The 144,179-nt window shown below is 36.4% G+C and overlaps 2 protein-coding genes and 1 pseudogene across 3 annotated transcripts; 2 read left to right on the forward strand and 1 right to left on the reverse strand.

The window, feature by feature from the left end:
• Positions 1-15,979: 15,979 nt before the first annotated feature.
• On the forward strand, positions 15,980-16,384 carry LOC148942877 (uncharacterized). Its single transcript, XM_089102384.1, has one exon. The coding sequence runs from the start codon at positions 15,980-15,982 to the stop codon at positions 16,382-16,384; it is 405 nt and encodes a 134-aa protein (XP_088958510.1).
• Positions 16,385-21,915: 5,531 nt separating this feature from the next.
• On the reverse strand, positions 21,916-116,320 carry LOC148942878 (proton-coupled folate transporter-like). Of its 2 annotated transcripts, none has more exons than XM_089102177.1 (6): positions 116,294-116,320; positions 108,063-108,901; positions 101,749-101,988; positions 61,966-62,049; positions 53,987-54,143; positions 21,916-22,168 (listed from the first exon to the last, which is right to left on the reverse strand). In XM_089102177.1, exons 2-6 carry the CDS (start codon positions 108,880-108,882, stop codon positions 22,105-22,107), a joined length of 1,365 nt encoding a protein of 454 aa, XP_088958303.1. In that variant the 5' UTR covers positions 108,883-108,901; positions 116,294-116,320; the 3' UTR covers positions 21,916-22,104. The 2 variants fall into 2 exon arrangements, with proteins under 2 accessions (XP_088958303.1, XP_088958302.1); XM_089102176.1 differs by having other exon boundaries at positions 116,186-116,320.
• LOC148942879 (putative ATP-dependent RNA helicase DDX5 pseudogene) lies at positions 31,396-33,135 on the forward strand (annotated as a pseudogene).
• Positions 116,321-144,179: the final 27,859 nt, after the last annotated feature.

Genomic DNA, 144,179 nt, shown 5'->3' on the forward strand with positions numbered 1-144,179 from the left:
AGGACTCCGGGGCGAAGTTTGCACATGCGCACTGAATTCTAACGGGACAATGTATTGATCGACTCGAGGGGAACTGGATTTCTGAGAAATTGATTACATAATCTGACGGTGAATTATTGATCCACGAAAGGGGAAAAGGATCACGTGTCTCTTTCTAAGCCAATCAGAGAGTCGGAAATATTAGCGGAACGGGATTGCAGAGAATATAAGGAAAAGATGTTTGCTATAGTTTTTATTAGTGTGTGAATATAATTCAAGGAGTGAGAACAGTTTGACTTTACTCATTAGGATATATTTGTGCTGATGATGAGGGGAATGTTTACCCTATTAGAAGTTGATAGTGGAGTTGGTAGCAATGATACAAGAGCACCAAACATTGCGGTAGAGATTAAGAGAGGATCACGGCTTTGTCTGGAATGGGATGAAGTATATGCAAGATATATGTATCCTTGAGTAAATTTAAAATAGAGGATCAATTATGCTTCGCTGCAAAAGTTGATATAGCACATGTGAATAGACTTCAAAGTGCTTTAAGTACATTAGTGAAGCATATCGAAGACAATAAGCTGTATCACTAATTGTACATGTGTAGTATTATTGTTGTAATTATACAATAAAATTGTTTCGAAATCGAAAAAGTTCTCTTTCTTTTTGTTAGAATGTTAGGCTAACGAATCATGGTCAGTCTAGAGTCAGCAGTCAGAGTGATAGGATTGAAAAATGGATAATTTTGAGAAAGAGAGAATTAGATCGAATCTTGTGATTATGGAAAAACATTTGATTTTGGAAGATTAATTTTCTCAATTTATCCCTTCAACGAAAGATATTCTCTCGGGGAATACTTGACAATATAATGAAAACTGATTCTCCCCCATTGGACTATTGTATGAAACTTTGTCAATGTGACTCAAATGCTTATACTCAATTATTGATATATTAATTGGAACAAAGCAGAATAATATCGTGGATATACTTTTGAAAACATTGCCATAGATTCAATGTAGATGGCTCCCCCACTCGAAAGAGGTGACGCCGCAGAGTTACTCCTCTCACCTTTCCTCCCTCTGAATTTATCGAATGATGATGATCAGTTTCGTTTTAGCTGTGAGAGAGTTGACATCGGAAACCAAAAAATGTTCTATACATGTCCACTATGCATGTACACTCTTGGCAGTTGGACATCATGTGAGAATTGTACAATTATTGATGACTATAATAAAAAGTGCAAATTATGTAATCCTTGTAAATTACATAGAGGCTATGCAGTACAAATTAAAGGATGTAATTCATGTCTTGAAGAGATTTGTGACTCTCACCCTAGAGGATATCTATGCTCCAATTGTCACTATGACAAATGTGATCAGTGGGAGAATACTCTCTCCGCTAGGATTAGAAAGAATCCCAAACATAATTTTAGATTATTTCTATGAGATTGGTATCGTCGTGGATTTAAGTTATTCTAGGAGGAAGAATCAGGTCTAAGATTCAACTGTTGGGGTAAAAATACAATTTTGTTTCTACGTCATCGCTTTGACGACACTGCCTATTTTGACTATAAACCTAGTGATTTTTATTTGGCATTTACTGAATGTGATTCGCCATTTGAAAACACTGTATGTGATATTGCTTCAAATAGACAGATTGAAACTCTTGAATTTCATAATATGAATGCAAATAGTATAATTGACTATACAAAGAGATATGACAAGAGTGAAGTTACATTGTACTGTAGAAAATGTGACCCTGACTTTGCAGTCAATCAAGATCAATATACAGTGAATCCAAATGATTTACCAGCATTAGTGGTTCAACACAGTTGCCTATACACCGATGAATAAATCTAAAGTGAAGATTTAAAGACATTGTTGTATATATATGCATTTTATTAATAAACAAATTCACAAACATTTTTTAAGCACTTTACTCGTAGGGCACTGAAATAGATACTGTGCAGGTGTGAGAAAATACTTTTCATTAGATAGTCGTTCATACGTAAATTATCAATATAAAAGTTGAGAAACCGGTTGTAAATATAAGTGTGACATCGAAACAAAATATAGTAGCACGTGGAAGCCACAGCTTTTAGTCGTTAGATCCTGCACCCTCTTCCGATTTTAAATAATAGTTTTCCCACTACTCTCAATATAGTTGCTGATGTGGGGTGTGTAAAATGTATAGGGTAGACCAAGAGGATCAAAAAATTCGATCGTCTTCATTGTTTGAAAGATGCACAGCCAAAGACCCGTCAGCACAGTCGACAGACTGCTATTAACAATAATTTAGGTATTGTTTGCACTTTGAATTTTTCCAAGAAAGTCCGAGGGAAGACAATAGGATTTGTACTGGGACATATAGGGATCCATATTCAATACATTGATTATTTGACTGGTGTTCATGGCGCCAAGTCTAGTAGAACACTGCCTTCGGGAGTGATTTCCCAATAGGTTTCATATTGATTTAGTGAGATTAGTGCAATACTCTCAGCCAATGGGTTGGCAAATGTACACTCTGAACGTACACTCTCCGTTCGTACTATGATCATATACTGCGTACCAGAAAAATCCAGTACTATGATACCATCTGTTTTAGCAAAGATACCTTCTGTTATATCATTCTCAAGTAGTTACAAGTCATGATACAAAGGTTGCATGGTCAACTCGGGTAATATTCTCCGGGATCGATCAAAGCATAAATTGTAGAATGGGATACTGTTTACTCAGCAGATAAGAACATTTCAAATTTAGGTGGGCATTCAGCCCACGAATCTATTGCACTGGCGCTTTTTACAAATGCCAACGCAAGTTTTGATGGAATTTCACCATTGATAAAGGATGAATCGGTGAATGTTCGAGACCCTATGGTAATATGACGTTGATTGGTGATTGTACGACGAACAACTAGTTTGGTATTATTTCCACTGGCTCTCAGATTTTCTATTGTCAAAGCAACAGAAATCATAACCTGTTGTTTACGTACATGAAGTATTGCCGAGGTGAGGGAGAGACTTACATCACGATTGGCAGCAAGTTCTTTTCTCAATATGAAATTGGATGGTGCAAGCGTCAGTTTTATATCCACTTTAACATTGGGCGGTAGCCATTGGGGTATATTAAATATTTCATGATATATTTTTCCAACTAGATGTAATTCACTAGTTCTCGAATTTTTAAGTGCATATTTACTATCAGTATTAGTAATATATTCATATCCATTAGAGGTGCCTCTCAATTCCTTGTATGACTTGGGTGTCATCAGCATGAATTGCATATAGCTTGTATAATTTGAGAGATAATTGCTTGTGCTCACCAGCGTGCTATTGATGTAGACACTGATTTGACGAAATAAATTATGTAATATACAATTTTCATAGGATATTCCATTGGCCCAAATTGGCATTGTATTATCGGATTTCCGGACTTTCATTTGTAAATCTATGAATTTTGAAGACATGTCCATAAAGTAGTCTTCATTGGAATAAATTTGAAAGTGAATATTATCGGAGAGGAGTTGTTGAGGATAAAATTGTTCATAGTATCCATGCTTGACACTCACATAGACATTTTCAGCATTGAATAGATTCAATGAGGCGGTGATTGAAGGTTGAGAATCCTTATGCGGTAGGTAGGACATCTTAAGAGAAGAAATCTAGTTTCGATCTAACAATTTTCTTCCAAGAGCTTCTTCTTCTTCTGTTTACACTATGTGTCGGCTTTTTCCTTCTTTTTTTGACAAGAGTGGTGATGTCTTTCGTTTCCGACCTGAGAGGAGACTGATGAGTGATGCATTGTTTTCAGACCTTTTTAAGCCTTTACCATTTTGTTTTAATCTCTCGCCAAGGGTTCACGCACTGGACCTAAGATTTTCCATAGCACTTTTTTTAAAATCCTTGCCAGAGCCCCAATCGTATAGTGTAGAGGATGCAAAATCTGTCGTAGCCGGTACAAGATATTTTCTAGCCAGTGGTAGTGAAGAGCGAATCAGCTTAGCAAACCAACTGCCAAGACTATAGCCAGAAATTGAAGAGTGACCCTTGTAGTAATCCGTTCCAGTGCACTGTTATATCTGACCAATTGTAACAACCTTATGTACAGCACCAGGACAGATGGATACCACTTTTCTATTAGACAACTTGTTGTTGAATTATGGGAATACAGTGTCATACACTCAAATCCTAACATTTTTAATTTTTAAGTTAGTCATTCACGTTAGTTCATAGTTTCAGCTGACGGAGTTCTAAACTGAAAATATTTATAGGAGCATACTGAAGATGCTTTATATTGTAGTGGTGAATATGTTCTCGATTAGTTTTTCGTTAAAGAACTCGTAAGAGGGGAACATTTGAATTACCAACCCGAGATGTTTCCACAAATGAAGCGTAGAGAAATATACAAGTGTCCGTGGAGAAGGCAGGAGGGGAGTCTGCAAAAATAAAATTAGTGTTTCCGGCACTTTTACCATTGATTATATTGAGCTTAAAGCCAAGAACATCCTTTAGGTTATCGTTTAGAATAACCTGTTCATTGGTAATAGGTGAACTAATGTAGATGTTGCCCTCCTCTTTTGAATAGTTGACATAAAAAGCCCCCTATTTACGGATTAGCATTCTTTTATTGATGCAACGTCATAAATCGGTCATGCAGATTAGTTCCTCGTAGGGTAATTCAATATATGGATAATCCATCCAATTGATTTTTTGAATTTGTTCTTGATCACTTGAGGATGGTGGCGGCCAATCATAGGGTCTAATTTTTATTTCATATTTACGATCCTTTCTCAGGATGTCATAGGTATTTTTGAGAATAAAGTCGACAAGAGCCACTTCATACTTTCCATCGAATTTGATGGTTGGGGAGAGTTTCGTCCAAAAATCACTTGTTCTATTCAGATTATTGTAGAGAGGATCGGAAACATTGGACATGAAAGTCACAAAGAAGTAATTTATAAATCCCAATGTCTTCCACAACTGTCGAAAAATCTAAATACCACGTGTATCCTATCTAGCACATACATAACTGTCTCGTGCCCAAATGAAAACGACTTTTTCTTATCCTTTAGCGTATCAACATTTCGATCCTTTCTATAACTTATTTCAATTCACATTAATGAAAAACGTAAACACTCTAGTAAAATTAGGTGTCTCTCAGTTAATAGGTTAGTGGCTTTAAGAACTGGAATTTGGAATCTTTGAAACTTTCGGTGCTTCAAAAACTAATATCCTATCCAAAAATATTGGTGGGTCTATTAATTCGAACATTATCGCCAACATAGAAAATCTTATCCACATTTTTTTTCCTTTTTCACCAGGTAAGTACAGTATTAGGACATTATTAACTGTATTTTCATTGTAGTGAGCTTCTCAAGGTCTAGAGTTGGACAGAGATCGATGAGGTCGATGGTTGTATATCAGCATGATTTTATCTAAATCATGAATAAAAGCAGGTGTATTTTTCAGTGTACAATATCTTGAAATTAATAGACGAATCGTTCTTATTAATCGTCCAGCCGATGCAGCTTTTATCGGGCTGTGACTACGATAAAGTGTTGTATTATATTTCAATAGAACCTTTTGCACATGGGGATTAACAAATTCACTGCCACGATCCGATTAAATTTTTCTATAGCAATCCTGTTCAACAATACTTTCAATGGCCCGAGCAACTTCAACACCTCTCTTTGACCGTAATGGAATGGCATAGGCATAACGACTAAAGACACTGATTGCCACAAGAATATATTTTTAGGGTGCATTGTGACGCCGTTGAATTGCGTCTAAAGTTAAAAGATCCGTTTACATTATATGCAGAGGGAAAAAGGCTTTAGTTTGTCGATATTGTTTACCACGAAGCCTGTGATTCCGGTGCAGTGTTTAACTCGGTTCATTCTCTAGATACTCTTTTGCCTTTTTTAATGTGGTGTCAGACACAACTTTAGAAAGCGTTTTGGGAGAACTTGAACTTCCCGCTTCACCAATATTTTCATAGACACCTTTCAGAACTTCATCCTTTTTGAACGCAAACACGTAGTGTAATGTCCACTCCCCTTTTGAACACTGGAGGGTGAATCAATTCTTCTTCGCTTTTGACTAGCAGCCACAGGTGTTTTAAAATCATTGCTGCTGCTGCTGCTAGTTTTTTCAAATATTGAATCTTCTTCTTTTTTAAATGGTGTTGGTGTTGTTGGAGGACTATATTCTATTAATGTGTTTACAATTTGCTTATTGCCAATAAAACGTTTTGGGAAGTTTCATATACTTAGAAAGGTGTATAGATTATTGTCAAATGATAGAAGTCCTGTAAGATTCGTCACCATATCACAAATTAAATCAATTTGATTATAACTTATTCCCTGAATTATAATTCGTTTCCCTGTGCTGTCGACTTGAACTTGATGTTCATCACCACCAGTTTCCAACATGAGATATGATAATACTCTTTTACTCTGTTCACGATAGGTCAGTGGCAATAGGTTCCCAATTTTCGAAACAATTGAATTCAATTCCTTCTCCTATGATTGCAGTGCTGCTGCTGCAGATTCTTGAGGAGATGTTTCCTGTTTAGAGAGATCGGTAACAGAGGCGGTGGGTCTCTCACGATAAGGTCTATGTTTGTCCACACGTCGCAATGCATCTTGAAGTAAAAGCAGTTTTTTGTCATCGGCAATATTCTCATCATTAATGAATTTGTTTAGATTGTCTTCAAAATTTTCGACAGGCAAGAGGATAAGCTCAAATGTCGTCAATTAATAGGGTTTTGCTATTCTATACAGAAAACTGTTAACAAGTCCTGCAATTATTGGTGATAAAAATGTGAAAAGCCTACCGCTTACTTTAATTGGATGTTTTCTTTAAAAATAATGCCCCTTGTTTTTACATGGCAATGCACTTAATATGGAACGATGCTGATTTGTCTGTTGTCTAGCACCTTCTGGCAGTTCAACATTGCCCTCGGTTAAATTTAAACAAAGTTCAGATATTAGATTAATGAAATCATTGTCAACACCATGTTTGAGTATGGCTTTCCTGAGTGGAGGTTTTGAAGTGCTTAAAACGGAAAAAAATGTCGTTGTTCGTGTAATTTCTTCAGTGTCATAACGCCAACTAATAGCCTTTTCTACTGTTCACCGGAAGATATACTGTAATTTCATTGTTGAACATGTCAGTGACTACACGTAGATACTCGGGCGTGCTCTGATTAAGATCCAACAAAATGTAACCATAGGGCATATTAGTCGCCTGAGTGTCTGACAGCAGAAATTTAGGGGCACCGGGGTATATCTTTTTGTTGAGAGTTATTAGCGAGCTAGAATCACGAACAACTCGATAGATAATATAGATGGTGCAATTCAATGCAAGGGTTTGCACACATTTCTTCTGATGAAACAGTTAGTTTAAAACCAGGGCTATGGACAAGTGCTTATGATATAAGTAAACATCGAGCAGTTTTAGCATTTCCGGTGGGAACTCGTCAATGGATGCATTAATATCGTCGATAATGAGCCATAAGTTCTATTTGATGCGATTGAAAACATCATGTCCCCGTATGAATTGTATTGGTATGGCTAAGGCAATAGCTTTTATTTGATCATAGGACTCCTGCCAAACACTATAGCAATAGTAGATTTTTTTTCCGCTTTTCCATAAACATTTTCTGACAATTTTGAATTATTTTAGCTAAAAGTGTTGTTTTCCCCGACATTGAGAGACCACACAGAAACGATCTGAAGGGTGTTTTAAATTGATACATGCTGCTGCAGCTGCTGTTGACAACAGTCGGACTACAACTAACTGTAAATCATACGTGTCCAATGAATAATTAGTAGTAGTAGTAATTTTCCCATTGATCTATCTACGTTAACAACAAAAAAAAACAATATTTCATGGTCATTTATTTACAACATGAAAACTATTATTGTTCAACTAGAACAACAACAACGTAAAAATGATACTTGTTCAACAATAACCTGACAATATTTTATTGTCATTTATTTCGGCAAAATTAAAAATCTATATGTTCAGTATGAACCTGACAACGATAAAAATTAAACTTTATGTACAACATAAAAAAAAACACTTTTATACATGAACACGGACAAGAGCAACAGCAACACTTATTGTCTTAAAAAAACACTTTTTTTTGTCCAGCAAGAACACTTTACGTACAGTAGTACAGTAGCACACTTTTCTGTACAACAACAACACTTGAAAACATCAAAAAACACTTGGAACATAAACTTTAAAATTTAGATAGCACAGTTGAACATTATGAATTTAAATGGGGTTCCCCCCCCAGGGTCGCGGGGCCGAAGGCCGGCCGCGGGCGGGACCCCCATACCCCCCCCCGGGGCCGGCCGCGGACGGAACCCCCCACCCCCCGGGAGCCGCGGGGGTGAAAAAGTACAATAGTTGTCATCACTGCTGCAGGTTAGGGTGGGTTGGGTCAGTGGTGATGGTTAGTTGAGGTTAGTTAATTTATGAAAGCTTAGTGGTTGGGTTAGGTTAGTTGATTAGGTTAATTTATTCAGACCAAGTTAATTGCGATAGTCTATGCATTCAACTCGGTCTGAAATACGATAGTGGCCATAAGGCAGCACACGCAGACCATTCTCGAGCACATAGACTTTGTCGGATATACACGACATTGCATTTTTTTCCACTCTTACGGTATAATTTCTATACTGTAGAGAGCGAATTGCAAGCACTTGTGCTCTCGGCACTAGGCTACTTTCTATACAGTCTCTGTACACGCTCATGTTGAAATTTCTCTTTACAAAGTGTGTTGGCACCCCTTTACACGCCTGCTTTTCGTCCCCACTATGTGTTATTGCGCAATAAACTTTAGGGCCCAGGAACACCCCCCTAGATATCAAATCACTCCCCGTCTCTGATTTCAACATTAGTAATTGGTTTGGGGCTTGAAGTTTCACCAACTCGGGGTAGAGGGACGGATTCCAGTTGGTGAAATCCATCCACGAGCTGATGTGTTCCCCATTTTCTAGATCACCCAATAAATCCTCGGTTTTTACCTTTAACAGCAGAGAATCTGTATCCCCATAGTAAACTTGAACCTCCCCCTCCCGGGGCCATTGCACCTTGCACACATTTTAAAAAAACGACAACATGAGCTTTTTGGAAATTTCAAGTACTGAACTACTTCCTGCTATATTCTTGTTCAGTACTACATTTCTCTTTTTCCTTTGTAGAGGAATCATGCCAGTCTCTCTGCTGGTGGAAAATGTAAAATTGGGGTTAGCATTTATCCGTGCACATTCTAAAGGATCAATCACAACGTCACACTAAAAACTTTTCCGAATGCTTTCGCATATTTCGCTAAATGCTCAATTTAGAATGAGTTTGAACATTTCTTTCTCTACTTTGGAGTTTGCCCTAGAGCGTTTATCAACAAAAGTGTCGATAAAAGTCTTCAAATATGGTTTCTGATTGAATTGCAGGACCCTATGTATTTTGGTGATCTTGAAACCATTGTTCACCATCCAGTGCAATAGCACATGGTGAACAACGATATTCTTCTTAGGGTCCAAATCAGCAATCAGTTTTTGCTTAGAGGGGGTCCAGTGCATCCCCATATCCTCGACCAATGATCGATTGTAGGGGCTCAGTGAGTCCCTGCTCACGGGCCGATTGATACACGGAAAAACTAAATCTCTGACTGAGTCGTGAAGCGCCAGTGGAGTGTGCCCGTCAATTTCAAAGAACCATCCTTGTGGCCCATTGTCCTCGACGGTGGTAATGTCGGGGAACTCACAAGGATTCTCAAGCCATTGATAGTTACCACACGGCAAAGATTAGTGAGACATTGCAGAGGGGTACAATGAGTTCATGTCCAAGAACACTGCATTTGACTTTGCACCGGTGCTGTTGTTTTGTGCGCTCTGGTCGGTTGAAAAGACACGGTACCCATGAAAATCGTACCCACCCCTCATTGAACGCTCTACAAAAAGGTGCTGGTCTACGTTGGTGACTAGATCTATTTTATCCCTACTAATTTTTAAATCAAGTCAATCACCAAATTTGGCTTTGAAAAATAATATCATAAATCTAACCCGAACTCTGAAGTGATTTGGTCTGTGTTTTTACAGACTATGTACAATAGAGCTAAAACATCCCTGGGCAAGTACAGTCTACAATGGTCCCACCCATTTTGACAATTCCCCTTAGCCAACAACTTCTTGTCAAACTCAAAGTCCTCGACTGTGCATTCACTGTTGGTTAGTGAATTGTAAAAAGCTCCAATTGGAGGTATTTTCACCTCGCTTAAGCGAGCACCAGAAAAGTAAAAGTCGTATGCGTATACACCCTTACAGGTCAATAGGTCATACATTTCACTGTCTGGAAAGTGCTGTTTACGCAAGGGAAAGCTATCAAAATTGTCGCTTTTCTGCACTTTATTCAATTGACTCAGTGCCTTGTGAAAAAAACTAAAAGATTCTAAAAACCGGATTTTATTCTAACACATATGCCCATTATTTACTACCTGCCATTTCAGCTCGAGAAGCAACAACGTCTCGGCCGCTTTGGGAATAATATTATAGTTAAATGAATTATTTACCCATGGACTGTCTACTTCCACTCCCTCCCAGTGCGTACGTGCCCGTGCCTGTCAAATTAATTTTAAATCATAATTTGCATTGTGGATAAAATCTGGGATAAAAAACTGCTGGCTAACATTTAAGTTACACGATTGATGCGCTACCCCTCTAAAATTACTCCCCCCAGAGGAGATTTCCTGCCACAAGGGATTATGGTCTCTGACTTTCCCTCTCCCCCCTCTATTCCCTTTAGTCTCCGTATCCCCCACTTCAAAATCCCCCTTACAAACCCCATAAATTTTTGATCTTTAATCGCGCGACCATCCTCTGCAGACAAGACCATTGGATAATGCGTATTTCTTAAACGAAAAATTGTGCCATTAGCTGTGCCAAATAATTTAGACAGTGCCTTGATCATGAACTCTCCCTCATCCAATGTTTCTACTATTTCTAACAACTGCATGGTGTTAGAACTGTCTCTTTGGGCATGGGCATAGGACACTGCAATAGCTTGATGTTCTTTGATTCGGTTTGGAAATCAAGGATCGTTAACTTCCACCAGCTTAGCTTCACAGTCCAAAGACACTTTTTTGCACTGGAGGAGGATGTTTTGAAAATTTTTGAAATGTAAAATGGCCCTATCCACTGAAACCGTTTCCACTGCCTGATTGCCATGCCGTCTACAGTGCTTCATATGATCCCGTAGTTTAATATCACTACGGAATCGAGAGAGGCATGTCGGACAGTAGAAACATTCCCCCCTTTTCTTACCCTCCCCCAGAACTCTACTAACGGTTGTGATTGGATTAAAATAGCCAATTGAATTGGCAAGTTCACTAGATGGTGGTGCGTACAACAACCAAACCCAGTGTTTGACCAATTCAATTGACAGGCCCCTTACAGGGAACACCACCCCCTTCTTTTTGAACGAACCCCATCTTCAAATTCAGTTTCATACTGAACCACAGTAGCGCCGATATTTAAATAGGCATTAGCCCTTTCAAAAATATCAATAGATCTTAGCGTTACTGGGTATTTTCCCTCTAAACAAGTGAAATCTACAATGGGGAAATTGGACCCCTCCTTCCCATGTACAGCCAAATCGTCTAAATTCATCTTGGTAGCGTCACGTAGATCAAACGCATCTCTCTCTCACCTAGGCAATACTACATGTACGCAAACAACAGGTTATGAGTTCTGTTGCTTTGGCAGTGGAAACACTGAGAGCCAGTGGAAATAATATTAAACTACTTGTTCCTGATACAATCACCAATCAACGTCATATTGCCACATGCTCACGCACCTTCACCGACTCATCCTTTATCAATGGCAAAATTCCGTCAAAATTAGCCTTGGTATTTGTAAAAAGCGCAAGTCAATAGGATCGTGGATTGGATGCCCAAATAAATTTGAAATGTTTGGGCTTTCATCTTTTGTATGCAAAGTAAATGGAATCCCACTCTACAATCTATCTTTTGATAAATCCTATAGGACATTTATGAGCTGACTATGCAAACCCTAGATCATGATTCACAACTATTTGAAAATGGTATAACCGTAGAAATGTTCGCTAAAACACATGGTATCATTGTATTGGATTTGTCTGGCACCCAGATATGAGTATAGTACGAAAGGGGAGTGTGCGTTTAGAGTGTACATTTGACGACCCATTAGCTGAGAGTATCGCACTAATCTCGCTAAATCAATTTGAAATCTATTGGGAAATCCCTCCCGAAGGCAGTCAAATAATCAATGTATTTAATATGGACCCCTACATTTCCAAATACAGATCCTATTGTCTGCCCTCGGACTTTCTTGGAAAAATTGAAATTGCCAACAATACCCTAATCATTGTTAATAGTATTCCGTCGACTATGAATACTGGCCATTGGTGGTGCATCTTTCAAACAATGAGGACGATTGAATTTTTGATCCTCTTGGCCTACCCTATACATTCTACACTCCACACATCAGCACCTATATTGTGAGTAGTGTGTGTCCCGTTAGAATCGATAATTCCCCGTCGACTATATAATCAATTTCCCAGAAACCTAGTCCCCGTCGATTGTGCAATCAATTTCCCTGAAATCTGGTCCCATTCGTAGATCAATACCATTATACCGTTAGTGTTCAGTGTGCATGTGCATTTTCCCCACAGTACTTCCAAGTTCCCTGATTGACGTTGAAAAGGGTACTTTTAAAGTACCAAATAGTACCTTTCTTATCTGGCAATAGGGTACACTTTGTCCTGTATGTAATAATGGGTTCCTACTAACCTCTGTTTTAAAACCGGAAGATTTTCTTCTTGTTTTAAGTCTGCAAGAATTATCTCTTTGTACAAAGGAGGAGATCCGAAGAGCCCAACAAACTATCGACCGATTTTAATCCTGTCTCTATTTGGAAAGGTGATAGAAAAGTGCCTATATAACCGTATAGTCGGGTTTCTAATGAAAGCTATTTTTTTTAGCCCGATGCAATTTGGGTTCCGGAAAGCTCTCTCTACTGAGCATGCTATTATGGCCATGACTCAGTTTGTTCAGGACGCCCTTGACAAAGGTGATATTCCTGCTACGACAACTTGGTAATGTCATACCTAAAAAACCGAAATCAGTACGTCGACGGCGGCGATACCTCTTCCTCATCAATTAGTGGCGCCAATTCGTGAAAATGCAGGGGGGGGGGGAGGCAAGTATTTTTTTTTTGTTTTTTAAATGAAGATTAAAAAACAACAACATTGAGCAACCATACCTAAAACAGGGGGTAGCGGCGACTTTGCTGCTTGGCAAAATCGTCGACTAATCTATCCAAATCCAGCTTCTTTACCTCCTGCTTTTCAACGGCCATTATCATGAGATCCCCGAGTCTGTCGTTTCCCATCGCCGATCGCAGATAGTCCTTCACACCCCCTAGTGCCGAGAAGAATCGTCCATTGCTGGCAGTGGTCACAGGCAAAGTAGCAACTAGCTTCATCAGTTTTAGCACTGCAGAATAGGCAATTGGGAGGTCGGATAAGATTTCGATAGCTCGAAGAAGATCCATCTTGGAAATATCACTTTTTGACAGACGCAGTTTTGCAAGAGAAAGCTGGGATTCTATGGCATGGTCATCGACATCGAGAATCCCTTGGTAATGACACATAAGCCTTTCCACTTTCGAAAGTTCGAGACAATCGAAACTTGAGGGGTCGAAGGCAGATAAAGCGTCAAGCAGAGGCATATTTTACATGAAACGTCGGTCCGTCTCACTCGTGAAACGGACTATTACCTCAAAGTACAGAAGTTTACCGGAGTCTGATTGAGCTGGCTGACTGGTATTGCGTTTACCGGTTGTTGAGTTAGAAAAAAGTCTTTGAGACGAATGGAAATGGCTTGACTTCTCTTGCTTCGAGCACTGGTTTTGGATTGTAGAGATTTCAATTCTTGAATATCGTGTAAAGCCAAGAATTCGGATATGTTTTTGCTTAAGTTCCATTCGTTATCACGTCTTAGCTTTTGGAGTGTCTCATATGTCCCAGAAGTCAGTGCAAGTGCCTTATAAATCAACAAAGTTTCGGATTGAAGTTGCAATACAATCAAATCTTGCCTTCACCTTGGAAATAAAGCCGACTGTGTAAAACCAGCGAATCTGGACGGTCCTCTCAAGCTCCAGGACATTTTGTCCGCTAATACACTGGTATTTCACGAATAGTTCATGTCGAGTGTTGCTGCATGATGTAAATGCGTAAAGTATTTGCAAAACAGAGAAATATTCTGAAAGTTCGCTAATATTTTTAGGCAGTCTGTCAAAACCAAGTTTAATCTGTGGGCGTGACTTTGTACATAAACTGCATGAGGTACCTTCTCCCTAAACTTTGCTTGAACTCCGTTAAATTCCCTACTCATAACGGATGCGCCATCATAACATTGGGCAATACACCGCATCAAATCTACACCATACTTTTCTATAGTTTCAGAAATTGAGGTGGATAAGCTCTCGGCGTCTAATTTGTGCATGTGATAGCAGCCGATTGGTCGCTCCACTACTTTACCGTTTGATATGTTCCTGATTAGGATCGCTAATTGTTCTTTTCTAGAAACATCTTTTGTCTCGTCGACAAGAATAGCAAAGTAAATAGTTGATTTTACGTCTGAAATAATGTCTTGGCGCAAAGCATTTCCTATCAGTTTAACTTCGTCATTTTGGTACTGATGACGGCAATAGTGACCATATCGGAGCTTTTACTGGGCCTTCAGATTTTCGTTGCCTTTAGACATTTCCTCTATCAATTCAATCAATTTACCCCGGTTTGCAGATGTTTCTGATTCGTCATGACCCCTCAAAGCAAGACCCTGGCGACCAAGAAAGCAAATAGCGCAAAAAATGAACTTCACATGATCTCTATTTTCCTGAACCTCTTGAGATCTGGATTGAATTAAGGCAATTGCTATAGATCTCGAGGTATCAGTACTATTTGTCTTAAATACCGTAAATGCTGACATACAATGCCTGTGTCTTTCAGAACCATCATGTTGCTTTAACAGAGCAGTACTGTCTTTCCACTTGCAAAAGCAAGACTCAATGAAAGCCCTTTTTACAGCACTCTCCAGCCCTTAGAGTCCCCATAGAAAAATGGCGGCAAGAAAAACAAAACACGGAATTCAAGTTTTTCGAGTATTCAATCCATTCATAAGTCTTATAGTAATTTGCACTGAATTTCCTGCCGTTAAAAGTGGAAGCTGGATATCATTCTCTCAAGAATAGATTGAGCTGATTTGTCGTGACGCGTCATAGAGATATTTGAGAGAGGTTCTTGACTGCTACTGCTACTGGAACCCGCAAGGGGTACATGGATGCAGACCAAACTTTCATGTTGACCTATGCCAGTTATTAATCCACTTGTTTCCGAAGGACTGTCACAGGTGGTGGAATTTCTCTCCACTAACCCGACACTTTGAGCCCTGTCATTATTGCCAGTTTCTTCATTTTTCTTCCACATTTTCATCGTAAAAAAATCCAAAGTTTGTTGTCGCTTTTTACTCATAGTTTTATTACGAATTCTTCACAAGAAACAACAAAGAAATACTGAGAAGCTGACGTTTGGTTTTTAATAAACCCTACTTAGAAATCACATTTCCAGTCGAAAATTGGGTAATGAAATTTAGACATTTCAAAACAAGATTGTCTCCTAATGGTAGAATTAGGGTGGTACAAGAGTGGGAAAGATGGGACATTTCAAAACAAGTTCATCAAAAAGTAAAAGTGCTATTAAATGGGTCTACAAAACGATGCACAGGGTGACAAATAAAAACGACCAGTTATCTAGACTTGCTGGTTTATTATAGCAAATAAATAAGATAGAAAGTTGCTGTGAAATGTAAATAAAAGTTAATTTTCAGAGTATGGGGGGGGGGGGGGCTCGGCCCCCATTTACCTCTAATTGGCACCACTGTCATCAATGTCTCAATGTCAGTCCGTTGGAGTCCCACAAGGCTCTATTTTAGGTCCACTACTATTTCTTATTTATGTTAACGATATTGATAACAGCGTCAAAGATATTGGCCTTAACATATTATTCGCCAATGACACGGCAAGCAATATCAGCAGCACCGACTCTAGATCTTTGATGTTCAGGTTGGAATCTGCACTGAATATCCTTATCTTATGGTTTTCGAAAAATAAATTGTCTATTAATTGTGCTAAGACGAAATTCATTGTCTTCTCTCGTACTGGGAGATTAGCACCGAAAGTTATGGCGATTAATATTCGGGGCCTGCCCGTAAAATTGAAAGAGTTGATAATATTAAATATGTTGGGTATTGGAGGTCCAGGGCCACTTTCAAAAGCCGAGGGTTACCGATAAGATTTCTAACTATCTCTTTAGACTCGACCTAGGCTGAAAAGTTAAAAGAGTACATAGTATAAGAAAAAGTCTTACTGTATTCAAGTCACGCTATACAAGAACTGAACTTAAAAAGGGAATTCTTTCTTCCAGTCCGCTCCGCTAGCCACGTCTCTGCGACGGGGTACGGGGTGGTGATGAATTTTTCCAGCCAATCCTAGGACTTACTAACTTACTGGTCAACCTCCCTAACTGCGCAATTTCTTACCTCGTGGTCTATTAAGCGACTACGCAATTAAGAGACCCAAAATAGCGTCACAAAATAAAAGGAAAATTAATATTTATAACTCGGGGAAGGAAAATAATTAAGGGGCCAAAAGAAAGGAATCTGGGAGGGACATTTATCTAAACAAACTGGGACCATGGGTTCCAACACCTCCCTCCTAAGATAAATGGCCCACATCCCCGGTGGATTGGCTGGAAATTCAGACATAAAATCAATAACATTAAACTCAAAATCACTAAACTTGTATCTTCTCTCTTCCACCAGTGTCTGTACTTCCACCGCTTGGCTCAGGATTCGTCGTCATCCCCACGTCTCTATTGTAGAACCACCATGGTCTAGATCGTCTAACATCCGGATTTGGTCTTGAAAATCGAAGTCCCCAAGGTTCGTAGAAATTCATTGTGCACAGCACAATCAAAAACAAAATTTTTCTTGCTCTCACGAATTTACATTTGAGAGGAGCAGAGAATCAGTTTCTGGAACTTTTGATGATGCCAGCCATCGTGAAAAATTGGCTGCACTAGCTTCTTAATTTCCATCCGTGGAAACAACCTCAAACCTCAATAAAAATGTAAATTGCCCCTTGGCATAATTTCAACTAGTTTGAGGCCGAAAATACACAGGCCTGTGAAAAGGATAGGAGTTCAAGAAAATGAAGTGAGAATCTGAGCGAACCTTGAATCGCTTTTTTCTGGGTCTTGTCCCCTAAAATAATTGAATGAATAATGCTCGGCGATGAGGGATGAAGATAATATTGAAGACTGGAAAGACAAGGCTTCAGTAACAGGATCACAACTTGTCCGCCAGTTGTGCATCGAGGAAAAGGGCTATCTTTCACGTCTTCCCGCAGGGGGATCTTCCCCAAGGGACCCCCTGATAAAGGAACAAACCCTCTTTTGAGTTGATCAGACCAATATCAGATTCCTTCCCAAATTTCTTCCATCCAACCCAAAATTCAGTACCTTTCAATCTTTCCGTAACCCGTTGTTGACAAGTCAATTCTATGTCAGGATTATCTGTAGTTTCTCTTAATTTGTCATGTGTCTTCTCCTCCCTCCTAAGTTTTTTCGTTTTATTGTAATTTTGCAATTTTACCTGTAGGTCTTGGACCTCTTTGTCCCCCCTGTTATTTATTTTAGCTAGGCACAGCCCAGATAATTTTTTATTTTTCGTCACTGCAGGCTGAATCTCCAAATTTTGTCTCTTTTTTACACTCCTCTTTTCATCTCTACTTTTCTCAATTTTTTCATTCGCACAAAATAATAAATCATCGTTAAATCTGATTTGGACTCCAGTGTCCACCATCTTTGACTGCATTACTTCATTGTAGCTCCGTTTAATATCTCTTTTTTCTCTCTTAGTTTCCTTTTCTTTTGTAGTAGCAATAAATAAATCGTCATGAAATCTGAATTGGACTCCAGTGTCCATCTTCGACTGCCTTTCTTTATTGTAGTTTCGCTTGATATCTTTCTTCTGTCTTTAAGTCTTTTTTATTCTTACCGCAGCAACAACCATTTCGTCATCAAATGGGAAGTGAATTCCGATATTTGGTTTTTCATATTCTACTAAAATTTCTCGAACTTTCCGAGGGAAAACGCGTACAATAAATTTCGTCTCATTTTTCTTTGGTACAATCGGTATTTTATTTTGGCCTATACTTGTTAGCGCCATATATACATTAAAAGTGTTATCAAGTTTTGTATTTTCTGGAAATTTTCCCGACAATTAATTCTAGTGCGTCTTTTTTTCAATACCTTGCGTTCTTTGTACTTAAGCATCCCATTTTTGTGGATTATCAACATTTTGAACCCGAGCATCAAGCATTTAGTTTTTCCGATAGGGTGGCGTAGCCTCCCAATTTGTTTTATGGGCCGGTCCACCTGTCCCCGTAGGCAACAAAGTATCATGTTTTCCCTTAAAAGTGTTTAATGTCTGGTAATTTTGTTTTTCTCGCAAGTGATTCTTAGACAAATTATTATGGCTATCTGACAGCCTAGAAGTTGGTTGTAATAAAATCTCACTTTCTAGAATTCCCCAGCGGGCTTCGATTAGGCCTATCATGGTTCTTTTAAACACTTCCTTTTTTTCTATAGCTATTCTTCCTTCCTCCATGAAATTTGATATTCGTTGTGCCATATCTATTTGAGTGCTATTTCGCGAGCTCCTGCTGGATCTCAATTCAACACTGTTCCTTCTACTCGGACTACTTTGATTCAGCCTGTCATTATTTCTTCTTAATTTCTTTTCTGAAATCATTTGTTCCATATCTGTACTATCTCTATCCCGCCACTCCCCTTCATTTGGCACAGCCTCTGAGGGATGAGTTCGTCTTGTTTTTTCACATATTATTTCTTCCTTGTTTATTTCGTAACCCCTCATTTTACCGCGTATATTCTCTCCGATTGTATTATCTCTAATTCAATTAGTCAATCTTGGTAAACTAAAAAACAGTCACGCAAAAATTATGGCACGCAATAACTATTGTCAATTATCAGCTCCGTGTAATAGTATTCAACAAATTTTCAAATAACCGAAATATCTTGACTTCATTAGTGATTAACGACTTCTTTCACAACAAGCAGTTGTACGCGAGTGAAATGTATCTCCGAAAACGAAATTAACAGGGGTTGGACGAGAAAATAATCAGAAAAACCGCGCGAATATTCCACTAGTGAATTAGCTGGACTAAACTCAAACAGGGGAACTACCCTGTAAAACAAATCACGAATCCTTCCTGGATACTCGTATTCCAAATATAATCTCCTCCTGGGCAGATTACTCAATAGGACAGGTGCCTCCCACTTTTCTTTTTCAATGTGCGCACAACTGACGAACTCTCCTAATTCGCCGTCTTGCATACTCCTATAACCTTCGTTACTAAAGATTTTATATAAGTCCGTCGGCTCACGCAAATAAAATCCCGGCTTTCAACGTTTTCTTATTTGATCTTAACTCTTGTAATACTTTCAATACGGAGATTTTTCCACTGCAAACTGAACTCAGTAATTTCACGTTATTCTTTTTTATATTTGTCTAACAAGGCACACAGCCCATGATAGACCTTCATAATTCTATTAATTAATTGCGTATTTTTGTCTTTTTATATGTTACCACAATAGGCTACTTTCTAGGCCAAATTAACCCGTCTCTTCGAAAATGCAGAATTCTTTTACTACCAGTGTTGTTGATAGCTCATTTTCTTGGTGCCACCACTTATTGGAAGTTTAACGTACGGGGTCACCACTTTTAAAGGCAAAAATGGCGCAAAGAGTTGCTATGCCACTTACTGGAGGGGGAGATCCCTCGTCGGCCCAAAATAGTGGGATTTCCGCGGTTACTCCAACGGTTCCGTATCTACTAGCGTGATCGGATGGTCCAGGGCCACTTTTAAAAGCCAAGGGTTAGCGATAAGATTTCTAACTATCTCTTTAGACTCGACCTAGGCTGAAAAGTTAAAAGAGTACATAGTATAAGAAAAAATCTTACTGTATTCAAGTCACGTTATACAAGAACTGAACTTAAAAAGGAAATTCTTTCTTCCAGCCCGCTCAGCTAGCCGCGTGTCTGCGACGGGGTACGGGGTGGTGATGAATTTTTCCAGCCAATCCTAGGACTTACTAACTTACTGGTGAACCTCCCTAACTCCGCAATTTCTTACCTAGTGGTCTATTAAGCGACTACGCAATTAAGAGGACCCAAAATAGCGTCACAAAATAAAAGGAAAATTGATAACTATTACTCGGGGAAGGAAAATAATTAAGGGGCCAAAAGAAAGGAATCTGGGAGGAACATTTATCTAAACAAACTGGGACCAAGGGTTCCAACATTGGGATAATAATGGATTTAAATTTATCATTTAAAAACCATACAATTTGTCCTCGAACGAAACTGTCAAGAAATATTGGAATGATAAAGAATCTAAATCTTAATTGCCGTTTTTAGCCCAGGAATCTCTTTACCATTCTCTAGTACATTCATATTACTGTCCTATTATTTTTTTGAATGCTTTTAAAACCCGTTTGCTTCCTGTTCAGAGGCAACAAAATAAAGCTCTGCGTATAGTAAAATTTCCTGCCTAGCCCGTATTCTTACCCTGGTAAATCATCAACGAAAAGTATGTATCAAATTTTAGACATCCTTCCACTGGATCTTTTCCCTTCTTTCCATTCCGTTCTTTATATGAAAAAACATGTTCAACGTCTTTTGCCTGATTATTATTATTTGCAAAATATATTTTTTCATGATGATAATCAGATTTTACATGCTTATTTGATCCGTGGCAGTTCTGTAGTTCGTCAGCCTGCGATAAAATCTGAAAGGTTCCGTTTTTCGTAGTTTTATAGATTTGAATAAATTGTTGGTTAGTAATAAAATTAGATTAAAAAATCACTTAATTAGTAATTATTAATTTGATTTAATTTCCAGCGTTGATGCTCCTCATTTCATTTTATTTATTTATTACGTATGAAGCTAAGAGAGGAAAGGAAATAATAAATGATAAATAAAACCAAAAAAGGGTGAGAAAACGAGGATTGATTTTTTTTTTTTTTTTTTTTTTTTTAGCACTGAGGACGACTTGACGGAGGTCCTTGTCGAAATATTTGCTGGTTTTTCGTCTTCATATTTTACCACTGACTGACAAAATCCTCGTTTTCTCACCCTTTTTTTTGTTTTAATTATCATTAATTATTTCCTTTCCTCTCTTAGCTTCATACGTCATGAATAGCCAGTGTGGTCTTAGAAAATATTTATTTTTTTATTTTTTATTTGGTTATTTTGAAATTATTGGGAGTTTTGTTTTTTGTTACCATACTGAGAGCTGAGGAGCATTCTTTCTATTCCAGTATTTACAGACAGCATTATTTATTTATTGTTGAGTGTTTAAACCCACACACGAGTTATTCTCACCGTGGATCATTAATTTGATAGTTTTGTGAAATTTAATTTTTATTGATTAATAAAGAACTTGAACTTGCAGCTACCACTGCAACCACGATGTGAACGCCAGTCTTAAGAACAGATGATAAATATAGTGCAGAAGAGGCTTCTAGATCCAAGAATTTATAATCACAGATGCAGAATTCTAGACTCTAAAACCGGATTCTTAGTTGCAGCTTGTTGCAGCCAAGCATTAAACTCTACATGTGAACGGGAACATATATTTGGATAGACACATGTATAGATGTACAAGTCTAATTAGACGCGCATCTGACCACCGCTTAAAAGATTCATGTCATAGCATCGTCTAGATTCCAAAAGTTTAGTTTCTAAAAAAATTTAATCCAAGAGACACAAAAGAACAAAACTAAGCAATTCCCCCGTGTTTTAAATAAATATTCAACTAATCCTAAACTTTTATTCAACAAATCCGAATAAACTTCCTCTTCTCTTCTTGTGTCTCTTCTAATAACTTTGTTTTTTCCCTCCTGTAACCATACTTGCTGGTAAAATTACTCTAGTCTTGCTGTAAACTATCGGGCAGTGCTGAAGAGTCTCTTTTCAGCAAAAAAGATATAAACCTAAAAAAAATGTGGTAAAGAAAAATGGCACAAAAACTTTCTTTCTGAGAACGAAGTCATTTTTCTTCTTCTTTCTTTCTATGGAGGAGTTGCAGCAGAGATTGAAGAATCCGGTTTTAATTCGAAGAAACCAAGCCCTTTGGTAAATGTAATATACCAAATGAATGACAACTAAAATGTTAAGTATATATTGGATTTTTCCCAGGTGTTTTCTCTAAAGATAATTCTAATTACTCATTTGACTGATCGTATATCAAACAATGAGGTACACGAAAAAATATGGTCTGATCCCAATTTCTAGGACTAAAATAAAAGCAAAGCCAGGATAGCCTGGATAGGTTACCGTTTTTCGGTTGGAGCGTAATAGGTTGCCAAGAATTGTGATTTTTGGCGACTTCTTTTCGTTTTCCCTATCCATTTGAAAACAAAAAGTAATAAATACTTCCTCGAATGGGCTAAGAGAGCTCATTGTGCAGAAAGTTCATCAAAAGAATTTCACGGAATTTGGAACTTCATAGGAGGAACACTAAAGAAGGTTTTAACCGATCTAAGTAGAGCAAGAACATATGCAACTATTTTGTAAATACCTCGGTCTCATTATGGTAATTTTTAAAAGTTCAGATGCATTTAGAGCTAAAAAAAAATAGTGAAAATGAGCTGGCCCAATTGATTTATGCCTGGGTTACATTATAGCCACATATGTTGATAAAATAAAAATTGTGCATGACTACACTGCCGATTTAATATTCACAAAAATTACACACCGCACATCGGCAAGATTTACACACTTTTTGGATAATGGATTCTATCGAAACAACCCATGCTCCAATTACTAAATTATTTACAATACTTTTCAGCAATCCGACTGGGCCCATAGGAAAAACGGAATGTCTTCAAATGGCACGAGCTCTAAATAGAGCTCACCTTTGACCGACGACTTTAACAGACGGGTATGGACTTAGTTTCCAATTTGTTTTAGCCACACTGAACTAATCGGGAGCTTTGAAATTAATGAGCGGCTGGGAATACTTAAGATTACAATTGGCAAGTTTTTAATACAGAACAGAAAGCACGGCGTGACTTTAAATGTCACTTGCGTGCTGTTTGGTCTTTTTCCCAAGAACTAAAAACAGGGGAGTAGCCTTTTGAATGTTTCTAAACTTAACACATCTTCCAACTGCTCAAGTAATTCCCAAGGGTGTCTTAGATAAAATGTTATTCACTGAATTTTCCTATTTTAATTATTTAGTTCATAGACGTTTCCTATTTTAGCTGCATATATTTTTCCATCAAAAATATGTCAAAAACATATTATACCAGTTGATAGGCATAGCATTGTAAAGTATATTCGTTGTCTTATTCGAAATCGGCTGACCTTGATGCTGTTAGTGCAGAACAGCTTAATATAAATTCTCCTGAACTTATTTCTCCCCTGCATATGCATTGCCAAGTCCCTTGTCCCCGAGTTTTTTTTATGTGGTAGTGTTACATCTATTTTGTAGAAAGGCGAAGATCCAAATTCTTGTACTTAAGCGTGCAGCAGAGCCAGGCGTTTCCGTAAAAACCGGCATCTAAACAAAGCTTCTAAATGATGGCCTTCTATGATCACCTATCTTGTGCCAACCTTCGGCAAACCTCTGCCAGTTTTTGTCCTATCTGTGGCCAAATTTTCGAAAACCTCTAGCTGGCTCCAGATGTTGTTTAACTAGCGTCCATCAGTTTTTTAATAGTCCTCCTTATCTTTTACGCAATGTTGGCAGAGGTTCAGCGAGCAGTATTTGTTTAATGAGGCGATTGTCAGGGTGACGTAAAGCGTGTCCAAGCCAGCAGAGCTTGATGATGCCTGAGATGTAACAACGCCGGCGGATTTTCTCGTTCAAAATCTAATTTCGGAACTGGATGCACAAGACTGAACGCCAACAAAAGGGGTCAAAGACTTCCAGAGCACGTCCCTGAGCTGCTTTGATGGGCCAGGATTCGACACCATAGAGAAGAACTGCCCTCACTGTCGACTTGTAAATGCTCCGTTCTTAAGTTAATCTCTCGACGAGTCAAAAGATGCTTGCGGAGTTGAGCACTAGATATTCTGTTCACATTTTAATCGCATCCTACTTTCGAATCCATTTCAAATACCAGATAAACGAAGCTATGAATCTTTTCAAGTGGGAGATCATAAAGGGTGAATTAATAGTCTCTTGTGACGTTCAGGTCAAGAACTTCCGTTTTCCATGAGTTTATACGAAGGCCAAGGTAGAATGAGAATTTGTGACTTTGTCAAGCATTTGCTGGGCTGAGTCTGGGTTCGGGGCGAGAAGATTCACATCGTCTGCATAGTCAAGGTCCGTCAACCTGACGTTTTTACCAACTAGTCCTCCTCCAAAATCTCTACAGAGCGTGGTCCAAAATCCAATCGGTACACTAATTGAAAAGGACCGGAGAAAGTATACAGCCATGTTTGACACCCCATTCCACATCGAACAGTGAAGATTCTTTGCCATAGACTCTGATTCTTCGTCGTATCCTTGGTAATAAGCTTTCGGGATGTCAAAGAATTCCTATGGCAAGCCATCTTCAAGGAGAATCTTCCACAGAGTTTGCCGTTCAACGGAGCCGAAGGCAGCAACGTAATCTATGAATATGTTGATGAGTGGAAGGTTGTACCTTTCGCATTATTACATAATAAACGGAGGCCGATCAGCCTCTGCCAGAACCCGGACTCGTTTTCCCGTGTTCACTCATCTCTCGCTTTTTGGAATCTTCTTAATACAATGATGACGAATAAATTGGCCGCAATGTTGATAGAGATATGCCTCTATAATTAGCACACTCTGCCTTTTCGCCGTTTTTGTAAATTGGAAGTATGACTGAGATTTTCCAATCTTTAGGGAACTTCTTGGTTTTCCATATTTCAATATCCATATTTCCATATTTCAATAAACAGTGGCAGCAGCTGGTTTGCAATCAAGTGGGGAAAGTTTTGTAAATCTCAGGTGAAATATTGTCCTCACCAAGAGACTTGTGTCTTTTATGATTCCGGATGGCTTCGATGATTTCTCCAAGCTCTGTCGGAGACAAGTTTATGTTGTACGGCTGTTTCGCGACCGAGGGTGGTGTGTTTTCGAAATCTAGGGGTCCAATCACATTGTGGTTTAGAAGCTCACTAAAATGCATTTTCCGTCGCTCCACTTTTCGGGCACAGTCAGCTATGGCATTCCCTTGTGAGTCTTTGATAGTGTCGGAGATGCTCGACTTCTCTAAGAATTTGACATGTGCGTCGTGAGTCATGGTCTCGCGCTGCATTTTCTAGTTCGCAAGCAAATTCCTCCCAGTGACAAATGCGGTCTTTCTTGCGTTTTTCGTAATGCGGTTCCTCGGTAGAGCTTTAGACTGTTTGCGTAGATGACTTAAGGTACATCTCTCTTCGATCATTTCCAGGGTCTCTTTCAAAATCTAACTCTATCTGGAGGGGCGGAAACAGTCAAGTATATTAGATGCAACTTCAGTGGTGGTGGTCTTAAGCTAGAGCCAAATTTCTTCGGGGTCTTCAGTATCGAAGCTGTTTTGGAGCTGAAGGCAAAACTAATGTTTAGTTTGATCGGAATCCGGTTTCGCGATGTTCAATCTTCTCTTTGGAGCCACTTTCCTTTTCGTACAAAGGCGGAGAGGGATCTTCGTTCCGACGAGGGTGACACCGCTCGTCGTGACACCCTCGCTCCCTGATTGGGATCCAGTATAGGCTCCCCTGCAGGCACAGTCATCTTGGACGGAGCTTCGCCATCTTTTCCTGATTAGGATATAGTCTATATGGTCTAAGGTGACATTATCATTAGAGTGTCACGTGATGCATTTTCAAATTTTGTGCTGAAACAGAGCGTTTACAACCACAAGTTTGTGGACACAAGCAAACTGGATGATGCACTCACAAATTTCCAACCGCTGTCCATATGTGTAGTGTCCGATGACGTCATGTACTGATTGGTGGGAAGGTCCAACTCGGCCATTCCAATCTCCTGCAACTATGAGGTAGTCTCGCTTTTTGGGTATCTCTTTACTGTTTGCTCTAGCTCCATGTAGAATGAGTCTTTCTGGGTTCGGCAGCTTCACGGGTGGGAGCATATACGGCTATGATGCTTATATTGAACAGAGTACCCTATAAGCGGATGAGGGCAATTCTTAGGCTAATAGGGTCCCACGCAAGAAGCGCACATTGAGCTGAAGTACTCAGCTTGAACCCCAATCCGTGAAGTCAGGAACCATCCTTTAGTCCAGAGTTAAAAAATCAATACTTCTCATCTGAAAATACTACGAGTATCTCTTTGGATACCCATATAAATTCGTTTTGAGCTTAACTCGGTTATCTATGGTAAATTCTGTAGGCTTTGGTCTTTATTTATTTGTTGTTTGTTGATGGTGATTTGTGGTAGTTTTACGCTTGAAAGATTTTTTTACTTTATTTCTGCTCATTTTTGCTTTAAGGGAGCTCTTTACTTTTCCTTGAAAAGATTGTTCTGTGGAAAATGTTTTTAAAATTGATTTTTATTCGTTTCTATTGACATAGTCTTTTCATGGAAAAACATAATAATATTTTGCATCTTTTCGTTTTTTCTATAAGAATCCGTAGTTTGGCTTGCTTTTTGTATGTTGGAGAAACTTTTTCAACAATTTTTAATCCTAACACAAATAGTATTGATTAATTTAGTTTTTATACCTCCTCAAATTGACCTGAAAAAATAAAACTTAATACCATTACCGAAAAATTCTACCTATGCTCTTTGAAAACCTGGATACATTCATACTCTTTTGATTTATTTAAACTGCAAGAGCAGAAGCAGTAATAGTAGCAGCCCTGAACATTTCATCTTAATAACCCCAGTCGTTGTAAAGATATTAATGAAGTGTTTTATTACAAATTATGCACACAGTACCATTTGCTTTAGTTTTAAAGCAAAATATAGTTTCAGAGGTGTCTTATTATCAATCATAGACAAGGTACCTTTTGATTGAGTTTTAAAGCATAATGGACAAATTAAATAACTGTGAGGGTTGATAAACCCAATACCTCTAGATACATAGTAACTAGACCGTTCTACTATGCTGACCAAAATAGATGTTCCCAAATGTTGATTGGATGTGTTTGGAAATTGAATGGGCTTCGGAGAAGGGCTGCTTGCCATCCAATCGCTTTTGAATCTTAAAAAAGGGCACTAGATCATCTAGTTTTCGAATTGAATAAGCTCCTTTAAAAGTTTTAATGATATTGCTAGCTATTATATAGGAGCACTGTCTTTGTATTGCTTATATGCCCTTTTGAAAACCTGCATACATATAGTTTTTTGTTAAATTGTAACTTCCCCTTAACATTCCCTTAAAAGTTCCACCTTAATACCCTTAGCGTCATTAGTTACAGTAACTGTAGTGGTATTATTAATAGTATATATATAGTGCCTTCTGGCTAGTTCAAAATCCGTCACAACTTACCCTTAAAGGTCTAACATAATAATATTGCCGTTCTTGAGATATTGCTTTATCACTTTTTTGAATATGTACATACTCATAATTTGTTTCGGTTTAGTTCAACATATTCCTTGAAAGCTTCATCTTAATACCCTTAGCTTGCGTAGTAAAGACCATTGTAATAGCAGTAGTAGCATTTGTAGCAGTATGCGCATAGCACCTTCAGTTTCTTCAACATCCCCTTCAACAGGCGCTGGAAGTTTCAACTTAATACCATCAAACGTTCCTGAAACATTGCTGATACGTCCTCTTGCCAACCTCTGTGGGCATAGCGTGTTCTGATCTAGTTCAATACAGTTTTAATATACCTGAAATATTTTGCCTTAATGCCCTTAGCTTTAGTAGCAGTAGTACCGCAGAAACAATAGTAGCAGTAGCAGTAGAATTAATTGCCTTTTGGTCAGTTGAACATCCCTTTCATTAAGTCATGGAAGTTTAACTTAATACAATTAGCCGTTGGTATGACATTGCTGATATATAATTTTGATAGCCTGTACATTCATATACTTCTTAAAATTTTCTTCTCAATGCTCTTAGCCTTATAAGAAGTTATTATTAAAATAGTTGGTGGAGTGGTAGTAGTAGTAGTAATAAATGTAGCAGTGGTAGTGGTGGTAGTAATATTAGTAATAACATGCACGTACTGCCTTTTGATGCATTGAATTTCCCCTTGAAGCAGTTTTTGAGAGTTCCAACGTAATACCCAAATCCATGAGATTGACAGTGTGAGATTGACACTCTTTTGACAGTGTGCATACATATCGCCTTTTGATTGGACGGAGTGCCTTTTGACGGATGAAGGATCACAGATTGTCCTCGACGGCCATCCGTCTAGGGCCATACAAAAAGCGGGCCGTTTCCGAATAGGGTGTGAGGATGTCGTAAGAAATATATAATAAAAATGAACTCGAGCCCATTGTAACTGAAATATTCGAATAAAATGCAATTTTCAAAAATAACTAATATGCGAATTAATCATAGAAGATTTGAATTGTGCTATTTGTGGAATAAGAAACTGAGACAAGAAAAAGTAACACACTGTGTCAATTGCGGAATTTGTCTATGCAGTATTCATAGCATATTATACTGCGTGATGGGCAGTACCAAAGCCAGCGCATCCATAGAATGCCTGAGAAAAGGCTGAGTCGGAATTTGGCAAAAATCACTAGATGTAGTCCTATTTAGTCCAATAAAAACGGCTTCAAGACGGGATATATACTATCACATAATGAACTAAAAATTGTTTTTATGAGAAAAATTGTCATAAAAACCGCATGTCTTTTTTAGAGTACACTTATGGGAAGCTCTGGTAATCTTGACCTAGCAAACGATCCACGAGGGTTCAATTAAAGTACAATTAACTAGGAACAAAGAATTTTTTGGCCAGTTTTCAACATTCCCCTCAATATGCCCTAAAATTTTCACCTTAATACCCTCAACCTTTTCGGATGCTCAGGATCAAATATGATAAACAATGGGCAACTAGTATAATTTTCTGCTCTCCCCTTGGGGCGGGGTTTATTTTATTCCTGGAGGCATATTTATCTATTAACTATTTTGAACAAAATGACTACCTATAAATTTTAACTGGATAATTTTCAAATAATCAACCCCATACAAGCTTGAACTTAATTATAAAAGTAAAAATGAAATAAACAGTCGTAAAAGGCAATGAGCTTGTGCCAGATTAAAGATGCAAAAGGTGCAACCGTTTCTCTAAACACAGTAGTTTCTTAACCTATATTTAATATTAATTCAAGAGGGTTCGATACCTAAAACATCATTTTACGAGCCTCTACGTCGGCTGACAGTCTCAAAGGCAAAGGGTCCGTTAGCGAATTCTTCCAAGGGACTACTTATCATTGGAACCGATTGAAAATTTGTGATTTGATTATGAAATTTAACTGAAAAGACTACGGAGCTGTGTCGGCGAAGTTCTCAATCAAAATTGCAAATATTCCTTTTACTAACAAATTAATTAAAAAAACTTTTTCCACAAAATAAGTTTTTCAAAGAAAAGTAAAGAACCCCATTAAACCAAAAATGAGCAAAAATAAAATAAAATAATCTACCAAGTGTAAAACTACAACAAATCAGCATCGATAAATAAATGAAACCCAAAACCAACAGAAATTACAATAAATAACCGAGTCAAACTCAAAACGAGCAGAAATTAACATGAGTAGGGCTCAAAACCCCTATGCCATCCCAAGGCCAGAACATAATTGGCACTTTACTGAAAAAATATAAATATTTTTACTTTTAGAATTCTAATAGATCAAATAATAATAACATTTTGATTACTAAATATCAGTATATGTATATTAAACTGACAATGCAAGTTCATTTGTATTTTTTTTTCAGTAAAGTACAAATTATGTTCTCGCTTTGGGATGGCATAGAGGTTTTGAGTAAGGATTGTAAGTTATGCCCCCAGGGCATAACTTAAAACCCTTGCCCAGGGGGCTGGGGGGGGGGGTGTTGTCATCCTCACATATCCAATTTGTAAAGCTTTTAATTATGGTTAACAAAATGGCTATCGAAAAATTTCGAGTAGATGTGTTTGGGGAAATGGTGGGCATGAGAGCGGGGTTAGTTGCCCTTAAATTACTTTCGACTATTTAAAAGGGCACTAGCCATTTGAATTTCCAATCAAATTAGCCCTTTTTCAAGTTTCTACGACAAAGTTTTCAATAAAAATCTCAAATAAAAACAAGAAGTACATAGAGTTGTTCAATGGTTCATTTTGAAAGAAATTGCAAAATCTAGAGCCATTTGTGATTAAAATTTTTTTTTAAATAGAATCAATTTTTCTACTTAAAACTGCATTCTGTGTTTTTTCTACTCAGATAGCTGGGCACTGGAAAATACATGCTTTTATGATTAAAAAATACATTCAAAACAAAATCAATGTTTTTACAGATAACTTCATTTCCATATACTAGATAATGAATGTCGTCATATTTTTATTAGAACAATGACGTGAATAGAAAAACACTACATTATGATGTTATTATATGAGTTAAGTTATGCCCCCAGGGCATAACCTAAAACCCTTGCCCAGGGGGCTGGGGGGGGGTGTTTTCATCCTTAAAGACCTAATTTCTAAAACTTTTAAATACGTTGAACAAAATGCCTATCTAAAAATTTTGATTGGATGTGCTTAGGGAAAAGGTGGGCGTGAGAGGGGTGTTAGTTGCCCTTTAATCACATTCGGCTATTAAATAGGGCACTAGCCCTTTGAATTTCCAATCGAATTAACCCTTTTTCAAGTTTCTACGACAAAGTTTTCAATAAAAATCTCAAATAAAAACAAGAAGTACATAGAGTTGTTCAATGGTTCATTTTGAAAGAAATTGCAAAATCTAGAGCCATTTGTGATTAAATTTTTTTTTAAATAGAATCAATTTTTCTACTTAAAACTGCATTCTGTGTTTTTTCTACTCAGATAGATGGGCACTGGAAAATACATGCTTTTATGATTAAAAAATACATTCAAAACAAAATCAATGTTTTTACAGATAACTTCATTTCCATATACTAGATAATGAATGTCGTCATATTTTTATTAGAACAATGACGTGAATAGAAAAACACTACATTATGATGTTATTATACGTAGATGACGTCATGAAATAATATCATTACGTCATGATGTCATGATTCTTATATAAGTAACCATGTTTATTAAGATCCATAATAGTTATAGAAACATGCACTCAAGTTATTTAAATCGAAGACAAGCAGGTGGCACGAAAGAATGGTTACCTCGCCATCATATTACTCACAACGACAGGTTTGAAGGATCTCGAAAGTCCAATGGAACTTTTTACAAGCCTACACGAGAACAGGATACTGGTCGCTCAGAAGCACACGAAAAAAGATTAAACAATCTTAGCATCAAGTTTGCCAGAGATTCCAACCAATACAGTATAAGACGAGATGGTAATCCCAACCAATACTTTCGCCGTAATGCTGAACACAAAAGCAAGTTCGAAGGGTCTAAAAATTCAGGTGGCAATTTTTCAAACCAAGGACGTGATGGCACTTACCAACGACAGCCATTACAAAAGAATTTCTATAGTCCCCATCCTACTGTCGTAAAAAGATCCAAAAAAGAAGTAGACAGCTATCGTGATTCTAAAGAAATTCTAGTTGAAGGAGTAGACGTCCCTCATCCAATCATGTCATTCGAAGAATCTGGTTTTTCTGAAAATTTAAAATCTCAGCTGACATCACAAGAATTACATAGTCCCACTCCAATCCAAGCACAAGGTTGGCCAATTGCCTTATCTGGTAGAAATATGGTAGGCGTTGCATCAACTGGACCAGGTAAAACGCTGGCCTATATACTGCCATCGATCGTCCACATTAAAAACCAGGCAAAGCTTAAAAAAGGAGATGGACCCATAGCTTTAATTTTGGCTCCAACTAGAGAATTAGCACAACAGATCAAAGCTGTGGCAGACATATATGGAGCGTCGTCTCGCATAAGAAGCATATGTGTCTTCGGTGGGTCTCCAAAGTTGCAGCAAATAAGAAATTTGGAACAAGGATCTGAGCTTTGCATTGCTACTCCTGGGAGAATGATTGAATTTTTAGAAACACGAAAAATAAACCTTAGACGATGTACTTACATCGTCCGTACATCGTCCTGGACGAAGCAGATAGGATGCTTGATATGGGCTTTGAACCACAAATCAAGAAAATTTTTCGACAAAAAGGCGGTGAAAGTCAAATTCTGATGTGGTCAGCTACTTGGCCGAGGGAAGTTGAACGCCTAGCAAAAGACTTTTTAGGCTCACACATCAAATTGAACGTCGGCCCAAAGGTTTTATCGGCCAATCACAATATTCAACAAATTGTCGAAGTGTGCAAGGAGCAAGAAAAAAACCTTAAGTTAATTGTACTTTTGAATGAAATGTCCAAAGAGCAGGAAAACAAGACAGTTATTTTCGTAGAGACAAAACAAATGGCTGACAACATAGCAGACAGTATTCGCGGAGATGGGTATTCAGCAAAGGCCATTCATGGTGACAAAGATCAAAGAGAACGAGATTGGACTCTGAAAGACTTCAGAAATAGCAAGATAAATATATTAGTGGCAACAGATGTTGCAGCCCGCGCTCTAGACATTGACGACATAAAATATGTAATTAACTATGATTACCCTCATAACAGTGAGGATTACATTCACAGAATAGGAAGAACTGGGAGGTCCAACCGGACTGGGATTGCATACACCTTCTTCACCCCACAGAATGGAAGCAAGGCTAAAGATTTAATAGGTGTTCTCAATGAAGCAAATCAAAAAGTCGACCCAAAATTGTATGAAGTTGCAAAGAACTCAGAAGCCTGGATCAAATGCCAGAATAGTAGAGGTTATGGAGGAGGAACTGGATTTAGGGGGCGTGGGCAGCTATGGAAGGCGGAATGTCAGAGAGCGATGGTAAACGGCTACGACTTCTCGAAAGCCCAATTAAGAAAAAAATTACCAGAAACAACAGACACAGTTAAGCGACATATTTTGTGCTATTTTAATTTTTGTTTTAACAATTTTGAAAAAATGTGGAAAGTTTCACAACAGAAATTTATATTGCTCTGTTTTCCTTAATATTTAGTTTACAACTTTTTCAATAAAAATAGAAATTGCCGTATTTCTTTGTTTTCGTTAATTCTGCAGCAAGATTTAGCAGATGATTCAACTCAAACTGCTGAAAAAGCACGGCATCATAATACACATGTATGATGACATTAAAAAAATACAATTTATTTATATATTCGAGAACCTATCTTCAATAACGTAAAATGGACGAAATACCTTCCCTATATTTCTCCAGGCACCCATTTAGAGCTAGTTCAACTTTGGGTAAATTTACAGTCACGCCACTGGCCCCCATTAAAAACTAAATAATCGGTGACACCAGGACTCGAACCCCTGTCCTCACGGACAAAGGATTTCAAATCTAAGGACGGCTAAGAGAATGGCCAAAATTATTTTCTGTTTCTTATAACATCAAAAGTCCAATTGATTTTCAGTGCCATTTACAATGTATTTGACCAAATTGGTTTCTAAAAGAATACTAATTCTAAGATCACTTTGTAGACAAAATTGGCCTGCCATAACAAAGAATAAAAAACAAAGGAAAGAAAATCGAAAATGCGGTTTTGCAAGACCAGCGGAAGTATTGGACAAAACAAGACGAATATTTCGGGAGGACAACTTCTTCCCTTCTTTGGGAAAATTGGACAAATTATATAGGACAAAGTTTCAAGGACACATTTTCCCATTTTTGAATATAAATGTGAACGAAACAAACCGGATAAAAATAAAATGATAAAAACAGACAAAGCGGAAAAAAAAACAAATAAAAACCCAAATTGGAAGAATTAAAAAATCTAACAAAACGGACAATAACAACAACAGATACAATCAGAATTAACAGAATTAAAACCTTTAATAGCCGTAAGCCTATCTCCAAGAACGAGTCACTCATCGATATTCATGACTATCAAAAAGATTTTCTAGTTCTTCCAATTTGGGCTTTTATTTCTTATTCTTTTTGTTTTCTGCGTTGTTTGTTTTCTCATTTAATTTTTATCAGGTTTGTTTCTTTTGCATTTACGTTCCAAAAGTTTAAACATGTTTCATCTAAACTTTTTCTTGCAGCACTGAAGAAGGGGAGCGATTGTACTCCCAAAATATTCGTCTTGTTTCCTCCAGTATTTTAATTGGCCTTAAAAAACTAGATTCTCTATTTTTTTTTTTTTTTTTTTTGGTAATTCTAAGAATATATAAAACACAAAGTATAGGGTATACCACAACCATGAGGATTTCAACTTCTTGTTATTATCCTAAAGATTAACGGCTTCAAAAAAATGGTTCGCTGTTTACTAGGTTCTAGTTAAGAAAAAGTCGACGGCTATATAAAATAAGATATTACTTCCTTATTTAGGCTGGAGACCACCTCCGAAAATTTTATTGACGTACGAAAACCATTTTTAATTTACGGGAAGTCACTGCTCCGAAGTGGGGAAAAGAGTGGAGATATAACCCGGTTCAATACAGCTTATTGCAATCGATTGCAATTGATTTCTGCCACTGACAGCCATACTGTTAGCAAAGAGTTGGTTTTCACTGGCTGTCAATGACCATAATCAATTGCAAAAGGGCTATGCTAAAGGCTGGAGAAAGCTTTTTACACCGCCTAATTTGACCCTGGAATCTCCCCCTATTTTTTAATATTCCACGTTAGAAGCACAAAAAGTATTTTCCCAGATTTTCTCAACAAATTTAACATGAACCCTATACTATAAGTAGCTTCTACAATACAGCATGAGGTAAACCCAACATAATAGAAGAAAAAAAGACAACACAATCCTGGAAAGAATAATATTAGCAGGGCATAACATTAACAGGGCGTTAGTAGGGTCTAATATTTTCCTAATGTCTGAATGTTTTCGCCAAACTTTTTATATATTCATTCACAAAAGCTTAATATTTCAACTCAACTACTTTTTAATAGAGTGAAACGTCTCTGATCTGCATCCTAAATGGATGGAGCGTATTGGAGCATATCTAAAATTAAAGATTCTGGACAATCCATTTTTTTAATTATTTAATTACCCATAACTGCTGGAGACTTGTCTTTTAGATGCTTTAAAATATTAGGGAGGGTAAAGATCCCTAGATTCTTTCGCCGGTACCTGCTTAAAGTCAGTTACTTAACCTGCCAAGATTTTTCCAGTGTAACCCAGATTACAACGTACAGAGTAGATTTCGACTCAAAAAACTTATCTAAAGAAATGTAAGCAACATCATACTATTACAAGTACGTATCCAAATAATAAATGCAAGTAATAAAAATTAGAATGTAAAAAAAAAGTAAAAACTAAAATAATTAGAATGCAAGAATTAAATGATTTTTTAAATAATATAGAAGGCAATTTATATTTATTCCAATATATATAGGCAATACTTCAATATAAATTTCTTACTTGCAGAGAAATTTGAGCTTCAGTCTTACAAATATACAGAATAATTATCACTATAATCAAGCCCCCTTTGACATTTCGTTCCTTTTTAATGAGGTGACCAGACGCTGAAAAAAGGGGTTTTGCTTTGTTTTTACCCATTTCCCCTTCTTAAATCACCAGACATCCATCTCTTGGCCAGTACCAGTTTTCCATGCTGTTGGATTGAAAATTTCAAAAAAAACAATATGCAAACACTTTCTGACAGCAAAGTGAATCTTAACATCTTACTGGTGTTTATCGTACTTTCTCTTGTACTTGGTATTAATTTTTTTCATGGCCTTTCTTATGGCATTTTAATGATTATACATCAGTCAGAAATTTGGTAATAGTCGTTTTTCCAGTCAAGACATTTATCATTTTTATTCAGACAGTTGATTAGATACTTTTCCAAAATCTCTTTCTTTATTTAAATCATCCAAAATGATTGTGTTTCATCGATAAATAAAAATATTCTTCGTAAAAACAGAAACGCTTACTTAGTGAAAAAATGGAATATTAGTTAACAAAGTATATTGAGAAGTTTTGTTGTTTAAAGAATAATTTAGTATTTTAATTTAATCGAGCTTCCAGACCATTTTACTTTGATTGTCCGATTAAATACATTCAATAGTTGCCATTTAATAGTCAAAATACTTCATCACTCGAACTGACACTAAACTGGAACTCCCTCAAGAGGAATGGTGGAGGTGGTGGATGAACTTCAGACAGCTTGAATCATCTCTCCCCCTGAGATCTTGAAGTTTTACAGCTTTTTACATAATTTTTATTTTTGTTATACAAAGTGTTTATTTTTATATCCGGAAAAGGAGGACCAAAAGGTCCGCTTCGCAGACCTTTGGCTTAAAAAGGATCGCTTCGTCGGTTTATTATAGCCTTTATTCGGTCGCTCAGGGACTAGTCCTTTGCAAATTCAACCTCGCAGACTTGTCATCATTACGTCACATCCATCGCTATGGCGACAATCGGGCCTTCAGGTTTCGCACGATTGTCATTTTCTTTGTGTTTCATCTCTAACATGAGTCTTGCATGAGCTTATAGTGCAAAAAGTTATTCATACGTGTATTAAGAACAAATATTGGTTGCCCCTTTCCCCCTCCCAATATACAAAATTTGAATGTCCTTTACCCAAACCTCTGCCCAACCTCTTTCAAGGGCAATGTATTGATCTACGAAGGGGAACTCAATTTCTGGGAAATTGATTTACATAATCGGCGAGGAATTCTATCATGAGGGGATTTCATTTTTAAATATGGCTTCTCAGGTCTTTAGGTCTGAGAGATAAATTAATATTCTATTTTTAAATATGGCTTCTCAGGTCTTTAGGTCTGAGATATAAAATTAATATTCTATCGAAGCCATAATAGTGTAAGCAGGAACAACTTAGATATATTTTTAGGAATTCAAGACAGATTAAATGGTTTCCTTGGAATTACAAATGTGACAGCGCAAGGATGCCGAAACAAAGGAACACGAAGAAATTACTTTTAGGGGATTATTTGGGCGAAACAGTTTGAGACATTTTTGGGATTTTTTGGGCGAAACACTTTGAAACATTTTAGAAGATAATTTGGGGTGAAACTCTGTGGACGTTATAATACACAAGTTCCATTTGAACAGTGTTATAAGGTCCTCTACCCCAAACCCAAAGGGCCCCCTACCCCCGGGCCCCCCAAAGGCCCCCGGGCCTCATCCCTCGGGGCCCCCAAAGGACCCCCTCCCCCTGGGCCCCCTCCTCCCGAGCCCCCCAAAGGGTCCCCCTCCCCCGGGCCCCCAAAGAACCCCCTCCCTAGTTTAGAGTTTTAGTTTGATATTAGCTTAGAGTTTTAGTTTAGTTTAATTGTAGTTCAGAGTCTAGAGTTTCAAGTTAGACTCTCAGCACTTAGAGTTTTAGTTAGAGTTATAACTTAGTTTAGTTGTGTTTTTGGACTTGTGGTTTAGTTTTAGCTAAACGTTTTAGTTTCGAATTTTAGCCTAGTCTTAACTTAGAGCTGTAGTTTAGTTTTAGTAAAGATTTTTAGTTTAGAGTTGTAGTTTAGTTTTAGTTATAGTTAAGTTTAATTTTAGTTAAGAGTTTTATTTTAGACTTTAGAGTTTTAGATTAGAGTTTTAGTTAGAGTTATAGTTTAGTTTAATTTTTGTTAAGAGTTTTAGTTTAGAGTTATAGTTTACTTTTAGTTCAGAGTTTTAGTTTGATATTAGTTTACAGTTTTAGTTAGAGTTATAGTTTAGTTGTAGTTCAGAGTTTAGAGTTTCAAATTAGAGTTATAATTTATTTTAGTTTTAGTTAAATGTTTTTGGACTTGTAGTTTAATTTTAGCTAAACGTTTTAGCTTAGAGTTTTAGCATAGATTCTTAGCCTAGAGTTTTTCCTTCCACTTTTAGTTTAGTTTTAGAAAAGAGTATTAGTTAAGAGTTTCAGTTTGGTATTAGCTTATAGTTTTAGTTAGAGTTATAGTAGTTAAGAGTTTTAGTTTAGAGTTTAGAGTTTTAGTTTAGAGTCTTAGCTTAGAGTTTTAGTTAGAGTTATAGTTTAGTTTAGTTTTAGTTAAGAGATTTTGTTTAGAGTTTAGAGTCTTAACATAGAGTTTTAGTTACAGTTTAGAGTTTTAGTTTAGAGGCTTAGCTTAGAGTTTTAGTTCTATTTATAGTTTAGTTTAGTTTTAGTTGAGAATTTAGAGTTTTAGTTTAGAGTCTTAGCTTAGAGTTTCTGTTAGAGTTATAGTTTAGTTTAGTTTTAGTTAGGAGCTTTAGTTTAGATTTCTAATTTAGTTTTACTTAAGAGTTTTAGTTTAGAGTTTATAGTTTTAGTTTATATTTTTACTTTATAGTTATAGTTAGAGTTATAGTCTTAGTTTAGTTTTAGTTAAAGTTATAGTTTAGTTTAGTTTTAATTTAGAGTTTTAGTTTAGAGTCTTAGCTTAGAGTTTTAGTTAGAGTTATAGTCGATTTTAGTTTTAGTACAGAATTTTGGTTTAGAGTCTTAGCTTAGATTTTTATTCAGAGTTATAGTTTGGTATAGTTTTATTTAATAGTTTTAGTTTAGAGGTGTTGTTTAGTTTTAGATAAGAGTTTTAATTTAGAGTTGTAGTTTAGTTTTAGTTAAGAGTTTTAGTTTAGAGTTGTAGTTTATTTTTAGTAAATATTTTTAGTTTAGATTTTTAGTTTAGTTTTAGTTATGAGTTTTAGTTTAGAGTTTATAGTTTTAGCTTAGAGTCTTGGCTTAGAGTTTTAGTTAGAGTTATAATTTAGTTTAATTTTAGTTAAGAGTATTAGTTTAGACTTTAGAGTTTTAGTTTAGAGTTTAGAGTTTTAGTCAGAGTTATAGTTTAGTTAATTTTTGTTAAGACTTTTAGTTTAGAGTTGTAGTTTAGTTTTAGCTAAGAGTTTTAGTTTAGAGTTGTTTTTTAGTTTTAGATATGAGTTTTAGTTTAGTTTTAGTTTGATATTATCTTACAGTTTTAGTTAGAGTTATAGTTTAGTTGTAGTTCAGAGTCTGGAGTTTCAAGTTAAACTCTCAGCACTTAGAGTTTTAGTTAAAGTTATATTTTATTTTAGTTTTATTTAAGTGTTTTTGGACTTGTAGTTTAGTTTTAGCTAAACGTTTTAGTTTTAGAGTTTTAGCCTTGAGTCATAGCTTAGTTTTTCCTTGCACTTTTAGTTTAGTTTAATTTAAGTTATGAGTTTTAGTTTAGAATTTCAGTTTGTTATTACAGTTTTGGCTCACAGTTTTAGTTAGAGTTAAAGTAGTTAAGAGTTTTAGTTTAGAGTTTAGAATCTTAATTTAGAGACTTAGCTTAGAGTTTTAGTTAGAGTTATAGTTTAGTTTTATTTAAGTGTTTTTGTTTAGAATTTAGAGTGTCAGCTTAGAGTTTTAGTTAGAATTTAGAGTTTTAGTTTAGAGTTTTAGTTAGAGTTTTAGTTTAGATTAGTTGTAGTTCAGAGTCTAGAGTTTCAAGTTAGACTCTCAGCACTTAGAGTTTTAGTTAGAGTTATAGTTTAGTTTAGTTGTGTTTTTGGACTTGTGGTTTAGTTTTAGCTAAACGTTTTAGTTTAGAATTTTAGCCTAGTCTTAACTTAGAGCTGTAGTTTAGTTTTAGTAAAGATTTTTAGTTTAGAGTTGTAGTTTAGTTTTAGTTATAGTTATAGTTAAGTTTAATTTTAGTTAAGAGTTTTAGTTTAGAATTTAGAGTTTTAGATTAGAGTTTTAGTTAGAGTTATGGTTTAGTTTAATTTTTGTTAAGAGTTTTAGTTTGGAGTTATAGTTTACTTTTATTTCAGAGTTTTGGTTTGATATTGGCTTACAGTTTTAGTTAGAGTTATAGTTTAGTTTAGTAGTAGTTCAGAGTCTAGAGTTTCAAGTTAGAGTTATAATTTATTTTAGTTTTAGTTAAGTGTTTTTGGACTTGTAGTTTAGTTTTAGCTAAACCTTTTAGTTTAGAGTTTTAGCCTAGAGTCATAGCTTAGAATTTTTCCTTGTATTTTTAGTTAAGTTTTAGATAAGAGTTGTAGTTTAGAGTTTCAGTTTGGTATTAGCTTACAGTTTTAGTCAGAGTTATAGTAGTTAGGAGTTTTAGCTTAGAATTTAGAGTTTTAGTTTAGAGCCTTAGCTTATAGTTTTAGTTAGAGTTATAGTTTAGTTTAGTTTTAGTTAAGAGATTCTGTTTAGAGTTTAAAGTCTTAGCTTAGAGTTTTAGTTAGAGTTTAGATTTTTAGATTAGAGTCTTAGCTTAAAGTTTTAGTTCTATTTATAGTTCAGTTTAGTTTTAGTTGAGAATTATAAATTGAGTTTTAGTTTATCTTAGCTTAGAGTTTTTGTTAGAGTTATAGTTTAGTTTTAGTTAGGTGCTTTAGTTTATATCTCTAGTTTAGTTTTAATTAAGAGTTTTAGTTTACAGTTTATAGTTTTAGTTTACAGTTTTACTTTAGATTTTTAGTTAGAGTTATAGTCTTAGTTTAGTTTTAGTTAAAGTTATAGTTTAATTTAGTTTTAGTTCAGAGTTTTAGTTTAGAGTCTTAGCTTAGAGTTTTAGTTAGAGTTATAGTTTAGTTTAGTTTTAATTCAGAGTTTTAATTTAGAGTCGTAGCTTAGATTTTTAGTTAGAGTTATAGTTTTGTTTAGTTTTAGTTAAGAATTTTAGTTTAGAGGTGTTGTTTAGTTTTAGATAAGAGCTTTAGTTTAGAGTTGTAGTTTAGTTTTAGTTAAGAGTTTTAGTTTAGAGTTGTAGTTTATTTTTAGTAAAGAGTTTTAGTTTAGAGTTGTAGTTTAGTTTTAGTTAGGAGTTTTAGTTTAGAGTTTAGAGTTTTAGCTTAGAGTCTTAGCTTAGAGTTTTAGTTAGAGTTATAGTTTAGTTTAATGTTAGTTAAGAGTTTTAATTTAGACTTTAGAGTTTTAGTTTAGAGTTTAGAGTTTTAGTTAGAGTTATAGTTTAGTTTAGTTTTGTTAGAGCATAGAGTTTTAGTTTAGAGTTATAGTATAGTTTTAGTTAAGACTTTTAGTTTACAGTTGTAGTTTAGTTTAAGTTACGAGTTTTAGTTAGTTATAGTTTAGTTTTAGTTAAGAGTTTTAGTTTAGTTTTAGTTTGATATTATCTTACAGTTTTAGTTAGAGTTATAGTTTAGTTGTAGTTTAGAGTCTAGAGTTTCAAGTTAAACTCTCAGCACTTAGAGTTTTAGTTAAAGTTATATTTTATTTTAGTTTTATTTAAGTGTTTTTGGACTTGTAGTTTAGTTTTAGCTAAACGTTTTAGTTTTAGAGTTTTAGCCTTGAGTAATAGCTTAGTTTTTCCTTGCAATTTTATTTTAGTTTACTTTTAGATATGAGTTTTAGTTTAGTTTCAGTTTGGTATTAGCTTACAGTTCTAGTTAGAGTTATAGTAGTTAAGAGTTTTAGTTTAGAGTTTTAGTTTAGAGTCTTAGCTTAGAGTTTTAGTTAGAGTTATAGTTTAGTTTAGTTTTAGTTAAGACTTTTTGTTTAGAGTTTAGAGTCTTAGCATAGAGTTTTAGTTAGAGTTTAGAGTTTTAGTTTAGAGTCTTAGCTTAGAGTTTTAGTCCTATTTATAGTTTAGTTTAGTTTTAGTTGAGAATTTAGAGTTTTAGTATAGTCTTAGCTTAGAACTTTTGCTAGAGTTATAGTTTAGTTTTAGTTAGGAGCTTTAGTTTAGATCTCTAGTTTATTTTTAATTAAGAGTTTTAGTTTAGAGTTTATAGTTTTAGTTTACAGATTTACTTTAGAGTTTTAGTTAGGTTTATAGTTTTAGTTAAGAGTTTTAGTTTAGATATTGGAGTTTTATTTTTGAGTCTTAGCTCAGAGTTTTAGTTAGAGTTATAGTTTAGTTTAGTTTTAATTTAGAGTTTTAGCTTAGAGTTATATTTTAGTTTAGTTTTAATTTAGAGTTTTAGTTTAGAGTTTTAGTTAGAGTTATAGTTTAGTTTAGTTTTAATTCAGAGTTTTAGTTTAGAGTCTTAGCTTAGAGTTATAGTTTACTTTAGTTTTAGTTTAGAGTTATAGTTTAGTTTAGTTTTAGTTAAGAATTTTAGTTTAGAGGTGTTGGTTAGTTTTAGATAAGAGTTTTAGTTTAGAGTTTAGAGTTTTAGTTTAGAGTTGTAGTTTAGTTTTAGCTAAGATTTTAAGTTAGAGTTATTTTTAAGATTAGTGTAATTTAAGAATTTTAAGTTAGACTTTAGTGTTCTTGTTGATATTTTAGAGTTCTAGGTAGAGACACAGATTAGTTAATTTTAGTTCAGATTCGTATTTTAGAGTTATAGTTTGGTTTTAGTTAACACTTTTAGTTTTGTTTAGTTTAGTTAAGAGTTTTAGTTTAGAGTTATAGTTGTTTAGTTTTAGATATGAGTTTCAGTTTAGAGTTTTAGTTTGATATCATCTTACAGCTTTAGTTAGAGTTATAGTTTAGTTGTAGTTCAGAGTCTAGAGTTTCAAGTTAAAATCTCAGCACTTAGAGTTTTAGTTAAAGTTATATTTTATTTTAGTTTTATTTAAGTGTTTTTGGACTTGTAGTTTAGTTTTAGCTAAACGTTTTAGTTTTAGAGTTTTAGCCTTGAGTAATAGCTTAGTTTTTCCTTGCAATTTTATTTTAGTTTACTTTTAGATATGAGTTTTAGTTTAGAGTTTCATTTTTGTATTAGCTTTCAGTTTTATTTAAAGTTATAGTAGTTAATAGTTTTAGTTTAGAGTTTAGAGATTCAGTTTAGATTCTTATCTTATACTTTTAGTTATAGTTATAGTTTAGTTTAGTTTTGTTTAAAACTTTCTGTTTAGAGTTTAGAGTCTTAGCATAGAGTTTTAGTTAGAGTTTAGAGTTTTAGTTTAGAGTCTTAGCTTAGAGTTTTAGTTCTATTTATAGTTTAGTTTAGTTTTAGTTGAGAATTTAGAGTTTTAGTATAGTCTTAGCTTAGAACTTTTGCTAGAGTTATAGTTTAGTTTTAGTTAGGAGCTTTAGTTTAGATCTCTAGTTTATTTTTAATTAAGAGTTTTAGTATAGAGTTTATAGTTTTAGTTTATAGTTTTACTTTAGAGTTTTAGTTAGAGTTATAGTTTTAGTTAAGAGTTTTAGTTTAGATATTGGAGTTTTATTTTTGAGTCTTAGCTTAGAGTTTTAGTTAGAGTTATAGTTTAGTTTAGTTTTAATTTAGAGTTTTAGCTTAGAGTTATATTTTAGTTTAGGTTTAGTTAAGATTTCTATTTTAGAATCTTAGTTGGAGGTATAGTTTATTTTAGTCTTAATAAATAATTTTAGTTTAGAGTCTTATCTCAGAGTGTTCGTTTTGGTTAAAGTTTAATATAGGATTAGTTTTTTGTTTTAGTATATAGGTGTTGTTGATTTTTATATAAGAGTTTTAGTTTAGAGTTTAGAGTTTTAGTTTAGAGTTGTAGTTTATTTTTAGTTAAGAGTTTTAGTTTAGAGTTATAGTTTAGTTTAGTTTATGTTAAGAGTTTTAATTTAGACTTTAGAGTTTTAGTTTAGAGTTTAGAGTTTTAGTTAGAGTTATAATTTAGTTTAATTTTTGTTAAGAGTTTTAGTTTAGAGTTGTAGTTTAGTTTTAGTTAAGAGTTTTAGTTTAGAGTTGTAGTTTAGTTTTAGTTAAGAGTTTAGTTTAGAGTTATAGTTTAGTTTAGTTTTAGATATGAGTTTTAGTTTAGTTTTAGTTTGATATCAGCTTACAGCTTTAGTTAGAGTTATAGTTTAGCTGTAGTTCAGAGTCTAGAGCTTCAGGTTAGACTCTCAGCACTTAGAGTTTTAGTTAGAGTGATATTTTATTTTAGTTTTAGTTAAGTGTTTTTGGACTTGTGGTTTAGTTTTAGCTAAACGTTTTAGTTTTAGAGTTTTAGCCTTGAGTAATAGCTTAGTTTTTCCTTGCAATTTTATTTTAGTTTACTTTTAGATATGAGTTTTAGTTTAGAGTTTCAGTTTGGTATTAGCTTACAGTTTTAGTTAGAGTTATAGTAGTTAAGAGTTTTAGTTTAGAGTTTAGAGTTTTAGTTTAGAGTCTTAGCTTAGAGTTTTATTTAGAGTTATAGTTTTAGTTTGGTTTTAGTTAAGAGTTTTTGTTTAGAGTTTAGAGTCTTAGCATAGAGTTTTAGTTAGAGTTTAGAGTTTTAGTTTAGAGTCTTAGCTTAGAGTTTTAGTTCTTTTTATAGTTTAGTTTTAGTTGAGAATTTAGAGTTTTAGTATAGTCTTAGCTTAGAACTTTTGCTAGAGTTATAGTTTAGTTTTAGTTAGGAGCTTTAGTTTAGATCTCTAGTTTATTTTTAATTAAGAGTTTTAGTTTAGAGTTTATAGTTTTAGTTTACAGATTTACTTTAGAGTTTTAGTTAGAGTTATAGTTTTAGTTAAGAGTTTTAGTTTAGATATTGGAGTTTTATTTTTGAGTCTTAGCTCAGAGTTTTAGTTAGAGTTATAGTTTAGTTTAGTTTTAATTTAGAGTTTTAGTTTAGAGTTATATTTTAGTTTAGGTTTAATTTAGAGTTTTAGTTTCGAGTCTTAGCTTAGAGTTTTAGTTAGAGTTATAGTTTAGTTTAGTCTTAATTAAGAGTTTTGGTTTAAAGCCTTACCTTAGAGTTTTAGTCAGAGTTATAGATTGGTTTAGATTTAGTTTAGAGCTTTTGTTTAGATGTTTTGTTTAGTTTTAGATAAGAGTTTTAGTTTAGAGTTTAAAGTTTTAGTTAGAGTTATAGTTTAGTTTTAGTTTAGAGTTTTAGTTAGAGTTATAGTTTAGTTTAATTTTTGTTAAGAGTTTTAGTTTAGAGTTATAGTTTAGTTTTAGTTAAGAATTTTAGTTTAGAGTTGTAGTTTAGCTAGACTCTCAGCACTTAGAGTTTTAGTTAGAGTTTATTTTAGTTATATTTTATTTTAGTTTTAGTTAAGTGTTTTTGTACTTCTAGTTTAGTTTTAGCTAAAGGTTTTAGTTTAGAGTTTTAGCATAGAGTCATAGCTTAGAGTATTTCCTTTCAATTTTAGTTTAGTTGTAGATAAGAGTTTTTGTTTAGAGTTTCAGTTTGTTATTAGCTTACAGTTTTAGTTAGAGTTATATTAGTTAAGAGTTTTAGTTTAGAGTCTTAGCTTAGAGTTTTAGTTAGAGTTATAGTTTAGTTTTAATTCAGAGTTTTAGTTTAGAGTCTTAGCTTAGAGTTTTAGTTAGAGTTATAGTTTAGTTTAGAGGTGTTGTTTAGTTTTAGATAATAGTTTTAAATTAGAGTTTAGAGTTTTAGTTAGAGTTATACTTTAGTTTAGTTGTAGTTTAGAGTCTAGAGTTTTAATTTAGAGTGTTAGCTTAGATTTTTAGTCAGAGTTATAGTTTACTTTGGTTTTAGTTTAGAGTTATAATTAAGTTTAGTTATATTTTTGAGTTATATTTTAGAACTATAGTTTAGTTTTATCTAAAAGTTTTAGCTTAGAGTTTATAGTTTTAGTCGGCATTTTCGATTTAATGTTTTTATTATAGTTATAGTTTTAGTTTAGTTTTAGTTAAGAGTTTTTGCCAAGAAATCGGAGATGTAGTTTTGACACGTTTCATATAGTTTTAGTTAGAGTTATAGTTTAGTTTAGTTTTAATTCAGACTTTTTGTTTAGAGTCTTAGCTTAGAGCTTTAGATAGAATTATAGTTTAGTTTAGTTGTAGTTAAGAATTTTCGTTTAGAGGTGTTGTTTAGTTTTAGATAAGAGTTTTAGTTTAGAGTTTTAGCTAGAGTTATAGTTTAGTTTATTTTTATTTTAGAGTCTAGAGTTTTAATTTAGAGTGTTACCTTAGAGTTTTAGTTAGAGTTATAGTTTACTTTAGTTTTAGTAAAGAGTTTCAGTTTAGACTTATAGTTTAGTTTTAGTTAAGAGTTTAGTTTAGAGTTGTAGTTTAGTTTAAGTAAAGAGTTTTAGTTTAGAGTTGTACTTTAGTTTTAGTTAAGAGTTTATTTTAGAGTTTATAGTTTTACCTTAGAGTCTTAGTTTAGAGTTTTAGTTAGAGTAATAGTTTAGTTTAATTTCAGTTAAGAGTTTTAGTTTAGACTTTGGAGTTTTAGTTTACAGTTGAGAGTTTTAGTTAGAGTTATAGTTTAGTATAATTTTTGTTAAGAGTTTTAGTTTAGAGTTATAGTTTAGTTTAGTTGTAGTTCAGAGTCTAGAGTTTCAAGTTACACTCTCAGCACTTAGAGTTTTAGTTAGAGTTATATTTATTTTAAGTTTTAGTTAAGTATTTTTGGACTTGTAGTTTAGAGCTAAACGTTTTGATTAAGAGTTTTAGCCTAGAGTCATAGCTTAGAGTTTTTCCTTGCACTTTTAGTTCAGCTTAGTTTTTGATAAGAGTTTTAGTTTAGAGTTTCAGTTTGGTATTAGATTACAGTTTTAGCTAGAGTTATATTAGTTAAGAGTTTTAGTTTAGAGTTTTAGTTTAGAGTCTTAGAGTTTTTGTTAGATGTATAGTTTAGTATAGTTCTAGTTGAGAGTTCTAGTTTTGAGTCTTAGCTTAGAGTTTAGAGTTTTATTTTAGAGTCTTGGCTTACAGTTTTAGTTATAGTTACAGTTTTAGTTTAGTTTTAGTTAAGAGTTATAGTTTAGTAAATAGTTTTAGTTTAGAGTTTTAATTTAGCGACTTAACTTAGAGTTTTAGTTAGAAATATAGTTTAGTTTAATTTTAGTTAAGAGTTTTAGTTTAGAGTCTTAGCTTAAAGTTTTAGTATGAGTTGTAGTTTTAGCTTAGTTTTAGTTAAGAATTTTAGTTTTTAGATTGGAGTTTTAGTTTCGAGTCCTAACTTAGAGTTTTAGTTAGAGTTGCAGTTTAGTTTAGTTTTAATTCAGAGTTATAGTTTAGTTTAGTTTTCGTTCAGAGTTTTAATTTAGACTTGTAGTTTAGTTTTAGTTAAGAATTTTAGTTTAGAGTTGTAGCTTAGTTTTATTTAAGATTTTTAGTTTAGAGTTTTAGCTTAGAGTTTTAGTTTAGTTTTAGTTAGGAGTTTTAGTTTAGAGTTATAGTTTAGTTAAGAGTTTTAGTTTAGCATAAAGAGCTAGATGTTGAATACATTTTTTCTTTGAAATGCTAGACTTGGAATATTTTTATTACGGTATACATACAAAAAAGTTAGGTTTCTCCAAGTTTAAGTTAGGTTAGGTTATCATGAACGCTCATGATAACCTAACCTAACTTAAACGTGGAGAAACTAAAACTCTTAACTAGAACTATACTAAACTATACCTCTAACTAAAACTCTAAACTAAAACCCTAAACTAAAACTCTTAACTACAACTGTACTAAACTATACCTCTAACTAAAACTCTAAGTTAAGACTCTAAACTAAAACTCTAAACTAAAACTCTTAACTACTATAACTCTAACTAAAACTGTAAGCTAATACCAAACTGAAACTCTAAACTAAAACTCTTATCTAAAACTAAACTGAACTAAAAGTGAAAGGAAAAACTCTAAGCTATGACTCTAGGCTAACACTCTAAACCAAAACGTTTAGTTAAAACTAAACTACAAGTCCAAAAACACTTAACTAAAACTAAAATAAATATAACTCAAACTAAAACTCTAAGTGCTGAGAGTCTAACTTGAAACTCTAGACTCTGAACTACGACTAAACTAAACTATAACTCTAAACTAAAACTCCTAACAAAAATTAAACTAAACTATAACTCTAACTAAAACTCTAAACTCTAAACTAAAACTCTAAAGTCTAAACTAAAACTCTTAACTAAAATTAAACTAAAATACAACTCTAACTAAAACTCTAGGCTAAGACTATAATCTAAAACTCTAAACTCTTAACTAAAACTAAACTACAACTCTAAACTAAAACTCTTTACTAAAAATAAACTAGAACCCTAAAGTAAAACTTTTAACTAAAACTAAACTATAAGTCTAAACTTAAACTCTTAACAAAAACTAAAGTAAAGTATAACTTTAATTAAAACTCTAAGCTAACACTCTAAATTAAAACTCTAAGCTCTAAACTAAAACTAAACTAAACTATAACTCTAACTAAAACTCTAAACAAATACTCATATCTAAAACTAAACAGCACCTCTAAACTAAAATTCTTAACTAAAAATAAACTAAACTATAACACTAACTAAAACTCTAAGCTAAGACTCTAAACTAAAACTCTGAAATAAAACTAAACTAAACTATAACTCTAACTTAAACTCTAAGCTAAGACTCAAAACTAAAACTCTAATATCTAAACTAAAATTCTTAACTAAAACTAAACTAAACAATAACTAACTAAAACTCTAATCTAAGACTCTAAGCTAGATCTCTTAATTAAAACTAAACTAAACTATAACTGTGACTAGATCTCTAAGCTAAGACTTAAGGATAAAACTAAAGTCTAAACTAAAACTCTTAGCTACTGAAAATCTAACTAAAATACACAGCAAATGTAATACAGAAACTCCAAACAAGAAATCAGACCTAAAACTAAACTAAATTAAAATTGCAAGGAAAAACTCTAAGCTATGACTCTAGGCTAAAACTCTAAGCTAAAACGTTTAGCTAAAATTAAACTATTGAACCAGGCTTCTGAGTTCTTTGCAACTTCATACAATTTTGGGTCGACTTTTTGATTTGCTTCATTGAGAACCCCTATTAAATCTTTAGCCTTGCTTCCATTCTGTGGGGTGAAGAAGGTGTATGCAATCCCAGTCTGGTTGGTCCTCCCAGTTCTTCCTATTCTGTGAATGTAATCCTCACTGTTATGAGGGTAATCATAGTTAATTACATATTTTATGTCGTCGATGTCTAAACCGCGGGCTGCAACATCTGTTGCCACTAATATATTTATCTTGCCGTGAAACAGAACAAAAAATATTCCAACTGAATTTGCAAGCTTTATGGTATCTTCTAGCAACAAAAGGGTGTGTCAAATTTGTTTAATCAGTAAATCTGCCACAATGAATTTGAAAAGCTTACCAAACGTATTCCGAAGTAAGAGCCAGTGTGCTGGTGGTGACTCTCAAAGATTATAACTTGATTCAGCCTCAAAGGTTTTGAGCAAATTTGAGGAGCTTAGGTTTTTGAGCTAGTGTCAAAATAAAAGGACAAGAATTCCGAATGTCCCAAATTCAGTTGGGAAAGAACGAAGGAGACATTTTCAATAAAATTTAAAAAAAATAAGAGAGAGAGCAGAAAATTCAGAATTATCTATAAGTTTAACGAAAACAAAAGGACAAGAATTCAGATTCAGTTAAGAAAGAAGCGAGGAGGCTTTTTCGATGAAATTACAAACAATAAGAAATAGAGAGCAGAAAATTCAGAATTATGTTTAAATCTAATGAGAATGTACACAACAATTATAAAAGGATATAGAGAAGATCCCCAGAATTACAAGATTGCTTGCCTGCATACAAGCGAGAATTTACGCATAGGCCCACTCGGCCCGGGCCTAGACCCACTAGACCCATAGCCGCGTATAAACTCTCAGATGTCTTCCAAGAATGGCAGCTGAGAGCTCGGTATCACCCCTCTCTTGCATTACTTTTGACTCATCCCTCATCATTTGCCTTCTGTTCATGGATTCCACTATCCCTGAAGTTTCAGGTATTTTCCCGTAAGCATCTGCTCGAAAAAAAATTTCTTAGGCCTAGGGGCGCCAAAACACTTGGGCCAAGGGGCGCGAAAGAACTAAATCCGGCACTGCCTGCAAATATAACGATAAATTTATTGATAAACTTCGGGACAATAGAAAGCTGTATTATCTTGCAAATACCCAATGATGCACAACAAAAAGGATTTCGATGGCCAGGCCTTCAGGTCGTGGCATTAAAAAACGCCAACCCATGAGGTATGAAAAAAAAACACCACCCCATGAGGTATGAAAAAAAACTCTGGTGTCAGGCCACCAGGTACTTAAAAAATTAAAAGAAAATATATTGTTAGGTAATCGAAATTTTGATCCTTCTATGACAAATAACTTTTTTTAACTCCCCCTCTTTGGAAAACAGTAATGCCTCCTTCCCCAGAAATATATCAATGAAATATTATTTAGCTGGAGAACAGTGAACCGCAACAGTCTATCGCAAATTAAGTGTTACTACAATTCTTGTTTACTAGAATCGAGTGTTGTTTGAATTTTGACCAGCAAGGCTAGAACTGCTGCTAGAATTTGGAATTGTTTGTTCTTGTCTTTCACAGGTCAGTGCATTATTTAATTTATCTTGATTCATGCTAGCTTATAGCTATCGAACTCAATAAACATATTCTATTGATCGGGAATGGAATATGAAATCGCCAAGATTTCATGATTCCAATCCCAATTCTTAACATGAATTGTCTCAAAAAAAGCCCGAGGAGTTTTTTTTTCGTGAAAAACTTTTGTTTTGAGGTTATTCAAGTTTTATTTTTGGCTTGAGGTTAATTGTATCCCAATATTCATCTAAGTATTTATTGGTAAGAAACTCTTACAAGATACATTTATTTGTTCCTACAGCACTTCAAGCTAAACTTAAAATGTCACTCCACTATCCTGTCGTTAAGGGCGTCACAGTTGCATAAAGTTTTTCCGATATTATTCTTAACTGCAACTACAGCTAGATATTTGTCCCAGTTGTAAGGCACTTAAATCTGATACACTGGTAAAAACCCCTTCATAATCCCGGCTTAATCAAAGCTACTTTCAAGAGATTCAAGATGTAAGGTAGTGTTGTCGCAACATAAGTTGGGGCGTCCAGTTCTCTTACAATCTCCCGGAACACATAGCAGAACAATTCTAGACATACGGCATTTTTCTATCTGCTATAGAACCTCCATTGATGGTTAAAACCACTTTGTTTATAAAGAAGTACCTGGTTCTGGACTGAATAGAAAATTCATACCTAGGTATTAATGCATCTGGCCAAGGACTGCACCGGTACTCAGAAGTACTCTAGGTGTGCTGAACCTCACGAGTGTAATAAAACCAACCCTTGTAGTTCATTGCAAATTAGGTGTTCTCTGTCAACCTGGAAAATGGAATCATTCCAGTTTTAGCCTTTCGTGTCCTGTAGTGAGAAAAGCCCTCACTAACGCCGAGATCCCTTCCAACAGATGAAAAGAGAAATTTCTATCTTTTTTCGAAATATGTTTGGACATAATACCGTGAAGCTGGAATATCTACAGAATTTGTGGGACAAGTATGACATAATATGTGTTCAGGAATATTTGCTTACTGCAGAAAAATGTGGTCTTTATGAGTGTTTCTAAAGCAAATCTGTGTTAATTCACGAGGCCATTCGTCGGAGTGGCTGGGGCAGACCCAGTGGCAGAACTGCTATTTTTTATGATTATAGCCTACGCCTACAGAAATTAGAATCCTGTGAATTCTACATAGCTTCCCAATTCGAAGGTCCCAGCATGTTCACCATCATTAATGTTTATTTCCCCACCAATTATAACTCTATCCTAAGCAAAAAACGTTTTGCAGAGGCATGCAGTCGCCTTCGTAGACTTTTTTTTATAGTAAAGAACGATATCAAAAATTCTTTCCGACGGTTATGTTATAGATAGCAATTATATTAGAGCTTTGCATTGAATAAGATGTTGCACAACTTGCACTGCCTTTGCACTGCCTGTTGCATAACTTGCAAAAGCCTTTAAATCACGAAGCAGCACAAATGTTAATGCAATTTTTGACGAATTTTAAATATTGAAAAGTAACAATAAACATTGAATATTAGTGTTTCTTTAATTAGCATGAAAAAAGAGAATCCTGTCATAAAAAAGAGTATTACTCTTAAGGCTATTTTAGTAAAGTGGAGAGGAGTAGGTACAACAAATACTACAATCTATCAAATATAATTAATTTTATTTTAGTTTTTAAGGTTTACTTCATAGTATTCAACTAGCTATGTTCTTTCTAAGCCATTTTATAACTATAAGAAAATAAGTAATTCTGGCGTGCATTCAATTTCTCCTTTCTGTTTATCCTTCACAGACTCGCGCATGCTAAACTAACACGTTCAATCATTCCACAATTACTAACTCTAACATTATTATCTATAAAATACTAAAATATGTTAGTTATATGAGAGTGGGGAATCTTCAAATTTTGAACGATTTCAATCAGTTTACTGAAGCTTTGAATGAGGAAGGCGATTGAGCTCGAGGAGGAATATTCACATAATAATTCAGCAAAGAAATGGCAGGAAAACCTTAACAACTGTTCAGGGTATGAGCTCTGAAAAATGAGTTAGATGAATAAATTAAGGAAAGCCTGTAAAAAGGAATTGGTTTGTAATGGAAAAATCGTCGAGCAACAAGAATATAGAGAAGTTATTCAGGTACAAGGAGATCAGCGTCAAAATATTAGCAAGTTTTTAGTAAAAAAAAACCGAATAGCAACTGATAAACAGTTGAAGCTCCATGGGTTCTAGAAGAGGGCATATCATCTTGTAGTTTGCTTGATACATTTTTTTTCCAGGCGTGACTTTATCCACCAAGTGTAGTTTGCTTATGTTTTTCTTTTCCTTAAAAAACAATATACGTATTTTTATAGAAATGAATTTCACAAAAGTGAGCGACGAATCAGTTTTGATGCAATACCAGATGTCTTAAATGCCTGAAGAAAGTAAAAAGGAAACCCTGTACATAGTTTCGGATGAAAAACACAATTCTTTTTAGATTTTATGCAACAAAGGTGTGCTATCAACTGTGCACTGGCGGAGCCAACTTCCTGCAGGAGAATTGATTTAAATCGGTTACCACTTTTTTGTGCATTATGAGACAGTATGTATCACGTCTTGAAACGTTTTTATAGGACTAAATGGGACAACATAAATGAACCATTTAACAGCTCTCTATGATGTTACAGTGTCCAGCTAGCTGCAGAGAAAAAAAAAGAAGATGCTTTCGATGCAAATTGTCGTGGTTGTTGCCACTTTTCTTGTTTTTCAAGCTAATGAATTTACCTTGTTGTTCAAGCCTTATAAATTTCTTTTAAAGGGTTTCGGACAAGGCGGTTCTAATGGTGTACTTTGTGTTTCGATCTGAGACCATTTTTAGGAGTTTGGGGCTGTTGTTTTTCCTACTATAGGACGTGATAGTTTCTTACTAGGATGCCGCTACCGCAGTAGCCACGATGATATGGCATGACGTCATTATATGCAACCAAGATTAAAATATTAGAAGCTACAGTGATGACAGTGATCAAAAATGGCTCTGAAGCATGGGCGCTCCGAAAAGTGGATGAAGATTTGCTAGATGTTTTCCAGAGAAATTGCTTACGGATTGTTCTGGGTACCCGGCTGAATGACACTATTTTAAACAGTAGGCTGTACGAAAAGTGTGGTTCAATACCGCTTTCTAGGACTATAATGAAAGAAAGGTTGAGGTGGCTAGGGCATGTTGGGCGGATGAAGGATGACAGATTGCCCAAGATTGCCCTCTTCGACCCACCGTCTAAGGCTAAACAGAAAGCAGGTCGTCCTCGTCTGGGGTGGGATGACGTCATAAAGAAAGATTTAAAGGAAATGGGAACTACCTGGGAGGGTGTAAAAAGGGAGGCTTTGAATAGATTGGGAAGGAGGAGGAGCGTGCGTAGCTGTATTGGCCTTGGCCTCAGGTGCTGCGGTGAGTTGTTAGTAGTGGTAGCAGTAGTACTTTTACATCCTTATGGTCCCCACAAGATGTCAACACCCCCCACAAGATTTTAACACATTTTACCCACCCCCTCCCCTAAATGTTCGTGGAGTGACGTCACTGTTCAGCATAGAGAAAATTATGTGCCTAATTTTAAACCACTACACATTTCTATTTTAGCGACAAAAAAGCAAAAACTCAGCTTACCCAACAAGAATTAAAGGTATTGCGAGCAATCCAGCTCCAAACTCAAAAGCGAATCCACTGAAAAAGCTTAATGTGGCTGGATAAAGACTATTGAATATCAGGGTCCCCAAAAGGGTACATAGATTTTCCAAAGAGGCAACAAAAGCAAAAAGTTTCCCTGAAAAAGTAAAATAATTATAAAAGAGAACATTTAATATAATTGGTACAGGTGCATTATGTGGACACTGCAATATACTAACGAGAGACGAAACCCGCCAGACGGGTTATTTTCAAGAGACCGCTATTGAGAAATGGAATGCAAAGCGTAGTATTCATTGGGTTTACAATGTTTAAACTGTTGTTTTTTGGGGTTTAGGGGGAGGAGGAAGGTACCTAGGTTAGGTTATGGTACGTATTTGATATATGGTATGCTTTACCCCCACACCCCCTAATGTGCAAATATATTGCCCAAATTTGTTTCTAAACTATTATATATTTATCCTATTTTATTTTATTTCATTAGCATTAACCAAACTTGACTTCTTTAGCAGTGTCCACATAATGCACCAGTACAAACAATTCAACGGAATTATGACTATACAACTCTATTATGCTCGACGAAAAAATAAACTCCTTTAAAATACTACCAAGTTTGTAAAAGGTGACTTAAGTGAATGCAAAAGCAAACCAGTGTCATTTTACTATCCATTGATCAGTGAAGTCTGACAATCCTTGCAAGCCTTCTCTTCGATTACTCTTCAATAAAGCTGACCATCTTTCCCTTGAACATTAAAGATCAGAGTAGGCTCCAATCTGGATAAATATACATATTTCCAGGTGGCTTCAAAGCCTTCATTCCAGAATCCAGCTTTAAAGCAGTTTGGCTGATGTTGAGATGTCACGCACGAAAACTTTTAAAGGTAGAGTCTACAAAAAAATATAAAATGGCTCAACAAGTCTATTCAAATGCCCTCTTTAATGTAGCTCCATTTAAATATAGGATTAATATGCGCTTTCGCTAGTTGGCTAGAGAAAATTATCCTAGCCAAGGTAAATTTTGGTTTAGGAGTAAAAAACAGCAACGGTTTCTGACTGCTGCAATTTTGTGGGTATAACAGTCTAGTTATAACCGAAACCACATTTGATCATAAAATGGTCCATAAGTTAACATGGTATTCGCATGATATTAAGACAGCTAACCTGACTGATTATGTTATTGTAAACCGAAGACTGGCAGACTTGATACAAGATAGAAGTGCTGTTATTGACGTTAATAGTAATGATCACCATCTAGTAGTTTCTAGAGTTAATTTAAAGGCGAAATTTGCTGGAAGAGGTTATAAGAAAGGATTTGAAGGGAATTGGAGCTTCCTGGCAAGAAAAGAATGAAGAGATAGGGGGGGGGGCGAGAAGCCTAGTGTGCTGTGCTATGGTAATTTTGTCTTTTTTTCCTCTCTCTCTCTAAGCGTACGAGGATGTTTCGGTTTGTTTCTTTGTTGTTTATCAGCCCAATATTCGAGGTTGTGGACCAGTTAAATTATTAATTTTTGTCCCGCATGTCTAATCTCGCAAAAAATTCATTTTTATCATTACATTCTTCTCTTTTAAGTCTAGCATGCAGAATCAGTTTGACTTTTAAAATTAAATAAAAAAGCAAGTTTTTTTTTTAACTGAAAGTAAGGAGCAGTACTAAAACTTAAACAGAAGTTATTACGTATACGAGGGAGTTTCCTCCCTCCTCAATGCTTCGCTCCTTACGCTAAAGTTTGACTTTTTGTTCCAATCATATAAGAATGACTCTTGAAACACAAAGGCCGTTTAATTAGAATAATAAGCTGTTTTAGAAGCTCTGAAAAAACTTCAAGTTTTAATGTTGCTCCTTACTTTCAGTTAAAAAATCGTTTTTAAATAATGCTGGGAAATCCAGATCCCCCTCGATGGAAATTCCCTTGCCCGACGAAAAATTCCTCCATGGAAAGATCCTCCCACGTACCATCCGCCCCAAATAAAGCAAAAGGGGCGTGGGAAGGGGGCTATCTACCCTCCAATATTTTTGGTCGTATTAAAATTGGCAATAAAACTTTTTCGCTTGAATGGAACCCTTTCTGATATTTTAGGACTATTGGTGCGATGCAATGACCCATGGAGAAAAAAAAAACACACACACACATCGATGATCTTGCTTCTGGCAAAAACACAAAAGCTTGAAACTTCTAATATAGGGTTCTCTAATACGCTGAATCTGATGGTGTGATTTAAGTTTCCTTGATTTTTAGAGGGTGTTTCCCCCTTTATCGAAAATCAGGCATATTTTCTCAGGCTCGTAACTTTTGACGGGTTACACTAAACTTAATGAATCTTATATATTTGGAATCAGCATATTAAGCCGATTCTTTAGATATCAAAATTCCGTCTTGTATGGTTTCGGTTACTATTGAGCCGCGTCGCTCCTTATTTACAGCCAGTTACCACGAACTGTTTGATATGAAAAAAACTGTGATTTTATTTGATAGTAATTGTAAACTTTCAGAAGTTTTCTAACTATATCAGCATTGAAAGATAAAACAATGTACGAGTATTTCATAGTAGCATTTCATTCCTTTTTAGGCCTTAGCTACATGTTATTCTTAACGTTTTTTTAATATAAAAAAAGTTTCCGCAAAATAATCAATGTACTGAATTACTCAAAAGTTTTAAAGCTAAGTATGCCTATTTAAAATAATAACGAACACATTTTTAAGGGAATATACATTCACACAAGCTCCTAGGTCACACTGGCCAGACATAAAAAACGAAAAACAATAAAACATAGAAAATAAAATCAAATCAATACGACGAAATTTGAGAAATTTTTTCGTTGGAATATTTATTTTCTTTCCGACGACTTTTCATAGAAACCCCAAAATTCAATAGAACTTCAGAAAATATTTCTTTACACATCTTCACGTTGTGGTCATGAAATCCGTTTTCGTTAATACTATTTGAAAATTTTTCACATTTGGTTTATAATTTTGTCCACTTACATGTAATAAAATAGCTTTGTCACGTCATTTATGCGTAAACACGCTTGAATTATCAGAAAATTAGTGAATTATCATAAACAGCTTAAAGAATTAAAGTAAGATAGGGAGAGAAGTAAAAGATAGATAGCGCAAAGGAAGAAAGGAATTAAAGACGAAAAAATGCATTTGTAGTTCAGGATTTTAATTAGCACCTCATGTCTCGTGCCCAACTTAAAATGCAAAAAGGAAGAGTTAAACAGATAAAATGACAAATGAAAGAGATAAAAAAAGATAAAAAAGGGTTGAGGATAAAAAGAGTATTTTCAAGAGCTCAGGATGTTCATTGCACAATCACGTCTCGAACCTCTCCTTCCTTACTACTACTACTACTAACAACTCACAGCAGCACCAAGCCGCCTGAGGCCAACACAGCTAAGCAGGCTCCTCCTCCACCCCAATCTATTCATAGCCTCCCTTTTTACACCCACCCACGAAGTTTCCATTTTCCTTTAAATCTTTCTTTATGACGTCCTCCCACCCCAGACGGGGACAACCTGCTTTCTGTTTAGCCCTAGATGGTTGCCCGAAAAGAACAATCTTTAGCAATCTCTCATCCTTCATCTGCACAATGTGCCCTAACCACTACAACCTTTCTTTTATTATAGCCCTAGAGAGCGGTATTTAACCACATTTTTCGTATAGCCTATTGTTTGAAATACAGTCAGTCAGTTGGGTACCCAGAACAATCCTTAAGCAATTCTCTGGAAAACATCTAGCAAATCTTCATCCGCTTTTCGGAGCGCCCATGCTTCAGAGCCATATTTGACCACTGTCATCACTGTAGCTTCTAATATTCTAATCTTGGTTTGCAGACTTATCTTCCAATTCTTCCAGACTTTTTTTAACTGTGAAAAAACACCCTGAGCCTTGGCTATTCTACTTTTAACATCTTCACTGCTCCCACCATCTTTACTAATAATACTACCAAGGTAAGTGAAGCTGCCCACCTGATCAATCTTTTCATTACTCAACGTCACGTTTTCTTCTTCACTTATTCCTAGCCTTAGTGACTTAGTCTTCCTAACATTAATTTTCAGCCCAATTCTAGCACCCTGAACTCGCAAAACCTCCAAAACTTCATTCATTTTGCTCACGCTTTCATCTAGGATGTTTAAATCATCAGCATAATCCAAGTCCAGGAGACTTTTTCCTCCCCATTTGATTCCTTGGTTTTTATACAAAATTTAATTTAATACAAAACCAGCTGCTAACCTCATTTCCTACCTTAACCGCAGCAGTGTTATTCTCGTACATAGCACTAATCACTTTAATGTATTTGTCTGGTATACCATACAAGGATAAAACCTTCACTAAAGCTCTTCAATCAACAGAATCGAAAGCTTGCTTTTAATCTATAAAACTCAGGACCAAATGCGTATGAAAACTCAGGCACTTCTGAATTGTTAACCTAAGAGTGAAAATTTAGTCGATACATCGTCTACCTTTTCTAAAACCGTATTGCTCTTCTCTTAAGACTTTATCTATGGCATATCTCAGTCTAAAAAGTATCTTATTACTAAGCAACTTACTACCACTCTATCAGCACCAGGAGCCTTATTATTCTTTAATCCTTTTAGTACTGTTGCTAATTCCTCCTCACAAAACAAATCTTCCTTCACATCCAAGGTATCACAAACTTTTTCATTTTCCTCTATATTTTTCCCTGCAACACTATCTCGGTTAAGTAAGTTCACAAAATGTTTGGCCCATCTCTCATTAGTTTTTTCCTTATCACTAATTGCGACCCTATTCCTACCTTTAACTGAGACAAGTCTGGATTGACTTCTCCCTCTCAATTTGTTAAAACACCATTACAATATTTTACTATTATGACGTCCAGCTGCATCTTCCAGATCCTCGGCAATTTTATCCATAGCCTCCATTTCACACTTCCTTAGTTCATATTTTAATACTTTCTCCACTTTCTTTACATTTCTTTTGTTTTCATACGATCTATCACTCAGATAATTCTTGTACAAGTCCTTTCTCCTTTCTATTAAACATAAAGCTTTTTCACTAATATTCTTAGCTGCAGTCCCAGCTTTCTTCCCTAAGACACCTTCAGCAACTTCATAAATATTTTTCTAAAATAATTTCAACTATATTCCACACTGTCAAATTTTAAACTATCAAGTTTAGTATTCAACTGTTCCTGGAAAGTTTCTCTCAAATTTCCATTCTGGAGTCTACCAATATCAAAGCTTCCTGGGAGGTAGTTACCCTTCCGATATTTCTACTTTAAATTCAGCCTCGACACGACTAGATGGTGATCTTTAATTTTAACATCAATAGCAGCACTCCTATATACCCTAGTATCTTGTATTGATCCTGTCAGTCTTCGGTTTACTATAACATAATCAATAAGGTTTACTGTCTTACCATCACGTGAATACCATGTTAACTTATGAGCCATTTTATGACCAAACACCGTATTGGTTTTAACTAGATTGTTATACCTACAAAATTATAAAAGTCTGTATCCATTACTGTTTTCTTTTCCTACACCAAATTTACCTAGGCTGGGATACCATCTATCCCTATTTCTACCGACCTGGGCGTTAAAATCTCCCAGCAATAACATCATATTTTTGCCTGGGGCCTTGTCTATTTGCTCCTGTAACTGTAAGTAAAATTCATCTGAGTCACTAGTATCTCCGTCAGTCGGTTCTACAGGGGCGTATACTACTATAACTGATACCCTGAACTTTCTAGTCATAAAATGAGCAATTAGTATTCTATTATTAATACCTTCCCAGCCTAAACAAGACTTAGTAGCTTCCTTATTCTTCATGAGCCCTACTCCCTGTCTATGTACCCCATCCTTCCTGCCTGACTAAACAAATTCTATATCACCTAATTTCATGCGTCCTACCCCTGGGATATGAGTTTCTGAAACTCCTAATAAGTCCAGCTCAAATCGTCTGAATTCGTAAGTCAAAATGTCGATACGATAGTCATTTTTTAACGTTGTAACATTCCAAGTTCAAATTTTCATGTTTTTTAAATCATTGAAATTATTTTTACCTCAGGAAAAGCAATTATTCTGGATACTAGTGCAGGACGGGGATCACATATCTTCTCAAGTCTACACCGAAGTACCTAAGCCGGCTTAGAACCGGAAAGTAAGAAGGCCCTGGAACCTCCTTGAACGGAGACTTTGTGCAATCCTGGGCCCATCTTGGTCACAACATGGTTTTCAGCACTTGGCGATGCTCTTCTATCAGCAAGATTCGAAATCCTGCACAGACAGTCTCAAGCCTATTACCTCCGACTCATTACATATTCATGCCTGCAAATATTATGCCACTACGGGGAGGCAACTCATAATAGATAACTTAGCTCGGAAGAGGTTTTTCCGCCCGTAGACACACATCAGAACAATGCAAGCCCAGAAGAATTGTTCATTAGTCAGAATTCCACGTGAATGTTGTGTTGTTTATAATGCTGTAATTTCCTCGAGGGGTGCCAGTCCCCAAGTAGAAATAGAGCTGAACGGTAGGGTCCCAAGTCTTGCAGGTATCCCGAAAAGGTCGAGGCAGCCCTTTGCAGAGGCCGTTGTCCATAGATCTGGATCTTACGCCCTGCCACAGTTGTCCTCCTATGGAGGATCCTCCCGCGATGGTGTTCTACATCACCATGCAATTTAACCCATTACTGGGAGAAGGTTTGCAACTCATGGGACTTGTGGACAAACCAGTGGGCCCTTTTGAGTGTACATTTGAGGGGCCTTCCTCCTCCTCCGCCTGTATTTGTCCCCGGGCGAGGGTGCCCCAGGTTCTATTATGGACCCCCAGGGACAAGGTCCCCCCTTGGTCCGTGCCTCCTATGGAGGTACCCTACATATCTGTAGAGCGTTCCCCTATCGCCACCTGGGGACAAGCTGAATGGCCTGTGGGAGGCCAGATAAACTGACAAGTCTCCTAAAACTTATTCTACATTTTTCAACACAGGCTTGGGCCAGAATTCGGTTTGTATATTTACCAAACTTCTATTCATTACGGGTTCGAATCCTGTTAATTCCCAAAACTAGCTGGATTTTGAACAAAATCCAAAGTTTCAGTATTTTGTTATGTCCGTTAAGAATGAATCAACCTACATTCAATCATGATTCTATCTCATCATGAGTCTATTTACTTTATATAAATTATCTAGTTAAAAACTAACACAAAAATGAAGCAAAGCAACTAAAATATTCAGTAAAATAATAGTTTTACAGCAATAATAGTTAAATAATAATAGTAAATAATAGCTAAATAATAGTAAGGTAATTGTTATAATGTGGTAGGATTTATGGATAGCTCTTTTGAAAGTACTAAAAAATCCTAGCGCAAAGAGCGAGGTATCGACAAGGGGGCGAACCCCCCCATATACGTTATCATTTCTGTTCGTTTTAAGTCTCAATGTTGCTCCCCACCCTCAGTCGAAAAAAACTTGATTTTTTTTCGACTGAGTTGGGTAAAATTTGTTGGGTAACATATAACCCAAAACACGAATTTGCACATTTTCTATTTTTTTTTAATTCAAATTTCAAGACTAAAATATTGAACTCATCAGTAGTTTAGTTTGCACCCTTACGTCTCGCACCTCCCCGCCCTTAGAAATATATACTGGTACTGACCAAACTAAAATAAGACAGAGACAGAGAATAAAAGAGGAGAAAGAACTGGTGTACGGGAAAAAATTTGTCGGTGGTTAAGGATTTTCATTGCACCTTAAAAATACATATCAAACAAGTTAAAAGAAAATGGGGGGAGAACTAAAACAGAAAAAAAGAAAACGACTGAGGATGGAGCAAAATTATACTCACCAGTAAAAAAAAAGTATGTCAACCGTCGTTTTCTTAAATATATTTTCAGCGTATTACACAGTTCTGTCGCTTTCTACAGTTTTATTATTGACTACTGCTGTTTTATTGTTTCTAAATAAATTATTTCCTACCATGTTCATTGGCATCCACCATTACTGACAGTTGTGCTCGAAATACTGGAATACAGAGCGAGCTGAACATTGAAACCACAGCCACTAAAATACAAGTTGCAAGTTAAACATAAAATGGTTCTTTGTATTTAGCAAAAAAAAAAATTAAAAAGCTTAGGCTGTGTAGACTGCTTGAAATAGTATTATTTTGCGCCTATAGGGATTAATAATTTATTTCTGCTTAAAAGGCTTTAGCACTACTCCTATTTGTAGTAATTTTTGTTTGTTTTATGTTTGACTTAGTTTTTAGTCGTTTTGGGTCTCATTTATTCATTGATGGTGATTTAATAATAACAATGGTAATTCATTTGTACCCTCTATTTACAAAATGCACGCTAGAAGAGTAATAAATAAAAAAAAAACAAGACAAGAACTACACAATGACAACTCAGCAAAAACACGAAGCAAAAAAAGAAGAAAAAATGATTTCACTAATAATAGAAAACATGCCTTAACTGACCTAATAAACCCTTTAACATGCTATAACTCATAATTCTCACACTTTAAAGATACAAAATGCAAAATTACTCAACTGGACCTAATAAAATGAAAAGCAAAGTCAACTATTTTGTCCGACCGTTTACTAGAAATATAACTAATCCAAATGGGGAACTGAAGTAAATATTTGCTAAATCAAAAAAAAAAGATAGAAAGGATTTGGTTGCGTTCAGTTGGAGTGAAAACAGGCCAAAATGGTGCAATGAAAAATACATGGAGTGCAAAGAATGAATTATAAAGCCTACTCAGCGTTCTTGTATCAAACTTTCCCTTAATCCTAGCAAGAAAACCGTAAGATTTTCTCAATATTCCTTCGGGACATCTATAATAAGTATTCCAGTGGCTTTTTCTGTTGTTTGAATTATTATAAGAAGTTATTTCTGTTCGTATTTGGTTCAATTCAGCTTTTTACTTTCCAGATAAAACTTCTTCATTTGAAAAGTTTTTCTTTTACATTAATTTCTCTTCATTTTTATTGAAACTGATTGTTTAATTTTTTATTAGTTAAGAAAAAGAACAATTATACAGATTTTTTTTCGGTTTTTCTGTTTAAGATTTTGGCTTACTATAACCCTGGAAAAAAAACTCTGCAACAAATTTTAATAATAGTTTTACGCTAGAATTTTTAATGATTGGGGAGGGAGACTATCACTCAATTAAATGGATTGAAAATCTTCATAATCTTTGGCCTGCTTGCTTGTTTAAACTACATTTTGAGCTCATTTATTAACAAGAGTTGTTTTGTGGTGTTTAGTAAATCAAAATAGAACCAGGATGTCAACAATCAATAAAACCAGATTAGCTTCCTGATTGAGTTCCCCTTGCTCTGAAATTTTAAATGAGATGCCTTCTTATTCTGAAATTTCGAAGCAGATAATCACAAAGAAAAAAGATACAGATCCTTCAGAGCAATTGCTGGCGCAAAGGGCGTGGAATTGACGCTTCCGATGCATAAGTATAAAAAATAATAGTTCTCACTAAGAATCAATAGAAGCAAATTCGTCAAAAATTTATTGATAAGCTTCCCTTGGTACCCCAAGTAAAAATTTTAAGTTTATGTGACAGCCCCCTCCTCAATCCAGAATTCCATCAATGTTTCAACTGGTCCCTTAAGCCCATTTATTTCCGTTCCCTTCCTTACTTCCTTAGATCCTCCAGAGCCAGGAATGGCTCATAGGTCGTCTACGAAGCCTCGCCAGACATCTCGGAACTGAGCTGCAGCCGTGACATCCTCCCACTGGGGTTGAAGAGACAGCTCCGCACTTCTCAGGTCCTGGGTCGTAGGGTGTGTCTTTGACGACCTCTTTTCCGCCTCCCGTCAGGGCACCACTCATATATTGTTTTTGGGAGTCGATCCTCTGGCATACGAAGGACATGACCAATATACGTCCATCTCCTACGCATTAAGAGGTCAGTAACTAATGGCTGACCGGTTCGCCGACGGAGTTCTATGTTGGTGACCTTTTCCTGCCACGGTATGTTCAGGATCCTTCTAAGGCACATGTTCTCAAAAGCTAGGACATGTTTTTCCAGTTGGACAATTAATTTCCAGCATTCGCTAGGATAGAGGAAGATGGACATCACATTGCTATTTAGGAGTCTGAGCTTTAAGCGCAGAGAGTATTTACTACTGCGCCAAACTGGTTTCAATTTATTAAAAGCCGATGTTGCGTCCAATTCTCCTCTTAATTTCATTAGCTATTTCACCATCATATTCAATCCAGCTCCCAAGATACTTAAATTCTTTGACCTGGTCAATTGCTTTACCTTTGCATTTTAGTATCAGCGGGGAGTGAGATGTGGCTATGTTCTTTGTCTTACTGACATTCACCGCAAGTCCCACTTTCTCGGCCTTTTCATCTATGGCGTCGAGTAGTAGCTGAAGTCGCTATTTCACTTCATTGAGAAGAACAACGTCATCTGCGAAGTCCAGATCCGAGATCTGCTGGCTGCTAATCTTCACTCCACAGCCTGAAGACTGCCGTAGAATATAGTCCATTACAATAACAAACAGGAACGGGGATAGGAAATAACTTTGTTTGACTCCAGACATTATCTTGAAGAAACGCGTGTCCCCATTATCTGTGCGAATGCAGCATTCACTATCTTCATAAAGTGCCATTATCATTTTGACTAGTTTATCAGGTACTCCATAATATTTTAGAATCTTTCATAAAGTAGCTCGGTCGATAGAATCGAATGCCTTTTCAAAATCAATTAAGAGCAGGTACATCTTTTTGTTCCATTCTCTTGACTCTTCCATCATCAGCCTTAGAATGAAAATAAGGTCAGAGCAAGACCTGCCAGGTCGGAACCCCTGTTGCTCTTCTCTGAGGTGTGAATCTAGGGCTGCTCTTAGGCGTTGTAGTATGACTGTGGCTAGTATTTTGCTAGGCAAAGACGTTAGGTTGATGCCCCTCCAGTTGTCACAGACTAACGCATCGCCATTCTTGAAGAGCTTTACTAGTATACCTTTGGTCCAGTCTTTTGGAACTTTTTCGCAATTCCAGATGGCCACTAGGAGAGCAGTCCAAACGGTTATGCATGCTCGAAGGGACACCTTCAGCATCTCTGCCGTGATCCCATCTACTCCAGGTGCCCGTCCATTTTTCAGCTTTTTCACAGCTGTCGTCACTTCTTCAGTGCTTGGGGGGGGGGGGGGGTTCAGTACTTACGTCAATTTGTAAAAACGGTTTGTCAGGTACTACTTCTGGATTGTCAGGTCTGGGTCTATTTAAGACTTTCTCGAAAAGACTTTCTTTTGCAATACATCCGTTCCCGATGTATTGCAAATATGGTATTTTGATAGCTTGGCTTCATAAGTGTTTTTCGATTTAGCTCCACCCTTTTCTCCAAGCTAATGTCATCGTCCACCCGCTTCCCCCCAACATTCCATGAAAATGTCAATTTTATAGCCTAAGCTATTCCTGAGATATTGCTCAGGAATAGGTCTGGCAGTGATATATTGCACTGACAATCTGGCAGTGTATAACGTCTTTTCATCTATCTAGATAATTAAAAGTCCATAAATTATGTGTCTCATAGAAGCTTATAGCGCAAAAACATTATTTATGGACGGACTGGAGACAAAAATTTATTAGTCCTACTCTCCTTCCAAGACTAAATTTGAATTTCCCTTACCAAAATCCCTCCCTCCTTCCTATCTCCAAAAGAACCTAAACATTTCAACTATATCCCCCCAGCGGCTTCCATGACATTGCAGACGTGCTACTTCGAAGACCAGAAAACACATAGTGTCCTTCGGTTTACCCCCCCCCCCCAAGCCAAAATTATAAATATACTAGACCTCGGAATACTCCCACTTTTGGGAGACTTTGGTCATCTTGGAGAAGCGAACGAACCGTAAGAGCCACTGTATATAAATATAACATAGTATGATCATTCCCTATCTCAACCATTATGCAAAGCCGAACCGAGATGCAAGTGCTCCGGAGAACATTTAAACAAGTATAAACATAAGCGACGTTCGATTTTTTCACTTATAGACAAGTCAGATTTCACTTGAACGCAAAGCATGGCTTCACCTTTGTAACACTAAATTTTAAAGAATCTGATTTTAAATTAATTAATTCCAATACACATATAAACATCGGTAATTAGTAGTGCAATGTTATTATTAGATGTTTTTAGAAATTACAAGTAGGTTTCGAAGCCTCGAGTTGACTTCAAAGGCATTTTGACAAGGTTTCTACGAAAATACGTGTTTCAGGGTATCACACACTGGAATGCTGATGGCAGATTAATGGGAGGAGCTGTTTGTACGCGCCGAGAATGTAGTAGCCAAAAATCACTAAGCCGTGATCATGCTGTATATTATTTATATCGAACTAGATCAGTCTCGAGCTAGATTTCAAATCGTAAACATCTATGTGAAATAGTTGACCTGGATTGTTTGAAAATATAATTAATTCGGTGATTGCGAAAGTGTCTAGAACAGGATTAAAGTTACAAGTGACTTTTCGTTCTTTGGATAAACACTATAGTATTGGCAGACGTGATTATTGCAAGACATTGTTGGAAAGTGGGGGGATTTAATTACCCCCTTGCGAGTAAGTTTTGTTTCCTGCTGTAAGTTTTTAACATATTATTTTTGGAAGGGGTTGAACGATAATTTTGGAAATGGCGGAATCAACCGGGATCGCAGCAATCCTTGAAAAATTGTCGCAAATGGATGCTAAATAAAATCAGATTTAAGACGTTGCCAATAGCGTTTCTGCGATCGAATCGGAATTAGCGGCCCTCAAAACTGAGACAGGCAGACGGGATGATGCAGTAAGATCCGAATCAACCAGCTGCGGAACCTACTATTTGAAGAAAAGAAAAGGTCGGAGCAACTTGAAAGAGAAATTAAACAGCAAAATCTGATAATTTATAATTTGAAGTCAGTAAACCCACCTCCAAGTAGTCTAGTAGAAGAAGTTATGGCGGCAATAAACCGCTATTTACCCCAGCTTAGTTTGACCAGGCGTGATTTGAAGGATGTTTTTCACTTGGGAAAAAGTAAACCAGGTGCGGTGCGCCCTATTTTCGTGAAATTTAATAATCGGGCACTTCGCGACATAATCCTACGTAGTGGCCGGCTTTTAAAAAAGTTTGATATTTCAGTAGCACCGGATTATAACAAATTTAGAAAGTAAATCTCGCCAAGAGCTTCAACCAATGCTGAATGAGGCTTTGTCGCGTGGACAAGACGCCAAATTAAGAAGAACTAGCCTTTTGATTGAGGGCCAAACATTTTATTATGGCCAAGTCACAGGCAGGGTGGAAATGTTGGCTGCTAAACCTAGTATTGTGCCCAGATCGCAGACTCAGCAAGTTAACCCCCAAGCCCCGGGAATTCAAAATTTTCAAACTGTAAATTTCGGATACAGCAATAACAAGAACGCGGCTTGGCCAAACCAAAAGCACAAAATGGTTACTCGTGGGAAAGCAAAGAGAAGATTAGAAACCACCATTAGCCCCGAAGATGCCCATAAAACCGGAAATTGATGTGTCCGTAAAAACAGCGCGACAGAGAGCTGCAGTGAAACTGCAGTAGAGATGCCTCATGAGCTCCCACGGGGAGTCCATATATGGGCATAGAGTCATTAGGGAGAACACGTGGTTAATGGGGTCAATGACCTCTTTTTCCAGGATCGAGTTATTTGATGTTTATATGTGTAATAGCTCCGGGACGAAGGTTGCACATGCGCATTGAATTCTAACGGGAACAATGTTATTGATCTAGGACTCGAAGGGGAAGTGAATTTCCGAAAACTTGATTGCGTAATCGAAGTGTGTCAACAACAACAACAATGACCTTGACATTCGCTGAGAGCATGCACTTACAACAACATCGACCTTGGAACACCAGTGCAGTCGACCTCAATTCACCTATCGTGAATCAATAATTCCCCTTAGAAACACCAAATTAATTTCCCCTTCTTGACAGATCAATCAATCAATGACATCATCTGTCAGACTTTAAAAATTTCCGCCTAGAAACATTTCTCCAGGAATAGATCCATATCATTAATGTCTTTGCCTTGGGAACAACTCTTTTGGTCGAACTCCAAAGAATATTAATAACCCACGGCCATGGAAACAATTAGGCAAGAAATATCTTAGCGATGAATTGTTTTAGCGCGCGAGAAGGTTTCATATTAATTTGAAATGCATTAGCACAGAGATGCCAATAACAAAGGAACACGCTGAATTTACGTTTAGTGATTATTTGGTTGAAACCGTTTTAGACAGGTTATGGAACTATTTCGGCGAAACAGATAGAGACATTTTAAAAGAAGATTTTTGAAGAGATTTTGGAGGAGGTTTTGAGTGTGGTCGTTATAATACACAAGTTTCATTTGAACAGTGTTGTGAGGTCCTCTAACCCAACCCCAAAGGGTTCCAATCCTCCTACCCCAACCCCGAAGGAAGCCCCCGGTCCTCAAAGCCCCCCAAACTCCCAAAGGCCCTCCACCGGTCCCCCACACGCCCCCCCCGCCCCCCCAATGCCATCCCCAGGCCACAAATGTCCCCCAGGCTCCCAACTGTCCCCCCGGACACTCAAAGGCCCCCCAAGCTCCCAAAGGGCCACCGGCGCCCCAAAGGCCCCCCCCGACCCCCAAATGCCCTACGCGGGGCCCCCCCACGCCCATCGCGCGCCCCCAGGACCCACCCGGTGCCCAAGGCCCTCCCCCCGGCCCCCAAAGACCCCCAGGCCCCCAAAGGCCCGCCCGGCGCCCCACAGGCCCACCCCGACCCCCAAATACAATCTCCGGACTCCACAGCTCCTCCTTTGGCTCCCGACGGTCCCCCCGAGCTCCCACATAACCAACAGCCCACAACAAGCAGACATACTCACAATGACTCAACCCCAGCATCTATCGGTTGGGGAGGGATGTTCTAATACACCGAGGAGGTAGGATGGGCAGTTTGGTACTTCAGGCTTTTCTGAGCTAAGGTTTCCTAGTATTTAAGAGGTGAATTTTGTCTGAAACCTATAGTTTGGGATGTCTAGTTTGCTATTTCAGGCTTTTATGATATAGATTTTTTAGCATTTCGTTGATGTGTGTTGATTGAAACTTATGATTTGGGAGCTTTAGTTTGCTAGGTTTGACTTTTCTGAGTTTGATTTCTTAGTCTTTCATAGGTGATTGGTGTCTGAAACCTATGATGTGGAATGTGTAGTTTGCTTTTTTAGACTTTTCTGAGCTGGATTTCTTAGTCTTTCATAGTTCTGCGTTGTCAGAAAATTATGATTTGGGATATATAGTTTGATATTTAAGACCTTTCTGAGCTAAGGTTTTCTAGTATTTCGTAGGTGAATGTTGTCTGAAACCAATAGTTTGTGATGAATAGTATGATATTTTTGAATTTTCTGAGCTAGTTTTCTTAGTCTTTCTTTGGTGTGTGTTGACTGAAACCGATGATTTTGGATATGTAGTTTGCTATTTTTGACTTTTCTGAGCTGGATTTCTTAGTCTGTCATAGGCGTGTGTTGTATGAAACCTATGATTTGGAATGTGTGGATTGCTACTTTAGACTGTTCTTAGCTCGATTTCTTGGCCTATCATGGGTGTGTGTTGTCTGAAACCTATAGTTTGGGATGACTAGTTTGCTATTTTTGACTTTTCTGAGCTAGGTTTCTTAGCTTTTCTTATGTGTGTTGTGTCTGAAAACTATGATTTAGGATATGTACTTTGCTCTTTCTGACTTGTCATAACCGGATTTCTTAGTCTTTCGTAGGTGTGTGGTGTCTGAAAGCTATAATGTGGGGGTGTGTGGGTTGCAATTTTTTGACTTTTCTGAGCTGGATTTCTTAGTCATTCGTAGGTGTGTGTTGACTGAAACCTATGATTTAGGGTGGTTAATTTGCTATTTTTGACTTTTCTGAGCTAGATTTCATAGCCTATCATATGTATGTCCTTTCAGAAAATTATGATTTGGGAGGTGTAGTTTGCTTTTTGGACTTTTCAGAGCTAGGATTCTTAGTCACTCATAGGTGTTTGTTATCTGAAACTTCGAGTTTGGGATGAGTAGTTGGCTATTTCAGACTTTTCTGAGCTAAGGTTTCTTAGTATTTCATAGGTAAATGCTGTCTGAAACCTATGATTTGGGATATGTAAATTACTATTTTGGTCTTTTCTAAGTTAGATTTCTTAGTCTTTCATAGGTGTGTAGTGTCTGAAACCTATGATTTGGGATGTGTAGTTTGATTTTTTCGACTTTTCTGAGCTAGGTTTCTTAGCCTTTCATAGGTATGTGTTGTCAGAACAATATGATTTGGGATGTGTGGGTTGCTATTTCAGGCTTTTCTGAGCTGGATTTATTAGACTTTCGTAGGTGTATATTGACTGAAACCTATGATTTGGGATGGTTAATTTGCTATTTTTGACTTTTCTGAGCTAGATTTCTTAGCCTTTCATAGGTGTGTCCTTTCAGAAAATTATGATTTGGGAGGTATAGTTTGCTTTTTGGACTTTTCATAGCTAGGATTCTTAGTCACTCATAGGTGTTTGTTGTCTGAAACTTCGAGTTTGCGATGAATAGTTGGCTATTTCAGACTTTTCTGAGCTAAGGTTTCTTAGTATTTCGTAGGTGAATGCTATCTGAAACTTATGATTTGGGATATGTAAATTACTATTTCGGGCTTTTCTGAGTTGGATTTCTTAGTCTTTCATAGGTGTGTGATGTCTGAAACCTATGATTTGGGATGTGTAGTTTGCTATTTTCAACTTTTCTGAGCTAGGTTTCTTAGCCTTTCATAGGTATGTGTTGTCAGAAAATTATGATTTGGGATGTGTAGTTTGCTATTTCAGACTTTTCTGAGCTAAGGTTTCTTAGCCTTTCATAGGTGTGTCCTTTCAGAAAATTATGATTTGGGAGGTATAGTTTGCTTTTTGGACTTTTCATAGCTAGGATTCTTAGTCACTCATAGGTGTTTGTTGTCTGAAACTTCGAGTTTGGGATGAGTAGTTGGCTATTTCAAACTTTTCTGAGCTAAGGTTTCTTAGTATTTCGTAGGTGAATGCTGTCTGAAACTTATGATTTGGGATATGTAAATTACTATTTCGGGCTTTTCTGAGTTGGATTTCTTAGTCTTTCATAGGTGTGTGATGTCTGAAACCTATGATTTGGGATGTGTAGTGTCCTATTTTCGACTTTTCTGAGCTAGATTTCTTAGCTTTTCATAGGTATGTGTTGTCAGAAAATTATGATTTGGGGTGTGTAGTTTGCTATTTCAGGCTTTTCTGAGCTAAGGTTTTCTAGTATTTCGTAGGTGAATGTTGTCTGAAACCTATATTTTGGGATGTGTAGTTTTCTATTTTTGACTTTTCTGAGGTAGGTTTCTTAGTCTTTCGTTGGTGTGTGTTGACTGAAACATATGATTTGGGATACATAGTTTGCTATTTTTGACTTTTCTGAGCTGGATTTATTAGCCTTTCCTAGGTGTGTGTTGACTGAAACCTAGGATTGGGATGTATGGTTTGCAATTTTTTGTCTTTTCTGAGCTAGATTTCTTAGTCGTTCATAGGTGTGTGTTGTCTGAAACTTATGATTTGGGATGTGTAGTTTGCTATTTGAACTTTTCAGAGCTATGATTCTTAGTCCGTCTTAGGCGTTTGTTGTCTGAAACTTCTAGTTTGGTATGAGTAGTTTTAATATTTCAGGCTTTTCTGAGCTAAGGTTTCTTAGTCTTTTATAGGTGAATGATGTCTGAAACCTATGATTTGAGATATGTAAATTACTATTTCGGGCTTTTCTGAGTGGGATTTCTTAGTCTTTCATAGGTGTGTGTTGTCTGAAACCTATGATTTGGGATGGGTGGATTGCTACTTTTTGACTTTTCCGAGCTGGATTTCTTAGCCGTTCATAGGTGTTTGTTGTCTGAAACCTATAGTTTGGGATGACTAGTTTGCTATTTTTGACTTTTCTGAGCTAGGTTTCTTAGCCGTTCATAGGTGAGTGTTGTCTGAAACCTAGGATTTGAGATATGTAAATTACTATTTCGGGCTTTTCTATGATAGATTTCTTAGTCTTTCATAGGTATGTGTTGTCTGAAACCTATGATTTGGGATGTGTGGGTTGCTATTTTTTGACTTTTCCAAGCTGGATTTCTTAGCCGTTCATAGGTGAGTGATGTCTGAAACTTGTGATTTGAGATGGTTAATTTGCTATGTCCGGCTTTTATTAGCTAGGTTTCATAGCCTTTCATAGGTGTGTGTTGTCAGAAAATTACGATTTGGGATGTGTAGTTTGCTATTTGAACTTTTCAGAGCTAGGATTCTTAGTCCATCATTGGTGTTTGTTGTGTGAAACCAATAGTTTGGGATGACTAGTTTGCTATTTCAGGCTTGTTCATTTTGAATTTCTGTCATGAAATGCAAGAGTTGGAAAATTAGGGTCTTAGTCCACCAGCTCAGTATTAGGGTCCCAGTCCACCAGCCTGAACGGTGGAAATTCACTAGCTCACAATTGGCGTCTTAGTCCACCAGCCTGAATGGTGGAAATCCACTAGCTCAATATTGGGGTCTCAGTCCACCAGCCTGAATGGTGGAAATTCACTAACTCAGAATTAGGGTCTTAGTCCACCAGCCCGAATGGTGGAAATTCACTAGCTCAGAATTGGGGTCTTAGTCCACCAGCCTGAATGGTTGAAATTCACATTAGACGACACAAAAACTTACACACAGACAAAAAACTTACACACACGCACAAAAACTTACACACACACACAAAAACTTACACACACACACACATGAAAACTTACACACACACACAAAAACTTACACACACACTATTAAAATAACACACACACTAACACAAAAACTTACACACACACACACACACACACACAAACTGACACAAGCACAAGAAAAATAAAAATCAAAAAAAAACTTGAAAGTACATACAAAATTACACACACACACACACACACAAAACTTACACACACACACAAACACGAACAATCAAACAAAAACACAAAATAATAAACAAACAAAAAAACTAACACAAACACACACACACACACAAAAACTAACACAAGAACACTAAAAAAACACACACACAAATTCAAAAAAACATACACACACACACACACACACACACACAAACTATAACAAAAAAACATGACTACTAACACACACACGACAAAAATTACACACACAAACACTTACACACACACACACACACACACACACACACACAAAAACTTACACAAGCACGCGAAAACTAACATGCACACAAAAAAACTTACATGCACACAAAAACTTACACACACACACACACAAACACAAACTAACACACACACAAAAACGAAAACACACACACAAACTCCAAAAAACACACACACACAAAAACTTACACACACACACACATACACACATACACACAAAAACTAACACATGAACACAAAAAAAAACAAACACACACACGCACAAAAACTTACACACACACACACACATACACAAAAATTACACACACAAACACACGAAAACTCACACACACACACGCCAAAACTTACACACACACAAAACTTACACACACACACACACACACACACAAAAACTTACACATGAACACAACAAAACTTACACACAAACACACACGAAAACATACACACAAACGAAAAAACGTACACACACACAAAAACTTACACACACACACGCAAACTTACACACACACAAACGAAAACTAACACACACGCGCCATAACAAACACACACACACACACACACAAACTTACACACACACACACACACAAACAAACTTACAAACACACACACACAAAAACAAACTTAAAAATTCACACTAAATCTTACATTCACAAGAAAACTGACATTCACACAAAAACTTACACACCCACACAAAAACTTACACACACACACACACACACGAACAATCACACACACACGCCAACACAAAAAAAAACACACAAACATAAACACACACACACACACACACACACACAAAAACTTACACATGAACACAAAAACTCACACACACACGCACAAAAACTTACACACACACACACACACACACAACTCACACACACACACACGAAAACTTACACACACACACACCAGAACTTACACACACAAAAACTACACACACACACACACACACACAAAAACTTACACACAAACACACACAAAAAAAACTTAAAAAAAAAAACACACACACATAAAAACACACACACACACACATACAAAAACAAACACAAACACCTACACACACACATTCAAAAACACACAAAAAACTAACCCACACACGAAATATATGATACAAACAAAAACTGACACAAAAACACACAAAAACACACAAAAACTAACACACGCACGCAAAAACTGAAATACACACAAAAACAAACACACAAAAACTACACACACACACAAAACTTAAACACACACTCACACACACACACACACACACACACAAAAACTTATACACACACACAAAAACTTACACACACACGCCAAAACTTACACAAACACACAAAACACACACACACACACACACACACACAAAAACTTACACATGCACACTAAAAATAACATGCACACACAAACTTATACACACACACACGAAAACTTACACACACACGTCAAAACTTGCACACACAAAATCTTAGACACACAAAAAATTACACACACACACACAAAAAAACTAACACACACACGCAAAAACTTACACACACACAAACACAAAAACTACACAAACAAACAAACACACCCACAACCAATAACCCACACACACAAACAAATACACACACACACACACGAAAACTTACACACACACACGAAAACATACTTAAAAAAAAAAAATAACAAACATGCACAAAAACATACACACATACACAAACTTCCACACACGCACAAAAACATAAACACACCCACACACAAGAAAACGTATGCACACACACGAAAACTATCATATCACAGTTACATTGTCTTAATTTTTCAAATTTCATTTTGAATTTCTATCGTGAAATGCAAGAGTTGGAATATTTCAGTAGTGACTTGCTGTGCTTTACCTTTTCACAGTTACATTCTCTTGATTTTTCGAAGTTCATTTTGAATTTCTGTCATGAAATGCAAGAGTTGGAAAATTGGGGTCTTAGTCCACCAGCTCAGTATTGGGGACCCGGTCCACCAGCCTGAACGCTGGAAATTCACTAGCTCAGAATTGGGGTCATAGACCACCAACCTGAAGGGTGGAACTACACTAGCTCAATATTGGGGTCTCAGCCCACCAGCCTGAATGGTGGAAATTCACTAGCTCAGAATTAGGGTCATAGTCCACCAGCCTGAATGGTGAAAATTTACTATCTCAGAATTGGGGTCTTAGTCCACCAACCTGAATGGGTAAAATTCACATTAGACGAGGTTACGTGCGCACACACACACAGAGAGAGACGACTAACACACAGGGACAACACACACACAAAGAGACGACACCTAACCTTTTCCGGCGCGTATGGTTAGGTTAGGTTAGGCTAGATTAAGTTAGGTTAGGTTAAGTTAGGTTAGGTTAAGTTAGGTTAGGTTAGCCCACGTACGCTTTACTTAGGTTAGCTTAGGTGAGAGACATGCAAAAAGTTAGGTGTATGATTAGGTTAGGTTAGATTAAGTTAGGTTAGGTTAAGTTAGGTTAGGCTAGTTTAGCCTACGTCTGCGCGCGTACGTAGGCTAACCTAGGCTAACCTAACTTGTGTGTAAGTTTTTGTGTGTGTAAGTTTTTGCGTGTGTGTGTAAGTTTTTGTGTGTGTGTGAGTTTTTGTGCGTGTGTATAAGTTTTTGTGTGTGAGTAATTTTTAGTTTGTGTTTTTATTTTTGTGTTTGTGTGTGTGTAATTTTTTGTGTGTTGTTGTAAGTTTTTTTTTTGTGTGTGTGTGTGTAAGTTTTTGTGTGTGTTATATTGTGTGTGTTTGTGTTTGTAAGTTTGTGCGTGTGGGTGTAAGTTTTGTGTGTGTGTGTGTTAGTTTTTGTGTGTCTAAGATCTTGTGTGTGTAAGTTTTGACGTGTGCGTGTCAGTTTTAGTGTGTGTGTGTATTAGTTTTTGTGTGCATGTTAGTGTTCGTGTGGTTGTGTATGTTTTTGTGTGTGTGTGTGTGTGTGTGTGTAAGTTTTTTTTTGTGTTTGATATTTTTTGAGTGTTTGTTTATGTTTTCGTGTGTGTGTGTTTTTTTTTGTGTGTTTGTGTGTTAGTTTTTGTGCGTTTGTTTATGTTTTTGTGTGTGTGTGTCAGTTTTTGTGTTCTTGTTAGTTTTTGTGTGCATGTAAGTTTTTGTGTGTGGGTGTGAGTTTCTGTGTGTGTGTGTGTAAGTTTTTGTGTGTCTAAGCTATTGCGTGTGGATATAAGTTTTTTGTGTGTTTGTGTAAGTGTGTGTGTGTGTGTGTGTGTGTCAGTGTTTTTGTGTGTTTGTGTTTGTGTGTGAGTGTTTTTGTTTGTGAGTTTTTGTGTGTGTTTGTGTTTGTTTTTTTTTGTTTGTGTTTGTTTTTGTTCTTTTGAGTGCTTGTTTTGTGTGTGGTTGTTTTTGTGTGTGTGTGTAAGTTTTCGTGTGTGTGTGTGTGGAAGTTTGTGAGTGTATTTGTGTTTATGTGTTTGTGCGTTTTTGTTTGAGTTTTTTTGTGTTCATTTGTAATTTTGTGTGTTTGTGTTTTTTTGTATGTGTGTGTGTGTGTAAGTTTTGGCGTGTGTGTGTGAGTTTCGTGTGTGTGTGTGTGTGTGTGAGTTTTGTGTGTGTGTGTGTGTAAGTTTTTTTGTGCATGTAAGTTTTTGTGTGCATGTTAGTTTTAGTTTGAATGTGTTATGTTTTGTGTGTGTGTGTGTGTGTGTGTAAGTGTGTGTGTGTGTGTGTGTGTGTGTTATTGTTTGTGTGTGTGTGTGTGTAAGTTTTGGAGTGTGTGTGTAAGTTTTCGTGTGTGTGTGTGTAAGTTTTCGTGTGAATGTGTAAGTTTTTGTGTGTGTGTAAGTTTTGGCGTGTGTGTGTAAGTTTTAGTGTGTGTGTGTGTAAGTTTTGTGTATTAGTTTGTGTGTTTTTTATTGTGTGTGCTTTTTTTTGTTTGTGTTTTTTTGTGTTCATTTTTTTTTGTTTGCTTTTTTTTGTGGTTGTGGTTTTTTAATTTTTTGTGTGTGTATAATATTTGTAAAGTATGTGTGTGTTATTTAGTGTGTGTGTTTGTGTAATTTTTTTTAGTGTGTGTGTGTGTAATTTTTTGTGTGAATGTAAGTTTTTTGTGTGCATGTAAGTTTTCGTGTGCATGTGTTAGTTTTTGTGTGTGTGTGTGTGTGTGTGCGTGTAAGTTTTTGTGTGTGTATTTTTTTTCGTGTGTGTGTAAGTTTTCATGTGTTGGTGTGTTAGTTTGTGTGTGTGTGTGTGTGTGTGTGTGTGTATTTTCGTTTGCATGTGTGTGTGAGATTTTGCTGTTTTATTGTTTTAGTTTTTGTGTGCGTGTGTGTGTGTGTGTTAGTTTGTGTGTGTGTGTCAGTTTTGGTGTGTGCGTGTGTGTTTTCTGGTTTGTGTGTGTGTGTAATTTTTGTGTGTGTGTGTTTGTTTAATTTTTTGTGTGCTTTTTAGATTTTGTGTGTATGTTAGTTTTCGTGTGATTGTGTTAGTTTGTGTGTGTGTGTGTGTTTATTTTTTTGTGTGTGTTTGTGTGCAATTTTCATAGTGTGTGTGTAAGTTTTGGTGTGTGTGTGTAAGTTTTCATGTGTGTGTGTGTGTAAGTTTTTGTGTGTGTGTATAAGTTTTTGTGCGTGGTGTGTAAGTTTTTGTGTGTGTGTAAGTTTTTGTGTCATCTAATGTGAATTTCAACCATTCAGGCTGGTGGACTAAGACCCCAATTCTGAGCTAGTGAATTTCCACCATTCGGGCTGGTGGACTAAGACCCTAATTCGGAGTTAGTGAATTTCCACCATTAAGGATGGTGGACTGAGACCCCAATATTGAGCTAGTGGATTTCCACCATTCAGGCTGGTGGACTAAGAACCCAATTTTGAGCTAGTGAAATTCCACCGTTCAGGCTGGTGGACTGGGACCCTAATACTGAGCTGGTGGACTAAGACCCTAATTTTCCAACTCTTGCATTTCATGAAAGAAATTCAAAATGAACAAGCCTGAAATAGCAAACTAGTCATCCCAAACTATTGGTTTCAGACAACAAACACCAATGATGGACTAAGAATCCTAGCTCTGAAAAGTTCAAATAGCAAACTATACATCCCAAATCGTAATTTTCTGACAACACACACCTATGAAAGGCTATGAAACCTATCTAATAAAAGCCGGAAATAGCAAATTAACCATCTCAAATCACAAGTTTCAGACAGCACTCACCGATGAACGGCTAAGAAATCCAGCTCGGAAAAGTCAAAAAATAGCAACCCACACATCCCAAATCATAGGTTTCAGACAACACATACCTATGAAAGACTAAGAAATCTAGCTTAGAAAAGCCCGAAATAGTAATTTACATATCCCAAATCCTAGGTTTCAGACAACACTCACCTAAGAACGTCTAAGAAACCTAGCTCAGAAAAGTCAAAAATAGCAAAAAAGTAACAAAAATATATATTTTTAATAAACCAAAAACATATTAATTTATAATAAATTCAGCTCATAAAAGTCAAAACTAGAAATAAACACATCCCAAATCATAGGTTTCAGACAACACACACCTATGAAAGACTAAGGAATCCCACTCAGAAAAGCCCGAAATAGTAATTTACATATCCCAAATCATAGGTTTCAGACATCATTCACCTATGAAAGACTAAGAAACCTTAGCTCAGAAAAGCCTGAAATATCGAAACTACTCATCCCAAACTAGAAGTTTCAGACAACAAACGCCTATGACTGACTAAGAATCATAGCTCTGAAAAGTTCAAATAGCAAACTACACATCCCAAATCATAAGTTTCAGACAACACACACCTATGAACGGCTAAGAAATCTAGCTCAGAAAAGACAAAAAATAGCAAACCACACATCCCAATCATAGGTTTCAGTCAACACACACGTAGGAAAGGCTAATAAATCCAGCTCAGAAAAGTCAAAAATAGCAAAATACGTATCCCAAATCATAGGTTTCAGTCAACACACACCAACGAAAGACTAAGAAACCTAGCTCAGAAAAGTCAAAAATAGCAAACTACTCATCCCAAACTATAGGTTTCAGACAACATTCACCTACGAAATACTAGAAAACCTTAGCTCAGAAAAGCCTGAAATAGAAAACTACACATCCCAAATCATAATTTTCTGAAAACACATACCTATGAAAGGCTAAGAAACCTAGCTCAGAAAAGTCGAAATTAGCAAACTACACATCCCAAATCATAGGTTTCAGACATCACACACCTATGAAAGACTAAGAAATCCAACTCAGAAAAGCCCGAAATAGTAATTTACATATCCCAAATCATAAGTTTCAGACAGCATTCACCTACGAAATACTAAGAAACCTTAGCTCAGAAAAGTCTGAAATAGCCAACTACTCATCCCAAACTCGAAGTTTCAGACAACAAACACCTATGAGTGACTAAGAATCCTAGCTATGAAAAGTCAAGAAAGCAAACTATACCTCCCAAATCATAATTTTCTGAAAGGACACACCTATGAAAGGCTAAGAAACCTTAGCTCAGAAAAGACTGAAATAGCAAACTACACATCCCAAATCATAATTTTCTGACAACACATACCTATGAAAGGCTAAGAAACCTAGCTCAGAAAAGTCGAAAATAGCAAACTACACATCCCAAATCATAGGTTTCAGACATCACACACCTATGAAAGACTAAGAAATCCAACTCAGAAAAGCCCGAAATAGTAATTTACATATCCCAAATCATAAGTTTCAGACAGCATTCACCTACGAAATACTAAGAAACCTTAGCTCAGAAAAGTCTGAAATAGCCAACTACTCATCCCAAACTCGAAGTTTCAGACAACAAACACCTATGAGTGACTAAGAATCCTAGCTATGAAAAGTCCAAAAAGCAAACTATACCTCCCAAATCATAATTTTCTGAAAGGACACACCTATGAAAGGCTAAGAAATCTAGCTCAGAAAAGTCTAAAATAGCAAATTAACCATCCCAAATCATAGGTTTCAGTCAACACACACCTACGAATGGCTAAGAAATCCTGCTCAGAAAAGCCTGAAATAGCAACCCACACATCCCAAATCATAATGTTCTGACAACACATAGCTATTAAAGGCTAAGAAACCTAGCTCAGAAAAGTCGAAAATATCAAACTACACATCCCAAATCATAGGTTTCAGACACTACACACCTATGAAAGACTAAGAAATCTAACTCAGAAAAGCCCGAAATAGTAATTTACATATCCCAAATCATAAGTTTCAGACAGTATTCACCTATGAAATACTAAGAAACCTAGCTCAGAAAAGTCTGAAATAGCCAACTACTCATCCCAAACTCGAAGTTTCAGACAACAAACACCTATGAGTGACTAAGAATCCTAGCTCTGAAAAGTCCAAAAAGCAAACTACACCTCCCAAATCATAATTTTCTGAAAGGACACACATATGATAGGCTAAGAAATCTAGCTCAGAAAAGTCAAAAATAGCAAATTAACCATCCCAAATCATAGGTTTCAGTCAACACACACCTACGAATGGCTAAGAAATCCAGTTCAGAAAAGTCAAAAAATAGCAACCCACACACCCCAAATCATAGGTTTCAGACACCACACACCTACGAAAGACTAAGAAATCCGGTTATGAAAAGTCGGAAATAGCAAATTACATATCCCAAATCATAGGTTTCAGACAACACTCACCTATGAACGGCTAAGAAACCTAGCTCAGAAAAGTCAAAAATAGCAAACTAGTCATCCCAAACTATAGGTTTCAGACAACAAACACCTATGAAAGGCTAAGAAATCCAGCTCAGAAAAGTCAAAAGTAGCAATCCACCCATCCCAAATCATAGGTTTCATAGAACACACGCCTATGAAAGACTAAGAAATCCAGCTCAGAAAAGTCAAAAATAGCAAACTACATATCCCAAATCATCGGTTTCAGTCAACACACACCAACGAAAGACTAAGAAACCTAGCTCAGAAAAGTCAAAAATAGCAAACTATTCATCCCAAACTATTGGTTTCAGACAACATTCACCTACGAAATACTATAAAACCTTAGCTCAGAAAAGTCTGAAATAGCAAACTATACATCCCAAATCATAATTTTCTGACAACGCATACCTATGAAAGACTAAGAAATCCAGCTCAGAAAAGTCGAAAATAGCAAACTACACATTCCAAATCATAGGTTTCAGACACCACTCACCTATGAAAGACTAAGAAATCCAACTCAGAAAAATCAAAAATAACAAACTACATATCCCAAATCATAAGTTTCACTCAACACACATCAACGAAAGGCTAAGAAACCTAGCTCATAAAAGCCTGAAATAGCAAACTACTCATCCCAAACTATTGGTTTCAGACAACATTCACCTAGGAAATACTAGGAAACCTTAGCTCAGAAAAGCCTGAAGTAGCAAACTACACATCCCAAATCATAGGTTTCAGACAACACACATCAACGAAAGACGGGTGCTCGGGGAGAGCCTTTGAGGGTCTGTGGGTCCCTTGTGGGTCGGTGGTCCTTTGGGAGCTCGGGGGGACCTTGGGGGACGGGGGGTGGGGCTTGGGGGTCCGGGTAGGGCATTTGGGGTCTGGGTGGGCCTTGGGGGCGCCGGGTGGGTCTTCGGGTGCCTGGGGGACATTTGGGGACCGGTGGAGGGCCTTTGGGACCCCGTTGGTCCTTTGGGAGCTCGATGTGCCTTTGGGGGGCCCGGGGATGGCATTTGGGGGTCTGGGTGGGCCTTTGGGGCGCCGGTGGCCCTTTGGGAGCTTGGGGGGCCTTTGAGTGTCCGGGGGGACAGTTGGGAGCCTGGGGGACATTTGGGGCCTGGGGATGGCATTTGGGGGTCTGGGTGGGCCTTTGGGGGACCGGTGGAGGGCCTTTGGGAGTTTGGGGGGCTTTGAGGACCGGGGGCTTCCTTCGGGGTTGGGGTAGGAGGATTGGAACCCTTTGGGGTTGGGTTAGAGGACCTCACAACACTGTTCAAATGAAACTTGTGTATTATAACGACCACACTCAAAACCTCCTCCAAAATCTCTTCAAAAATCATCTTTTAAAATGTCTCTATCTGTTTCGCCGAAATAGTTCCATAACCTGTCTAAAACGGTTTCGCCCAAATAATCACTAAACGTAAATTCAGCGTGTTCCTTTGTTATTGGCATCTCTGTGCTAACGCATTTCAAATTAATAGGAAACCTTCTCGCGCGCTAAAACAATTCATCGCTAAGATGTTTCTTGCCTAATTGTTTCCATGGCCTGTGGTTATTAATATCCTTTGGAGTTCGACCAAAAGAGTTGTTCCCGAGGCAAAGACATTAATGAAATGGATCTATTCCTGGAGAAATGTTTCTAGGCGGAAATTTTTAAAGTCTGACAGATGATGTCATTGATTGATTGATCTGTCAAGAAGGGGAAATTAATTTGTTGTTTCTAAGGAGAATTATTGATTCACGATAGGTGAATTGAGGTCGACTGCACAGGTGTTCCAAGGTAGATGTTGTTGTAAGTGCACGCTCTCAGCGAATGTCAAGGTCGATGTTGTTGTTGTTGACACACTTTGATTACGCAATCAAGTTCTCGGGAATTCACTTCCCCCTCGAGTCCTAGATAAATAACATTGTTCCCTTTATAATTCATTGCGCAGGTGCAACCTTCGTCCCGGAGTTATTACACATAGAAACAACAAATAAATCGACCCTGGAAAAAGAGGTCATTGACCCCATTAACCACGTGTTCTCCCTAATGACTCTATGCCCATATATGGACTCCCCGTGGGAGCTCATGAGGCATCTCTACTAACTGCACCAGCCGACAAGTCGAATGGTTTGAATTCACCCCTAAAAGAAGGGGCTGGTGACTCCTCTGAGAATATGAGTGACGAGAATGAGGATTAGGACTGGTGTGGCCATATACCTTTGTCTGTTTATCGCAAACTTAGGATTGGGTGCTAGAACATTCAAGGTTTTAAAACATCATTAGCATTATTGAGGGCTATGGATATATTTTGTGTGGTTGAGTCTTGGCATAAGTATGCGGATGATCTGCAGTGCCCCTATTTACATAATTATTCTTTTTATGCAGTGAATAGATAAGTTTCTAAGAATAATCGGTATTATGGTGGTGTGGTTATGTATTTTAGCCAGACGTTATTTTCTTCTGCAGTGAAACTTGCGACCCAATCAGAGAATATAGTGTGGCGCTGACTTAAGTATGAGATTACTTTTTTAATTGTAGGTTCTGTATATCTAGCACCACAAAATAGTCCTTACTCGTCTGAAGACACGTGGACTATGCTACATGAAGAAACGCGATAGATTCAGCAGAAGTTTCCGGAGGTGTGTGTGTGTGTGTAACTGAACCCCAAGCAACTGAACCCCTGTAACTGAACCCCCGTGCAACTGAACCACCGTGTTACAGAACCACCGTGTAACTGAAACCCCGTATAACCGAACCACTGTGCAACTGAACCCCCGTATAACCGAACCCCCGTGCAACTTAACCCCCGTGCAACTGAACCCTCATGCAACTGAACCCCCTTTAGCTGAACCCTGGTGCAACTCAACCCCATTTAACTAAACCCCCGTGTAACTGAACCCCCATGTGACTGAACCCTCGTGCAACTGAATCCCCGTATAACCGAACCCCCGTGCAACCGAACCCTCGTGCCACTGAACCCTCGTGCAACACAACCGCCGAACTTACATTGGGTAAAACACAAAAGGGTTATTAACCATAGTTATTTAGCTATGGTATATTTATTTAACCTTTAAACTGTTGTGAATAAAATGACCGTCCCGAAATTTAGATTTGATGTATTTGGGGGGGGGGGAGGGGAAAGTAGGGTGGGATGGAAGCCTTCCGATCACTTTTAACTCTGAAAAAGTGCGCTGGAAATTTTTATTTCCTTTTAACTGAGCCCCCCCCCCAAAGTTCGTGAAAAAATTTTTCTAAATAACAATCATATGTTAGAACTAAGGAATTCGATTAACTTACAGCCTTTGCCCTTGATGCTACTGGTGGGGCTCCTAGCCCCAAAAGTATGGTTATTTGATCTTCAGACTATTTTGAACAAAATGTTTATTTTTATTTTGATCGGATGTATTTGGGGGGGGGGGATGTCGGTTAAGAGGGAAAGGATGATTGTCCTGTGATTACCTTTGATACTTCAAAATTGAACTTGAACTTTCAATTTCCAATCAAATGAGCCTCCTTCACAGTTTTTACGATCATCCCTTCTATAAAAACTTTAAATTTTAACAATTGGTAACTTGTAATAGCATACAGATTGCTGATACAGGTGTATCAGGAATTTTTTTTGAAACAGCTTAGCGTATCAAGAGGAAACTTCTGGGGCATCTACCTGCTACTACTGCTATTAATACTGCTACTACTACTACTAATTCAACTCTATTATTACTTCTACTGCTCCTACTACGACCTCTGCTACTATTAAACTAGCACTATTAAGGCTACGCATATCAAGTTGGAAATTTGACAAAATGAGGTATTTGAGGTGGAACTTGAACTAATTCAAAAGACACTATGTGCATACAGATTTTCAAAATGGCTAATCTCAAAAAGGGATTTGTGTATTAAGTTGGAACATTCAGAGAGTGCCTAAAGGGAAAATCAATTCCCCAAAAGGAAATATGTGCACGCTCAGGCCTGGATTTACCACTAAGTCCCTAGGTCCGGACCTAGAAGCGCATAATGCTAGCGGGAGCAATAAATTATCACTGAGTAATTTTTTCCAGACAAATACTGGACTGATGTGATTTATCGTCGCCAGATGCACTCTGCCGCCACGCTGCCTATTCACGGAAAAGTGACTTTAAAACAACACAGGAATTCCATGGTCACTTATAAACTGTCAGATGTCTCCCAAGAATGGTAGCAGATAGTTCGGTATTACCCCTCTCTTTCCTCACTTTTCGCTCATCAGTTGTGTTCTGTTAACACACAGTTACATGGTTACACACAGTTACAGTTACATGGGGATTCAGTTACACGGGGGTTTAGTTAATTGGTGTTGAGTTGCACGAGGGTTGAGCTGCTCAAGGGTTCAGTTAAAGGGGGTTCAGGTGCACGAGGGTTCGGTTATACGGGGGTCCAGTTGCACAGGGGTTCAGTTACATGGGGGTTCAGTTACATGGGGGTTCAGTTACACGGGGGTTTAGTTAAATAAGGTTGAGTTTCACGGGGGTTGAGTTGCATGAGGGCTCAGTATCACGAGCGTTCAGTTGCACGGGGGTTCAGTTGCACGGGGGTTCAGTTGCACGGGGGTTCGGTTATACGGGGGGTCAGGTGCACGGTGGTTCAGTTATACGGGGGTTCAGTTACATGGGGGTTCAGTTACAGGGGTTCAGTCGCTTGGGGTTCAGTTACACGGTGGTTCAGTTACAGTTGAACCTTCCTGGGGACCGTCTGGTTGTAGTAGGGGATTTTAATGCCTATGCTTCGAATGTATTAGGAATAACTCCTGAATTTTTTTTCCGACGATAATGCGGAGGTCCTTCCTGAGGTTTTTGGGATGGCACGGAGCAGTGACGATCAGTCTAGAAGAATGAATATTTGGGGGAGAAATTTATTGACATACTGCGGGGAGATTGGTTTAGCAATTTGTAATGGAAGATTTGGTAAGGACAGAGGTAGAGGTGAGTACACTTGCTTTTCCGGGCCAAATCCCAGTGTTATAGATTACACCTTTGTGGGTGTGAAGATCACTGCCTGCGTTGTTTTTGAGGTTCTCTACGTGCTGGGTTCGGATCATTATCCTATAAGAATTTCTCTCCAATTTTCAAGGATATTTAATTTTCCTTCTCTACCTTATTCTAGCCGTATATCCCAAGCTCAAGCTATAATGCGGTTACGACAAGATTGGACTGATGAAGAAACGAAAACACTGAAAGATAGGTTTTGCTCGGAAGAGATTTTGGATAAGTTAAAGGGTTTATGTGAACTCTCTTTGGACCCTGAAATAATTACTGGCTGCCTTTCACAACTCCTCCATGAAGAGGCTCCTCTGGTCCTGAAACGAATGCCGCCGAACATGGGTCCTTTTGATAATGATTGTGAACTTAGTTAGTTATGCCTATTTAGCTTATTAAATAAGGTAAAAAATGCCAATGGCCCAGAGCAACGATAAGAAGCCCTATCAACATTTAGATTAGCTAGAAAAGAACACAAGGCTTTAGTAATGAGGAAAAGAGCAATATACGAAACTAAAGAGCAAGAGAAGTGTTTTCAAGCTTATAGATCGGCCAGTATGAAGGAATTCTGGAAGTATTTACGTGGGCCACGTGACCAATCAAAAATGATCCCAGAAGTTAACTCTTGGCCGACTTATTTTGAAGACCTGGAGAATCATTGAAACTTAGCTTGCCAGGCACCCATCTACGCGCAAGTGTATACTGAGCCGATAGATGCAGTGGTCAGTGAATTCCCCCTCCCAGAGCATTCTTACCAGCTAACTCAGGAAATATCAGAGAGTGAGCTAAAACAATCCATCAAGAGCCACCGTGGAGGATCTTCGCCGGGTATTGATGGAATTCCGTCAACAATGTATAAGAAATTAATCGGTTGCCAGTTCTATTAACTTTATATAATGCGGTCCTGGTTTCATGTAGTTGGCCAACAGCATGGAATATGTCGGTTATAATGCCGTTATTTAAAAAGGGTGACCGGATGAAGCATGGTAACTATCGCCCTATTAGTCTAGTACCAACAATTGGTAAATTTTTGGAAAATGTTTTAGATGGTAGATTAGGGCTGTGGTTAGAAAAGAAAAATATTGTCAGTGAGACCCAAGGAGGATGCCAAAAGGATTATTCAACAACAGATCGTGTATTTATACTCCAGGCTCTTATTGGAAAATATTGCAGGGGAAATGGTAGGCTTTTTGTCGCGTTTTTGGACTTTGAAAAGGCATTTGATAGTATTGATAGACCTATTTTATTCCGTTACCTTGTAAAGATAGGCCTTTTATTATGTTATTAATTGTTAAAAAAGGTGTATCTGGGCCATTCAGAACCTTCAGAGGATCTCGCCAAGGATGCACGTTGTCACCGAAACTTTTTTATTCTGTATATCAATGGTTTTGCTGAGTTCCTTGAAAATAGAGAGAATCGTGTTGTATCACTAGGGTTTACCTTTTTTCTTTTTCTGCTGTTTGTTGACGACACGGCTTTAGTGGCCAAATCAGCCGAGGAACTCTAAACTCTTCTGAATTTAACTGAAGCTTGCCTAGAATCGAAGAAGATGAAGCTGGACGCATCTAGGACAGAGATTGTCATCTTCCAAAGTAGGAAGCCCAATGGACCTCAGGATTATTCATTTACTTATAAAGATGAGGCAATAAAAGTGACCCCAAAGTGTAAATATCTGGGATTCGCGGTCGCAGCAAATGGGAATTGGACCGAGCACATTAAATTGATGATTTCACGTGATAAGGCAGCTGCTTGTGCTCTTCTTCGACAAAAACATATCATGGGAATAAAAAAATATGAAGATGCACAAGTGCCTTTTTATGACTAAAGTCCTACCTGTTGCCCATTATGGCTGTGAGTTGTGGGGGACTACTACGGTAAAACAACTGGAATCTCTGCAGTTTATGTATTTTAAAAGAGTTATAGGCCTCCAAAATAATTTTAGTAGTTTGGTCCTAAAAGGTGATTTGGGTTTGCAGGATCTACGTCATATGAGGACTATGTAAATGATTAAGTTTCGGTTACAGGTTACGCGCTTACCTGATAACTGCCGGGCGAAAGCGGCCTACACAGAGATGTTGAGTTTTACCAAAAAGGCAGAATGGCCAAAACAATTTAAGCCACTGTTGGATAATACTGGTTTATCATGGGCATGGAATGAGGGGCAGGGTCATCCTGAAGATTTCCTCGGTAAATATGCATCGTGCCTTTGGGACCAAGAGATTCAGGTTTGGCAAACGGGTGTGGAAAAGTCTAGTAGCCTGCATTTTATAGACAGATTAAAGATAAGTATGGGGAGGAGTTTTATTTGAAGCTGAATCTACCGTGGAGAATCCTGAAGTATTGGTTGCAGGCGCGGGCAAATTGCATACCACTGCGTAAAGGATGCTGGGAGTCTTATGATGAGGGTGGCTCGGGAAGTAGGCGTGCTTGCCCCCTCTGTTGGGAGTTTGGGGATGGGATGGACCATTTTCTGAATAGAAGCCAAAGTTTGGCGAATTTTAGGGATAATTTTTTTTCATGGGGATGTACCGCTGGTCCTGGGTGTTTTGGGGATACTTCAAGGGACCTAATTATTGCGTTAAGTTGTTTTATAGAGAATAGTCTGATGGCGCGGAAAGAAGCTGTAGTTCAAATTTGTTGAGTTTATTGTTCTTTTCTTATTGTTTTTGTTTGTTTATTTATTTTTGTGTATATGGCCACTGGTTTCTAAATACACGCATGTATGGATGTATACAGTGGTAAGAGCTCACTCGATATGAAGCTTATTAGGAACAAAGGTTTTCGGCCAATTTTTACCTTCCTCCTACTCTCAAACAATTGTATAATTTCCTTGGCAAAAGGAATTATCCTCAAAAGTTTCAATATAATTGCACATCGAGAATCAAACGTATCCCTTTTTCCATTATTAAATAAATGTGTAAACAATGAGTACCTTGCATAATTTATGGCCTTTGTCCCAGGGATTTTTGGGGATATGCCCATCTCCAGAAACATACTTGTTGAATCTTCCGACTATTTTGGACCAAATGTTTATCTCAATTTGTTTTTTATCGGAAGCTTTTGGGACTGCGGAGGCTGGGTAGGAAAAAAGACACAAAATAAGGCTGGTTACCTCCCAATGAGTTCCAACTCTTGAAAAGGGCACTAAAACTTCTAATATCCAACTCCAATAACCTATTTTTGTTCTGGGAATATTACCGATATCCCCACACAGTGTCTTTTACATAGACATAAAAATTTCAACTTAAAATCCTCAGCCGTCCTTAAGCTGCAGATACACAATTTTGACGTCTTGGGTGCACAAGGTGTGGTTTGATTCAGTTTAACGTCCCCCACAAAATTCCCCGAACAATTAAACTTAATAACCTTGGCTGCTCCTGAGACATTGAAGATACGCGATTTGAAAAACCTAAATGCACATGGTGTATATTATTCAGTTCAACACTACTCTCCAGGTTTCCAGGAGGTTCAACTTATTACCCTTAGTAGTTCCTAAGATATTGTAGATGTGAAAAATCCCCCTGACCATTCCCTAAAAGATTCAACTTAATACAGTTGTAGCGATGAAAAAATTGGCTGGCTACACTAAGTATGGTACTAAATACTGACCGCGTCAAAGGCGATATTATGCCCAAGGGTCGTGAACTTACACCTTACGAGTTCTCCGATAGCGCCGCTTATAGCGCTGAAGATTATGCCAACAAGGCATGTGTTACCTTCAATTATTGAGTGAAAATAAAACGTACAGCCATTTGAATGTGACCTCTTTTTCTTAAGCTATCTGGAGATCTGGTTCCCTGGGACCGTTACCTTGGAGATTTTGAGAACTAATTACCTGTTATTAGGCTAGATCCAGATATATAAAATGAAATAAACAAAGATAAAAAAGCAATAGATTTATTGAACTTACATATTTAGGTGCACACGCAATGGGTCACTCCAAATGACAATAACGGTGACCGAGATACAACATGAAAGAATATAAGACTTCTATCTGAATGGTCCTGATTCTACATTACCAATAATTTCAAAAAGCATTTTTACCCCACTATCAAACGTAGCTCTTCAGTCCTGCGCTGTAAGAACTGGCTCATAATTGGCCCGAGTGGTCCGAGGATGCGAGCCTTTCGTCCAATAAATTCTTTTAAATATTTCTGATGATTCAAGCGTTCACACGGATCTTACAGTTTAAACTTCCTCAGAAATATTGTGCGTAGCATTTTTTTGTTACTAATTACCTTAGCGAAATTTAAACCGACTAGCGTCGTTGTTTGACTGAAGCTAGAATGCAATTTCTCTTTTTGCTGATTAATAATTTAGACTCATTGAAGCGGTATTTGAACTCAATTAGGGGACGTTTAATTTCTGTCCAAATCATCTTTAGAAGGAAAGAATGTTTTTATTTTAAATATATCGCATTTTGCTCACGGTACAAATCACCCTTCCCATCAATTAATGATGCCCCGTCATTAGTAATTGCTTGCCTTTGGGCTTTTAAAATGTTCGCCATTTATTAACTATTTCCTCTACATAATTATTTTATATTTATGTTATGGCTTAATCAGGAGTGATAAAAATTTTCTCTATTACTTTTCCTTTTTTTTGCTGTCTATGTGGCACACTTCTTTCTATCTATGCTATATTAATTGAATAATATGATAATACTACTTGTAATTCTGCTTGAATATCTAGCGGTACATACATAAATGATTTATAACAAACAATATTGGGATTACCATATTCACTGGTAACATTAAAACACTTTCACTATTGGGATTTTTGAGTTATCAAAGCTATTAGGACGTAACATGTGTAAATCCTCATCTATTTCATTACCTTTGGGTCTTTAGTGTACTCAATCCCTCTGTGGTAAATAATTGTAATTTACTCCTTCTTTCTCGGCCAAAATCTTTGAAGCAGTTATGATACAACTTCTTCGTGGGATAGATCAAGGACAATCGTTTTCCCACGATAAGCTTTCTCTAAATATCAACTGGGAAATAACGCTTCCAAATACAGGTGTGGGAATATGCTATCAGGGTTCATTCTCACCTGCTTTTTTTATAGTTCATAGGGTGCCTTATCATTAAGGGGTCGAACACTGGGAGTGCGTTTATTTTCTTCTCAGTACATAATTTTTAGGATATTTTGAGGCACATAGAAAATGTATTCTCGCGTCAAATTGTTCATTTGTGCCTTTTACAAAATTGTTGGAGAATGGCTTGCGTCGATTAACCCTTGCGGTGATTCCTAGGTTAATCACGGGGGAATTGAAGTTTGGATTTGGAACGGGTTGTCATCAAACTATAGTGACTCTTTTAACATATTGTCTTTAACTTCAACTTCAAATATCTTCAAATATCTTCAAATATCATTTAACTTCAAATATCGTTAGATATCGTTTAACTTCAAATATCGTTAAACATCAAATGATTCTGGGGTCCATAATGATTATCAAGGTCGATATTTCTGTATTTATATCTTGTACTGATCGATGGGGTTCTCAGAACTAAACTTCAAATTATCTTTAAATTCAACTTCAAATATCTTCAAATATCTTCAAATATCATTTAACTTCAACTATTGTTAGATATCATTTAACTTCAAATATCATCACTATGTAGTCAAATGACTTTGGAGTCCATAATAATTATCACGGGCGATATTTCTGTATTTATATCTTACACTGATCGATGGGGTTCTTAGGACTAAACTTCAAATTATCTTTAACTTCAACTTCAAATATCTTCAAATATCATTTAGCTTCAAATATCGTTGAGTATCATCTAACTTCAAATATCATCACCATACAGTCAAATGATTCTGGGGTCCATAATTATTATCAAGGGTAACATTTCTGTATTTGTATCTTGTACTGATCAATGGGGTTCTCAGAATTTATGTGATTATATAGTTCGATAATGTGCTGGATACTGAGATTCAAATATCGTGTTACCTGATACGTAATATGGTTCATGGTTGAAGAAATAATGATCAAAGGTAACTGTTGTTTTCGTAGATGTAGCTGGGATGAAAATTACCTGGGGTGCATGGTGAGTACTCTTCGTTGGTTGAGGTATGATGAAAAAAGAGGCTACTAGGTTGCATCTGCACTTGGAAACTTGTTGTAGTGCTCGATATCCAATGTATCAATCCGCTTCCTGTAATAAAAATAACGAGGCAGAATCACATGTTCTTTAAAGTAAATACTTATAGTACAAATAAGTCACGTATTGATCGGATACATGAATTTTTACGCTTTGAGACAGAGTTAAATAAATACACTAATATTAGTACAGGAAACTAAATTTTTATCGTTGTGGTTATAATAAGACGACATGATTACCATTGGGAAATTCAATACATAGAAGTTTCTTCTAAGTTGTTATAGCCTAACGACGTTATAAAATATTAATTCTTCAACTTTAAGTGTGGTCTCTTATTATACTTTCTAATATACACTACTACATACACTTTATTTTAACTTCTTTCAGCACTTTGTTAATTTTACATTAGTTTTAAAATAATCATTTAAACAGAGTTTATGCTACATGATTAATTTTGAGGTCTAATTTTACAACATGTTTCATGCCTGCATTCTTAACGCACACCCGTGCTGTTTAAGAAACGAATGTGTAGCGTCATAGCTTCATGGTTTTACGCAAACGATACTACAATGGGGTAACGAGAAATAGCAAGGACGAATGGAGACCTCTCTACCCACTTCTTTTTTAATGTCTTCCCTATTTCTTGGGTCAGACGTTCTCATGGGGCTCCAAGTTTAACCTCTGCATTTCAGCAGTTTCCCCATGTCTTTCTCTTGGTTTTCGTCTTCTTAGTTTTAGGATTTTTCCATAATTAAAAGTCAATAGGGTTCTTATGGTCAGGGAGGTTGCAAAAACGAAACATACGGCCGATTGTCTGTTCCACCAGAAATTGGTTGAGAACCATCCGTATATATTATCCATATACGTTAATCTCTGGTCTTCATTTGTAAATAGGAGAATCTGCGAATCTAATGCTTCTCTTATTTTTGTAAGCCTTATTGTCCCTTTATTCTTTTCTATTTTTGACCATATCGAGGTTTATATTTCCTCGTTTTCTATATTGGGAATAGTGTACGACAGGTTGATCGCCTTGAGGTTAGTTATTTTGGGACTAATTATCTTTGTGCTCGTGGTAATTAACGGTGTTCGGACGGTTGACTCTTTAGTTACGAGTCTACACCCTTGTTTTATGGTTATCGTACCCACATTTTGTAATATTAATTCTGTTTTGTAACTTGGGTCTATTCTTTCTGTATTATTGTAACAAGACAAAGTTCCAACAGTTTCTCTTGGAACAGAGAATAATGATAGTGTTCATAAGTATGAACATGATCAGTTCATAATTAGTCGTTTCTGTACTGGTAGTTTTTTTTTAACCCAAAAAATTAAAAGCTGCATGGGCCTTGAGTTTCCCCTCAGGCTTCCCACAAGCGTGGTCCAACGCCAGTTGTCGTCCTCAGTAGACCATGAGCTTCCTACCTTTGGTTATTTTCTGTTCCAACCTTTGAAAGGGCATAGAAATAACACTAACAAAAATAAGACATCTAAAACTTAATCAAATCCTTAGTAACATAGACTAATTTAGTCTAAGGTGCGCAAAAAAATTTATTTAATTGGGGATTGGGGGGGGGTTGCTTACAAATGTTACCTGTGTTCTATTATACCAACAGAGCAAAGAAAAACAGTTTGTCATTAACTTGAACTGTACCGAGTTTTTTTTTCTTAAAGAAAATACGTCAGTATATCAATCAAAGATGCTTGTTGTAACAAAACATTGAACGTAGATTTAATTAAACTGAATTACTAAGGTATGTCTTATGTCTAGCTACAGAAATAAAACCTACATATGCTCATCCTCTCTCGCTCTTAAATAAATAGAGCAACATAAAAAGAAAATTGACATTTTCAAATAAGCAGTTTTAAAGAACAAAAGACAGACTTTTGAGGACCTTTCTTAATTGTGTTGAAGGGTATCTGTTTATAAAAAAAAGCAATAAGTTAAGTATGATATTTGCCATCATTACAGATAACCCATAAAATTAATAAGCGCAAATAGCGCGGATATTTATCCACTAGGGGACCTAACATGTGCGAGGGGAGTCGACCCCAGCATTACAAATGACACTCGACCAAAAAAAAATACATTTATCTATTTGTAATTATTCTCAAAAGAAAATATTAAGTAAACATACTTCTTAAATAGTATCAAAGGCAGGAAAATAGCATAAAGAATTGCATATAAAAAACAAATTTTGATTTTACGCAATACATGTCAATTCTAATATTCTGAGTTAGAAGATTAAAATCAAGTAGCCTTAATAAGGTCCATGTTTAAATATTTTTCAATGTAGCTCAATGATTCCCCGCCCCGCTTTCAACGCCTACTAATATATTAAGGCAATAGTTGTTTTTTCGTAAGGTAGTAGGCAAAATGTGCCAAACAGGACCTAAAAACACTATTTGTCACCATCGGTCGACCACAAGCTTCCCACCTTGGGCCTTTCTCCCTGATCGCCGACGTTTTGACATCACTTGTATTATATATATATATTTTTTAATATTTACTTGGTTAACTTTACTTGCACACTGTTAAATTTATTATGGTGGATCACAAGTTGATTTTCATAAGGGATTTGAAATTTGTCTTTACATTAATTAGGGATATTTCCATCTGTCAGGTTTTTTAACAGTTCCGCCTAACTGTGTTGTTATTTTCTCCTCTGTTTCTTGCGGTTTTTTCTTTTTCGGTTTTTCTAGCGAAATAAGGTCAAAATTTTTGTATTGTTTTTTCAAAAATTCTTCCCCTTTTAATCTTGTTTCCTTGGCGTGTGCAGCTGCTGAAGTCGGCTTTGATTTCCCTATTTCTTTAACTACTATATAGTCTGATTCACCGTCAGACTCTCCGGAACTGGTTTGCGACGAATCCGGATTGGAACTTTTAGAGGTGGCACTTTTTGAGGTATCACCTGCCCTTCCTTCGTAAATTTCTACTCCTCTGGAAGTAGAAGATTTATTCTCTAAGTCCTCGCCTTGAGTTCTCAACTCGGGGGATTTGAAAGATTCTTGAGAGCTTTGGGAGGAATCAATAGTTTTTACGGGGTTCCTCCACTGTTTGAAGGCCATGTCCTCAGGGGGATGGGGCAGTTTTTGCACTAAGGTTTCCCTCCATGAAGTCCACTGTTTAGACTAGACCTTTGACACAGTTATATCATGATATTGTCCTTGCTGGTCATCCTTGGGAGTTTTGTTCTCGAACAATGTACTCTGACTCGTATTTATGGGGAAATTTATTAAATCCATAGCTTCTCGCAGGTTTATTTTAGTTGAATCTTTGGGAGTTTTCTTTACAGTAATACCAGGGGTTTCTACAGCTCTGTTTAATTCCTCCTGTAAGGACAGGGGCCTTTCTATCGGTGTTGCAGAGGAAACCATATCGTCTGGAAATCTTTTGGGGATCATGGGGTCAAAATTCTATCGGGGAAAAATTGGGTTTTTGGAGATATTGTATAATCTAAATCTCCTGCACTCGCCGATGAATAGCCTTTTGGACTTTTTGGTGTTTTTATTCTTACTGGTATTAGGGATTTTTTCTTTGGAATAACTTGATTTTTCATAGCTAAAAATTCTTCAAAATTTTTCTCATCACTGTCATTCTCGAAATAGTCTTGCTTGAGATTCAAGGGTTTTAGCTCTGCCAATCTTGATCTAGGGGGCTTATTATCGGCATCTGACGAATCAGTAGAGGAGGGATGTGATACCCATCACTCTGGAATTTTGGCTCTTTTTATTCGGCTAACGTGTGCCTTGTAAGTTCTTCCGCTATCGGGGTTCTCCATTTTAAAAGTATAATCGTTATCGTACCTTTTGACTATTCTGTACGGTCCAGAATACTTGTTAGAAAGTTTTTTGCCTTCCGTTTTTGCTTCGTTCTTTAGGTAGACGCAGTCTCCTACTTTGAAATCTATACTCCCCTTGACTTTGGGTTGGTTTCTTAGCTCTTGATTTATTTTACATTTTTCCAGCTCTTGCTTAACTATTTTATAAGTTTTCCTCACCCTATTTATGAATTCTTGTTTGTAATCTTCTGAGCTATTATAATACTGCCGAGATTCAATAATCTCATTATACGGGATTCTAAATCACGACCAAAAAGTAAATAAAATGGATTATCTTTAGTTGTTTCTGAATAAGCAGTGTTGATTACGTTAGTTAAATAAGGTAAGAATTGATCCCAGTCGTTCCTATTGCCTTTTGTATAAATACTTAATACATTCGAAAATATTTTATGCCTATTATCTATTTTACCATTAGCTTGTGGGTGGTACGGAGCTGTCACCATTTTCTCTATATTAAGACAACTCATTAAGTCTTTTGTTACTTTTGAAACAAAATTGCTCCCGTTGTCACTAAAAATTTTATTAGGAATGCCAAATTTTAAAAATAATTTTGCTAACGCCTTACTTGTGGCGTAAGCACCTTGATTCTTTAATGCTTTTGCAAAATTAAATCCGGAAAAATGATCTATAACCGAAAGAATACAAGTATGGCCTCTGCTAGAAACAGGCAAGCCTCCAATTGTTCCGTGTAAGTCAAATGATATGATATCCAAGGGGTACTTTGCTACTGGGATTCTCCCCATTGGAGGATTAGGATAAGCTGGGACGATTTTTCTTAAATTGCATGCTTCGTATGTACTTAAAAATTCTTTTAGTTTTGCCTTTGCGGACGGCATTTAAAAATATTGTTTTAATTTATGGAACGTTTTCAGTACTCCAAAATGCCCACCTGTATCCGAATGAAAATATTCAAATGCAGGCCCTATTAAGTTTTGTGGTAGCACAGGTATTATTGAGGTTTGGTTTCTATTTGTCTCAGCAGTCACGATTCTACATAGTATTTCTTCATCAAGATCATAGTAAAAATTATCTATCTCTTTTCTAAGAGTTTTGAATTCATCCGGTAACGCATCATCATTCACAAAATAATCAATTAGTGCTACATACATTTCGTCCTTTTTTTGCTTTCTTTTTATATTTTCCAAAGACAAGGGACAATAGTTAATCTTATTTTCTTTTACTGTGAGTTTGACTTTGTTTTTCTTACATCCATGTTTGCTTTTAGCATTTATAGCGTTAACTTCATTTTCCTCAGTTTCCGACGGAATATTTTCTGGGTATCTACTCAAAAAGTCACAAACTACATTTTGTTTACCTTTTAAATGTTAAATTCGTAATCTAGGTCTTGGATTTTCATAATCCATCTAGCTAGAATGCCCGTGGGGTTTTTAAATTTTCGCAGGTACTGCAAGCTTTTTGGTCTGATCGTAGTCTAAATTTTTCTACCAATTAAATAATGTCTAAATTTGTCCAAGAGGTGGATAATAGATAATAATTCTAAGTTTGTGGCGAAATAACTACTTTCACCTTTTGATAAAGTTCTACTCTAGCATATAATTTTTTCTATTTGTTTTTGTTTAGGCATACCCTCTAGAGGATTAGATTTTTCTACGGGGATTATTTGCAAAAGAATAGCGCTAATGCCTTTTGAGCTAGAATCCGTCGTGGTCACAAATTTTCCGTTTTCGAAATCAGGAAGAGATTATATAGGTTCTGAAGTGAGTGCCTTTTTGAAACGGTCTAGGGAGGTTTGAGCTTCCTAGGACCAGGTAACTTTATGGGAGTTGCCCTTAGTTAATTCCGTGAGAGGTTTCGGAATTTTGGCATAATTGCGTACGAATTTTCTAAAGTAGCCAGTAAGACCTAAAATTCCCCTTAATTCTTTCACAGTTCTGGGGGGCTTGAGGTTTTCAACATATTTTATTTTATCAGGGTCTGGGGATATCTCTCCTTGGGTTAAAACTACTCCTAAAAATTTCATTTTATTTTGAAATAAATTTACTTTCTCAGGCCGGCATTTTAAATTGCCTTGTCTGAACTACTCGAACATTTTAGCTAACGTTGCTAAGTGTTGTTCAGCATTTTGTCCCACGCACATGACATCGTCGACAAAATGAACTATATTCTTTAATCCTCTTAACAGGTGTAGAAGGGGTCTACATAGCGCGCGTGAACTTCTTTTAAGCCCGAATGGTACCCTTCAGTATTCATAAGAATCATATTCGGATGCTGAAAATGCAGTTTTATGTACATCTTATTCGGCTATTTTCTCTTGGTGGTAGCCTTGGGTAAGGTCCAAAGAAGTTAAAAATTTTGTTTTTGCTTGAAATTGAGTCAAGAATTTCATTTATTCTTGGTAGAGGAAATTTATCGCTAACTACTTGTTTGTTGAGGGCTCTATAGTCTACTACAAGTCTAAGATCACCATTCTTTTTGGTACTAAGATCACTGGTGCACTATACAGACTTATACTTGGGCGTATAATTTCTTTTTTTCTAATTCCTGAATTTTATTTTTTAACCATTCTTTGTGCTTATACGGCACACGATATGGCTGTTTTGCTACGGGATTACCAGTCGTTAATTTTGAATGGTCATAAAACGGTATCAGTCCTACGTCTTCTTCAGATTCCAAAAACACATCTTTAAAATTCCATAATAATTCGCATATTTTTTTCTTAAGTTCCAAGTCCATAATATGATCCATATTAAATTTGTTTAAAAATTGTAATTTAGTTAAAGGATATTTGTTATTTGAAGTTTTAATGCCGTTAACTAGAATTCTTTTAGAATTATCCCATGTATTTAAATCATTCTCCGTTAAAACCTGGATTTGAACTAAACACGTCCCCTTTTTAATTGGAATTGTATCATTTTCGTGGTTATTGGTCACCCAAATAAAACCTTCTCCTTTGTCATAAGATATAATCTGTTCTTCGCATAACAGATTTTCGGGTATTTCAGATGGGGTCGCAAACCATATTTCTGATTTGCTGATTTGCTTTTCATTAGCTACGTCTAATAGTATTCTATTAGACCTTAGAAAATTTGCACCTATAATTGCTTCGTACGGAAGATTATCGCATATTATAAAATTTGTCTGGAAGATCCTATTGTCCCTTTTTACGTTTAGGCAAATTGAACCTATTGTATCCAATTTATGGTCTGTCAAACACGTTAAGTCAGGATTATTAGGGTTCCTCTGTTGCCTAATATGCAGAGGCAACATGTTAAATACGCATGAGTTTATGATATTTACAGTAGCTCCGCTGTCAATTAAGGCCATAAAATAAACGTTTTCTACACAAAAATCGTTGAATATAGGTAACTTGTTAATAATATCACTACAAGACGGAACCACTATTGTTTTGGACCTATTAAATATACTGGGCACCCTCTGGGTCCAATTTATATTTCTGAGGGGCCTGAAACGTTTCCCTGAGGATTTATTTCATGTGTCGGTGCCTGTAATAGGTATTCAGACGTATGAGGTTCCGTAGGCATATTTAATTGATTTACATCTGCCTGCCTTTGCAATGTATTATTATGGTGACTTGGGTGTCCTATGTCAGTGCCGCTTGCTGGTGCTGATTGCCAATGCCATCGATTTGCAAAATTTTTATTTCTTGTCGTCGCATTTTCGTGATTTACGTATGGTATTCTTGCATTATATTGGACTTGGCGAGTATTTGGGTTTCAAATCGGTAATTAATTTGTCTGTTGGGGGGAGGGTTATACAAATTTGGTTGATACGTGTTGTAAGGTACTGATTGGCGCAATCTTCCCTGGCTATAGCCTAATGCACCACCGGCGCTAAAATTTGTTCTTCTGAACAAATGGTTGCCATAATTTTGCCTACTGCCGATAGCACTTCTTGGTATGCGGTTGGGGACATGATGGCACTCTCTCGCGATATGCCCAACACGATTACAATTATATCACCTTATTATTGTAGGGTTATTTTCGTAATTGGATTGTTTTATAGGCTTAAAACTTACTGTTTTCTGCCTAGCGGGTTCTTGCTTTTTATTTCTTTGTGGCACTGGGGAGTTATCCCTTGAAAAGAAATTGGGGGACGCCTGATCGCTCTTGAAGTTTATGTTCGCATTTGAATCGCCTAGGCTGTTTATTTTTGCTTTACTGTGATTTGCGACCATCGTATCGACTTCGATCAATCGCTCTACCTCATGAACTGCGAGATTCAACGTCTGAATAGTTTCGGATATTACCACTGTATATAGTTTTGAGGGTGGCCCTTGCAAGAAGGTATTTAGTATGACTTTTTCATACAGTTGCCCCGAACCACTTCCGTATTTTGCCTCTACAGAAATGCGTATATTATCAAGGTATTCTCTGTTCCGTGTTTTAATTTATTTATGGAACTGGTTTCTATAAACCTATCTTTAAATGCTTTTAACAATTTATCAACCGAATTTATTGGCAAGCTGGCGTCGTCGTCTATAGTATGTTCAATCTGCTTCAAAAAGGTTAAGGCCTGGCCTTTTAATCGTAGCTGGAGCATGTCGAATAACGCTACTAGCTCTGTTTTTGTTAGTTGTACAAACTGGGCCAATTGGATAATAAATTCGTCAATATCTGATTGACCATTGTACTCCGGGATAGATTTTGCTATTTGTATATTTTTCGCGACCAATTTTTGCGCTATTAATTGTTCTTCTAAATCTTCAGACATTTTTTTTTGTATAAATTTTATTTTTTACTTAACCTATTTTGGGGGAGGCTATTATCTCCTAAGAGATATTTTAAGGGGTTTCCCTGTCGTAGCTTAGCGGTTATAGGCCTAATCACTTTACTTATATGTCTGTATCTTTCTAATATTTGAATTCAAATTATAAGGTTTATAGCGTAATTAGTCCACAAGTATTCCTTCAATTTCCAAGCGTGCCCTTTGTAGCGATGAAAAAATTAGTATTTGTGGCGATGAAAAAATTGGCTGGCTATACTAAGTATGGTACTAAATACTGACCGCGTCATAGGCGATATTATGCCCAAAGGTCGCGAACTTACACCTTGTAATTTCTCCGATAGCGCCGCTTATAGTGATAAAGATTATGCCAACAGGGCCTGTGTCACCTTAAAATTATTGAGTTAAAATAAAACGTACAGCCATGTAAACGCGATCTCTTTTTCTTGAGCTATCTGGAGATCCCATTCCTTGGGAACGTTACCTTGGAGATTTTGCGAACTATTTACCTGTTATTAGGCTAGATCCAGACATATAAAATGAAATATATACAGGTAAAAAAGCAATAGATTTATTGAACTTACATATTTAGGTGAACAGCAGTGGGTCACTCCAAATGACAATAACGGTGACCGAGATACAACGTGAAAGAATTTAAGACTTCTATCTGAATGGTCCTGCTTCTACATTACGAATGTTTCTCAAAAAGAACTTCTACCCCAATATAAAACGTAGTTTCTTTGTCTTGCACTGTTAGAGCTGGCTCACCTTTGGCACGATTGGACTAAAGATGTATACCCTTCGTCCAATAAATTGTTTTAATTATTTCTGCTGATTCAAACGTTCACAAGGCTCTTATAGTTTAAACTTCCTTAGAAATATTGTACGTAGCATATTTTTTTATTACTCACTCTCTTAGTAAAATCTGAGGCTTGGATAGCGCTGTTCTTTGTCTGGGGGTGACTGCCCTTTTTGTCTTTTCTGATTAAGGACTTTTTATTTTTGAAACTAGATTTAACTTAATTAGAGGAAGTCGGAATTATCTTTAAAAAGAAGGAACTTTGGTATTTTAAATACATTGCATTTTACTCACGGCACACAGTTAGCCATTCCTGAGACATTGCATATGCACCATTTTAACACCCTATATGCATATACTGTGGTGTCTTTTGATCGGGTTCACCCTCATATGTGAAAGAGAAAGAAAACAAAGTGTGATTTTTAAATTATTTTGGCCTTATTTTCTGTGACACGAAAAAAAAACAGCTTACCAGAAAACATCATTGCTGTATTTGTACTTAGGCCATGAAGAACTAAACCAAATGACTTCGAAAGGAGACTAACAACCACCAAAATGACATCGTTTACAAAATATCTGCGTGCCAATGGCATAACTAAAAGAAGTGCCAGGGCCCCAAGCCCATACTTAAGTCCAAAGTAATAACTATACAGCTCATAATCCCAAAGAAGAGGGTAGTTGTGAGTATAAAGAAAGGCAACATCCATTTCTCCTATCAAAGAAAGAACATTAATCGACATCAACCAACAATTCCAAGATTTAGGAATAACTAAATGACAAAAAATGAAAAGATCGGCCTGTTGTCATTGGCTGACTTGCAAAATGACATAAAAAAACAAGGTTGCAGATATCGTCTTTATCGCTAAACTTGACCAAAATGGCAAGGCAAGTACATATGATTTTTTCAAGTGGGAGAGGGGAAGGGAGGATTAAGAGGGGAGGGAAAGAGGAGGATTACGCAAAAGAGAGATGAATACGAGAGATGAAAGAAATTACACAAAAAATCATGCAGTTCAAGAGAATTCGGGGAGAGACAGCTTTAGATCAGATGCCCCTCTTCCTGCGTTTTTTCTCGAGAAGAGTGGAAAATTATTTCGGAGTTTCTGAGAAAGCCTACAATGAAGGAACACAAAAAGTGGAGTTAAATCATAACAATTTTATTTATATTTCGAAAGAATTAAGATAACAAAAGCCATATTCATCCTTTAACATCAGTGATATGATAAACAAAACTTCATAAACATCTTAAAAGGAGAAGTACAAAAAAGAAATTTGGAACTTTTCTCTTCTAAAATTACAGTGCTTTTTTTAAAGTATTTCAGAGAAGTCACTTCTTAGGAAAAACATTTGTGCTTTTGTTACCTATTAACAACAGAATTTCTAAAGTTTAATTGATTTTGTAAAGATTAGCTGCAGCTTCTTATAGTGGTTCTGTTAGAAATTTAAAATGCTATCCATATTTATTATTCTTGTTTTTAATCTGCCCACAACCTCCTCCAAACTCTCTAGAACTCTCTAGGTGACACTAATTTTCGACAAGAATACAATGCCATAATATCAGTGCAATAAACCAGCCAGAGATTTCATCCCCGAGCACCTCACCTATTACGGCTCCTCAAAAGACACTTATTTTACTGTTTAAATTTAGTTTAATTTTTAAGTTTACTGTTTAACCTCTTTCAGTTTAATGTCGTTCTGCAATTATTTAAAGAAATTTTAACACAGTATAATTTTCAAAAGATTGAACACTGAAAACAATTAATACATCAAAACAATTGGGTTATTATGATGATTCAAAATAAGTTTAAAGTAACCCATGAAAAGACATGAGCCTGAATAAATTTGCCTTATTATTGAGGAAGGGGGAAGTCCCCCAATAGGAGAAGTGATCTTGGTGAGAATCAAATCATCAAATTTAGCATAGTAGATAGCCTTACAGTGGAGGAATCAAGCTCCCACCTATAAAAACTTAAAAATTTGCATTTTTCACAGAAGAAAGATTACGCATGCGCGTTTAATTGTTTGTGGGTTTTTTCCCACAAGGGCGATCGTATCGAACCAATGGTCTTAGAAGATGGGGAGAGGGCTCATTCGAACGACAATTATAAGTTCTAGTGCCCTTTTTATATGGGTAAAAAGACTGGGCCACGGGCAAGAGGCATTTTCTGCCGTTTTGCGGCACTAAAAACGATTTTGCCCCAAGAGGACCAAGATGATAACAATAGAAATAGATTTAAAAGCGTCGAAAAACTACATATTGAGCTTCCCAGCTACAGATGTAGTAGTGGTGCGGGACGGCATATTCGTTCCTGAAAAGTGTCGTAGTCAATACAAGATAATGCGTAATACAGACATTTATTTTGATGTTTCTTTCAACAAAATAAATTCACTTTTTTAATAAAATTTTGTTCAAACTTTTTAAAATACTGCTAAATTTTGTTGTAAACTATGTTCGTCGGTTTTTGTTTTTTTTCGTGAATTAAAATTGCCAAATAATCTCTTTCCAGTTTAATCCAAAGTACAGCGGGATTACACAAATTCAGTTTTTAGCAATAAAACTTTGCCACAGCCCACTTACTACTACTACTACAACTAGCAACTCACCACAACACCAAGCCGCTTGAGGCCTACACAGGTACGCAAGCTCCTCCTACCAACCCATCAATTCAAAGCCTCCCTTTTTGCACCATCCCAGGAAGTTCCCATTTCCTTTAAATCTTTCTTTATGACGTCCTCCCACCCAAGACGAGGACGACCTGCTTGCCATTTAGCCCTCGACAGTTGGCCAAAAAGGACAATTTTTGGCGACATTTCATCTTTCATCCGCAGAAAATACTCTAACCACCTTAGACTTTCTTTCATTGCAGCCCTAGAAAGCGGGGATTGGACTTCATTCTTTGAACACCCTATATACTGTCTAAAATATGGTCAGTTAGCCAGGTTCCAAGAACAATCCATAGGCAATTTCCCTGGAAAACATCTAGCAAATCTTCCTCTGCTTTTCGGAGCGCCCATGCTTCAGAGCCATATTTGACCACTGTCATCACTGTAGCTTCTAATATTCTAATCTTGATTTGCAGACTTATCTTCCCATTCTTACACACTTTTTTTTACTGTAAAAAAACACCCAGAGCCTTGGCTATTCTACTTTTAACATCTTCACTTCTCCCACCATCTCTACCAATAATACTACCAAGGTAAGTGAAGCTGCCCACCTGATCAGTCTTTTTGTTACCCAACGTCACTTTTTCATCTTCACTTATTCCTAGCCTTAGTGACTTAGTCTTCTTGATATTAATTTTAAAACCTATTCTAGCACCCTGAACTCGCGAAACCTCTAAAAGTTCTTTCATTTTGCTCCCACTTTCATCAAGGATGCTTAAATCATCAGCATAATCTAAGTCCAGGAGTTTTTCCATCCCATTTGATTCCGTGGTCTCCAATTGCCTTTCCTGTGCTCCTTAAGACAAAGTCCATCAAAATGACCCATATAAAGGGGGATAGAAGACCACCCTGCTTAACTTCTGATTTAAAACAAAACCAGCTGCAAACCTCATTCCCTACCTTAACCGCAGCATGTGTTATTCTCGTACATAGCACTAATCACTTTAATGTATTTGTCTGGTATACCATACAAGGATTAACCTTTGCTCAAGCTTTTATCAGCAGAATCGAAGGCTTGCTCATAATCTATAAGAATGAGGATCAAAGATGTTTGAAAACTCAGGCACTTCTCAATTATTAGCCTAAGAGTGAAAATTGGGTCGACATATCCTCTACCTTTTCTAAAATCGCACTGTGTTTCCCTTAAAACTTTGTCTACAGCATCTCTCAGTCTAAAAAGTATTATATTACTAAATAATTTGCTACCTACAGAGACAAGACTAATGCCTCAATATTTACCACACTCACTTTTACCACCTTTCTTATACAGTGGTTTAATTAAGGTTTTCCTAAAATCGTTAGGTACTTCCGCTTTTTCAAAAATCATAGTCATAATTTTAAGTAAAATGAAAGATTTATGTAAACTTTAGGTTTTATGTTCCAAAACAAAATATTTTAACTACAAAAAACATAGATATTTTAAAACGAAAAATATTTACTATTCCATTTTTCAGAAACATTAATATCTTCAAACTAAACAAAAAAAAATAAATAGTAAATTTGGAGCATAATCAAACTTGTTTTTGTTTGTTTAAATACCATATAGTTTATTGGCTGAATAATTTGGGGGAAAACTGTCAAGAAAACTTTTACCTACGACCCCAAAGACTCTTGAGTTGCTGTGTGTGTGGAGGCAACAAAAAACTAATTTCATGACTCTGATTCAACCAAAAATCCACATGGGCGGGTATATCATGACTCAAATCCTAGAAGTGACAGCTTGAGTATACACTTATTGTCTCGTTATTATGACTTAATAGTTTTTTAAGTTCAGCGAAACGTGTAGATGTCAAAGTTTTTTGAGAAGGAGAACATGTCGTTGTCTTGACCCTTGGTTGTTCTACCTGCAAAATTTTCATAAATCCTAAAATTTATAAGCTAGTTGAAAAAGACTATTTGAAAAACAAAACAAAAAAAACTATGGATAGGTCATACTTGAGACACTTCTAAAATTTAGTTATCTCTAACCAACTGACGAACACACATATTACTCCTATGTTTAAATGGAGCAAAACTCATATGACTGAACTAAATCAGAACACACTATATGCATCCAGGTTATAAGAAAGGCATACTTGCAATATCTCCGGAATGACCAAAGGCATTGAGTTGAAACTAGAAATGTTGAGTTGAACTAAAGTAGGCTACATAATTTTTTTTTTCAAAAGAATTACTCCTTCATATATACCACTTCTACTACTAAAAACTCACAACAGCACCAAGCAGCTTAAGGGCTGCACACACTCTTCCTTAACCCCAATCTATACAAAGCTTCAATCTTTACCAACTCCCATGAAGTTCAAGTCGCTTTCGAATCCTTGCCTATAGCCTTTCCTCATCACATTCAGGGAGGACCTACTTTTCGTTTGAGAGATGTATGGCCAAAAGGCAAAATCTTCGGTAATCTGTTATCTATTATCCGTAAAAGTATCCACTTATCTCAAACTTTCTGTCATTATAGCTGAAAAAAGTACGATAGCACCCGATTTTACGTACAGCTAGTTGTTTAACATACGGTCAGACCTTTATATGTGTTCCATGCCCAAAATTGTATAGAATCTCTACAAAAAAAAAAAAAAAACACTAGAGGGCATATCATTCCTTAATACGTGCCCCCAATCAGTTATCAGTGGCACTTTGGTATATCACACAGAAGAAATACATCAGTCTTTTTGTTTGGATTGATTATGATTTCAGGTACTTTGGTCATTCGTGAAAACGGTGCTACTTCAGAACTATCCAGTGTTGACAGTGCTTCTCTACTACTTTCAGATTTTCTAACAGACCTTTAAAACTTGTTCTTGTGTTTGATCCTTGGTTTGTTCCTCCAAACCATTTGTTGCTATGTCCGATCCATGTTTTGTCACGTGTTCGCTCCACTGTTCTTTCTTGTGTTCATTACAGCATTTGTTCCATTGTTCATTGCTGTGGTTGTGCCTGAATTTGTTACTGTGTTTGGGCATATTTTCGTTGCTAGATTCTTTCTATCATTCCTCCTTGAATATTTTCCTGCTTACATTACAGTTTTGGATTCTGCTTTTTTTTCTTTTCTTACTCCCTTCCCGTGTTGCTTTGTTCCACATCCTACGTTTTTTCCTGCTTTGACTGTGTCTTCGTTTCTCTTTTCTTAGTTTCAATAAGCTGTGACAATGGTATGATACTGCATTGATTTTTAGCTGGTTTGTCATGAGAAGCACAGTTTATAGTCGATGGTTGAGCTGCGTCACTTATTAAAATGCAGTTTTTACCAAAAATACATTTTATTTAATATTATTTATTCTTAATTTGTGTTTTAATTTTTTTACTTTTTCTTAAAGGGGCACTAAATATGAAAATGTCCTTTCAAATGAGCCATCTTCTAACATTGTATGACCACTGGTTTGGTATAACTGGTTTTAGTTGTCATAACACCAACGAAAAGCAATAAGAAAGAACATCACCGTAACAACCACGAATACTGAAAAGAACTAATAAAATGTATATTGACAGTTTAGCATATATTGATATTTAATCCTGAAAGTCTCAGCGGGGTTCGATTTTTTAATGCTATAAACGAGAAAAAATAAAATATATTTTGTTTTTAGTAAAGTCAACGTTACAACCTGGTTCTTAGAAGGCAGGCATAAGGGGCGTTAGCCCATCTCCTGCTTGTGGCAGTTTCTATTCGTTAAAAGTTTGGCTTAGTTATTTATCAGTATTTCTGTTTGCTTTGGGTTTCAGTTACATATTGATAGCGATTCATGTTTGTTTCATACTTAAATTACTGTTAAATTTTATTTCTGCTTGTTTTAAGTTTATTCTAAAACCAGCACTTCCCTAAAAAACTGAGCTTGATTGAGCTTTTTACCTTTAGGGTTGCAAAAGGCCGTTTCTGCTCCTACTCCTATTTTTTAAGTCAGTGTTTTTGTTTTCATTTTACAAAATTCTACAAATATAGGGACAAATCACAAGTCAGTTTATTTGAACAAAAATCCCAGATATCTTGCATGAACTGCAAAGCTAGAGTTTTAGTTATTGAAAGTTTCAGCTCAGCTCTTTGCTTATATCAGAAAACAGTTTCTTTTATTGCTACTGTACAAGAGCCCACTCAAAACATGAAAAAATCTGAAAAAAATAGCTTACCTGCCGTAACAGTCATTACAACAAAACTAGAAATGAGTAACAATACGATAATAGTTCGTCTGTTTTCGTCTCGTTTCTTAGCTACTGTCTTAACTGAACCAATAAAATCTTCACAACTCAAATATCTTGTACAGCTCTTACTTGTTGTTCCTTCACTTTGAGGCGGATTCACTTCAGGAATTAAGAAAATCACATAAAAACAAATAAGCGAATGACAGCAAAGTATAGCAAGAAAGACGAAAGTGTGGCTATTTGAAGCACGAAATATAGCGCCACCAACAAATGGACCAATTGTTCCACCAACAAACGTCATTGATTCAAGAAGGCCAACTCTCATAGTTCTTAATTCAGCACTACTAATCGTCGTAACGTAACTTACCACTGCCATTATACAACTAACAAAACCACCAAATAAACCAGGAATGATGCTTGCAAGAATAATGAAGTCAATAGGGACTGCTGGATATGTTGACATAACCATGTACACTATTGAGGATAGAATCATACCAACTGAAGGTAAGACTAAAGGTAGCTTTCTTCCGTGTGTGTCACTGTATGCACCTAAGAAATTACATACAATTATAGATGGTATAGTTAGGCTTACAGTTGAAATTAATATCCAATGAGACGAGTTTTTTTGTATGATCTCCAGCTCGGAGGTATTGTTCAAGCTGCTTATGTCTTGGCAATCTTCAAGAGTTAGGCTGGGTCTACTTTGGCAAACCTTTTTATAAACAAGATCTTGAAAGACTGCATATTGCATAAACGTTGCCAGCATATAAATAAGAAGGACTGGCTCGACAGTAATTCCAGTAAGCATGGTTCCCGTTACAGATGTGCTGAAAATAACTTAGAATTAAAAGGAGAAAGTATAAATTCGTACACAACTGAAGCTAAAAAAATCAATGGGAGAAACAAAAATGTTTTAAAGGATGTTTCTTCTAAAATTAGAAAAGTATTATTTGGGATTTGTAAGTTGGCTCTCCTGACTGCTCCATCATAAACACCTAAAAACGATTTTAAGCATATAAAACTTTCAACTAGAACAGAGTTGTCATGCACACAACTTAACTTAATTTGATCTGGGGTTTTATGTGAGCGAAGTCTTAGATAGGAAAGGTGGCTATGGTGGTAAGGAGGCACATATCAAACACAACTATGCACCCTCTATGCACAGTTTCTTACCTCAACATTGAACCCACTAAAGCTCATATTGCAAATTCTGAGTTTGATATTCTTTTTAGGGGAGTTAAAACAAAGAGCCACCAAATGGCAACCACCATGAACAACCTAATACTGCATTGAAGACGTCCAAAATCAAATCACATTCGGCATATGTTCTGAACATGGTGGAAATGTTATACCTTGGTGAAAACCAGATTCATAAAACTATTTCAATCTGCATGACCAAAGTAACTCAAAACGGGACCCTTAGGTTTGCTTCTCCTCAACAACCAGCAATCCCTTTCCATCTAGAACTTTGCTTATGCATAAATCCTAAAATCAAGAAAAAGTAAACTTAACAAATAGTGTCTGATTTTGATCAAAGTTGATGTTAAGAATTTTGAGGCTAATAATGACAAATCCGTGCCTAAAACTGAAGCAGAGAAGTCGAATATCAAAACTGATAAAATGTGTAATTCAGAAATAGCAGTTGATTTCTATCAAAGCTAGATTTTAAGGATTTGTCAGGTTGTTGCTTTTATATCTGAGGCTAGTAGCACAATAAAAGAGTCGAAATATTTCGTGATTACTCCTACTGATACTCCTATTACCACACTTCTACAATGAATCAACATTAACTGCTGTCATTAATAGCTTATTCGCCAGCATTACTAAGTTATAATATTAAAAAACTATGATAACTATGCAGATTATCAATCATATCCTAAAATTTAAGTCTTTCCATTAAAAATAAAGAACAAATTTAAAACTTAAAGCAAGCAGAAAATAGATTGTATAAGATTTCAGTTCTAAAAGAGCAGACATTACTATTAAAACAGAAATGAAACAAATTAACAATGATGTAAAACCTAAACCAAAAATACATTGCCACAAATAAGGATGTTACTTCAAATAGTTCCGAAAACCGCACCGAAATAAAATTCGTTGAGGTGGATGCCAGCATGCTTGGTGGCGGCATGCTAATGACTTAACAGTGAGATGCCATCTATTGATGAGCGTTTGTTCTGATTCTAGATTTTTTTTAGCTTCAAAAACTAAATTTGTATCAGTTCTTTCCAGAGTTCCTTCTAAACAAAAATTCTTGGAGTCTACAATTCCTTTTGAACTTGATTACCATGACTGAACCTTGGACAAAATAAGGATGAGAGATCAGTCTTAACTTCTATCAAACATACTTTTTATCCAAAAATCAACAGCAATACATTAAACTGCCTGGAAATTGAATTAAATGAACAAAATAGAGAAGTTAAAATTTAATTGAAATTAAACTCTATATCCTAATCAAAATAAATTTACTTGCACCATGTCTGATGTGTATATCTTACTCCATGTCTGGATTTCATGGTTTTACAACCTGCATTCCACTTCTTTGACTACCCTATACCTATTTTGCAATTCCCTGAGGTCTCTTTTCTGCATTAAAATTTCAAGAAAAAACAATGTTTGTGTATACTTTACCATTGTTTTTCCTTCAATATCACCATGACAAAAACAAAAAGTAAAGAGAACAACATTGGACTTTATAGATCCTATTGGCAGTGCTTATCTCCATTTCATGGCTCTTCAGCCAGGGAAGAAAACTCGAACTTTCAACCTATCCAATTTAGATGCCTCTTGGTATTCTGGTAGGACTGCTGAGCATGTGGCTTGGAATGCTCTATCATGGCTCTTTTCAGTGTTTTAGCAGCATCTCTGGTCAAACTGATCAGTCAGTAGTTGTCACAACAGCTTTTGAACCTTTCTTATGGAGAGGGACAAATGTGAGTTTGCTCCATGGTGTGGAAAAAGGACCTACTTCCCAGGCAGCTGTGGTAATCTTGTGATAAAGATCAACAGGATTTGCAATTGACTTTCAGAAGTTCTGGCTGTATTCCATCAGGACTAACAGTTTTGTTGGTTTTCAGAACTCTGATGACTGCTCCTACTTCTGAGAAAAAAAGGGGCAAGGCTTTGGTCTGTAGTGATCACAGGGAAGCTAGATATACAATTGGGTCAAGGAAGATGATTGAATTTAGTTTATTCTCAAAGTGTTCTTTCCATTAGATTGGATTCCATCTGTGAATTGTATCTGGTTGACATATTCTTCAAGGAGGGAGCTAACCCTAAGGTACTTCTTTTTAGCAAATCCCCTCACTCTTCTTTACATGAAGTGTGGGTCACCTTTCTGAAAAGCAGTTTCACATTGCTTAGGTTTTTCCCTAACATGCAGTGAGCACTGCATATTGCTTCCTCTACACCCTGTCTGAGTTTCTTGCATTGGTGTCTGCTTTTTCTGTCTTGCTTATCATTGTAGAGTTAAATTATCTCATCTGTGATCCAAAGCTTTTGGACACATAGCATGAAGAAATCAACATTACAGAGAATCTACATGCTGATAGTCACCAGGTTGTCAAAGTTATTCTTATGCAGAGTTAGTGGGAAGTTTGAAGTGAGGTCCAAGATCTTGTCAAGATAGGATGGCTATGTAGGCTACTTGTGTCACTCAGGAGACCTACTTGAAATTTGGTGAGATTGCTAGACAGCTTTGAAGTTATTATAAGTCTTAGCATGATATACAAATTCTTTAAAATGCACAATCCATTTATTTGCCTTTATAATATAAACATTTACAAGTTAAAATTCCACTCTGAGTGTTAGAAGACCTTTCCACACCACTGGGGACTAGGAAACTGCAAGCAACTCTGAAAATTCAATAGACATAAATATTCCAAAGCTTATATTACAAGACTTTTGTTATTAAGTATATAGGCCTAGGCTATTGTTCAGTTTAGAACAGGACATAAACTCAACTCCTACCCAATTTTCCTATAAAATTTGTTTGATCACTTAAAATTTGAGTTTTTTCCATTAAATAGCTAGGTAAAAGATGAGCATACCACTGGATCTATCCTTTTATGCCTCTTCCAAATTTATTGACCATGTCTGCAAATTTATTGGCACTTAAAAGGACAATTAAAGTGACAACATGATTGTAATTAGAAAATGGTTGTACAGTAACAGAGATTTTAAAAACTATTTTAAACAATTATTATTACTACTTACTTATCTCCCCCTAAAAGTGCATTGCTTCACCTTAGAAACTTCACCATTAGAAAATAGTTGGATGGTACCAGAATATCTCATCCCTAAAAGAGCATTACATCATGAATGCATCATTATTGCATCTTCTAATGGTTAAACATATAGCCCACTCTATACACTACTACTACTACTAACAGCTCACCACAGCACCAAGCCACCTGAGGCCAACACGGCTACGCATGCTCCTCCTCCACCCCAATGTATTCAAAGCCTCCCTTTTTACACCCGCCCAAGAAGTTCCCATTTCCTTTAAATCTTTTTTTATGACGTCCTTCCACCCCAGACTAGGACAACCTGCTTTCCTTTTGCCCTAGATGGTTGGCCAATAAAAACAATCTTTGACAATCTGTCATCCTTCATCCACACAATGTGCCCTAGCCACCTCAACCTTTCTTTCATTAAAGCCCTAGAGAGCGGTATTGAACCACACTTTTTGTATAGCCTATTGTTTGAAATACAGTCAGTCAGCCAGGTATCCAGAACAATCCTTAAGCAATTTCCCTGGAAAACATCTAGCAAATCTTCATCCGCTTTTTGGAGCACCCATGCTTCAGAGCCATATTTGACCACTATCATCACTGTAGCTTCTAATGTTCTAATCTTGGTTTGCAGACTTATCTTCCTATTCTTCCAAACTTTTTTTTAACTTCGAAAAAACACCCTGAACCTTGGCTATTTTACTTTTAACATCTTCACTGCTCCCACCATCTTTACTAATAATACTACCAAGGTAAGTGAAACTGCCCACCTGATCAATCTTTTCATTACCCAACTTCACCTTTTCATCTTCACATATTCCTAGCCTTAGTGACTTAGTCTTCTTAACATTAATTTTCAAACCTATGCTAGCACCCTGAACTCGTAAAACCTCTAAGAGTTCATTCATTTTGCTCACACTTTCATCAAGGATACTTAAATCATCAGCATAATCTAAGTCAAGGAGAGTTTTTCCTCCCCATTTGACTCCATGGTCTCTCATTGCATTTCCTGTGCTCCTTAAGACAAAGTCCATCAAAATGATCCATATAAAGGGGGATAGAAAACAGCCCTGCTTAACCCCTGATTTAATACAAAACCAGCTGCTAACCTCATTTCCTACCTTAACTGCAGCAGTGTTATTCTTGTACATAGCACTAATCACTTTAATGTATTTGTCTGGTATACCATACAAAGATAAAACATTTACCAAAGCTCTTCTATCAACAGAATCAAAGTGGCTTAATCAAAGTGGCAAATCTTACAAAGTGGCTTAATTAAGATTTTCCTGAAACTGTTAGTTACTTCCCCCTTTTCAAAAATCATACTCATAATCTTCAGTAGCTTATTTCTAACTTCAGAACTACCATATTTAAGAAATTAATTTGCCACACTATCAGTACCTGGAGCCTTATTATTTTTTAATCCTTTTAGTACTGTCGCTAATTCCTCCTCACAAAACAAATCTTCTTTCACTTCCAAGGTCATTACAAACTTTTTCATTTTCCTCTATATCTTTTCCTGCAACTCTATTTTGGTTAAACAAATTCTCAAAATGTTTGGCCCATCTCTCTTTAGTTTTTTCTTTATCACAAATTGCAGCCCCTTTCCTATCTTTAACTGGGCCAAGTCTGGATAAACTACTCCCTCTCAATTTGTTAACATGCCAGTACAATATTTTACTATTATGCCGTCTAGCTGCATCTTCCAGATCCTTGGCAATTTAATCCATGGCCTCCACTTAACACCTCCTTAGTTCATATCTCAATACTTTCTCCACTTTCTTTACATTTCTTTTGTTTTCATGCGATCTATCACTCAGATAATTCTTGTACAAGTGCTTTCTCCTTTCTATTAAACATAAAGCTTTTTCACTAATATTCTTATCTGCAGTTCTAGTTTTCTTCCCTAAGACACCTTCAGCAATTTCACAAATAATTTTTCTAAAATCATTCCAACCATCTTCCAAATTATCAAATTTTAAACTCTCAAATTTAGCATTCAACTGTTCCTGGAAAGTTTCTCTTAATTTCTCATCCTGGAGTCTACCAACATCATAACTTCCCAGGAGGTAGTTACCCTTCCAATATTTCAGCTTTAAATTAACCTTTGACACTACTAGATGGTGATCTTTAATATCAATAAGGTTTTTAATATCAATAACAGCATTCCTATATACCCTAGTATCTTGTATTGATCCTGCCAGTCTTCAGTTTACTATAACATAATCAATAAGGTTTGCTGTCTTGCCATTACACAAATACCATGTTAACTTATGAGCCATTTTATGACCAAACACCATATTGGTTATAACTAGATTGTTATACCTACAAAATTGCAAAAGTCTGTATCCATTACTGTTTTCTTTTCCTACACCAAATTTACCTTGGCTAGGATACCATCCATCCCTATTTCTACTGACCTGGGCATTAAAATCTCCCAGTAATAACATCATATTTCTACCTGGGACCTTGTCTATTGGCTCCTTTACCTGTAAGTAAAATTCATCTGAGTCACTAGTATCTCTGTCAGCCAGTTCTACAGGGGCATATACTACTATAACTGATACCCTGAACTTTTTAGTCATCAAATGAGCAAATAGTATTCTATTATTAACACCTTCCCAGCCTAAACAAGACTTAGCAGCTTCTTTATTCATCACTAGCCCTACTCCCTGTCTATGTAGTAAGAATGTTTATAGCAAATGTGAATTGAAATTTATCCATCAGGGGGAATGGGGTTTAATTGAAAGAGAAAGAATATATGATAATTTTAAAGCAGTTTTTAGAATTTTGGTAAACATATTCTACTGGCAAATGAAGAGGATCAATGTGTCACTTCCATGACTAAAAATCAAAGGGAGAAATTAGCATATTTAGAGGGAGTATAAATACCTATTGAGTGATGTGTTCATATTCTACATAGGTAAGCAAAGAAAAAAGTTGCATTTTGTCATGCATCACTTGTGTTTCAACCTGTGTAGGCCTACCCATAAATTAAATCAACATTAACAAAATCAAGAAATCACTGGTGGATCCAGGGGGCAGGGGCACCCCAGGCCCCCAAGATTTTTCTGGCATCCTCCTATCATGTTTTTTTCTTTTTTTTAATATATTTGTCAGTCATTTGCATCTTTTTCACATTGTCCCCCCCCCCCAAGATTTTACTTGTTTTTGCTCATGTCACATTGGGCCTCCTCCAAGATTTTGCTCTAGCCTAGATCCACCTCTGCAAGAAATAGAAAAACAAACAGGAAATATATATTTTGTGCAGAAACTGGGGGATTGGGTAAGGTATAGGCCTATTAGAATTTTCAGTCAATATCTACCAAATCATATTATTGAGTTAGGAATAAAGTGAATACACCAATTTATGCCTTTTTTTATGCTGATTACGAAAGAATGAACTTTTTTCTTATGAATGAAGCTCAGCCCCCCCCCCTCTATCTGATATCCCTAACCTAACCCTGCCGGTAACTATATAGGGGGGGGGGGCTGAAATTATTCTTTAAAATGACAGCTTATTATATTCTTAATCAGCATAAAAAAAGGCCTAGTTATGTTTTGTAGATATTTTCCTAAAACACACAGATTATGTGGTGGATATTTACCAGAATTTCTTTCAAAATTAGTTAACTAGGCTACAATTTGTTCTGCATAATATGAAGTAAGAATTGTTTTCCTTATGAGTTTCACTCTCTATGGTCCCAAGTCTAGGCTTATACCTACTGCTTTATCTATTTTTCTTTGTTCTCCTGAAGTCTTGCAATATACCTTGGAAGATAAACTATTGACCTAGAACATGATCTAAGCTAGGCCTAATAGCCTAGGACATCTCTAGCCTAGGCTTAACCCTTTTTAATGGCAAAGTGAAACTATTACGTTGATTTGCACGGGATTTTTAAAAACAGTTCAGCATATTAAACACTAATAGCGTAGACAGAAGTCGTGCTTTATGGTTCGCACTACGAATTTAACATTTCTCCCTACAAAGTATATATCAAAAGTCAAGTCAAGCCGCTTAATTTTGAACTTTGGCGTACAAAGAGCCATCTGAAGAAAATGTTTATAAAGCTAGATTTCTAGGATATGTAGGCGCGGTTCTTTTACTATCCTAAAATTTTTAGGGATTTAAGGGCTAGGCACACGTTGTTGATTTCGGGAACCGATTTCATCAAGGGTGTATTCCACGTCGAGTGATTCTTAGTCAATGATGCTAAGAGGCAGGTCTTAGTGACGGTTTTTCGGCGATTAATCATCATTAATTACGTTCTAGACAAGGAATGTACTAGGGCTTAAGAGCTTTTGGCTTGTAATTAATCGTATTTAATGATTATCGTAAATCAATCGTAATTAATCATGATTAATCACCGAAAAACGTCACTAAGCCCCGCCTTTTAGCATCATTAATTATAATCACTCGACGTGGAATACATCCTTGCTGAAATCGGTTCCCGAAATCAGCTACGTGTGCCGAGCCCTTTATTCAAAAGTTTCTGTGTCTCCCCAAGAAAGCGGTTCCCCGGATCCCGAAAATTCCCTTTCGCCCAGGGTTGCCACCACTAGCCAATTATCACTAGTGATTGTCCACCCCTCTTGACTAACACTTTTACTTTACATGACACAATTTTTTCACTGCTTTCCAAATTTTTGTCTCAATTATTTACCACCCACCAAAAACCAGACAGATATCATTAGAACCTTTTTTCTTTAAAAGCATCATGTTCTTAAGACTTTCACTTTCACCAAATGTTTTAAGATTCTCTCGTGAGTCGTGAGAAAGAATTTATTTTTAACATGCTTTTATTCAGTTGAATTTTAAACATTGATAGAAAAAGGATTATTTTGACAGCTGGGTCGTGAGTTTAAAATTTTGTTTTCTTTTACTTTTTGTTTAATTTTATAATGTTTTAAAATGTAGAGAATTTCAGTTCAAGGGGTAAAATCTTCCTATAATGAAAAATACTTACTAGACCTTTCCAGGTTCTTTAAAATATTATCAGAACGATGATTTAGTATTAAGGAAAGTTATGAATGAAGGAAGTGAGTAGCAGAACAGGATAAGTGAGGGTAGATAGTTGCCCTCAAATCCCTTTCAGGCTTTAAAAACGGCAATAGTACTTTCAATTTTAAAGCAATTGAGCCCTGTTGGGGTTCCACCCCTGTTTCTTTTCTTTTCAGATAAATGTTCTGGTTTTGTTCTGTAATTACATTTGCTTCGATTTGTCTTTAGTATAATTTTCAATGACAATTTAAAAGTCTCGTTGCTAAGCTATAGTGGTTTTGCAATGAGTAAGCTTTGAACTAAATTCTATTTTGGACTTCCTGGTTTGAGTCATTGAATAATAAAGCTAAGAAAGTAGAATTGGTTTTGAATGGGGATTGAGAGGATTGGCTGGGCCAAGCGAAGGTCCACCCCTATGAAAAGTTGTTGTAAAGAATATTATTTTTGATTTATTTGGCATTTAGACCCCGTTCGGGGAAGTATATTCTTTTGGTTGTTATATGTGACCGTTTGGAAGAATATAAGTAAGGTATTTTCTATAAACTGTGTACTAGTTTTCCCAGAACCCAGGCAGGGTAGGAATAGAGTTACGGGATACCGTCATGATTATATTGACAGGGGGGTTTGTTACCTCCAAGGAGAGAGTTAGAGATTTGTAGTGGTAACCCAAGGGTGGGTACATTTTGCTTTAGAAAGTGGCCATTTGACCACTCGATCGTGTTATCATACCCTGGGACAGGGTATACTGTGAATAGGGCAGTACCGAACCCGATATTTGCACAACCGGTGTGGTAGACACGGGCATCGCATTATAATTTGGGGCCGGGGCTTTCCCCTCCAATAAGTGGTGACACCCATACATTACCACGCCAATATTGGGCATTGTAGCTTACCACAATAATACTGGTGGCGTCGTGGTCTACCGGTATAATATTAGCCACAATCAACACGAACAAGCCCTTTCCCAAGATTGTACCAAACCTTCCTCGATACTAGGAAGTTTTGTTTGCTTTTCTCTGACTCTTTGTTCAGCCCCATTTTTGGGGAAATTGCTTTTCACATTTTCCATAATTTTTCTATTTTTCCTTCTGAATTGGGGTTCCCTAAGACCAGAGGACTGCAGGTGGACTATGACCCAAGAATTTTTTTTTTGTTAATTAAGTATATATTAAAGTATTGGCTCACAGCTACAAGTTTCAAACTGATAGGGATGAAAAATGTTTTAGTCTATTTTCGGGACCCATACCCGTTCTTCGACCAAATTTTAGATCCTTTTTACCTAGAGATCAATCTTTCAAGGCTAGTAGTCAATCGTACGTTCGATCGTGGTTGCAACGGTAGCCGAAACCTAGTAAAGAGTGAACCACAGCCCATAGTAACCAGAAGTTTTATAAATACATTATGAAAAAAACTGTATCGTGAAAAAAAATATATCCTTTTTGTGACTAATTCAGAAACAGTACCTATTATTTCGATTTATTTTAATAGTACAATTCTATTGCGAAAACCAGTTTATTGTGGTTTCAGAAAAGAGCCCGAAACTCCTAAAAATTGGCACAAGATGAAAATAAAGTCACTATATTTGAAAGCTCCATCCAAGAGGATTATAGCCGACTATCTTGAAAAACAACGAAAATCACTTTTTTGCATGGAAGCACTGATGTGTCTCCTTTTTTCTATTCTCATTTTCTTCTTCCCCGCTAGCAAGACACTGGGACACCATATTGAGATATTTAAGGGGTCGTTAAATGTTACTTATTATATCTAATATTTGTTTGTAAAAATTCAACATGATAACGAGATAAACTAAGATATTTATTTCAAAAAAATCGCTATCACAGCCCACAAAGGGCCAAATTTGGACTTTGGAGTCGACAACATAAATGGTTACAATAAAAATGCAAAGAACAACAACAAAATAGAGAAAACCATAATTAACAATCATTTAAAAGTCAATAATTAAACTGTAAAAAGCCAATTGAAAAATTAAAAAGATAAAAACTGGTCAATCTAAACTTAGAGCGAGACATAAAGGCATTAAAAACTGGTCAAACTAAACTTAGAGCGAGACGTAAATGCATTTAAATTAAAAGAGATACTAAGAAAATGTCAATAGTCCAAAACAGTAAATCAATAAAAGAGTTAAAAACAATAAAAACTGGTCAAAAAAGAAAAAAGGGGGGGGGGGGGCAAGCAAATGAGTGCAAGAACCTGGGCAGTACCATCAGCTAATAAAAAAAGGGGGGGGGGAGAAACTATTGAGACATTTAATTTATTTTTTCTGTAGTGAAGGGGATAAAAGTTCTTTCGTATCTTGAAGTAACGCAGCGAATGGGGGAAAAAGCAGGGATGGGCTCAGAAACAGCTCGAAGTGGCCGTAATCTGGATGGGGAGTGATGTTTGGGGAAAATACTTGCCGTCCGAGGGTTTGTTATGGCATTTTTTGCAAAACGGAGACACAACAAAACACTCCTGTGCTCCAGTGTTTTATGACTAGATTTTTTTAGAAGCACAGATCATGGTAATTTTATGTCTTTGAAGAATATTCACAAAACCCTTTTTTGAATTGGTTCGTTTTTTTCCAATTCTCTGCGGGAAATGATTGGGCGCCAAACTGGACAAGTCTATTCGAGATGCGGGCGAACAAAAGACGTGTAAATCCGTAAGGAATGGGAAGGGGGACGCTAAATTTATCTAGGAGCTTAAGGAGGGTGATAGACAATTAGGTCTATGGATGATGTCTTTAATATAGATATCCCACTTTAAATTTGAAGAAATTGTGATACCAAGTAGTTTAAATGAGGACACAGAAATTTCAGGAGGGATAGGATTAAGAAAACGGGGCGAGGATTTAAGGAAAGAAATTGGCATTATCATGGACTTAAATGCCGTTTACTGTCATGTCTAAGTCTAAGGCCTTGTCTCCAATTTCATTGATGATACTCATAGGGTCACTTATTAAATTTCTGAAGCAAGTTTCAACAACCGTTAGGTCATCAACAAATTTCCATCGGTCAGGAAATTCCTTTGCGAGGCTGTTGATCATTACTGAAAAAAGGAGGGGACCTAGAAGAGTACCTGGGGGTATGCCGATGTGGACAGGGAGAGGATTTGAATAATGGTTTTGGTATTTGACAAATTGCGATCTATTTGTTAAGAAGGAGGCAACTAATTTCACCAGTAAGGGATCAATATTGAACTCGTTGACAAGTTTCTCAATTAAAATACTGTGGTTAACAAGGTCGAATGCTTTCTGATGGTCAATGGAAATTAAATTTAGCCAGGAATTAGGCTTTTCAAGGGTTTTCCCGATGTGATCAATAAGATAAACGATGTAATGGGAAGTAGAGGTGTATTTTAGGTTCCCAAATTGTTTCAAATCGATGTCATTACGTGCCATGTGACACCCAGAACTCGGAACATTACTCAATTCGGAAGGCTGGAATCCTAAAAAGGGTTCCTTCACAACCTACCTGATTAAGACTCCTGAACCTGAGGCTAACAATCCCTCATTTTGAATACTCCCTCTCCCAGCACCCTTTATAGTTTTCATAAATCCTCTGCTAACTGAACTTAAGGACTAATACAACATCGTAGACATGTTTAATGGATCAATTCAGAGCTCTTAATCATATCGCTCTGTTTTTCGTAGTCTTTTATTTGAAAAGAGCATCGAGTGGTGATGGAACTACATATTTTATCTTATTTTTATGAATTTCAAGCGCAAAATAAATAAGATATTTTCATTTCTAATGATCAATTCTCTTGAAATTTTAAATTTCAAGAAAAAAAATTATGGAAGTATACAATATTATGAGAAGTTTAAATCCTTTGCAACCTTGTGGCAGAAAAATTGAAGAAATGTAAGATAAATTTCTGTAAATTATATTAACTATTCATCTTAAATTCTTTTAATATCCTTCAGTTTGCTAATAATTGTATATATTTCGTATAGAATATATATCTGATAAATAATTGGATTTCTTGCTTACCGATCCTCAAAGATGTCAACAGTTATTTACCTTTTTATCCCCATGTGACAGAACTTCAAACTTAGAACTTCAAACTTTTTCAAGGAAATGTTTAATAGATATGTGATATCACTGTTTCAATGGGACAGCCTCTTAGATGACAAAGTCACAGTCCAGACACTGCAATCAGGGCTTCCACTATCCCCAAATTTTCGGGGATTTCTCCGAAAATCTATGTGTCTCCTCGAAAGAAAATTTGGCTCCCCGAATCCCCGAAATTTCCCTGAAAATCACCCAGCCGTGGTGTCACCCCTAGTCACTAACCTAGCAAACATTACTTTATATACCATGATTTTTCCTCTTGTTTGTTAATTTTCGTCTCCTGTGCTGCTTTGCATAAAAAAAGACCGATACAATTTAATTATAGACCATTCTTCATGTGTTCACATAAGTATCATTTTCCTGCATTTAGATTAAACCATTTCGAATGCAGTATTCCAAATGCTATAAGATTCTTACATTCACATCATTCGTGGTCAAGAAAATTTTGAAAAGATTAGCCAAGAAATTATATTTGAAGTTGTTCAACAGAACGCTCTGTTGGATTTTGGGTTTTGAAATTGAACTTCTAAAGAAGGAGAATTGTTTTGAAGACCGATTCATAAGTTTAAATTAGTTTTTTTTGCCATTTTTGGTTTTGGACATACTGTATTAATGTTTAATGCTTAATGATTGAAGGCATAATATATTGAAAGAATTGATCTTTTTGCCAGGAATTCTTACCATTAAAAGTTTTGTTTCATTCGTTGTGTAAAATTTAAGTTCTTTTCTTTTTTATCTGAGAATTGTATTTGTCATACCATCCTCAAATGTATTCATCCAGCACTCCCCTCACATTTATTATTCTGGTTCCTTCACTTGTGTAATAATTTCATTGGGCGTAATATTTTAGACTGCAGTTTTAGGATATTTTTATGATCTTGGAAAGCTGTTAGTTAGGCAAAAGAAATTTTACGGAAAATATATTTTGCTAAAATTAATTTAAAAAAACACCAATTTAAACTCAAATTAAATGCCAAGTAAATTTGTTTAAATATCTAGGCCTTCTATAACTAGAATATCTATAACTTCTAATGCTTGAACAATTAGTAACCCTGTATGTAGGCTAATTCTGAGATAGAAACTAAAGAATTTAAAAAAATAGTGGTATAATTTATTTCTTCTTAAGAAAAATCCCTAAATACAATTTTCTTACAATAAAAATGCACACCACCACTCCCCTCCTAATGAGGAAAAATTTAGCTAAAGACTATTTACAAGGTCGGGTAATAGGGGATTTAAATAAAAGCGACCACAGAAATATTATTCATATGAAAATTTACATTACAGCTTAAAGTATAAATTTGGTTATTAGGCTCATGTTGTTTTCTTGTCAAGTTTTATTTTACTTTCGGATTTATTTATCACAAACTATTGGTTAATAATGCTAGTGTGACGAAAAAGAATATGTAACTTATATAATTTGTAGCCTATAGCTATGATGTCTAGGCATTAGATGGGCTGATATAAAAATAAGACAGCAATAAGTACTACATTTGGAACATGGATGGCCGCAGGGTCAGTGGAAGGGCCTGGGTTAATTGGTGACTATATAGTAGTTATTATGGTCTCCAGTCTTGAAGTTTTTAAACCTTGCCCAGGCTGTGGGGAATGTTTACGCCGACATTGCGAAAACCGGCACGGACTTTTTTTTTTAGCCCGTATTCGTTAATGGAAGCCAAATAAATATTGTGGAATTTTGTGAACTGCATAAATCACCCAAGTGACCGACAGAAAGCTGTATATAACTGTTTGGACATGCTTAAAATTGTTGAAAAGTTTGGTGAAAAGCATATACCACTACCACGTTTCGTGATGTACGAGCCTGACGAAGTATCAGTTATCGCAGGGGAATCAAGGGCTACGCTTACTCTTAAAGCTAACAAAATATGCGTCAAATTCAATAATTACGTTCTGTCGAAGCGCAACCCTTTGCCTTCTTTGTCTCAAGCCCCCAAACAATGATCTTGGATGCTTGACACTTAGACCGGGAAAAGTTACTTAGCACCTCGTTGTAAGTGATAAAAATGAAGCTACTGCTGTAGCTGATGCTATTAAATCTAAGGACCAATCGCTAAGACTACTGCTAAAAGTTCCAATGTAAAATGGAATTTCCCATTTCGTTCCTGACAATGTTACTGACGGTGAGTTGCAGAACTTGATAACTAACTGCACCGAAGTTTCCCGTATCGGCGAAACTAGGTCCTACGAGCTTCGGTTTTCTCGTCGAGAGGACTTATTAGCAGCCATTTCCTCGTCAGTAATAATTGAGCATAAGCGAATCCGAATTGAGAAGTTTCTCCCTCTCCCTCCTCGCTGATACAACTGCCAAGCTTACAGAAATATTGCCCAGCACTGTAAAGCTCTTACTCGCTGTTCCCGCCATACGCAGACAGGACATTCAAGCAAGCTGGAAACCCCCCGTCAAAATAAAATGCAGTGTGCGCTGTGCAACCAGGCTGACCATCCTTGTTACAGCTACAAGTGTCCTGTCACACAAAAAGTTATGAATCCCCTAAAATGAGCACTGATCTACGCGTTACATCATGGAATATTAATAGAGGTGTCTCAGTGAATATATCCATAACCCAAACACTATGGGACACGAACGATATTCTCTGCCTACCAAAAAAAAAACTTCTCGCTATAAAAGAAAACTTCTTTTGTAATTGATGGCGTTGATGACTTCTGGTGTTGATGGGCTCTGTACAAAGCATCTAAGATGTGGGTCCCCTCTCCTGATTCAGCATCTGATCTTACTCTTTCAGGTGAAATTCTGTTGTGATATAGTTCCTGATTTGTTCAGTACTGGAGTAATAGCCCCGGTATTAAAAAGGGGAATGCACTCGGACCTTACTTTTAGGCTAGTTACGGTGTCACCGGTTTTGTTCAAAGTTTTTGAGTTACAAATTTTTGACGATGTCTTATACACCAAATAACCAATTCGGCTTCAATAAAGGAGTAGGTTGCGACCAAGCTCATCATTTGATTTCTAATTTACTTCTACATGCTCATGAAAACAATGAGGTATTATATTTTGCTGGGTTAGACGACGTATGTAGAGCTGGCGACATGGGTATACATCCGCATATCTTATTGACTACTCATAAGCGTGGAGTTAATATTTCTGTAATCAAATCGATACGTAATATGTATAAAAAGCTAAATCCCAGACTTAAAGTCACCATTTCAGCTGGCACGGTGGAACTCCATCCTTCAATTCCAGTAAATTAATTAAAATAAATAAAGTAAAGCTAAGTAATAATATACTAAGTAAAGCGTACTGCTCTGTTGTTATAAGCCCAGCCTCCGACCATCTTCCGGTTGTATTGCATTTGAATTCTGAAGTGAAGAAACATAACAGAAAGAATAAAATACCAATGCGTGAACTGAAGCCAGTTAATCTGAAAAAATTTGAAGAACAAATTAGTGTTATTAACTGGAAAACAGTACTGAATGAAGATCATCCGTCAGAAGCATTTGAAAAGTTTAACCAAATAGTGTCGAATATTTATGATAGGACGTGTCCGCTTAAAGAAACAAACCCCAGAAAGAATAAACCAAGAAAACCATGGTGTGATAATGAGCTGCTGAATCTGTTTAATATGAAAAATCGGGCGTGTGAGGAGCATCTGAATCATCCGCAGAATAATGAGCTCCATGTGATGTATAAAGAGCTAAGGAATAGGGCAAATGCCCTAAGAAGAAAAAAAGAAGGCATATTTTACAAATGTATTTGAAGAAAGTAAAGGTAACCCCAAAGCAACATGGCAAGTTGTGAATGATCTTCTAAAAGGTCCTATGAAGCCATCGGAGCCAAAAATTGTGCTAAATAATAGGACCTTGGAAGAAACTGAGGAAATCTGCAACGCATTTGGACAATATTTCTCTAAAATTGGCTGCAAGATTCAAGAAGAAGCAAGGAACTCCCATGTTTTCAAATCAAGCAGTTTTGTGGATGAGCGAGGAAGAGGTTTCGAAATGCATTTCAAGCCTTGTACTGAAGAGGAGGTACGCAGAATTGTTAGCACGATTAAGTCAAACAGTGCAGGAGTTGATGGAATGAACCTCAGAACGCTCAAGTCGGTTCTGGTTTATTTGCTTCCTGTCCTCGTATACCTTATCAATATTTCTATGGAAAAGGGGATGTTTCCGAGTGCGCTTAAAATAGCTAAAGTTGTACCGTTGCACAAAGGTGGAGTCAAAACTGACATATCTAATTGGAGACCAATATCAATTCTCCCGATTTATTAAAAAATTTATGAAAAGATTGTTCATCACCGGCTTTACAAGTATCTGATGAAAATTGGTGTTTTACACGATGGTCAATTTGGATTTCGGAAAGGACATTCAACGACGCAGGCAGTCCAGCATCTTCTGGAAAATATTAACTCAGCACTTGAGAATGGCGAGCAGTGCATGGGCGTTTTTATTGATTTTAGAAAAGCTTTCGACACGGTTGATTTTAAGATTTTATTTGAAAGGCTGTGTTATTTAGGCATAAAGGGTAGTGTTTTAAATTGGTTTGAATCGTATTTAAGTGAACGGAAGCTACGAGTGACTTTGAGTAACAAATCTTCTCAGCCGTTTCCCATAAAGTGTGGTGTTCCACAGGGCTCAGTTCTTGGTCCTCTCTTGTACCTGATATTTGTAGACACAATGAGATTCTACATTCCCGGAGCTTCAGTTACTTCTTTTGCTGACAACACGGCTTTAGTGATTGCAGCAAAGTCGCTGCAAGAGCTCTTGTTCAAGGCTAATAAGGCGCTGGATGGCCTACATGAATTTTTTTGTGCTAGTCTACTTAGCGTCAATGCATCAAAAACTAATTTTATGATGTTTACGAGGACTGGTTCTGCTCCCACTCTCCCTGGTGTCATCATTTACAATGGCCTACCGCTATCACAAGTTGAAGAGATCAAATATCTGGGATTCATCCTGGATCGAAACTTGAGTTGGAGAAAACACTGCGACATCATAGCATGCAAGCTGGCGCGAGGCCTTGGAGTTCTGAACCGTTTTCAAAATTTTTTACCTTTAAGAATTCTACTTTTATTGTATTTTTCCATAATAGCGCCTTATATAAATTATGGTTGTTTGATTTGGGCGAGTAATTTTAGTTGCAATTTTAGAAGAGTTCAAGTTCTGCAGAATAAGGCTATAAGGTTGATTGGAAGGTATGATCGTGGTGTTTATAGCACTGAATCACTTTTTAGAAAGTTTAAAATTTTAAAGGTTGGTGAAATAAGGGATTATCAAATTGGAGTTTTTGTATTTCAGTGTCTGAATGGTCTTGCACCGGATTTTTTTATTAATATTTTTAAGCCTAATTCGTTTTATCACGATTATTCTACTAGGAGTGCGGATAGTCTTGCATCTGAGCCACGGAACACAACGAGAGCGAGTCAAGTGACCAGACACGTGGGCCCTTCAGTTTGGAATTTGTTCCCAGATTCTGTTCGTCAAGCTTAAAGTGTGCCGCAACTTAAAACCCGTATTAAAAATAATTTCTTTTCAGGAATTTGGTAGTGTTAATGGTTCGAGAGAAGGCTTTTTTTTTTTTTTTTTGTAGATATTTTATTTTAATTTTAATTTTTTTTATATTTTGTGCCATTATATATTTATCATTATTTTCTGTTATTATTATTGTTTTCCCCTTTTTTCATTTTAATTGGTTTGATGATTTGGCATGCATGATATCCAACCGGTCGCGTTTTCAATCAACATCTTGCGTTATTTCGTCTTGTTTTCAAAATTATTTTTTTTTTTGTTTATAAAAATTTATGAACCTGAACCTGAACCTGAACCTGAAACTTAAGCTCACCAGATACAAATACGTGTTAAGATTCAAACTCAAAACGACCAGAAATTACTATTAAAGAATAAATGAGCCAAAACGAACAGAAATTAAATAAACAATCATAGCAAAAAGCATACACCAAGTAATAATATAAATGAATAAATAGATCTTGAAGCGAGTAATGCTTAGATCGAATATGAAAATCAAACTTAGTACGAAAAAAATATTTTGCTATTAAAGTATAATGAAACTTTAAACGAACAGAAATTAAATAAACAATCAATGCGAACAAACACACAATAAATATTAATGTAAATGAATCAATAAATCTCAAAACGAGTGAAACTTAAATTGAATGTGCAAATCAAGCTTGAATCGAATAAAAATAACTACAAACAAGGGTTTGGGTATTGCCTCCTCTCACTGCAGAAGCCTAAAACCTACTGCGTCATTAGCACTTTACCGAACACTATATGAGTCTTGAACAGTTTTGGAAAGTATAAACAAAATCAAATTGAATATTAGATATATAACGATATTAATTGTTGAAAGATCCATCAGTTCAAGATCTTGTTTTCACTGTAATTTTATTTTCATTTTCAATGCTGTAAGAACTGGAGAAGAGTAAATTTGTAATATAATTTGTTTTCAGTGAAGCACCAATGACGTAGCAGGCTTTAGGTTTTTAGAGTTAAAGAAGGGGGCAGTATTTAAATTTTGTTTGTAGTGAAACTATATTTGTCTTGAACAATCTTGAAAAGAACTAATAAATTAAACTGAATATTTGATGTTTAATGATATTAATTGCTGAAAGCTCATCAGTTCAAAATTTTACTGTTATTTTAATATTTATTTCAATATTAAGTTCAAATAAAACATTTGTAATATAATTTTTTTTTCAGTAAAGTGCCAATGACCCAGTAGGTTTTAGGCTTCTGCAGCGAGAGGAGGTAATACCAAAACTCTTGTTTGTAGTTATTTTAATTCAATTCAAGCTTGATTTGCATATTCAATTTAAGTTTCAATCGTTGTAAGATTCATTTATTCATTTACATTAATATCTATTGTATGCTTGTTCGCATTGATTGTTTATTTAATTGTGTTCGTTTTAAGTTTCATTTATACTTCAATAGCAAAATATTTTTTTTCGTTTTAAGCTTGATTTTCATCTTCAATCGAAGCATTACTCGCTTTAAGATCTATTTATTCATTTATATTGTTACTTCTTGTATGTTTTTTTGCTATGATTATTTATTTAATTTCTGTTTGTTTTGGGTTTCATTTATTCTTTAATAGTAATTTCTGGTCATTTTGAGTTTGAATTTTATCAGGTATTTGTATCTGCCGAGCTTAAGTTTAAAATGGCCTTTAATTTTCTTTGAAAAACTTATTTTTCGGAAATTCTTTTTAAATTAATTTTTGTTCGTTATTGAATACAAAAAGTTTCAATTTTTCATGGCAAGGAGGGGGGGGGGGTTGCTTAATGTCCGATTATTCTTGACTTTAAAAAACGGAGCTAGAACTTTTGATTTAAATCGAATGACGTTTTTTCAAAGTCTATTCGATTACCTATTTGATCAAAACCTTACATATGAACAATGGACAGCTTGCATAACTTATGGACAGCGATTGACACAACAATGAATGGATTGAAAAAATAGCTTCAATAAGGGTGGTTAAACCATTTTATTTACTGACTCAGAGAGATCAGGACTGTTTGGATTTGACCTTAATCGGATTTTGTGTGTCAAAGCAATTTTGCATCTATCGCAGAGTATGTATTTTAACCTTGTTTTAAGTATGGCTGTAATTTAATTATTTTAGCATTTTCCGTTTGAAAGAGTTTCTGGGAGTATTTGTATTACCAATTCTTCATCTAGTTCTAATTAGTGTATTTTGATGAGTCTTAACGTCCTTTCGAAATTTCTATATACAGTTATACAGAATAGTTACAGTTATTGAAACCTTTAAAAAAATGGAAACGGATACCGTAATTTCATTTCTTATTGGATATTTTCTGCATACTACGGAGAAAGAATTGCTTTCTAAACACGTTGATTCGTTAATAGCCATTGTGTAGGCTAAATGGAAAAATTGAAAATTTCTTTTAATTTATTTTTTATTTTTATCGATACCATTTCCAAAACTGCCTCCCTATGCTCAACCTCTCTCTTAATGTACAAATATATAGCTCAAGTTAAATATTATCCATGAGTTTCTTCATTGCTAAATTGACACAGGCTTTCCTCCTTAGTCGTTGAATAAACTTAAAGAAAAAATCAAGCATGGGAAATCTTTGAACTATTTTAAACAAAATTGGTACCTCAAATTTTTATCAGATGTATTTGAGGAAAAAGGGCTTGGGGGGCTTGTTGCCCTCCGATTACTTTTGACTATTTAAAAGGGCGACCCCTTTGAAGTTTATATGACGACTCCTTCTATATGAAGTGCCTCTGTAAAAAAAAATTGAGTGGGAGGGGAGGCTAGCTGCCCTCCAATCAGTTTTGACTCTTAAAAAGGAATTACAATTTTCAATTTCCAATAAGCGCTTTATGAAGTTTATACTAGCATCCCTTACCTGTTAGCCTGGTACTTGCTACCTGATGTTGTTTTTATCTGATGTATTTATATGATGTCTTTTTATCTGATGTATTTAGGGCGTGGAAAGGGGGGCGTGGAGTTGTCCTCCAATCTCTTTTGACTCTTAAAAAGTGAACAAGAATTCTCAATTTCTAATCAAATGAGCCCTCTCCGAAGTTTATACGAGCATCCCTTCCATAAGAACTATATATGCCCCTAGAGCATTACTCATAACACCTGACTCCGGGCCTTAGGGGGTTGCGTCGACACAGGTATTTTTCTTATCTGACCTTTGAACAATTTTTAACGAAATGGCTATTATGAAAATTGTATCGGATGGGCTTGGATGTGTGAGAAGGGGGGGTGGGTAGTTGCCCTCCAATAACTTTTGACTCTTAAAAAGGCACTAGAACTCTCGATTTTCCAATCGAATGAGCTCCCTTTGAAGTTTATGCGAGGACCCCTTCTATATGAAGTGCCTCTGGGAAAAAAATAAATGGAGTTTGAGTGAGGTTAGCTGCCCTCCTATCACTTTTGACTCTTAAAAAATGAATTAAAACTTTCAATTTCCAATCAAATGAGCCCTCTATGAAGTTTATACGAGCATCCCTTCTATAACAATCATATATGCCCCTAGGACATAACTTACAACGCCTACCCCCGAGCCCTTGGGGGTTGTTTCGACACCGGAGTTTTTTTTTACCAGAACTTTGAACTATTTTAAACAAAATATCTATCTCAAAATTTTAATCTCATGCATTTAGGACGTGGAGGGGGGGGGGGCTAGTTGCCCGCCAATCTCTTTTGACTCTCAAAGAGTGAACGAGAAATTTCAGTTTCAAATCAAATGAGCCTTCTCCGAAGTTTATACGAGCATCCCTTCCATAAGAACTATATATGTCCGTAGAAAATTACTCATAACGCCTGCCTTTGAGCCCTGGGGGGTCGCAACGACACAAGAATTTTTCTTATCTGACCTTTGGGAAAAAAGGGTGTGGGGCTCTAGTTACCCTCGGATATCTTTTGACTCTTAAAAATTGAATTAGAACTTTCAATTTCCAATCAAATGAGCCCTCTTTGAAGTTTATACTAGCATCCCTTTCATAAGAACCCTATACGCCCCCAGGAGAACACTTACAACGCTTATACCTTGGGTCCTGGGGAGAGTTTTTGTTATCTATATTTTGAACAATTTCCAAAAAATGTCTATCTCAAAATTTGTAGCGGATGGCTTAGGGGAAAAAAGGGCGAGGGGGAATAGTTGCCCTTAACTCTCTTGAATCTTAAAAGTGAACTAAAACTTTCAATTTCCAATCAAATGAACCCTCTATTAAGCTTATACGAGCACCCCATTCATAAGAACCATACAACCCCTTAGGGTATAACTTAGCCTTCCCCTGGGCCCTGGGGGGTTGTATTGACACCGGAGTTTTTCTTATCCAACTTTTGAACTATGTTTAACAAAATGTCTATCTCTAAATGTTTAACAGATGGATTTGGAAAAAGAAGGTGTGGCACGGGGGGCTAACTTTCCTCGGATCTCTTTTGATCATTAATAGTAAGCTCGAAATTTTAATTTCCAATAAAATGAGCTCTCTCTGAAGTTCATACGAGCATCACTTTCATAAGAACTATATATGCCCCAGGGCATAACTTACAATGCCTGCCCCCGGGTCCTGGAGGGTTGTGACGACACCTGAGTTTTGTTGTCTAAATTTTGAGCAATTTTCATGATAAAGGCTATCTCAAAAATTTTATTGGATGCATTTGGGGAAGAGGGGGGGGGCTAGTTGCCCTTGGATCTCTTTTGACTCTTAAAATATGAACAAGAACTTTCAGTTTCCAATCAAATAAGTACTCTCCGAAGTTTATACGAGCATCCCTTCCATAAGAACTATATATAACCCTAGAGCATTACTCATAGTGCCTGCCTCCAGGCCCTGGGGGTTTGCGTCGACACAGGAATTTTTCTGATCTGACCTTTGAACTATTTTTAATTAAATGGCTATTATAAAAAATTTATCGGATGGCCTTGGGGAAAAAGGAGTTGTAGGGGGGGGGCTAGTTACCCTCAGATATATTTTGACTCTAAAAAACTGAACTAGAACTTTCAGTTTCCATTCAAATGAGCCCTCTCTGAAGTTTTTACGAGCATCCCTTCAATAAGAACCATATATTCCCCTAGGTTATAACTTACAACGACTGCCCTCGGGCCCTGGGGGCTGTGTTGACCCCAGAGTTGTCGTTATATGGTCTTTGAACTATTTAAAAAAAAGGCTATCTCAAAGTTCTTATCGGATGGTTGTGCGGGGGAGGACGGGGGCGGGGGGGGGCTAGGTGCCCTCCAATCTCTTTTGACTCTTAAAAAGTGAACTAGAACTTCGCTTAAATTTTTTTTAAACGCTATCTCAAAATTTTTATCGGATGCATTTGGGTACCAGGGGTTTGGGGGGGGGGGAAGCTGGTTATCCTCCGGTTTTGAGGCTTAAAAACTTAACTAGAACTTTCAATTTCGAATCAAATGAGTTCTCTCTGAAGTTTATACGAGCATTCCTTCCATAAGAACCATATATGCCCCAAGGGCATAACTTATAACCCTTGCCCTGAAGACTGTAGGGGGTGTGTCCTACTCAAACATATAATTTCCAGAACTTTCAACTACGTTGAACAAAAAGGCTATATCAAAATTTTGATTGGATGTGCTTGGGGAAATGGTGGGCGTGGAAGGGGTTTTAGTTGCTTTCCAATTACTTTCGACCACTAAAAAAGGAACTAGCAATTTAAATTTCCAATCGAATGAGCCCTTTCTGAAGCTTCTACGACAATACTTTCTATAAAAACCTTATATGCCCCCAGGGCATAACTTAAAACCCTTGCCCTGAGGGCTGTGGGAGGTTGTTATCCTCAAAGACCTAATTTTCTGAACTTTCAACTACGTTGAACAAAACGGCTATCTCAAAATTTTGATTGGATGTGTTTGTGGAAAACGTTGGCATGAGATGGGGGCTAGTTGCCCTCCAATCACTTTCGACTATTAAAAAGGGTACTAGCCCTTTGAATTTCCAATTGGATAAGTCCTTTTTGAAGTTTCTACGACAAATATTTTTATAAAATCTGTTTATAAAAGCTGATTTGTGGTAGTTTCAAGCTTGGTAGATTATTTGGTTTTATTTTTGCTCATTTTTTGTTTAATGGAGTTCTTTACTTTTCTTTGAAAAATTTATTTTGTGGAACATGTTTTTTTTTAATTAATTTCTGTTCGTTTCATATGGACATAGTCTTTTCAGGGAAAAAGAAAATAATACTTTAAATCTTTTCGTTTTTTTAAGAATTTAAAGTTTGGCCTGCTATATGTATGCTGGGGAAAAATTTTCAGCAATTTTTAACAACATAAACTCTTTTAAAAATCTGGATACAAATAGTAGAGTTTAAATTAGTTTCATACCTCCTCTTTTTGACCTGAAATGAAAAACTTGATACCATTCGCAAAAAAATCTGTTTACTTTCTTTGATAGCTTGGATGCACTTACGCTATTTTAATTTGGTTAAATTTTAAGACCAGAAGTAGCCCCGAAAGTTTGAACATAATACCCTCAGTCGTTCGGGGGATACTGCTGAGATGCTTTATTGGAAAAAAGCATTAACACAGTGCATTTTGATTTAATCTTATGGCAACATTTAGTTTTTAAACAAAAACGCAAATGGGAGGGTGGGTGGGGGAGGGGGATTAGTTTCCCTCCAATCACTTTCGACAAATAAAAAGGGCATCAGCCCTTTTGATTTTCAATCGAATGAGCCCTTTTCGAAGTTCCTACGACAACTCCTTCGATACAAAGTGCCCTGGTCCAAAGAACAACAACAACAACAAAATAATACATTATACACACATCGATCTTTACTATAAAAATGTCTAGCCTTCCAATCACTTTCGACTATTAAAAAGGGAACTAGGCCTTTCGATTTTCAATCAAATGAGTCGTTTTTGAGTTTATAAGAAAAAGCTTTATATAAAAACCATTTATTCCTCCAGGGCCTAAAATAAAGACCTTGACCTAACGGCTGTGAGAGGGTTTATCATCCTCTAAGACCTAATTTCCAGAACTTTCAACTACGTTAAACAAAATGGCTATCTCAAAATTTTGATTGGATGCGTCTGGGAAAATGATAGGCGTGAGAGGGGCGTTAGTCGCTCTCCAATCACTTTCACCTACTAAAAATGGCACTAGCCCTTTCAATTCCAATCAGATGAGCCCTTTCGAAGTTTCTAAGACAACGCTTTCAATAAAAACCTTATATGCCCCGAGGGTGTAATTTACAACCGTTGCCCTAAGGGCTGGAGGAGGGGGTACTGTCATCCTCAAAGACCTAATTTCCAGAATTTTCTGCAACGTTGAACAAAATGGCTATCTGAAAATTTTGATTTTGAATTTCCAATCGATTGAGCCCTTTTTGAAGTTTCTACGACAAAGATTTCAATAAAAACTTGTATGCCCCTAGGGTATAACTTATAAACGTTGCCCTGAAGACTACGAGGGGAGTGCCCTGCTCAAAGGTATAATTTCCTGAAGTTTAAACTGCGCGGGACAAAAAGGCTATCTCAAAATTTTAATTGGATGATTCGGAGAAATGGTGGGCGTACAAAGGGTGTTAGTTGCCTTCCAATCACTTTCGACTATTAAAAAGGGCACTAGCCATTTTAATTTCCAATCGAATAAGCCCCTTTTGAAGTTTTTACGACAACGCGTTCTACAAAAACCTTATATACCCACAGGGCATAACTTACAACCCTTTCCCTGAGGGCTGTGGGGGGGGGGTCAGCCTCAAAGACCTAATTTCCAGAACTTTCAACTATATTGAACAGAATGGCTATCTTAAATTACGATTGGATGTGTTTGGGGAAAAGGTGGGCGTGAGAGGGGGGTTTGCTGCCTTCCAATTACTTTCGACTATTGAAAAGGCCACTAGCCCTTTGAATTTCCAATCGGACGATCCCTTTTTGAAGTTTCTACGACAACGCTTTCTATAAAAACGTCATATGCCCCCAGGGCATAACTTACACCCCTTACCCTGATGGTTGTGGGGGAGTATCCTCCTAAGAAACATAATTTCTATCTGGAAACCAACTACGCTGAAGAAAATGTCTATTTCAAAATTTTGATTGGATGTGTTTCGGGAAATGGTGGGCGTGGAAGGAGTGTTAGTTGTCTTCCATTCACTTTCGACTATGAAAAAGGACACAAGCCACTCCTATTTTTAATTGAACGAGCCCTTTTCGAAGTTTCTACAACAACTTCTTCGATACGAAGTGCCCTGGTCTAAAGGAAAAAAAAATAATAAAACATTGTGCCATCGTCGTTCTTATATGTCCCTAGGGCATAACTTAAACCCTTGCTCTGAGGGTTGTTGTGGAGTTTCCTCCTCAAAAACATAATTTCTATCAGGAAATCAACTACGCTGAACAAAATGGCTATCTAAAAATTTTGATTTGATGTGTTTGGCGAAAAGGTGGGCGTAAGAGGGGGGTTAATTGCCCTCAAATCACCTTTGACTATTAAAAAGGGCGCTAGACCTTTGAATTTTGAATGGAATGAGCCTTTTTTCAAGTTTCTACGACAAAGATTTCAATAAAAACTTATATGCCCCCAGGGCATAACTTATAACCGTTGCCCTGAAGACTATGAGTTGAGTGGCCTGCTCAAAGATATAATTTCCTGAACCTTAAACTGCACGGAACAAAAAGTCTATCTCAAAATTTTAATTGGATGAGGGTCAATATATACCTAATCATATTATTGAGTTTCAAATAAAGTGAATACACCATTCGATGCCTTTTTTTTTGCTTTTTATGAATATAAAAAGCATTTCTATTGGAAATGAATTTCAGCCCCCCCCCCCCCTATATAGGCTATACCTAACCTAACCAAACCCAACTTAACCTAACCCTTAATTGGCATATATAGGGGGGGGGGGCTGAAATTCATTTCCTATAGAAATGCTTATTATATTCGTAATCAGCATAAAAAAAAGGCATCGAATGGTGTATTCACTTTGCTCCTAACTCAATAAAATGATTTGGTATATATTGACCTGGATGAGTTTGGGGAAATGGTGGGCGTGGAAGGGGTGTTAGTTGCCTTCTAATCACTGTAGACTATTAAAAAGGGCACTAGCCATTTCAATTTCCAATCGAAAGAGCCCTTTTAGAAGTTTTTACGACAACGCGCTCTATAAGAACCTTATATGCCCCAGGGCATACCTTAAAACCCTTGCCCTGAGGGTTGTTGGGGAGTGTCCTCCTCTAAAAGCATAATTTCTATTTGGAAATCAACTACACTGAAGAAAAGGGCTATCTCAAAGTTTTGATTGTATGTGCTTCGGGAAATGGTGGGCGTGGAAGGGGTGTTAGTTGCCTTCTATTCACTTTCGACTGTTAAAAAGGGCATAAGGCACTCCAATTTCCAATTGAATGAGCCCTTTTCTAAGTTTCTACGACAACTTCTTCGATACGAAGTGCTCTAAAGGTCTAAAGGAAAATAAATAATAATACATTGTGCCAACATCGTTCTTATATGCCCCCAGGGCATAACGTAAAACCCTTGCCCTGAGGGTTGTGGAGGAGTGACCTCCTCAAAAACATATTTTCTATCTTGAAATCAACAACGCTGAATAAAATGGTTATCTTAAATTTTGATTGGATGTGTTTCGGGAAATGGTGGGCGTGGAAGGGGTGTTAGTTGCCTTCCATTCACTCTGGACTATTAAAAAGGGCACAAGCCATTCTGATTTCCAATAGAATGAACCCTTTTTAAAGTTTATACGACAGTTTCTTCGATACGAAGTGCCCTGGTCTAAAAGAAAAAATAATAATAAATTACCCATTGTGCCGACGTCGTTCTTATATGCCCCCAGGGTATAACTTAAAACCCTTGCCCTGAGGGTTGTGGGGGAATGACCTCTTCAAAACATAATTTCTATCTGAAAATCAACTACTTTGAACGAAGGGGCTATCTCAAAATTTTGATTGGATGTGTTTCGGGAAATGGTGGGCGTGGAAGGGGTGTTAGTTGCCTTCCAATCATTTCCGACTATTAAAAAGGGCACAAGCCATTCCAATTTCCAATTAAATAATCCCTTTTCGAAGTTTCTACGACAACTTCTTCGATACGAAGTGTCCTGGTCTAATAGGAAAAAAATAATGCATTGTGCAATCATCGTTATTAGATGCTCCCAGGGCATAACTTAAAATCCTCGCCCTGAGGGTTTAGGGGGAGTGACTTCCTCAAAAACATATTGTCTATCTGGAAATCAACTACGCCGAACAGAATGGCTATCTCAAAATTTTTATTGGATGTGTTTCGGGACGTGGTGGGCGTGGAAGGGGTGTTAGTTGCCTTCCAATCACTTTTGACTATTAAAAAGGGAACAAGATACTCCTATTTCCAATTGAATGAGCTCTTTTCGAAGTTTTTACGACAACTTCTTCGATACAAAGTGCCCTGGTCTAAAGAAAATAAAATAATACATTGTGCCGACATCGTTCTTATATGCCCCCAGGACACAACTTAAAACCCTTGCCCTGAGTTTTGTGTTGGAATGACCTCCTCAAAAACGTATTTTCTATCTAGAAATCAACTACGCTGAACAAAGTGGCTATCTCAAAATTTTGATTGGATTTGCTTGGTAGAATGATGGGGGTGGGAGGTGGGGGGGGGGCTAGTTGCCCTCCAATCACTTTTGACTATCAAAAAGGGCACTAGCCATCCCAATATCCAATCGAATAAGCCCTTTTCGAAGTTCCTACGACAGCCCCGTCGATACGAAGTGCCCTGGTCTAAAACCAAAAAAAAAAATAATTCATTGTGCCAACATCGTTCATCTCTTAGGCAGCGCTGCCTATGATTGATGTTTCGTTAGCTAACTATGCTGATGACATCCCTGATATTAGTAGAACAGCCTTTGAAATTTAGAAAAAAACTTGGAATTCTCGATAAGGAGTATAAACGTATTGGTCTTCGATTTAATGAGAGTAAGACTGAGTTCCTGGTGTTCAATCACCGTTCAGATTGCCCGACAAATGTTCAGTTAGGTGAACATGTTATTAAAGCACAAGATACACTGACGTATCTTGGTGTACCGAGTGGGTCAAATCTTCGCGCCATGCGTCAACTTTTGAAAGACTTTTTTGGCGGAAAAGATAGGAATGCATTGGTTCACTAGTTGCGTCAAAGTTTAAATTTAACCGCTGCATCTTAGCTAGCGTTTATAATGCATTTGCTGTTCCGCATCTACTTGCCCTTGCACTGTTTTGGTTTCTTCTTACTGCTTCAGATATTAAAGATATACTGAAGTATTTCTACAAGTATATGAAATATTTGCTATGGCTACCTCTCTGGCCTAACAACAGCTCTCTATTTTCGCGTTATGGAGTTGTTCAGTGCCCGCGGTGCAGAAAAGAAATGATAGATATCGGAGACAAATTATGGGTTAAAGCACCTCTTAAATTGTCCGTCGCTGATAATGTGTTTGTTCTTACATTTAATTGCCTTTATTCGTATTTTTTTCTTTTTTTTTCCTGTCAGTCCTTCTTTGTTTTGGTTTTGTTTGTATTGGTCAGAATTTATTTGTTTCTTTCCACTTTCTTTCTTTATACTCCATCAGTGTTGTATTTTACATTTATGATGGGCAATAAATTAATACATATATACATACAATTATGAGTTAACCAAAAGAAAGACAAGCATAGTAGAAACAAGCAATGAAGAAAATGTATGTTCCGAGGGGGTATTATCTGCAGGGGGGATGGGTGTTTTCCGAGGGTATTTTTTGCGGAGGTACTTTCCGCGGGTAGTATTTTCCACGGGGGTACTTTCCGCAGGTGTTATTTTTTGTGAGAGGGGGGGATTTTCTAGTTTTTTTCCATGGGGGATTTTGGAGGGGGTAAATTCCTAAGACCTTAGAATCAGCATGAAAAATCAATGATGAGTCAATTGTCGTAAAAACTCCTTTTTTAATTTAAGTTTAAATTTACTTGTTTAATTTAGTTCTTGTTTGTCTTAAGTTATATTGTTGTCCCATACTTATAGGTTGAATTTTTCTATTCAATTTACCTACCTAGAAACCGCAAACAATATTTGTTTTGTTTTTAAATATTATTAATGAATTACTGAGATTAATGACTTAATGAAAAATTGCTACTGGTATTTACAGTTCACATGTATTCACTATTTCACTATTTTTCAGAATTCTACGCATATAGGGAAATATCAAAAGCTAGTTTATTCATAACGGTTTCTTAATTAAAAAAAAAAAAAAAGTTAGACACGATAATTTTTGTCAGTTTTAAGTTTCATTTTCACGTTTTATTTTCATTAAAAAAAATTGTTTTATAAAATTTACATCACACAGGCCCCTTATTCCATTATAAAACTCAAGTTTAAACAAATAGCAATTTGTATTACTGAAGACCCTTGTCCAGGAGCTGCGGGGGCAATACCATCCCCGGCTACGCAATTGCTGGATCTTGTACTGTTTTGAACAAATAGGTTGTTTTAAATAAGTCCCCTTCCAAATTTTTCACACTGTCCTTCGATTGCAAGTGGCCGGAAAAAAAGGTTTCTGGCCCATATATATTTTATTCACTTTTTACTTGGGCATTTAGTCCGAGGACTGATAAATAAAAGTTTCAAGCCGATTGGTAAATAACGTATTGGGCCCTTTTTGGGCCGCTCATTTTCGGGTGGGGGGGGGGGCTACGCCCTGGAATATTTTAACATTCGACTCCTCTTAGCCCAAGGACTTTCGGCCGTTAGTTTCAAACTGATCAGGGAAAAATTTTGAAAATTTCTGGCTACTCTTCCTATCCCACTATGGAGTTTGATATTTTTGATTGGGAACAAATCCTAAGATTTTCAACCAATCACACACCCAAAATCAAAACATGCCCCCCTTTATCATCATAAAACATGTTTAAGGAATTGTCAATTTGTCTTACTTACAGGTCTTATCCCTGGCTCCATAGAGGTCATGTTACCTCTAGAGGCTTATTTATTGGACCTTTTGACTATTTAGAATAAAATGGCCACCTCAAAGTTTTGATCAAATGTCTTTGGAAGCTACGGTGGAGCCAGATAGCACATAAAGGCAAGGAAAGATATCTGGTCACCCTCCAATCACTTTGAGTCTTAAAATTGGCAGTAAAATGCTCAGTCTAAACCAGAAAAATTTTAAACTTATTTTTCCATGTCCTTTGCTTTAGCTGCTTTGACATGTCTTGTCACATTTTATGGTCTTGACTGTTGGACAAGAATTTCTTCTTGTTTTACAAACGATGTATCATTTTCAACCATTTTGAGCTAAATTCCTCTTGAGATGCTTGACGAGACATATTATTTTCAAACTTATATTATACACAGGAAAAAGCCTATGGCTTTTTTATAGCTCGAATAGTAACAGACAAACCAGAGGGGAAAAGGCAGCAAAGCCAGTCAAACAAGGCACCATACCCCGGAGAAGCAACTTTTTAAAAGACGCTTGCTTTATAACATCTTGTCAAAATTTAAGTGTGTTGCATCATCATGCAGATTATGATTATTTTAATATTTCAGTTAGTATTGGCTAAAGTTCGTTCTTCACTATAATTCTTTTTTCTTTACTTTTCCCTGTCTTTTTTCCTTACTTTTCATTTTCTTCTTTCTTTTCATTTTCTTTTTTCCTTATTTTTCCTTGTTTTTCTTTTTCTGTTTTTCCTTCCCTTTTTCTTCCTTTCTCCTTAGTTTTCTTTTCTTTTTTCCCTAATCGTACTTTTTTTTTTCCTTTCTTTTTTTTTCTATAAAATACGCTGCTATTGATACTTATTTAAAGATAACTAGCGTGCCGATTGATTCTGAAAGCCTTGTGAAAGTATTGTTGCCCTTAACCTTGACAGTTAAAAAATGTTTCTCTCAAATTCAAATCTTCTTCTTAAATTATTTCGGAAAAAAACTTATTTAGGAATAATGATAAATACTGTTTATTTTTATCCAACAGTAAAGTAATGTACTACACCACATTTTTGGGAATGTCCAAAAAGAGCTTGAAACCTTTATATTCCTTCTTTTTTATTTTTTCCAATGCTAGTAGAGCAATGGGACATCATAGGAGCGTTGGAATGCATAACCACTGTGTGCATAACCATGTGAAGTTCTTCGCAATTAGAGTTTTACTCTCCCAGCCGGTCTAGGCGTGAATAAATTGGCCACTGGTTGTAACGTCATAATTGAAAGGAAATGGGGCTAGAAAGAGGAGTGGCATCCAAATAGGTAAGGGTTGTTTTACAGAATCAGGAATCCAGAATGATATTGTGAAATAACGCGTTCCCATCTCTCTCTCTCTGTAAGCTAGGATTAAGGAAGCATGATGAGAGGTACTTCATTTTAAGCCAAGGCTCAATAAACAGGAGCTAAAGTTGATAATATCACCAAATAATTTTCTTATACCGCTTGAGGAAAAAAGCCTAAGTGTTTGGGAAGGGTTAAGCCAAATATAGGTACTTACTTTTGCCCAGTGTGCGGGGATGGGGAGGACGACTTTTTTTTTTGCAGGAAATCAAATGGTCTGAAGAAGCAAATTTTTCAAGGGGGTATACAGGAGAGGAATGGGTTAATGGTCGATATTAAATAATTGCAGTTTTACGGGGATTAAGATGTTAGGAACTTGTTGGCACAGGTATGGCAGCACATAGGGACACATTTTCTGCAAGCCCGTACCCAGGGTTTGGTTTCGGAGGAAGTCTTACTAAAAAAATGTCAGGTGGGGGGGGTTTACACAAAAATAACTCAAAAACTGATAAACAGTTTATTTATATCCATTTTTGTTACGTTTTTACGAGTCAGACAAACATTTCGACGGGGGGGGGATTTCAAACCCCCAAATTTTCAAAAACAAATTTTCAGTGTGTTTTTAATGTTTTTATCGTGTTTTTCACTGGATGCTGCATTAACAACAGAGAACGAGACTGCCAGATGTTTCAAAATAATTTCAGGAGTGCGTCAAGGATGTATTGTATCATCAAGTACCTAAATTCCTTGTCAAATATTCTTTGCTATGCTTGGCTATAACCTAATCTCAGTTATTGGTGAGTTTAACCCAGTTGAGCTCTGGGTACGCCCAAAACTACAAACCTGAGACCCAAGTGAATGGGAATAAACGTTAACTAAGCTCTACATAAATCAATTTTGAGATACATGAAAAAAGAAGACACTGCTTTTGATTGATCCCGAACTCTACAGTTTAGTCCACATGATAATTAAACATGAAAAAGCAGCTTCGTTCTTTAATTAGATGAATGGATCTACTAGGACACTTTTGTTCTTCTTCTTCTTCTTCGGTAATACTTTTCACTGGTAGATTAAATACTTTGTAAACTCTTTGATCTACATCGTAATAGTCGATTGTAAACATCTGAGCACGTAAATCTCTCATAATGTGTGCATAATAAACCGCAGCATTTTGTATCCAAATCCACCTTTGTTTCAATTTTACCTGTGTCATAACCGTAGGCAGTTTGTTCTGGGTTGAGAGGTATGACTTCAACGCATACTTCTCCAACAGGCTTCCCATTTTCTCCTTTTAACTCGACTAGTTGATAAAGTTTATCCTCAATATCAGAGGATGTCAAGGTCCCTCTTCCGTATTCATTTTTCTTTATGCCCATAAGTTTGCAGTGGTACAACTCAAATTCTAAACAGAAGTCATTGAATGACAGATTGTCTTTTTTAATGCGTATAAATCTGCTTTGGTTCAGTATAGGTTGACGTACCATTTTTCCTTTGAGATCTTTCTCTTCCTGAGAACGCATACGCAGTTTTAGCTCACTTTTACGGGAAACGGTTTTGGTTTTATATATATTAATATATAAAAAGTTCACTTTTAAAAATATCGTCTCTGTATTTTCCATTTAACTTTGTTTTTTTTTAAATTTTAATGAACTTTCATAATAAAGCAGTAATTTGGCATCAAAAGTTTCTCAATTTACAAAAATTTAAGGTTGCGTTGCTAAGACTTCTTTTTCACTTTTGTAAGAAATTAGATATGCCAAATTAATTGTGCTTCTAAAATTTTTTTATTAAAACAGGCAGTAAAGCTACTAAAAACTATTTTTTTAAACACCAATAATTGTTTCGTCGAGGCTTTCTACAGAGTCTTTAAGAGTTTTGACTGGAAGTGAGCTCTTCCATTGTGAAAAATAATATTTTATCTATATACAATTATTACACGTTAATCAGCAACGCTGATTAATCTAAATATTATTAATTTAATCTAAGAGTTAGGGTGCTCGGTATCCTCAAAGAAATTAATCCTGAACCACGTTTATTTCTATTTTTTTTGTACTAAGCATGAATATGGCTTCCCTCCATCTCCCTGTTGAAGAGAAATTCCTTCTTCAGGTTGTTTCATGTCAGACTTTGACCGTGTCGCTGTTTTAGGGAATCCTCTTCAATTCTCAGAGCCAAGAGGGAAAACTCGCCCCACATAAAAAAAAACAAGGTTACAGCCATGGCTGCAACCTTGGATCACTATTGAGCAATCACGCTGAAACACCGCGTAAGTAAGAATTGCCATTTGAAGCTGATTTAGGAAAGGTAAGTGTTATTTCCGCTTATTTTAAGAGGGAAAGTTTATTACAAAATAAGTATTATGGGAGATTCTATTAAGAGCCTGAAGCCCCTCAAAAGTTCTATTATACCAAAGGAAATCTGCTTCACTGTAGTCACCATAGTCGAAAACACCATACACGATAATTACAATGCCCAATCTTGAACAACAAAACAAAATCACTTTTTTGCATGGTAAGAAGTGATGCCTCTTTTTTTCATCACAGATGAGAGTACCAAAACAGTGCTCGTAGAATGTTGAGTAAGAGGTGCATTTGAAAGGAAAAAAATTCCACAACTATGTCTTCATATTTATGATTAGATAACACACGTATTTTTTGAAGAATTGTTTTCCAGGAGCATAATGTAGTACTTGACAGATTCCGTTACCCGTTCCCTAAAATGTCGTCATATTCCTTGAGATGTTGCCAGAAACTGGTTACTTGTATTATCGATTGCAAAAAAAAAAAATTGGTCGACTTTTATTACAAATTGACAGATGGAAAATAATGTTTAAACTTTAAATCGTCCTAATAGGATAGTCCTACTCTTTAAACTTCAAATAGTCATAGTCTTAATAGCTCCAATTATTTTGAAAATCGGTTCTTTTAAAACATGGAAGAAAAAAAAAAGATGCTTTCAATGCAGAATATCGTGATTGCAGTTAATCTCCTTGCTTTTCAAGCCAATGCATTTCCCTTCTTTGTCCAGCCAAGGGACTATATGTCTCCTAGACAGGGTTTTCGGCCAAGGCAGTTCCAATGGTGTACTTTGTTTCGATCTGACACCA

This window comes from Artemia sp. Qi Xiang Cuo, chromosome 16, assembly GCF_049724085.1.
Source record: "Artemia sp. Qi Xiang Cuo chromosome 16, ASM4972408v1, whole genome shotgun sequence".
Taxonomy (NCBI): Eukaryota; Metazoa; Arthropoda; class Branchiopoda; order Anostraca; family Artemiidae; genus Artemia; species Artemia sp. Qi Xiang Cuo.

Bases quoted from the DNA above. Each gene is read 5' to 3' on its own strand.
- LOC148942877 (XM_089102384.1), top strand. From the start codon at position 15,980: ATGTCTCAATGTCAGTCCGTTGGAGTCCCACAAGGCTCTATTTTAGGT.
- LOC148942878 (XM_089102177.1), bottom strand. From the start codon at position 108,882: ATGCTTACTGGAATTACTGTCGAGCCAGTCCTTCTTATTTATATGCTG. The intron at 62,050-101,748 runs GTAAGCTGTTTT...CTTGTATTTTAG, and splicing joins TACAGCAATGATGTTTTCTG to TGGCTGTGGTTTCAATGTTC. The intron at 54,144-61,965 runs GTAGGAAATAAT...TTACTTTTTCAG, and splicing joins GGTGGATGCCAATGAACATG to GGAAACTTTTTGCTTTTGTT.